This window comes from Camelus ferus, chromosome 34 (genome assembly GCF_009834535.1).
Source record: "Camelus ferus isolate YT-003-E chromosome 34, BCGSAC_Cfer_1.0, whole genome shotgun sequence".
Classification (NCBI taxonomy): domain Eukaryota; kingdom Metazoa; phylum Chordata; class Mammalia; order Artiodactyla; family Camelidae; genus Camelus; species Camelus ferus.
Window position 1 is genome coordinate 15,061,600 of NC_045729.1, and position 144,179 is coordinate 15,205,778.

Sequence of the window (144,179 nt, forward strand, 5' to 3'; positions counted from 1 at the left end):
GATACCCCTGGATTTAATTTTTATTTTTTTTCCACTCCTTATTGTAAATAACTTTAAATTTATTCCTGTGCTGCCCATTGTTTGAATAGTATCCAATACAGACCCCTTTAAAAGTGTGCTCTGAAACAGGCATAGAATGTGGAAATGGAATAGTCACTGAAGAAAACGGAGTGAGACTACAACTTCCCATCAAGTAAACTCATTATCTCTTCATGTATCCCAGGTGAACAATACTTCCATGTTTAATACCTGTATTCCCTTATTTTCTGCAATGAACAGTATTTTCTGATGGATTTTATTCATGAGAAAGCAGCAAGGGAAGTCAAAGGTGACTCTAAGTTTTGGGCTGATGATAAGTATGAAGTTTCCATTTACTGAAATGGAGAAGTGTACAGTGAAATGAGTAGAAAGGGGCTGTTCATTTTTTTTTTTTTTTTTTGATGTGTTAAGTCTGAAAATTCTGTAACATATTAAATCAATACGCCAAGTCTCCATTCAGACGTGAGCCTGGTGATCAAATCCTGGAGTGAATATGCATCTTTGGAGGCCATCTATGTATGGCTGTGACTTGAAGCCCTAAATCTAGAAGACTCATCCAGGGATGAGTATAAACAGAAGAAGACAGAGGGTCAAAGACTGGACTCTGGGGCTCAGCAGCATTTTGCAGTCAGACGAGGAAGGATCTGCAAATCTGATGGAAGATTAGATAGTGAAGCAAAAGGAAACCGAGATAATCGTGTCCTAGAGAGCAGAGTATTCTGAAGAAGAATTTTAAGTTAAAGGGAATAATTAGTTATGTCAAATGCTGTTTGTAGTTGAGTTAAATGAATCCTGAGAAATAGGCATCGGATGCATTAAATGTGGAGGTAAATGGTGAATAGAAATAGTAAGGGGAAAAGCCTGATTAAAGTGGGCTCAGGAAATGCAGGAAGAAATTGACACATTGCAACTGATTATACCTCAAATTTAAAAAAAAAGTAGGAAGAGCCAGTAGGTACAGACAACCTTTGAACACCTTTGCTGCTAAGAGAATTAAAGAAATGGAGTAATAGGGTGTGTTGGGGGGGGAGTTGTGGGGGGAGCAGTAAACAAAAATTTTGTGCTTATTTTTTAATGAAGATATTACATCATGTTTGTGGGTTAAGGTAAGTGAACCATTAGAGATAAAAAAAATGAGGATTTTAGAGATAAAAAGAGAGAAATTTAGAAGTTAAGAATGTTTGAATAAGTAGATGGAATGGATTCTAATGTTAGATGGAGACTAACCATAGGTAAGAGTATATAGAATTATTTTCTTTTTTATTATTGAAGTTTAGTCAGTTTACATTGTTGTGGGGTTTTTTTTTTTTTGAGTATGTAGAAAATGGTTGAAAATTATATTACTTTACATATAGATGTAAAATGTTTTTTTTTTTGTATATTTAGTCAGTGGAGCAGAGGAAATTTTCTCAAGATAAGAAGCTAGATTATTAATTGAATTTGAAGAAAGAGAGAAGAAATTTGAGACTTGAAAAAGGAAAAGAAATTGGAAATTAGTGGATTCACAGAATAGATTGGTTAGTAAGAGTGCTGGCAAGTTATCATTCAAAAATGTAAAATAAGGCCAGTTAATAAGGTCACATTCAACTACTTGTATGCAGTTATAGAGCAGGTAGAGTTTATTTAACAGGCTGCATTTTTCAGATACGTATGATGAATGAAGGAATAAGCATTGGATTTGTAGCTGAATGTACAGAAGCTATTATTATAATTAACCCCGAGAAATGGTCTAAGCCAGGTAAAATAGGAAATGAGACATGAGGGATTTATGACAATGAACAGTGCCATGGTCACTGAATTTGATATCCCAGTGAGCATCAAAGTAGAATCTGGACTGGGAAGAAAAAGGTTGGAGGTTAGAGAGTAGAAATCTAAAGCTGAGATAGTCGAGGAGATGCTCATACTGGTAATGAAATTGTCCAGACTCTAGTGAGCACCATACAGTAGAATTTTCTGTGATAATGGAAATGTTATGTATTTGTGCTGTCCAGGTCCATAGCCAATAGCCAGCCACCTGTGGGTTATCAAGCACTTGAAGTATGACTAGTGTGACTGAGAAAATTAATTTTTAATTTAAATTCATGTAAGTTTAAATCGTCACATTGGCTAGCAATTACAATAATGGACAGCATAGCTTTAATGCATGATCACCGTAGTGGGTGGTTGATTTGAGGGTGAGGTCAAGGTTATTGGAGGTAAATCCAGCACCTGAGAGCCCAGGGTATTGCAACTATCATCTACACGAATACTGAAATCACTGATAATCATGATGGGAAAGGAGGTGAACAAAGAGATTTAAGACAGTTGAAAAAATGGTAAAGAAATGAGGAGAAATGTCCTGGAATTTGGTTGATGATTGCAACAAGGTGTGTTATTTGATAGTGTAATCTGATAAATTGAGCTACAGAGATGCTGGAAATTTTTAAGAAGGAGTAGTACAGACAACAATTTCTAAATAAAATTATCAACTAATTACAGATAATAATAGCATTTTAGGGTCATAATAAAGACAGTGTGTAGGAAGTACGGTCAGTCTTCTTTCTTATAGAAATAATTAGAAACCTAATGAGATTCTTCATCATTATTTTACCTGAGCATTATTTCATATAAGATAGTAAGACATTCAATACTTTTTTAGGGAACTTTAAGGTATGTGAAAGAGTCAGGCAAGTGAAAATGAAAACATAATCTGCAAAATTTGGTAAAAGTGAAAGACGAGAACAAAGACAGAAAAAAATCCTTCAGTTCTCATTTTTTGTAATCACCTATTTGATTTAACTTTTGCTCATACCAAAGATTTCTGCCTTTATCCAATTTACCTAGAATAGAAACATAAACATAAATTTATTACTCATTTCTGCACGTTTGGCAGTGGAGTTTAGCTGATTATGACTCCAGAGCTTCCACACATTTTTTTTTTTTTTTGGACTGAGCACATGATCAGTTTGGGGGAAAAAAAACACTAACAAAAAATATATGTACATTTATGTATTTAGAGATTACGCAAAAATGTTACTGAAGAATTATTATTATGTTGCATTTCTGCAGTCCATTGGAAATTCGTCCCCACCCGTGAAGTGGTTGCAATTCATTCTGAGGACATTTGACTAAGATAATCTTCACACAGAGATGGACTTTGGGAGGTTTTGAATCATTCCCCCAACCACCTGAAAACAAGAGCCCACACCACGTTCTCTTCCTGAGTGCAGTTACCTCATCTCCTCCTTACCCCAAAGGAAACCTTTACAAATGATTCCTTAGTCCATTTCCTCACGGAGAGCCCCTAAATATTTTGTGAGTTCCGGATTTGCTGCATTGCCCAATTACACAAAAATAGCAGCTTAAACAGCACTCATTTATTGTCTCCCAGCTCTGTAAGGTTAGAAGTCTGACATGGATCTCACTAGGGTAAAATTAAGGCGTAGCTGTGGCCCTTTTAGAATGCCCTGTGGGAGAATCTGTTTCTTCTACTTTTCATCTTTCAGCGTTTATGCCCTGGCCCCGGCACCCCTTCTCCATCTTCCCCCTGCAAGGCTGTATCTCTATGACTTCTCTTTGTCATCACATCTGTCTCTGATCACATCGAAGAAAGAGTCTCCACTTTCCTGTGATTAACTTGGGCCCACCCAGATGATGCAGGATAATTTCCTCATCTCAAAAATCTGTAATCTTAATCACATTTGCAAAGTCCCTTTTGCCACATAAACTACCATAATTATAGGTCCAGGAATTAGGACATGGACATCTCTGAAGGACTGTTATTCTGCCCACCACAGGTTCTTAACAATTTACCTAAAAAATTTTTTTTTTTATTGAAGTATAGTCAGTTACAGTTTGTCAATTTCTGTTGTACAGCATAATGCTTCAGTCATACATAAACATACAAATATTCATTTTCATATTCTTTTTCACTATTGATTACTACAAGACATTGAATATATTTCCCTGTGATATAAAGAAATTTGTTTTTTTGGTCTATTTTATATATAGTAGTTAATATTTGCAATTCTCAAACTCCCCATTTCTAAGGGGAAGAGTTAACATCTCTCACTTTCTCTGCAGAAAAACAGATCACCATTCTGTTCTTACAGAGGGGCCGTGGGATGTGTCTGGGGTCAGTTTGGTGCTGATAGAAAAGCTCCCAGCCTTGAAAAGAACAGCCTGTTCCCGGGCCTGAAGATATTGAAACATTAATTAGGTAAATTTATAGTAGAGCGTTCTTCTGCCATGTCCGAAGAAGTGACCTACGCGACACTCAGCTTTCAGGATTCTGTTGCAGCAGGAAATAATTGGGATGGAAACAACCTAAGGAAAAGAGGTAGGAAAGCAAGATGTGACCTTGGAGAATGGACAGGTGTTAGATGCCCTGAAGTGCTGGCTTTGAGACCGATGCTAAAGAGAGGTGTGGTGTGGACTCTCCAAAATGGAGACCAAGTTGGGGGATCTTTCAGTGAAGTGCGTTCCCCGTACTTGAGGAGAAAGTATGTGATTTCTAGGACCTTTTAAAATGACGTGATAACTGCTATGTCTCATGAAGCTTTTTGTGTTACAGTGCATTATTTTGACTGAATATCCTTCAATCAGAGATTGAGTTTGGAGACTAAGAGTTCTTCTTATAAATGTAGTCCTTGATATTTATACCTTTTGAGAGAAGGCAAGGAAATATTCTTTTGGAAGCCAGTTGGGAGTCTCCTAAAACAGAGAAGGTGGAGGGACCTTTTTTTTTTTTGGAAGCTATAAATAACTGAAGAGAAAAATTGGAGGATGAGTGAGTCAGAAATCGACAGGTGTAGTTTCTGTCTTATAAGTATTTGGAAACTTTTTTTAAGGCAAGGTTAAGTTCTCAGTATAATTAGTCATGCTGAAGCAATAATAACAAAGTGTCTGTGTAGTATTTTATATTATATCTTTATCAAAATATAACTGTGAAGTAAATGAAATAATATTAGTCCTTTCTCCAATGTATTAATGAGAAAACTGAGGCTGAAAGGCATTAACTGATTTAACCAAGTTCATACAATTGTTGCGTGGTGGAGTCCAGGCTCAGTCCTCATCTTTCACTCATTCCTTTGTACCAAATTAGAAGAAATAGCTGTCTCTGTGGTCGGGAATCCAGCTTAATACATTAGACTACACCCCTTGCCTTCAAGGACCTGTTGACACTGTAGGCTGTTGTCCTGGATCACCTAAAACGTCCCTCTTCTCTTTAGATTTATTTTTATTAGATAGATTTATTTTGTTAAAATAAATCTTTATTAAAAGCACATGTGTGTATGTGGTTTAGGGGGCTAAAATACAAAAAGAAAACAGAAATAGACTTTGCATGTGATGGTACATTTTTGTTTTGTTTTGTTTTAAAAAGTCTAATCCTTGAGAAAAAAGGAGTTGTGACTGTGGTACATAGGGCAGGGCACCTGGAGATGGTATTCCCATCTCTCTGAAACACTGGGCTAAATGCCACTAGATCCAGAATTAAGGAATAGGAAAGAGAGGTAAATATGAAAAGCATTATATATATATATGTAAATAAATACATATCTCTCTCTATATATAATATATAATTTATATATATAGATAAAATATATATAAATGAATAAATATATAAAAATTGCTAAATTTTGAAGAATTATCCTCTGGCTTTTCACTCTATTCTGCTCTTTGTAGATTAGATTGCACATTCATTCATTCTTTCATTCAGTATTAATTCCTCATCCATGAGATGAAAAAATAAAATACATGATAGATAAAAGCAGAATTCACAAAACACCTGCCTTGTGGAGGTTTGTAATGTCAACAACGTGGTGTCTCTGCCATAGTCAGGATCATCCAGAGGAGAAGTTCCACAGCATCTCATTCATGAATTCAGGAATCTTGAAGAAGAAAGGTGTGTGGTGATGCAAAGCAAAACCCCCCAAATTATGAGATTCTTGCTCTTCAAAGACTGGAGAATGGTGGAGAAAATAAATGGAGGAACTCTATGGTGGGGCCCTTACTGTGCACTATTTTTAGTATTTTCTAGGTAGGAGAACTGAAGAAGCAAGAGACGAATTTTAGTATCGGGAAGCTTGCTAACTAGGAAAATAAACAACGCAAAGTGTGACAACCAGAAGGCATTTCTGTTTGCTAATCCTCCTGCTGGCTTTTTTTCAGGGTATCCAGCTCCATCCCCCATATGGCGTCAGGCTGCCCTGGGTCTGCTAGCGCTTTGTCTGATGCTGTTGATTGGGTTGGTGACCTTGGGGATCATGTGTAAGTGTGCTGGCATCAAACCCAAGACGGGAGGCCAGGAAGCATATTTGTAAACTATATGATAGGTGCTGGCCTCCTGAATTCTCAGTACCTTCTGCCACCTCTTACATCTCTCATCCCCCATGTCTCCAAGGTAAACCTGGAAGGGACATACTTTATCATTTTGAGGATTTTGCCCTAAATACTTGGTTTTCTCTTGACAAACTAGACTGGACTATGAAGACAACTTTTATTTTTCTAGTTATCAGTTGGAATCAAGGGACTCCTTTCTGCCTAGACACACATCCACTTATTATCCTGATGCTGAGAAACAAGGAGTTGAGGGAGGTGGCTTCAAAGAAGGGCGTGCCATTGCATTTACCTCTAAGACTTGGTCCTAGACTGGCTAATCTGCTCACCCAAGACCTTTCTAGCGTAGAGAAAACTTCTAAGCAGCAGCTTCAGCTTGACTGCTGTGAAGGAAAAAGAGATACAAACAAAGAGGTAGAGTTGCCTGATCCCACCTCACTCAGTAAATAGAAAGCTGAACCACCTCCATATGATAATGTAAGTCCACTCCCAAGCACCATAGTCAAAAAATATACATATATTCTCTGGATTCTGACCCATCATTGGGCAGTCAGAGGCGGATAGGACAGGGAGTCTGAGACTAACAGTAGGCAGAAAAAATCCTGAGAATACACACTTTTTAGGTTGCTGGTAAGTATTTGAAGTACAGAATAGCGAGTTGGTACAACATACACTTTCAGGGAACTTGAGTCAAGAAAGTCTATTTGCTGAGTGACATTAACACCTCCTCTGCTAAATTTCATTTTTTAAAATATATTTAAGAACTCATGGACAGTTAGGATTTTCTAAATTGAAGCATAGTTGAGTTACAATGTTATATTATTCTCTGGTGGACAGCATATTGGTTCAGTTATACATAGATATTCTTTTTCATTCTAGGTTATTACAGGCTATTGAATATAGCTCCCTGTGCTCTACAGTAGGACCCTGTTGTTTACCTATTCTGTATATTGTAGATTGTATCTGCTAATTCCAAACTCCCAGATAATTAGGATTTATACATACTTAATTTGGACCCAAAGAGGCTAATGATGCAACTTACTCTTTTGAAAAGAAATATGATCTTCTAGCAGTAATAACAGATATGCACTAGCCAATCACTATGAGGATCAGTAATTGATTTTCTACAGTGATGTATATTTAAAAGAGTGAATGAAGATATAATAATGTATATTCATTGGCTCACCATAGAAGGGTGAACACTTTTTTTCCTAAAGTGCAGTACTTTTAGTGCAGTGGTTATTAAATTTATTGTACTGGTGAATCACTTGAAGTACTTATTAAAAAATGTGGATTTTATTAATTCAGGACCAGAAATGGTCTAGTAGGGCATTAAAATTTGCTTTTTTTTTTTAATACCCGAGGTAATTCTGATGCAGGTAATTTGCAGACCATACTTTGAGATACTCATTGCCCCAAAGAATTCTGTTCCTATTAAAACAATTACAGGGGGAGGGAAATAGCTCAGTGGTAGAGCACATGCTTAGCATGCACGAGGTCCTGGGTTCAAGCCTGAGTGCCTCCATTAAAAAAACAAAAATAAAAAGCAATAATTACATTAATGAACTCCAAAAAGAAAAGAAAAACTCCACCAATATGAAAGGAAAAATGACTGGCATTGCCTTATGTGAAACTTTCACTGATAAATAATTATTAATTCATTATTTTAACACAAGTACAATTGTAATTAAAATATAAATACAATAATAAAGATGAGTACTAAACAATTTGAAATAGAAGATTAAGTGCGTTTCCTCCATGATAGCGGGATTATTAGGAGCTACTAGTAAACCTTAAAAATTCTAAGCAGTATTTTCTGAGATGTGAGTTTGTTTCCTGTTATGTCTTGGAGTTTTGCAGACATCAGATGAATCTAACGCAGATTCAGAGAAACTGAGTCAGCTTCAGAAGGTCATCCACGAACAGCAGGATAACTTATCCCAGCAGCTGAGCAACCACAGGAGCTTCCCCACGGAGGAAGCATCTCTCCAATCACAGATTTCCAGCCTGTTGAAGAGGCAGGGACAAATGGCCATCAAACTCTGCCAAGAGCTAATCACTCACACTTCAGGTAATCAGGACCTGCTGACCAATCAGATCAAACCTGTTGCTCCGGTCTTTAGGCTGATTACGTACGTGCACCACCTTGGAGTGTGGAAGACTGTGTTACCAATGACTTTTTAAAAAATTAATTAATTAATTAATTAATTATTTATAACACCTTTATTGTGGCATGGTTCCTGTACAGTAAACTACACATATTTCAGACATACAATTTGATGAATTTTGATAGACACACCAAAGAAACCACCACCACAATCAAGGTAGCTAACATTTCCATCCGTCCCCGAGAGGTGCAGATTTCAAAATTTGTACCAATGACTTCTAACGATGCTGTGCTGAACTTACAGAAGACAAGGGAAGATACGAAATCCTTTCACATTTTTGAGAACACAGAGGCAAATTTGGGACACGTCTTGGGGTGATACCAGCCTGGATACTTCCGCCCCTCACTTTATGAATTATTTTTAGGTGATCCTGTTGTTATAAGAAGTTAAAAGTGTAGCTAGTAATTCTGAGGCCAGAAAACTGAGCCTTGGAAAGGGAGTTCCAGTCACCATTGTCCTAAAGTGTCATCGGGGTGACTCTGTTTTCAGAGGCTCCCAAAGCAATATGTTTCCAGGGTGGTGGCTTTGAGGTTCTATCGTACAATTAAATGATTTGCTTTCCAGTCCCCGGACGCTCCAGAGTGGTTCAGTTTGTGCTATTGGGTGCATTTCTCTTTCAGACCATAAATGTAATCCTTGTCCTAAGACGTGGCAGTGGTACCAAAGCAGCTGCTATTATTTTGCAACAAATGAGGAGAAAACCTGGCCCAACAGCAGAAAAAACTGCGTGGACAAGAACGCCACGTTGGTGAAGATAGACAGCTTGGAGGAAAAGGTCTGGTTGACTGTCCTGCCCTGGTTATAGAAATTACCCATACGATGCACAGCAAATAAGTGGAACTTCTGATTCACATAGTAGGAATTCAGTACATTCTGAGTAAGAATGAATACAGGAATTTGATGAGGGTTCCCATCTCTCTTACTCCTGCAAACTGGAATGTAGCTCTCATGTTACATTTTTTCCTGTTTTCTCTCTCAGGATTTTCTGAAGTCACAGCCAATACCTAAGTTTCCTTTCTTCTGGTTGGGATTGTCATGGGATCCATCTGGCAGCCGTTGGCTCTGGGAGGACGGCTCTGTCCCCTGCTCCATCCTTGTAAGTCTCTAACTATTGGGGAAATAAACAAGCTAAGGATACTGGGAAATGGAAGGCTCAGAAAGTAAATATTCATTTAATTATAAGTCTAGATACAAAAAAGACTACAACCTACAAATAAAAGATATGGAAAGGAAGATTACCTGGAAGGGCTTTGCAGTGTGGGATAAACTCATGGCAAGACACGGAACACCATCTATTAGTTTAAATTTCTTTATTTAACAAGCACAAGTAACACTTACTATTTTCAAAGTACTTTATAAATATCAGCTCTATGATGAAAGCACTGTTATATTCCTATTTTATAGATAAAAACGGTATCAGAGGGAGATTAAATAACTTGCCTGAGGTCACTTAGCTCATAGTGGCAATTTCAGGTCTGAGCCCAGCCTCCCAGCCCTCCGGTCTCTCCAGCATTTACAGTTCAGAAGGGTGGTGTTTATCATAAGAACATACATTAGCATTTTCATTCAAATGAATAACTGTCAGCAATTTTCTAACAGAATGGAAGTCTAAACAGACTAGTTTAACAATTAATTTTGTGATGGGAATTTGCCAATTAGATTATATGGCAAATGGTTTTCATGAATTAAAATGAGCTAAACCCACCACGTCAAGGTTTTGGTGAAAATCTTTAAAGCACGTATAGAATACATAATACTTGGAAAATTATATTTTTGGAAGCCATTTGAAGTTATGAAAAAAATATTTATTGGGGAACATAGCATTGCAAAGTTCTTTTAACTATAAAATCAAATATTTTCAGGAACACCCCTCATCACAAATATATTAAGAAAATACAATTATAGTCATAATTTAATATAATGCATGGTATTTTTATATTAGATGAAATTTAAGAGCACTGGCATCTTTCCTGGTGTAGCAGATTTTTCTCTACCTCCATACCCCATCAAGTTATTAATCCATTCAACTCACTCCTGTTTTACTTTTCAATGCATGTTGTCAAAGTTTCCTTAATTATAATGGCTCATTTTCTGTCATGCTGTGCTTCAGCTGGGACTCAGCAAATTCCTTGAATAGCAATGACATGTCTATACTTTTTCTCCATAGGTACACTTTATCTTCATCCATTTCCCAAGGCCTTTTCATGGGTTTTTCTGCTCAACACCCATCTCCCACTTTTTAAAAAACAATGTTTAATTTTAATGGAGGTCCTGGGGGTTGAACCCAGGACCTCATGCATGCTAAGCACATGCTCTACCCCTGAGCTACACCCTCCTCCCCTCCAATCTCTCACCTTTTAAAACCACATCTAACATGGTCATTCATTTCCTCTTAACCTCTGTCTTACTCTCTTTTTCACCCGCTGTGTATGTATAAATATACACGAAATTATATTTTTTTACCTAGTAAAATGTAATAAATTTTTACAGAGTGTGATTTTATTTTTTCTGTTTTTCTTCATAGAGTTCCAGAGTAAAGAAACTCTAGTAATTTTAATATCATCTGCATTGGGTAGTTTCTACCATGTTAGTAGAGAGAATACAAATTCTCAACTCCAAATTTTGACTTTCTTCTTAAATGCTTCCATCTGGGATCAGGGTTAATTTGAAATAAAAAACTCAGACGTGCCAGCTTGAGGTGTTTTGATGGGTGGCGGCAGCAGAAATCTCTCCACATTCAGATATATAGATACTTGGTTGTCAGGGGAACTGAGAACACTGAGGTATGATCAATTTCAAATGCGACACCCGTAATTAATTTAAAATTGATTAATTTTCAGATTTAGTGCTAATGAATATGCCCAGGTCAATGGATCCAAAGGATGTGCCTATTTTCAAAAAGGAAATATTTATATTTCCCGCTGTAGCGCTGAAATTTCTTGGATTTGTGAGAAGACAGCTGCATCAGTGAAGATTGGAGATTTGGATGAATAAATACTCCAAATTCACCAAGAAATAAGGGGTTTGGGATTAAGCTTATGTGAGGAAGGACCAAAACTACACCATGAGAGCAAAAAACAGATGAAAAAGTAACTATGTATTTGAACTCTCAGGCGAATAAACTTGCTTCACAGAACATTCTCTGCTTCCTCGTCTGATGCCTTCTGATCTGATGTGCTTGCTATTCAGTCTTAAAATCACTGAGAGCTTACGGGAACAGCTGTTCTGTGGCTTTACTGCTCCGTCTCAGACTCGTTTCACTGAATTTCCTCTCCTCTCAAATAACGACTTTTCTTGCTTTATTGTTACGAATGCACAAGTGCACAGGGTGATGTGTCAATACTTAACAGCCAGAACTAACACAGGCCACAGCAATGGGACAAGGTCCAGAAGATCCTGTTGTGATCGTTGCTGGATCATATAGAGAGCTGGGGGGTCTTGGGGTGGCAGCGCTGTACCAAATATTTGGAAACGTCTTAGTGTCTTAGCAAATGGTTCACCTGGACCACCGGGTACCAGCTAAGTGTCAGCCTGCCTGGGCAAAGGAACTCCTCCTCCCCCAGCTCCCTATGAAAATGCATCTTTTATTAATCTTTAAAATTTAGAAAATTTGCAGTCTAGGTGAAATAGCACGTCATTTAGTGTGAAAATTCTCATTTATTTTAATTAGTAATGTTAGGTTTATTGATTTGCTAATCTGGATATTAGTATTAGTTATTCCCTAATAACTGGGATTTTATGTCCTTCAGACAAGTCCTAATAAATTGCTCTGACATTATAATATTAGAACCATGATGTTTTAGTTTTTTAGAACTTTTCTTTAACGTAGTTTGTCAGTGTCCCTGCATGTTAGATGCTGAACATCACAGAGTTCAAGAGTTCTTCGGAAATGAAATTGTTAATTTGAGAATATTGGTTAAAGATATGGTTTTCATTGTCTCCTCATACAATTTTACAGCTATGTATAAGGTAAAGGGGATGGTAAACTAACTTGTGACACTGATTTGGCTAGACTAGAGATCGAGAATTTACTGGAAAAACTGATATGATCTAAGTTCAAAGCTAGGTGCATTTCAGAATACTTCGATATTTCTTTGAAGGAACATCTTTATACATATATCTAGTAGCCTGTTACTCTTGAAAGGTTTAAAATCGTGGGCTAATCAACATTTTATATATGTACCAACAGAAAGTCTAGAACAAAGAAAGTAAAGTCTGAAGTGAAAATTTAAAAAGAATTATGAATGATATATTTAAGCACAGATTTTTAAATGTAGACAACTATTTTATCATAGTCCAAACGAACCAGCTTGACTGATTCTTATACAGGACTGAAATACAAGTTACATAAACGTGAATTTAAAAAGCAACTGTAGTTTTCATTTTTCTTTAGTAGCTTACTGTCATTGTCATTCTCACAAAGATAAAACTATTTATTGAAGGTCAAGAACTCTGCAGCTGACTCCTACACATTGGGTTTTTTCTTTATTCCCATGGGAAATATAATTTCTTCTTTTTTCCTCTCTATTTCTAAGCATAGAAATATCCGCTATTAATAATAAAATATCTTTGTTAGTTATTTTGTTCCCTAAAAGAAGTTACAGGGTTTTTTCCTGGAATCTTGTATCCTTTAATTCTTATCTCATGGACACTCATTTTCACAGTCACAAAAAAAAAAAAAAAAAAAAAAACTATTTCTATTTGACCTATTTGGAGTGGCTCTGGAGTTTGATCAGATCCTGGTGTTTGTAGACCTCTCCCTGCCGCCCTACCGTTGCCGTGTTTTCCCTGGCAGCCCCTCCAGTGGGTGTGTAAATCCGAAGGTCTTCTTGAGGACGTATCAACCTCTTACATCAGAGTAATTCATCCCTCCTTACTTTGTGATGACTTGGCTTATGAGACATGGTGTATCCCATGAATTTCAATCTCTCTCTGGTCAAAATTCCTGGGAGATGTTATACATACACACACATCCTGTCAAAATTCCTGGGGAAAAGTCAAGTTTTGTATGTATCTTAGATAACCTTTCTTTCTTCATTGATTATTTATATGGTTTCCAAAACTGCCTTCACATAAGAGTTACATGGATAGTCTCCTTAAAAATACAAATTCCTGGGCCATGTCTCTGATCTACTGGCTCAGAATGACTGGGGAATCTGTTAGTGCCACAAACTCCACAGGTGATTCTTATTAACTCAGCCCAGGTATTCAGCTGTGTTTGGATGGATAATCTCAATACCAATTTCCTGAGCAAATACGTCCAGCAGTGCTGGAATTATTTTCAAATTGGATGGCTCTTTCTTTTTTTTTTTTCCTTTGTTATTATTTATTGTTTTCTAGCTTTATTGAGATATAATTGACATATAACATGATATAAGTTTAACTTGTACAACATAATAATTTGATATATGTATACACTGTGAAATAGTTTCTGCAATAAGTTAACATCCATCAACTCACTGTATGGCTCTTTCTGCAATGTTAGCAAAATGAGTTTGATTTGGGCAGGCCAAATTAGGTTAAGGTAGGTCAAAATTGGAATGGAAGTAATTACATATGTAGGCTATTTCATTTTTGTGACCTTGGCCAACATCTCTTTAGTGAGGAGATTGATTGGGACGGTCATGATGGGCAGGTGATTTGATCTGTCAACTCAAGGCTGCGAATATCAAAGAACCAAGGGAACATGACACCACCAAAGGAACAAAGTAAAGCATCAGTAACCAACTCTAAAGAAACAGAGCTTCCAAACCACCCGACAAAGAAGCCGGAAGGGACAGGGGATACTTTTTAACCATACTGTATTTGGTGAAGAAAGTATCTCATGCAGAAGTTGGTTTTTGGAAAATGTTTGATTGACAGAACCTATTCTGTTCATTGATCCTGTTCAGGTGAGCTGTCATCATCTTTGCAGACCCTCCCTTTAATCATCTTCCCATAAATTTGTCAACTGCAGTCTGGGTTTCCTGCTCCGTTACCAGCTCTTGTGGATTTTTTACTCCTGGGCCTCTCTGCTCCAGCAAGCTGTTATTCTCCATTTCTTCTTGTCTGTCTCTTCAATTTATGGGGCAGTGGTTTGCCCTGTAAGTTTAGTTCTCTGATGAATCTAAGAAGGGTTGTAGCTTTAGTTTTTTTTTTTTTTCTCTTGTGTGGATGGGAGTGATAATTTCCAGCCTCCTTACATGCCAGACTAAAAGCCACAGGTGCATTATTTATTATATAATCTTAGGCGTAATAGTTTCTGCAATTAGAACATGCTTATTTATTAAATGGATGGATAATGAATAAGTGAGTACAGTGAGAGTTTAGTAAAAAGGAAGCAACTAGAGTCACGATGTGACGGATGTTTTTATTCCCTTAGAAATATAAAATGGATCAAGAAAATAATTATTTTAGTTTTTTTTTTTTAATAAAGAGGATTTCCTAGGAAATAGATTCTGAAACTCTAAGACTTCTGTGTAGAAGCTTTGATGATAAATGCTCTTGAGGGTGAGGGAAGCAACACTGGACAAAGGTAGTTGTTCATCCATACAGTGCAGTTGCAACAGAGGCCTCAGCCAATCCTGTGGGGAGCTCCGGAGCTAGGCTGGTCCTTCAAAGTTGCACTTCTTGAAGCCAGAAGGCTGAGCTTTATACCCCAGTTTGTCACCTTGCCGAGCCATTTCAGTAGGCTGTCCCTGCGAGGGGTGACTCCCTTGGACAGAGAGCAATTCCGAGAACAAGAGTCAGCTGAGAGAAGTCAGTAGCCAACATTCTCAGTCGCTTTGGAGGTGACCACATCAGTCTTGAAGGGAGTGTCTGGGCAGCAAGCCAGACTATCCGCTGCAATCTACTCTTGTGCTGCTTGGATCTGCTTGGTTAATGTAAAAATGTTCCTTGATCACCCCCTCCAGTATTCTATTCAGTTTCTTTTCTTGGTGAAACTCACCAAAGCAAGTTTAGTGGGACAAACTACGCTCCTCATCATTGCAACTGGTCTTGAAGTTGCACTAATTTCCATCACCTCCCTCCTCCACTACTCACTGTAGATTCCACTCACCCTTGGCTACATCCTCAGCTAGACTATTTTACCTAGTAGGGTGACCAAGGTACCCATCACTAAGGAGTCTAAGCCCCTGGTTACAATAACGCATTTCTACTAAACTTATCTATTCCATCACTAAGGAGTCTAAGCCCCTGGTTACAATAACGCATTTCTACTAAACTTATCTATTAGCTGTCGACATTTAGCAGGGGACCATCAAGAGACATCCTAATGGGCCACCTTGGTGCCAAACACGCGCTTCACTTTCCCTCTTATGCAACAACAGCCCTACATTCTCCTGATAATCAGGTTTAATTAACCCTGTCAAGATTGTGACCCTTTTTTTTTTTCCCCTGCTGGGCTCCTGGCATAAGAAGCCCAGAGTAGCAGCCGTAGCTTAAAATTTAGTGAGCGTCTCACTGTGATGCTGGAGGAAACCAGGGCTGCTAGACCAGCAGATCCTAAAATTGTGATGACATAGTACAGATTCCCCAAATCAACGGTAATATGGCAAACAGGGCCACTCACATGTCCATCTTGGTTCCCAGACCTGTATATTCTACTTACTGGGACACAGAACCACATGACCATTGCTGATTTAGAGTGCATTCTGTTAGTCAGATAATTGTGCACTTCAAATAATAATCTCTGGAGACTCTCCAAAACTATTGAGAAAGGAAATTTTTTTTTCTGAGTAAATATAACATTAATAGTCATAAAAGCAATAATTATATTTTTAACCAGTTGTGATGGTTAATTTTAAGTATCAAATTGATTGCACCATGGGGTGCCCAGACATTTTGTCAGACATTATTCTGGGTGTGTCTGAATGAGATTGTTTTAATCGGTACAATGTGTAAAGCAATCTTGCCTACCTTAATGTGGGCAGGCCCCAACCAAGTTGAAGATCTGAATATTTTTTTTTAAAGGCTAAGTGAAAGCAACTTCTCCTGCCTGACTGCTGAGCTGGAACTTCAGCCATTTCTTACCCTTGAACAGGAGCTCCCCCCGTCACCTCTCCTAGGTCTCCAGCTTGCAGCTGCGTAGCTTGGGACTTTTCAGCCTCCATCGTCACGTGAACCAATTCCTGGTATTAAATCTATATGTCTTAGATTTGAGCCAGTTTACAGACCTAGAATGAAACAGAAGCTGAGTCCCCATAAGGAAGGAGTCTGATACACTGTCAAAAATTTAGACTTTTCATCTTTCTTCTAGCCTTCCCCCAAAAGTTCTTACAGCTTTTTACTAGGGTAGCAGTGCATTTCAGGAAAGAAATGATCAGGCCTTTGGGAAAATACTAGACCCTGGCTCTGAGGCCATACTAATTCCAAGAGACCCAAAGCATCACTGTGGCCCCCTATGCAGAGGAGGGGCTTATGGAGGTCCAGGGACCAATGGAGTTTTAGCTTAGGTCCACCTCACAGTGGGCCCAGTGTGTCCCCAAACCCATCCTGTGGTTATTTTCCATTTCTAGAATGTGCAATTGGCATGGAATACTCAGTAGTTGGCAGAATCCCCCCCTCCCCAAACACACTTATAGGACATTTAGTCCTGTCCAAAACATCCATAAGATATGTGGTCCATGAGACATTTGATCCACACCAAAAGGTTCTTGATAGCCGGTTGTACTTCGTCCTGTCTAAAACCATTTGGCGTGGATCAAATATGCTCATGGCTGTTTCATATAGGACCAAATTTCAAGGACCTTTTGGCATGGACCAAATGTCTTTTGGATGTTTTGAACAGGACCAAATGTCTGCTAACCCCCCTGAGCTGCAAAGCTATTGCTGGGGCCTTTGATATACTGACCTTATCCATCGGTATGCATGCTCCATGGCTCAGTTCCTGGGCCCCAGATTTCTTAATTTGTTTCTTGTTACTAGGGAAACTAGGTTCCCTTGGTCCTTTTAGAATATCCTGTACCCGTGTAAAGGGAGACAGGGTGTGGCTTACACGCTCCCTATCTCTGGGCATGTGTGATCTCCTGGCTAATACAAATGTCTCTATCAGGACCTTTGCCATGATACATGCTGGACATCCACACCAGGCCATCGCTGTAGACTAGTGGGTGTTTGAGGACTGGGTCCTTTCTGTCACTTCTCTCAAAAGTTTGAGAGAAAGTTTGTCCCCGATAAACTCTATATTGTATCTGAACCATGCGGCACTGGTGATTTGTGCCCCCTTGCATGACACTGATAATATCCAAACACAATTTTAAAAACTGCTTTCTGTGGCCTGTAGACACAGAGAAATGAGAAAAGAAAGAGTTAAGAGGAAGAAAGACGTTCCTTTTTGCAACTGCATTCTGTTCGTTTCTGGCAAACAGCTCATTTCCGGACTGTGGGTTATTGGCACTGTTTAAAAACAGAAGTTTAAGGTTATAAATTTAAGCTTTGGTTTATAAAGAGAAGTTAAAATCACAACTCCTGTTTAACATCCAACTCTGTTAGTTTACCCTCATCTTTTTTTTTTTTTCCAGTTTGTCAAGTTTTCTTTGCGTTGCCATCAATGTCTGAAGAGGTCACTTATGCAGATCTAAAATTCGAGGACTCCAGTAAGACTGAACATATCCAGGAGTTTCACAAATGTGGGATAAAAGGTAAGAGTTTGAACTAGCAATTTGACAATAATCTTTCAATTTGAAGTTTTAAATAAGCCTCTCTTTTTTCACCAAACCTACCACAAATATCCAGATCGAATGATTATAGAGGTTTCTTTTTTAAGGCAATGATAAGGTCATTGAACACGCCATCTTTTACAAATTTTTCTGTTTTTTAATATCACACTCAAGATAATTAGTATGGGAGAGTACTTTCGTATGACTGGATTGTGAAACATTTTTTTTCCCTCATGGAAGGAAGCCATGGAACAATGCACATATGTTGTGCAGGAAAGTCATGGTTTTGCATACTTTTTTAATAAGAAAATGCTTGTGTGTGTGTGTGTGTGTGTGTGTATGTGTGTGAATGTCTAAAAAAAGAAACAAAGGCAGAGACACAAAGAGAAAGGCAGAGAGGATCTTTAGGGAATTATATTTGACTTTCTACCAAATTAAGCCCCAATTGTTTCCTATTTCTTTTGGAGATCTTTTCCCAATTTACTAAAACATAGACAAAGTTCAGTGGAGTGGAAGCCACATCAGGGACTATAGGGAGAAAAAAGATAAAGAAATATTGGAAGATACAACATTCAAAGCCACCCTGTACCTGGAAGCTTTGTATTTTTTCATTTAAATTTAATTTTGATATAAATGGACGACTTGTATGTACTTTCAACTTACGTTTCAATAAAGTGCACCTTAATTTCCATCCTACTCATAATCCTGTATTTCTCTTATTGTCTGTAGCTCTGACCTCGTGGCTCGTGGCTTGTGGCTTTTTGGATGAAACTTGCCCCAGAATGTCCGTACTTAAAATCAGTGTGTATAAATTAAAAGTAGATAGGAGAACACAATAAGGTGGTAATACAATGAAATTAAGAGAGAAGAGTAATAGAAAAGTTCTCATGTATTCTTTAAATGACCCCTCTCCCCCGCCCAATGTAACTCTCTTTGAAGTTCTGACTTTACTGTGAACAGAATTTTTAATGCTAAATTTTGGATCCACTAACCAAGCTTGGATCCATTCATCAGTACTGTAAACCTGAAGAAAGGATAACAGTTTAATTCTGTGGCTTCTTCCTTTAACATGGATCTTTTTTTTTTTTTTAAAGAGTGAGAGGTTAAGGATTTTGCAAAAGTTTCGATCTTAATTTCTTTATTTGTGTTTCTTCTTTTTTATGGTTGGTGTAAGAGGATCGATCATGAATTTAACAAATCATGAATGAGTGAATGAATGAATGAATAAATAAATAAATAAATAAATAAATAAAATTAATTTATTTTAATAAATAAAAATAAACTTAATTGCCCTTTACATATCCCTTCTCATTTCCTGTCCTACTAAACCTTCTTATTCAGAAATTCTTCGACTCTGCAGTCAATGTCTGGTTGACTTTCTCAATTTTGTCTAATTTCCTCATTATTCAGCTTAAATTCTATACTGTGTAATATAAACTTTGTATTATTTAACATCTACCCTTACTCTCTTATGTATGTGTATATATATATATGTATATACCTCCTCCTTGTGTTTTTTTCCTTGAAAAAATTCAATTCTTATTAAACTTAAATACTACCTGCTCTGTGTCCCACCCAAGTAGCTGAACGTCGTCGATAAAACATACACAAACGTGTGAGCCCAGTTTACTCTCATCTGATGGGCTTTGCTCCTATTTATTTCATTCCACTCCTTTACTTTCTGCTACCAGCGTCTCCATCCTGTCGCATCCTCGCTCATCCTCTCCGCCTTACTGCTAGATGATATTTACAAGGTGCTTATTTCCTCTTATCATAAGACAGACTTTCTCATTTGGCTCTAAATTTCAACCCAAGTGTCCTTCTCCAAGACATTTCCTTTACAATTTTCTCCTTTCTCTCCTACTTCACTATTCTCTCTCCCCTCCTCTGGCCGATTATCCCTCCCCAGTGCACCAGCATGCTCTGCTACTCCTATTTTATCAGAACACATCCCTGCTTGACCACTGAAATCTCTCCATTTATTCTTCCATTTCTTTGTTTATTTTCATAACCCAACTTTTTTTTTCTTACTGAAGTATAGTCAGTGTACAATGTTACATCAATTTCCAGTGTACAGCATGTTTCAGTCACACATGTACAAACTTATATTCCTTTTCATATTATTTTTCATTATAGGTTACTGTAAGATACTGCATATAGTTCCCTGTGCTATACAGTAGGTCCTTGTTGTTTATCTATTTTATACATAGAAGTGTGTATCTGTTGCTTCTTTTTTCAACCCCATTTTTACCTCTTTGTTTCTGGAATCTGCCTATCAATTAACAGCCTTTTCTTTGAGAACCAATTTGCATGTAAAACAATTAGTATCTAGTTGTATCTAGTATCTAGTATCACTCTTGAGAAGGATGTCTTAGGCAAAAGTGAAAGTGCTCATTTCTCTTTTATTTATTTCCTTAATTTTGTGCCTGAAACCAGCTACACTTTAAATGAAACGTGCAGGTGAAATACCGATGCAAGCTAAGGGTTCGAAGTAGGCTTCTAAATACCGCCTAGGGGGGCTTTCTCGCTCATCGCATATTAATTGACATCTATACTGCTATCCCAATGGGAGGAAATATCTGCAAAAGATGAGACTGACAAAGGCTTAGTTTCCAGAATATATAAGTAGCTCATACAACCTAATAATAAAAAACAAACAACCCAATCCAAAAATGTGCAAAAGACCAAAACAAGCAATTCTCCAATGAAGACATACAAATGGCCAATAGGCACATGAAAAAAAGCTCCATATGGCTAATTTTATCAGAGAAATGCAAATCAAAACTACAATGAGGTATCACTTCACACCAGTCAGAATGGCCATCATTCAAAAGTCCACAAACAATAAATGCTGGAGAGGCTGTGGAGAAAAGGGAGCCCTCCCACACTGTTGGTAGGAATGTACCAACCTACAATTGGTGCAACCATTATGGATAAAAGTATGGAGATTCTTCAAAAAACTAAAAATAGACTTACCATATGATCCAGCAATCCCACTGCTGGGCAAAAATCCAGGAGGAACCTTAATTCAAAAAGACACCTGCACCTCAATGTTCATAGCAGCACTATTTACAATAGCCAAGACATGGAAACAACCTAAATGTCCAATGACAGATGACTGGATAAAGAAGTTGTGGCATATTTATACAATGGAACACTACTCAGTCATACAAAATAATAAAATAATTTCATTTGCAGCAACATTGGTAGATCTGAAGATTGTCTTTATAAGTGAAGTAAGCCAGAAAGAGAAAGAAAAATACCATATGATAGCACTTATATGTGGAACCTAAAAAGGAAAGATAAACTTATTTACAAAACAGAAACAGGTTCACAGACACAGAAAACAAACTTATGGCTACCAGAGGGGGAGGGGGGTGGGAAGGGATAAATTGGGAGTTTGAGATTTGCAGATACTAACTACTATATATAAAATATATAAACAAGTTCATACTACAGCACAGGGAACTATATTCAATATCTTGTAGTAACTTATGGTGAAAAAGAATATGAAAATGAACATATGTATGTGCATGTATGACTGAAGCATTGTGCTGTACACTAGAAATTAATACAACATTGTAAACTGACTATACTTCAATAAAAAATATATACATATAAAGGTATTACAAAAATATCCGTGAGTTTCTAGCAAAACATTTCTTTACCAGGAACATGTGAGGAAGGAAGTAAAGGCAAAATAAATGAATGCATGATTCAAATTAAGACGTATACCATTTCAGGCATCTTTGCTAATTTTGCTTTCCGCAGAGCCTCCTGCTCCTTCCCACATATGGCGTCGAAGAGCCTTGGCTCTGATTCTTCTCTGCCTTCTGCTGCTGATTGGACTGGGAGTCTTAGGAGGCATATGTATGTATTATTATTATTGTGTTTATTGACAGGGAAAACACCTAGAATTGCATGAGTTGTACTCCCTGAACTGAAGCATTGTAATGATAGGTGATAACACCCACAAAGTGAATTTAGATAAGTACTTTCAACATGGTACTTAGTCTCTTTCCCTGACTCCTGTAAGATAACTGCTTCTCTAGACCTTCAATATTCTTAATACAATTCAGCCAAAAATGGGTGGTGGTTGTATTGAAGGATTACAATTTTTCATCATCATCTCTCTCTCTCTCTCTTTTTAATCTGGAGTTTATATAACTTCGAAGACAGACATGGGGGAATTGAATAAACTACAAGAGTTCAAAGAAGAACTTCAGAGAAATGTTTCTCTACAACTAAAGCATAACATGGATAGTTTTGAGAAGGTCAGGAACCTCTCGATCACACTGCAAGAAACAGCCACCAAATTATGCCATGAGCTACATAGAAAAAACCCAGGTAATTCTATATTTCTCTCTGAGTTATTTATTACACCATGAACTAAACCTAGGAGTCACTTGAGAATCATTTCATCACTAGCCTTTCTCTAGGAAGCCATTATATGGAGCAAAGAATTAAATGTGATTGACAGAAGCTTTGTTGACATTTCTGTCTAGTTAGAAGATAAACAGAAAAAAAACCCAATGATAATATAGGCTCCCAAATTATCAGGAGATGACAGTTACTTACTAAAACATTAGACAGTAAACAGTTTCTCTAATCTGACATTTACCTCGGCTATTTGGGCACTGAGGTCAACAGAGTATAGGCACCTCTTTATATCCTTTATGATGGACAGCGATGGAAGATGGGTCCCCTCTTTATGGGTGACCGCGGTGCCAAATTTCAGTCAGTGTTGGATAAGAGTCAATAAAAAAAAAAAAAATCAAGTCAAGTCTTACTCTTGGAAGTGGGAGGAACTGGTCTTTTAGTATCTCTAAGAGTTTCTATAGTTATTATAACTAAACCTTGTTCTTTGTCGTCTTGAGAAGTGTCCCAAATCTTCAACAAGGCAGAGTGCCAGGAGCGCTCTAGTGGGAAGGGGCAGGATTGACGTAGGTTTGTAAGGTTGATTCTCATCACACAACGTTTCTTGTAGTTAACTTTTATTGCCATGTAGAAATACACACAATGACAAGGGAAAGAAGGAGGTTAATTCATCGTTATCCAGGGCTCCTGAGGTAGGAAAATACATCGGAATCCGAGTGTGTAGTTTCAAACGTATTCCAACCATGTTTTGCGGTGGTGCATGCAAGCCTGGAACTCAGGATGTATTATTGTCTCCACCTTTGATGTTAGAGGGAAAAAGGCAAGTGAATGTGGTTAATTTAACACAGAGAACAATGGGGATACTAAGAATTGGGGCGATGATCCACATAAACATAAAACTATGTTCTTCTTCCAGAGCACAAATGTAAACCTTGCCCGAAGGAATGGATGTGGCATGACGACAGCTGTTATTTACGGGTTGAAAGTTATGAAACATGGCAGAAGAGTGACGCGATATGCTCCAATCACAATGCCAGCCTGCTGAGGATTAAAAACAAAAGTGTACTGGTGAGACCCCACAGATCTCTGCCTGTGAGGAAGGAAGTCACTCTCCCCATCACAGAACAGAGAGGAGTGAGGCAGGTTGGGGGAAATTTGTACTAGTCCAGACGTGATTCTGGCTTATTCTAGTAGTGGTATGAGGTGACTGAGAGTTCGTATATTTATCTCAGAGGACCAGAGCCAGAGTTGGTCATACAAAACCTTAGCTTAGGACCTTAGCATCAGTGAAATTTTACAGGCTGATGGGCAGATGGATACGTATGGGCACAATGAATCTCTAGGTCTGTCAGCATTTCCAAACTGGAATTTTAGGGTCAACTCTCAGAACACAGTTTCTGAGCATTTATATAAAAACAGAAGATCTGGAAATTATTCCTGAGTATTACCAATTCCATAAAATCTACACAGGAGGAAGTTCTTTGTTTCTGCCAATTTTGTATTTTTTAACCGTATACATATACTAGAATAACAAGATAGTTTTGATAAAATATGTATAAAAAGTAGAGGGGGCGGCTAGGGCTGAGTGATAGAGCACATGCTTAGCAATGAACCCAGCACAAAGTCCTGGGTTCAATCCCCAGTACCTCCATCTAAATAAATAAATAAACCTAATTACCTCCCCCAAAACAAAAACATTCATTCATTAATTTTTTAAAAAATAGAATTAAGTTGGGGCGGCAAAGACAAGTGCCAAGCAGATACATTGCACTGAGTTCCCAGCTTCCAGGAAAAGTGAATTCTCTGGACGACATATTTATACATTTATTTATTTATTTTCTAATATCTAAATAGTATCTCTATATTTTACTTATTAATTAGCATTTCTAGCTTTTCAGACAGTAATCACATATTTATTTTAAGCAAAAATATATTTTCCCAAAAGCCTCAGCTTCTCTGCCGTAGTAATCTTCGTCCTCCTTTTTAGAAGAGGAAAAATCAATCCACAGTCTCTTCCTTATCTGATTATTTTCAAATAACCCATCTATAGTTACTTCGTCAACAAATTACTGAAATTTGAGGAAAAAAACTGTTACTTTGGTAATAAAATTCTGGACTGGTTTTGAATTCTGTTCTATACCCATTCATCTGACTTTGCCACATTTTCCTCCTATTCCTATGTTTCTCTTAACTTGTGTTTTCTAGTGAGTAACCACTTCTTTTACCCCCAAACTGAATATTTACTGCTTAACATTTGAAATCTGAAATTATGCACTTCATTGACCTTAAGACAAGGTTATGCATGGATTGGTAAATCCTTCTCCATGTGAGACAGTAACTGAGTATAAACGTTGAAGGAAATCTTACAGTAAGGGACACTTCGTCTCAATTTCTTTTGATGGCATAGAAAAGCAGTGGTAGCGTGTCAAAGATGTCACCTTAGGGCAGTAATTTGTAGGAAATTACATTGTGAGGTTCTGTACAGAAATGGGAGCCAATGATTTTAGCAAACCATCTCTATCGCCCATAGGAATTTATAAAATCCAAGAGGTTATATAGATATTGGCTGGGATTGTCTCCCAGAAAAGGGAACCCAAACACCAAGCAATTGGATACAGCAATTATCTCCTCTGACTGGTAAGTCTGAATTCTTGTTGCATTTTTATAGGAGGTTTGAGTAAAGCTGTTTTCCTCGGGAAGAGTGCAGAGTAGAACTTCAGCCAAAATTGCATCCTCAAAGAACTCTTTTCCATCAGGCTTCTGTAATGTGTTTACAGTGCAAAAAGTTGCTGCAAATATCTTCTCATTTTCTGGACAAGTCACTAAAGAACTTATAGTAGCCAAATAAAGGAGAACTTCTGTAATAATGCTCTTATGTAAGAAAATTACAGAAGATGACGAAATTCACTAGCTTTGAACATGTACTTAAAATTGTGTGAAATGCTGGAATTATAGAGAGGAATGAAAGCTTGATTCGTCCTTTAGTTACTTAATCTTTAATTGTATGCACAGGCTAGTTAATTCTACAGATTAAAAAAATATTAAGTGATAAACGTTTCAGCAAGAAGACAGAATAGCTAAAAATAAATTTGAGCCTTTAAATTTGTTATAACTGACACTTGAAGTGGCCATTTTTGAACAAAAAATTTAGAGATTGACTAGATTGACTGGAAGAGCATTTCTGGTGAAGAGAATAAAATGAACATGGATATGATACATTGCACATATAGGATATATGCAATATTTTCTTGTGTAATATATTAAGAAATACAGCTATAAATATACCATTATAAATAGATTCATATGTTGTATTTGTTCTCGTAATGACGTGGGAAAGGCTTATATAAAAATAATGCCAAAATCGATTTGTGTTTTATAATTACTTAAACTTGGGAAGTGGACAGGATTAGACTAAAGAAAGAAACCAAAGCCTCAAACTGCTGCATAAAGTTACAAGCTCACAAGCTGATACACACTTGTGGGTCCAGGACACACCAAGCGGGAGTGAACTCGCGACAACTGTGTTGAGTGCTGTCATCCTGAATCTAAACCCTGAGATTCCCCCATACTCACATGTTGGGCAAGGCAGCAAATAGAAGCTTTGATTGTTTTTGTCTGTTTGTTTTGCCTTGTTTGCTTTTTCCATCAGCTAGAAATAATAGGTGAAGGAAAACGGGTCAGAAAGGCAAGGCAGCTGTACCTTTGGCGATCCGCAGCGCTAGGACGGGATGAGGGATAAGATACGTACAGACGTACAGACGAAGGAGAGAAGGGCACATGGTCCAAAGCTCTCATTCGGAGTGAGGGACTAGAGGTAAAGGTAGTGTGAGCGTCAGGGGGCAGTATAGATGGAATCTTGTTTTAAAAAGTAGAATTTCCATGTGCTTATCCGAGATTATTGCTAATGAGAAAGTAATACATAACGGGATGGAAGACACAGCAGATACTTCCAATTATCCAGAAATAATACAGAAATAAAACTTGTATAATAATATATGTATATAATATATAATCATATATAATGCATATGATTTCCTTTTTTATTCTCAATGTTATTTTTGGATTTGCTTCTGGAAATTGGCCATGATCAATAACACCTGTATTGTGTCACTTCAAATAGGAAATTTCACTTTTGAAAATTTAGTTGATGAACTTTTTATATATTCATGACCATGACTTACTGACCCAAGTATTGATGCTACATTTTCCCCCAAAGATAATTTATTTAGTTTGCAAGTTTGTCTTTAATGCGTAGTCCCTCATCAGTGATTGGGGGCTGGTGATTATTCAGGACTTCATAGTAAAATCTCTGAAAAATGGCTGGAGGGAAAAACATCACTTCAAGATGATGTTGAGCTTAAGGTATCCTAGATTAGGTTAATTCTTGGCGTTGGTGATTATGAAAAACATTTGAGAAGGACAGCCTTGCAGATTAACTACTACTCTAGGACCACTGGTCCAGTTTTCCCAGAAAGTCTAATGGAACTGCATTGTGCTAAATCATATTAGATGTTGGGGAAGGAAGGAGCTATGACCAGAAGTAAAGGATGACAAATATCCCAGATGTGTGAAAGCAGAACAGACAGAGAGAAATCAGGCGGTGTGTGACCTGGCTTATTTGTCAGTAAAAATAGGTTACTTGGACCCTCGATATTATAAATAATAATTAAACTTTATTTTAGAGAATGCAGACCCTAGGAGCAATGATATGCTGGGAAAGTCTTTTTTTTTTTTTTTTTTTTTCTGTGAATATGTTTCAAAGGTTGGGCTTGCCAAGGGTAATTCTTCATTTTGTCTTTCAGGTATACAAGAAATACAAATGGCTTAAATGATAAGTTAAATTGTGGTTACCTACATCACTCAAATGTTTATTACACATCCTGCACTGAAACACAAAGAATTATATGTGAGAAGTTGGCCAATTCAGTGAAGATTGAGAGTGTGCTAACGACTGAAGTGCCAGGTGGAAGGACGTAGTGAGTTGCAATTATTTTGCCCAGCTACTATCCTGAGATTAAAGGCAACTTTAGGGAGCATACATCTTGTGGACCACACAGACGACTGCAGTGAGATTACATTTCTGCCTCTCTCACAATTTATATTTTCAAACTTTCTCCTTTCTCCTCATTTGCTGAGTGAATAAAATCTAAACTCCTAACTAAAGTTACACCTTATTATCCAGCCCAGATACTGTTGAGCATAAATACAGTGTTTTGGGTGAGAATACAGAAAACTGAAGCTAATTTTTCCTGCTTTTCCAGAAATAAGGTAAATACCAACCTTACAGAAAATTGAAGAAATTATGCATCAATCATATTTCTATATGTTAGCAGTGAGCAATGCAAAATAAAATTTATAAAGCAATATCATTGATAATGGCATCCAAAACAAAATAGTAATAAATATAACAATAAAAATGTGGAAAACCTCTGCATGGGAATGTTATATGCAGTGTGATGCTTTTTGCCTCATCCAGAGTTACACCTCCTTCCGAGGGATCTCCACGTCCAGTGACTGGTAAACACAGTGCAGCAAGGACCAGGGGCTCGTTGTAAAATGCCTCAAAGAAAACAATAAGCCGTTTGCTGTCCAGTTAACTAATATTCACCCATTCCACAATGGAAGAGCCGCGACTCACTTTAACAGGAAGAGATGCATATTTTGGGAATGGAATTGTTTGTCCTGCCCACAGAGTTCAGCCAGAACCACTGTCCACAGGCTTAGTTAGAGAATAATTTGATCAGCTGGAAGGTGATCTTACATAACATCATGTCTGACCAAGGGACACACTTTCTAGCACAGAGGTAAGGGAGTGGACAACTGACCACGGGATCCACTGGTTATATACCACAAACTGAAGCCACACAAATCTGCAGGTCACACAGAGCAATGGGAAGGACTAAGGGCCTGTCAAAACACAGCTGCAGAAGCACCTCAGAGGGAATCCTTAGCGACAACATGACAGTATCTTCCAAGTTACAGTGTGTACTTTAACTCAGTAACCTTTACATGGTGCTGTGTCCTCAGTAGGTAGACGACAGGGATCTGGAAACCAAGGGGAGAAGCCAGAGTGACCCCACTTGGTAAACGGGGCTTCTGTCCGAGGAACTCGGGGTTCTGTGGATTTAGAGAATCTTGTCTGTAAAGGCCAGATCCTTCCACTAGGGGGCACGAGATCTCATTAAATGAATGTTATCTTGGGAGGAGTAATTGACTCTGATCAACAGGAGAGGGCGTAAGGTTGCTGGTACAGAAAAGGGACAGGAAGAAACACGTGCGGCAGCCAGTTGCCCTGCTTGAGTACCTCTGTATGATCCACGCCCCGCTTTGATGGTAAGTAGGCATCCTCGGCGGGCACAGCTTGAGAAAGGTCTGGCAGACGGGCTCAAGCCCCAGGCAGCTGACGGGCAGAGAGTGAGAGGAGTCTGAAGGAATCACAGAGGAGCGATCGGGGGCTAGAATTCATTCCGCACGTCTTCCTCTTACAAGCTTATTCCAAAAAGAGAGACGTACCTTCAACCCGGACTTGCTTCCCTTCCACGGACGTTAAGCTGTAGTGACTCTGTGATGTGATCCAAGAGCCCTCCCCCTTCGGGACTGAAGGGCTGGTTCTGCCAGTTGCAGGGCGAGCTGTCAACACGCAACTATCAAATGTGAGCCTTCGCCTCCGCCTCCGTCGAAGAGAGTTAATTCAACCGAGGTCACGCTCCCTTCCCAGGGCAGCTCATAGCCAGTGACTAGTGATGCGGGGCTGAGGAGGTCTGGCTGCCTAGCCCTCACTGGGGAAAACTCAGGTCTAGTGCAGCTTCTGAGCACCGTCTGGAGCTGACTTAGGCCTCCCTGAGAGCGCGTCCCAGCCCAGCTTCCCCTCTGCCCAGTCCTGCTCCCTTTGGTTCTCTCCACAGGTGGACATGCCAAGGGTGTTGCCCAGTAACCCTCCATCGTACTAACTGATTGCAGAATCTGCTTCTTTGGAAATTAAGCCTTAAAGAAAACCTTACTAAATGGAGAGAGAACTATATACTTAGATTAGAAAAGTTCATATTCTTGGGACGTCAAGTTTCCCAAATTTCCCTCTGGATTGAATACAATCCCTGAACTTTTTCAGATGGATGTTTTTAAGTGACAGGCTAATTCTAAAATTAACATGAAAGTGCACAAGATTTAGAATAGCCGAGAGAATACTGAAAAAGAAGAATATTTGGAGAAATTGTAGTCCTGAATATCAAGACTTACTCTAAAGCCACAATAATAAAACAGTTTTGACTTGATACCAGAACAGATAAACACCTACAGGACCAGATTAGGGGTCTAAAAAGCGACTTATAGGTATACGATTACCTTATTTATTTAAGTTTTTACTGCCATTAGAGGTAAAAAAAATGATAGTCTTTTCAATAAGCAGAGCTGAATTAATTGGACATTTGCATGGAAAAAAATCTGATAATCTACCTTATGCCATGTATAAATATTAATTCAAAATGGATCATATAACTAAATATGAAGCTTCAAAATATAAAGCTTCTAGTATAAAACATTCCTCACATCTGCTGACATCTTTTCCAGCACTATAATTTGCACTTTCTGGAATTTTAAGTAATAGAATCATTAACTAAGTGGATTTTTTCGTGTGGCTTCTTTGCATAAGAATAATTACTTTGAGATTGTATAAGTTGCTGTTTATATCAATAGTTCCCTCTACCTACTTGCTGCATACTCTCCTATTGTTTGGACATGTTAATCCATTCCTTGCTGATGGTCATTTGGATTATTTCTGGATATAATAAATAAAGTTATTATTTACATTTGTACATGAGTCTTTATATGAGCAAACACTTTCATTTGTCTTTGGTGATACTTAACAGTGTAATGACTGGTTATATGACAGGTGCAGGCTTAACAGTTTAAGAACTCACCAAATAGTTTTCCAAAGTTATTGAACAATTTTACGTCCCCATCAACAGTGTACAAGAGCTCCGTTTGCACATCACCAATCACCAGGAAAATGCAAAACAAAACTACAATGGGATATCACCTCATGCCTGCTAAGATGGCCATCATCAAAAGCGCAAGAAGTAACAAATGCTCACTAGAATGTGAAGAAAAGGGAACACTTGCACTGCTGATGGGATTGTAGTTGGCGCAGCCACTATAGGAAACAGTATGGAGGCACCTCAAAAAATTAAAAATAAAAATATCGTTTGACCCAGCAATTCCACTTCTGAGTGTTTAGCTGAAAGAAATGAAAACGCTAACTCAAAAAGATATCTGCACCCCCGTGTTTCTTGCAGCTTTGTTTACAACAGCCAAGACATGGAAACAACCTGTGTCCATCAATGGATGAATGGATAAAAGAAGCTGCAGAATATGTAGACAATGGAATATTATTTAGGCATAAAAAAGAAGGCAATCCTGCCATTCACAACAGCATGGATGGAACTTGAGGGCATTATGCTAACTGAAATAAGTGAGGGAAAGACAAACACTGTGTGATCTCACTTACATGTGACATCAAAGCTGAAGTATCTTTACAACAAAAAGCACATCTCAACTGACTCTTATCAGCAGTTCTTTTTCACATTTGAGAAAAAAGAGAATTTCAAGTCCTTCAAAATACATTTACAGTAGAGATCTTAACTTTTTGAGGACTGATGTTTTCTCAAGCTCTCCACAAGTATTATCTGATTTAATCTTTACCCCAACCGTGTTTATAGTTAAGATTTTCCCTCAGTTTCCAGGGTCAGAGAGCCCAAAGTACTTTCCCAGGCCTGCGTGGTTTGTAAGTGACCGGGGGAAGTATTCAGTCTTACATCTGCCATTTTATTTTACACTAGATGGTTAACTACCCCACGGTCTTTCCTTCGCTATCTCGATCATGTTTTCTTCTCTTTCTGGACTACCTTCTCAGTGCCTGCAATACTTTGTTTCTTTAAATATCCATTAGTTATGTATTTGATAAATAAAAGTTTTTTTTTTTTTAACAATTCCGTATTTGAAGAACATCTCTTCTCAAGCCTGGCTACTATGGGGGGATGCTCTTCCCTTTCCCTTCCCTCCTGCAGCAGCGAGGACAAAAGCATCCTGAGGAAACAGAGGATGGTTTTAACGATAATTCCTAGCATTTCTTGAGTGCGCATTCTCTGTGGTTGTTTCTCTTTTAATCGTCATAAAACTTAAATTAAAAACGAAAGATTCTATTAGGTTGAAGGGCTGGCAGGTAAACGAACATCAGTCTTGTGGAAAAGACAGGTTTTGTTCTAATAACCCACGAAATGGAGGGATTACGTTTTCTGAATCTTTTGAAGTTCTTAAGAACATGGTTCCTTTCTTCTGAAATTCTTTTTTTTTTAATTCTGAGGCTGGTATTTACCAATTTTACTCCTTAAATTATGGTTATATCTGTCCAAGAAACTCAGATTCACAACACACAGGCTCACCAGTGTATTCCGGTGCTTCCCAGTCTCAAAAGCGTGGTTTGCATTTTTAAAAATTAACTACGGAATTACACTCGTTTTGTTTTGAAATCTCTGCTTCACGTGAATCTTTTTTTGTTTCATATTTTTAAACTTATTTCGGCATTTCCTTAAACAAGGAACTAGTGCTCTGTTGAGTCACACCAGACATTTTTATCTCAGATAAATTTTAATCTTAAAAGTATGTCCAGTTAGTATTCTACACTGGTGTAGCTGTCATTTTAGTATGTGCTTTCCATTAGAGTTTTGAATAACTATTGTGATATTAGTATAATCTACTGGAAGATTTTGGCTATGTTAAAGTCATGAATCTCCTGATGTGAGTTATAGATGACCCGAAACTCAACTTGGGCAGCAGAACAGCATATGACACTCAAGAAAACATAACGGGACAGGTGGAGAGAGATACGACATTACACATAAACGTGCATGAAAATGTGTCAGGTGAGCACCCCATTTTAATAGTGTGTTAGAAAACATGAAAAGAGTGAAACAGCTTTACCTCAAAGTACTTCGAAGATGCAAAGCAGAAGGAAAACGATGAGTGAAACGGTCTTCCTGTTTCGTAAGAGTCTCATCAGTAATTTTCTACAATTTCCCCTAATCTTTTTCACTTTTCTGAAGTTATAAGAAAAACATAGAAATATGGTAACCATTTACAGAGTCTTCTGTAATAACCTTTTTGTCTTTCTTGACTTATTTCTTTATATGTTTAATTACTATTTTTATCAAACGAATCTCTCTTTTTCTTGGTCTAGACTCAGTTTTCTTGAATCTCTTCTTTATTTCTTCTTTTACACTCACATTTATGCCCCCTCTTTTTGGCTGTAAGGATTCTTTATTTAGCAAGCATTTTCGTAATATTTAATTGCTTGAATAATTCAGATGATTAATTTTGGTACTAGAGTATTTCGAGAAGATTTTCAATACTATCCCAAATTATAAAAAGCAGATATTAAAAGACACTAAATCAACATTACATACAAATACAAAAGCCAATGTGAATATGCAAAGTAATGCACAAAGAATGAAAAGTAAGGTCATTATAGGGTTTGGGGCTCTAATAGAAAGGAACATGGTGGGGAAACCTGGTAAAACTTGAACCTTTCCACAAACAGTAACCACACTTGTGTGCTGTTTTGAGTTAGTGTATGTACGATGGCAAATGCTAAAGAAGAGAAAGCCCTCTTGTTAACTATTTGTTAATAATTTGTGCCTTAATCTCTGTGCAGGGCTCTCTGGTGAATTAGCCTAGATCATTTCGTTAGACACAACACTCACATTTTAATGGAGTTTAGCTGTAATGGAGTTTAGCTGGGTATATGGGAAATAAACATTCTGTATTCTTACACGTCTGAAAAGGTCTTTAATTTGGCTAGGTATAAACGTGAAAGTTAAAAAATAGTTTCTTAATGGATATTGAGAGTTACTTCATTGATAACTATTCCTTGTCTTGAGGAACTGGTGGTATGACAGGAGGAGCAGACAAGTGCACAAAAAATTACAATTCAGTGCGGTAAGTGCTCATAAACTATATATATATGTAATTATATAAATAGTGCTTATAAACATAAACAATATAGTTGGAGGAAAGAATTCAGGTGGGATGAGGATACAATATTTAATGCAGGGTTTGGAGGCACATTGCTAAAAAAGTAATAAGATTGCATGGCACTTTTGGGGAAAAATTCAAGATATTCAAGATAAATGAATGACAGGAAGGTAGGTGGCCCAATCAGAGATAAAATTGGAGTGTCAGGAAGGTTCCTATAGATAATGAGGAGAATTTGAATTTTAACCTGAAATCTATGGGAAAATATTGAATCATTTAAATCAGAGTCTCATAGAAATACCACTGGAAACAGTGCTGATAAGGTTTCTGTAGAAAATACAGGAGAACAGACGGGGACTAGCATCCTACTGCAGAAGTTCAAACATCCTGAGGTTTTTCTGGGTGCTTTTAACACTCTCTTCATCTTTTTTCTTCCTCTATAGCTATGATTTCTCTTCTACCTTCAGATTGTTCCAGATCCAAACCCCATTTCATTTCAGATCACATTCCATTTCTCTCATATTTTAAGCAATCGTCTCGTTTGTAAAATATAGCTTCTGTTCATCATTTCAAATACAATGCAGATGCTTAGAAATTCTGATGTATTTGCTTACGGACAGCAGATACGTATGTCTGTGCACACACGCTAAGCACGTGTGTGTGTCAGTATCACATCCCGATAGGCTGTTCTCATTTGTTTTTCAGGCCTGGGATTTTTGCAATAGGCTGTTCTCATTTGTTTTTCAGGCCTGGGATTTTTGCTCACGCTCAGAGTTGTGGATACGGCCTGGAAATAGCTGTTACCACTTTCCTACTGAACTCAAGACTTTCCGTGCGAGTAGCAGTGATTGCGGCAAGAAGCATTCCTCCCTGATGACTACGGACAACGGGGAAAATCGGAATAGAACCCAGGTCTGTGCTATGATTTGTGGTTCGTCCATGGAAATTTCTTAGTACTGTCCTTTATGATTGGGTTACTGCATTCTGTTGTTTCTTATTTTGTAGTTGGCTTTCTTTCTTTGATAACTATGTAAGTTTAAAAAGCTAAAGATCGAATCTGTTCTTAGAAACAATAATTAGTACATATATAAAAACTAAAAAAATGTTCAGTATGCTGTTTATATGTATTTACATGCAATATAATGTGTATGTGCAGTCAAACTGTAATAATTCTACATAATAAAACTGGAAAAAATAAAATAAAATAAAAATAATTTAAAAAAGGAAAAATGAAAACCACAGAAAAAGTAAAATAATAATTAATAATAATAATAAAAGGAATGTCTTAGTATTGTTAAGGTAGAGGTAAGGAGAATTTGGGTTACAAATAACGACATTAATCCTTGGCCATTCCATAGAAGCCTTCATGCCCTCTGCTTTTTCACTCTCCCCCTGAGTGGAGTCACTGGAGAAGTCCACGTCGCAGGTTCAGACCGCGGGGGTCCACAGGCATTACAGTTGCTGGCCCACGTCGTCAGCTACAGAAGCATATTTCTTTGGTATTTCTCACTCACTGTGATTCCTGTTTTTCATAGAACCGGGAAGGAAAGGCTAATGATTTATTTCCATGGACCCCTTCGACCTGAAGAATGATGATGTTCTTCAGTTATTTGGTTATTTACTTTCCTCCTTGTTTTTGGTCCCCCTCTTCTGAAACACCTGGTAGTCAAACACTGCGCCTTCTCAGGGTTCTCTATTTAAATTTATCAAAAGCTCTCTTGCATGGGTAAGCCTCTCTTCTGTTCCTTTTACTGTTGTGAGTTTATTTCTTTTTGCATTTTTTTCAGTCAAGTCAAGGGAGGGATGAGAGCAAATTCCTATTGTTGGTCTATCCTATGAAGAAGGTGTCTCTGCATTAATGATAATCTTTTTCCTTGTTCAGCATTTGGTAAAATCATTTTCCCTGTTTGACTGTTATCTTTTACTTTATAACTATGTCTTCTTTTCTATTTACAAAAGTTTTTAAATCTGTCAATTAATTTTTTTCCATCACACGTTTCTTCAAAACTTAGAAAGCTCTCCCCTAAGTAGAAATGTGATTATTGTTTTGATTTTCTGACAAGAGGATTTTAAATGCAGTAAGTAGTATGAGTTAAATATTGATAACATTTTATTATTCTTCAAACAAGTATTTCTTAAGTGTTTACTAAGATCTGCAACATGGACTAAATGCTGAGGTTATAGCAATGAGCCCAGCCTTCATGAATCTTACAGAAGCTCATAATCTAAGGTGAATCAAAAGAATGAATCAAGAATTGTGCAAATGATTGTTTAACTGCAATTATGATGTTACATTCACAAAAAATGAAAAGTACAGTGCTCAAACTAGAGGACAAGAACAGACGTGTGCCATTGATGGCTTCCTTACTGAGTGATTTTGTGGGTTTTTCAGAAATTGCCTTATCTGACTGCTACTTACTTATCTCCTATCACAGATAATTCTTTTGTGTTGGTTCCTTCTCAAAGAAGGAACTTCAAAGTTTGGGGGTTCCATAGACTCTCAATATTAAGGTTTCATTGGCTAGAGTCCTGTTGGAATTATATATTTTTAATCATGGTAAAATAGACATAACATTTTCTGTCTTAACCATTTTTAAGTGTACAGTTTGGTAGTGTTGAGTGTATTCACATTGTTATGCAACCAGTCTCCAGTGTTGCAAAACTGACACTCCAAACTCACTAAACAACCACTCCCCACTTCCCCCTCCCTCTACGCCCTGCCAAGCACTATTCTACTTTCCGTTTCTAAGGATGTGACTCATCTAGGTGCCTCTTATAAATGGAATTATACAGTGTTCGTTTTGGACTGGCTTCTTTCCACTTAGCACAGCATCCTCAAGGTTCACCCACGTAGTATGTGTCAGTGTGCAAAGATACAGTTAGAGATGGAATCTGAATGAGGAAGAAGCATTAAAATAAAGCTTCAACTTTCGATTTTCTCTTAAGAATCTTGGAAGTTAATGGAAGATAAGATATCTTTTATACCTCAAGAGAAAATTCATGTTGCCAGGAAGACTGTTGAAGACATGACTTACTTCAGGGTAGGGCCCGGTGAGGAAGGAAAAAATTACAAGAGTAGGATGGAGACATGTAAATTGGAGAAAAGTCAGGGCAGAAGGGCGGGGGGAGTGGTCTCACTGGAAAAGCTAGAGCTGAATAAATGGGAACCTATTCCACAGTGAATGCAAAGAAAATCAGAGCCTCCGGCAATGTCTACTTGGTGGCATTTGCCCATCCGATGGCTTCTTGTTCTCGCCTGTCCTCTGCTAAATGTTGAGAGTAGTGATGGTGTTAAGCAGGACACTTGAGAAGAATAAAGAAAGTGTTCACATTCCAGCGAGGGAAAGGGGACAAGAAACCAAGAAGGGACATGATTATTGGGTGGAATTTTGATGACATGTCCCTGATTCAGTTGCACTTGAATTACAAGTGCACCACTTGTCCCGGTCGTGCAAAGGGGCAAAAGCTGCTGCTTCCTTTGTTTATAGCTGTTCATTAGATGTCTGCCATCACCTGTCTCCTGGATGAATCTAAACTGTACTCTCAACAACACAAATCAGACAGCAGAGGATATTTCAAATTTATCCACCCCAACTCATGAGTTGACCGGTCTCTTCTTTCTTGTCAATAATAAGGGAATAGCTAGTGTGCTAATTTTGAAGATATTTCTCTGTCAGTCATATTCCATATATGGCCAAATATGTATAAAGAGAAAGCAAGAAATTCTGGGAGAATTTGTCTGTACATCAGGCAATTTTTTTGTTTGTTTTCTAGCAAAAAAAAAAAAAAAATCTGTTCTATATAGGAGTTCCTTGGAATTAAGAGCACAGGAGGCAGAAATTCAGAAGCTGTGTTCTCCTTACCCGCTCTTATTTCACACTGCTGCTCCACACTTTCCTCAGACACAAAGAAATGGAGAAAGACATATGGACAAAGTCAGATCAGGGTTCAGGGTATTACCCACAGCAATAAAAACTAAAGTGCCCCCTCAAAGCGAAGAAAACTCTGCTTTGTTTCTACTACTTTACATTAAGTAAATAATATAAGCTTACACGCTTTACTAAAGGAAGATTATGACAGTGTTTAAAGTGAGCTATAGTCAGCATGACCATATGATTTATGGTCCAAACCAGAACACTTCTGAGAGCAAAACAAGGTACTGTTGATAATTACACCAAGACACCAGGCATAAATCAGTAGTGTCCTAGGGGAGCCAGGATTATTCGGTGACCTCTTGGGAGAAACTGGTAAGAGACCAGAGTTAGCGCTGGGTCCTAGACTGTTGAGGGCACTGGTGAATTCGTACAATAGTGTAAGGAATCACCAGAGATGTTGTCACCTTCTTTTCTTTCAGCTAAAATAACCTAACAAGAAAAGAATGATAAGTTTTAGAGTGGATTTATGAGGTAATTGTTTTTCAAGGCAAAGCACAGGACCCATTTTTGTTTGTTTGTTTCAGATTTGGCACCCTCACAAACATTTCAAATGCCGAAACCGTGAAGTATGCAGCATTCAATGCAAATGGAAGAACTGGAAAAATCTAATGACTTCAGTAGTTACCATGTTTGTGAAAACAAAGTAGATGCCCCCAATTCTCAGTCTTACGTAAATGCAAATGTGCTCAGTTTATTACAATAGTGCCGGGTATAGAAATGGCTGTGAAAACTGAAACTAGCACAAACAACCTCAGAACAGAAGAGAGAAATTTGGTTGTCTTGAAACCTTTAAAAATTTTTGTCAAAACATTAAAAACTCTCTTACTGTTGATTGTAAATATATAGGAAAATTGAAAAAAGAGTAAACTTAATATTGCTTAGTCCATTTTAATTTAACATGTTAGAAACACAGAACTAACGTGGTTTATTTTGTTTATCAAGAGTAGCGTGAACGGTGGCACCGCTTCTTACAGTACAACTTGCTATGCAGGTTGGGATCAGCTTTTACCGTTTGATCCTTCCTGCACTCGGAAAGATATTAACTGTTTCCTATAGTTCCTTTAATGTGAAGTCTTTTGCTGGCATTGCTTCCTTTATACAACTTCGTTTTCCTCATCACAACTACTTTCCTTGTTTATGTTGATACATTTCCCTCAATAACTTCCTCTGACCGCACGTTGAGACTAAAATGATGCCAGTGTCAACATTACGACAGTCAGCTGTTTCTTTTATAACCGTATTTAGGTGATTATTTGCACCATGTGGTGAAAGTTCCTATCATGCTTTAAAGACGTCATTCACTGTCACTTCCTGCCAGGATGCTTGAATATTTTTAGCCATGTGCTTTATATAGTATTTCTAAAACTCACCCAAAGAACTTATGATTGACCCATAATAGTCTGTCCAAATGTCCATCTAAGAGGAAAAAATTTGAGAAGTTGAAGTAACTCCTTGGCCCACTGAGTAGATCAATCAAGTTGCGTTTAATGATAAAAGGAAAATTTTCATATTTTTACTCAAGATCCTAGGAGAACTAGGGTGATCTAGACTATTATATTGCAGTAGAAGTGCTTTAAAAATTATTATTTTGATGACAGTGTCCCTACAACTTGGAGACAAGGAGGGAAAAGAACTGTTATTGTGTAATTATCTATTTGGGAATCGAATAAGAGATTCTCAGTGACCAATCGTGGAGAAATAGTAAAAGAAGTGACAAGGTTGGTGATGGTCATAAGAGGCATCTGTTAATTCCATAGCAGCAAGTTCGTACTTCATGCAGTTGCTAGAGTTGATACACTGTGGGAAATGAAAACTGAGCCCTGTGGTTGGGGGGCTGATGTTATTTGAGTGAACCGTGATCTCTGAAATGTCTGAGAACTATGAAAAGCAGGACCTGTCTGTGCCTGCACTGCATTTCAGCTACAGCCTCATTTGCGTACCTCCACTGAATACCGTAGGTTACAGCAGCTTGTAAGTTCAGTCCTACGCATCTGACTCTCACCACTGTGTCTGCGTAGGAAACTAGATCAGTGACCTGTCTCCTCCCGCAGGCTGCTCGGTGTGCACCTATAGGATACTAGTAAAAAATTCTTTCTTGTTTACCCTAACTCAGTCTACGTCTCGGTTTAAAAAAAATTAAAACAAAAACAAACAAGAAGAAGAAGAAGACAGCGTCAGTGGCTTTTTGTTTAGAAACTATTTGATTTTTTTAGACTTTTTTTTTAGTAAAATTCTTTTTTGTGCTATTGCAAACTTCAAATGAAGTATTGGAGATTCCTGCTCCCAGGAAACTGAGCAGACAATTCATGGCACTGAGGACCTAACATTTACTGCATAATCATCCTTTCCCACACGTTACTGTATATTTATGGCACCTATTCACTTCTTAAGCATGTCTTTCTGAATCATTATATCTGATAAGAGATAAGGAAAAACATATGATAGATTTCAACATCTCCTCTGGATTCATCAAATACAATTTCCAGGATACCCTTTGCTGAAATATGTATCTAAGCCCAAGATGGAGCCAGTCCTGCACCAGGTACCACTTCTGTGCTTCTGTAAATGGCCCACTTGATCAGAAATGCAGTTTATCCAGCAAGCCAATCCCTAGGCAGCTAGCCAGAACTGGGCTCTATGCTTCCTTCCTTGTTCCTTGATCTTTCTAAATAAGGTCAATTATGCAACCCTGGCCAAACACGCCCTATCTCCGCGGCGCTGCTTCTGAACTTTGAAACTTGCTTTTGCCAAAAAATCCCTCTGAATGTTCCACTGCTTGTGAGTCACTGTACTTCTGCAATCCATGGACAGTTTTCCCTTCAATAAAGTACATCAAAGTCTTTACTAAATTGTTTTGTTGTTGTCATTGGACAATTCCAAGATAAATGGGCCCCAAGGAAACAAGACACAACTTATGAGAACAAGCAGAAATAAGTAACAACAGAATGAATTACAGTTGTCAGATAGTGGATTTATCAAGCACAGAAAAGAAAAAAAAACTGTATTTATCATGGTTAAATTTTTAAAAGACAAATTTGAAAATACCTTTAGGGAAAGGAAAAATAAAAAATAATGAAGTATATTTATTAAAAAAAAAAGATAGCCTTTTTCAGAACTTTACTGAAAAATTAAGAAAATAATACAAAGAAATTTCATATATCCCACATCCACTTTCACATCTTTGCCACAATTAATGATAAATTATTATTAACTTAAATTTATACTTTTTTTCAACTTCCCGTAGTTTTTGTCTAATATTTTCTGTTCCAGGTTCCATCCACAGTAAGTGTCATGCTTATTTTTTGTATCTTTTTAAATCTCCTCTTAGCTGTGACAGTTTCTCAGAGTTTCTTTTTAATGATTATCACAACAGTTTTGAAAACTGGCCAACTATTACAGAATGCCCCTCTTTTGGAAGTGATCTGACATTTTTCTCACGGTTAGACTGGTATTATGGTGTTTGGGAAGGAAAAACACAGAGGAAAGTTTCATTTCCTCACATCATATTGAGGGTATGAATGTAAATGTATTGACCCTTATCATCTCACTGAGGTACTGTCTGTTGGTTTTCTTATCTGGAAAGTTACTCTTCTCCTTTCTTTTCCATACTGTACTCCTTGGAAGGAAGTTGCTATATGTAGCCACTATACCTACAAATTACTTGGAATTCTTCTGGAAGGAATATTGTCTCTTCTTCATTTATTTATTTATTCAGCCACTTAGATCGGAATGGACCCATTAATATTTTGGGGTATGACCCAATCCTATTTTATATATTATGTTGCTCAAATTATTACTACTTTGAGTTCTGAGAACTCTTTCCATTGGCTTCCGTGCCCTTTAACATTCCCCCATCAGTGTAGTATTGCTGTTTTTGTTGCTTTGCTTATTTGCTTGTTTGAGCAGACCTTCCATATTTTCCCCTCCAGTCCTAGAAACAACCATTTCTGTAAGGAACTGAGTTCCTTTTATTGGAGAGCCGTGTTAAAAACCAAGTTCCATATGGCAGTAGCTCATTGCTATTGGAGTGTAATTGCTAACAGACCCTTTTGGCCGAAAAACGCAAAGAAATGTTTGTGTACTAATGCTTATATATACATGTATCTATAATGACTTCTATATGTCAGTTGTGTTTATGTTTACCTACACATCATACTGATGTCTCCAATTCTGGTCCATCACCACATAGATCATTCCAGCCTCCTTTCCCTGCCAATCTCTAAATTGTTCTTTCTCTAGTTTCTTAATATGGAAACTTAGATTACTAATGTTAGATCTTTTCCTTTTTTTCTAGCATATGCATTTAGTGCTATACATTCTCTAAGCTCTCTTCTCACTACATCTCACAAATTTTGATGTTTAGAAAACAGACATTTTAAATTTTGTTTGGTTCAGAACCGCCTCCCTGGAATCTGACGTCCGGACCTGCCAGATGACCCTGCAGGACCCCAGAGTGGGAAAGGGGAGAGGGAAGCCAAGGGGACGGCTATTGTCACCTAGTAAATGTTGTCCCAGAAGATGTGCTATGGATGCATTGTTGACCGTTGGCTCTTATATATGTATATGCTCAGTAGGTTTTATTCAATGAGCAGAAGGGAGATCTCCAGTTCTGGCCACAGAACTGTGGCTTGCATCACACAAAACCTCCTACAGAAAGAAACCATTATAAACGTTGGACAATATTTGTGAAACAACTGAGAAGACAAACTCCAGGGATCTCAACATACTATTTATATTCTGCCTGTCCTGCCAGAAAAAAAAAAAAAACCCACCCCCCAAAAAACAAACAAAAAAACCCTCAGTGTAGAAAGATATCATTTATAATACTTACTGTTTTTATATATAATGTTCTGATGCTGCACACGGGTGTTTGTGATGTGTGACCGGGGAATCAGCAGCGTCCCTGCTGGCGTGATGAAGGGCTGCAATCTAAGTGTTTTGGTTACAGCAGCACAACATGGGAAAACCTTGCTTCCCCCCCATTCTGCTGCCTTTGCCTTTTGGCCACAGAAACCACCAGCCCCTGTTCTTTTGTGTGTAACTGCAGCATATGTCAGAACCTGTCATCTGAGCTGTCACCTAAGCACGCTGCCCAAGTGATTGCCTTAAACACCCAACTGCAGGCAGTTACATTATTTTAATGAATTTTTAAAATTGAAGTATAGTTGGGTTACAATGTTGTGTTCATTTCTGGTGTATAGCATAGTGACTTACACTATACATGTTCCTTTTTATATTCTTTTCCAGTATAGGCTATTACAAAGTATTGAATATAGTTCCCTTTGCTCTACAGTAGGACCTTGCTGTTTATTGATTTTATACATAGTAGCTAGTTTCTGCAAATCCCAAACTCCTAATTTATCCACCCTCCCTTAACCTCTTGGTAACCATAAGTTTGTTTTCTATGTCAGTGAGTCTGTTTCTGTTTTGTAAATAAGTTCATTTGTGTCATTTTTTTCTTAGATTCCACATATAAGTGATATCATATAGTATTTTTCTTTCTCTTTCTGGCTTACTTCACTTAGTATGCTCATCTCTAGATCCATCCATGTTGCTGTAAGTGGCGTTATTTTATTCTTTTTTATGGCTGAGTAGTATTCCATGGTATATCTTGGCTGTTGTAATTAGCGTGCAGCAGTTACTCTGGAGACTCACAGGAGCTACCCTGAAGCAGATCAGTATCGAGGACTCAGTCTTAGTCTTGACTCCACTGTGTGGTTGACGGTTATCCCACTGCAGCTGAGCAAACACTCCTACAAGTCTGGATCCCTGGAGCAGACCGCGCCTGGAAGGGAAGACTCAACTCCACTCGGCATGCAGAAAGCCGGGAAGTACCTTGGTCCTGCTTTTACAACAAGAAAGTAGAGCTGGAGAATTTGCAAATTCGTCACTTTGCTTAAACCCATCAGAGATCTGAGGTCACAGGGCAGTCAACCAAGCTGAAATTTAAAAAAGAAAAAAAAAAGATAGGCACCTCCAAGGAGAAACCGGCCACGAAATCTTGTTGACCTGGAGAAATGCCCAACTCACATAAGCTGTGATAAAGAATTCAGCTAAGGCTTTTAACTGAAGGCTGCTAAAGGCAGGCTGTGGGTTTGCATGAGAGCATAGATTCCCTGAGAATTGCAGACAGACAGGTAAATCACAGCTACCTGAAGGCACTTTACAGACCTCACCGGGTGCTGAAAGTTTGACAGCAGCTCAAGACACGTCATGACACGTCATGACACGTGAGCAGGTCTCCTGTGTGTCTTAGGCCTGGAGAGATAAAGAACATTGTACAGAAGACTCCAAGCCCCACCTGGAAATTTCTCCCCTGCGGAATAAAAGGCTTGAAGCCACGGGGAGCAAATCGGGTAGCAAACTCTCCTTCTTCAAGCTTGGAGGTCTCATTACAGCTAGAAATGAAACAGAAAAAGCTCTGGACTCCTGGGGGACAGAGAGGAAGACAGCTGATCGTATTTACACCGGCTTCTAGAAGTCCTTCGCTAAACGGGGCTCTCGTGAGTCACGGCAGTGACTTGCTTGACAGGCTCCCTGTCTCAGTCTCCTTCCCGTTCCTTCAGTGTTTCTCTCACCTTTAAAATAAACTGTTTTCACTGGATTCTTCGAGTTCCACTTTCCAGCTTCAGGTCCTCTTTTTCTACTTCCCCTTCCTCTCGCTTCTTCCCACACTGAAAGGGACAGCAGTCTCTTTTCTTTATTGCATATTGCTTTCCCCTCCTCCGTCCCTGGGCTGTATCATTACCTAAATGTTCACAGAGAGGTGAAGCAGAGAGTTGAGAAAAATCCCAAACTGAGCCCTGGAACACTTAACAATGTAAAAGACGGGAAAAAAAATTGTTGTGACCTAAGTAGAGTTGTCATGTATCCAGTTTAAGTTCAGATGAAAACTGATGTCTTTTCAATGTAAGTACACTTCATGCAATGTTTCTATTTGTCTTAGTTGCAGTGTCTATTGTTGACCCCAAACTCTAATTTAACTGGGAATTCTAGGTTTTAATCGGCTAAATCTGGGTTCCCTGTACATAATTTCATTGGAATGGGTTGGCTAGAAAAATAGAGACAAATTTGTGTAGGCAACAAAGATTCTTTTAACCAGAAGGAAGGTTTTCCCTGACCACCCACCCTAACATATACCCTGCCCACCTCTCCACACGCAGAGCAGTTAATCTATTTGTTACCCAAGGCCATGGTTTTCCATAGCACTTATCAGGTATTTAGGTGCCCAGTTAATATTGTCCAAATGATTGAAAGCCATCAGGAAATTCATTTTTTTTTTTTTATGTAATGGCTGCCTGCTCCTTTAGTCTCTGGCCTTCACAAGTCATGGAAAGTTTGCTGGACGAAGCAAGAGCATAGCTACTCAGGTTTCTGCAGAGTCAGTCTGCTGTTGGAAGAAACTTCACAGCACAAACTTCTCAGTCCAGGCCGCCATGACAGGTAGAATGAAGTGGTACAGAACTGAGGCACAGAATGAAGTACACCAAGTGCTTGATCCAGTAGTAAATATCCCCACCTTTCCTTACTTCTCAAGGGGACTGGAGATCTGGGGGGTAAGGAGCACTCTACAAGCTCAGGGCAGTTGTCTCTGGAGGCGAGACGGGTCTAAGGACCGTTGCTAGGCAACAAACTCCACCGCAGACCATCTTCAAATCATCATACAATAGTTGGTTGAGTGGTTGGTTGCCTGGCAACACTCTCTTGACTGCTGCATCATGTTCTTGGTTACTGTACTTTAAGGCAGTTGGAATCCAAATTTGACAAAATACAGCTATTCATAATACAACTTTTTTTTACCCTTTCTACTTTGGGTCTAAAACATTTAAATACTCATTCTGAAGTAACCCATCTCAAAACTCAATACCAGCAATATGAAGAAAATAGGGGAAAAAATTGCATGCCTATGCAATGATTTAAAAGCTTAAATCACAGGAAACATCTCCTTATGAAACAGTTAATGAAATAAATAGGAGGAAATTTCAACACAACCGTGAGATTCCAGAAAGCACTGTAATTATTTAAAAAGTAATTTGTAGGTAAGTATTTTTTAAGGTTCTGCCTCCCTTTCCTCTTAACCTCGCAAGAAGTGATATCCTCAAGTTTATGGTCAAGGAAGAACCAATAACCCACACCCCTCAGCCACATTCATGAAAATGGGATATGCTATTTGCTGCCTCTTTTCGCCCTCGTTTCGTCAGTTCCTCTAAGTACTCGCTGCTGTTTCTAACTGCATTTTGGGGAGAGAAACGTGGAAGAAAAGAACAGACATGTACTGTTAATGACTGTCTTCGTGCTTTTGTGGGTTTCTTCGGAAGTGACCTTATCTGAGTGCTACTTCCTTCCTTCCTGTCAGACATGCTTCTTGTGAGCTGGTTCTTCTAGGTGCCATAGACTCTCACTATTATGGTTTCATTTCCTGGAATCCTCTTGGATACCTTTAAAAAATTGTGTTAAAATGTGCATAACATAAAATTGACCGTCTCCACCATTTTTAAGTGTACGGTTCAGTGGTGTTAACTGCATCCATACTGCTGTACAACCAGTCTCCCACACTCTCGTCATGTTGCAAAATGAAACTCTATACCCGTTAAACAACTCCCCACTTCCTGCTCCCCCATCCCCTGCCAATCACTGCTCTACTTCCTGTCTATGAATTTGGCCAGTCTAGGTACCTCTTCAAATGGAATCATATAGTGTTGTTTGTTTGTTTGTTTGTTTTTTGGACTGGCTTATTTCATTCAGCACCACGGTCTCCATCCATGTTGTAGCACATGTCAGATTTCTTTTTCCCTTCTTAAGGCTGAATAACATTCCATTGTATGTATATAGCACACTTTGTTTGTCCACTCATCCATCAACTGGACACATGGGTTGCTTTCGCTTCTTGGCTCTTACGAACAGTGCTGTTTTATATGGGTTTATAAATATCTCTTTAAAACCCTGTTTTCAATTATTTGAGGGTATATCTCCAAAAGCAGAATTGCTGGATCATATAATAATTCAATGTTTAATTTTTTGAGGGGCCTCTATGCTTTTTTTTCCATAGCAGTTGAACCATTTTACATTCCCATCCACAGTGCATAAGTGTTTCAGTTTATCCACGTGCTCTTAGCACTTGTTATTTTTATATTTTGGAAGTAGTCATCCTAATGGCTATCTTAATGGTATCTTATCTCAGTGTGGTTTTGATTTGCATTTTTCTAATGATTACTGATGTCGAGCATATTTTCAGGTGCTTGTCACCACTTGTTTGTAAGTCTTCTTTGGAGAAATGTCTATTCAATCCTTTGATCATTTTATAAATTGGGTCATTTGTCTGTTTTTTGCTGTTGAGATGTAGGAGTTTTTATATGGCTGAATTTTAATCCCTTATCAGATATGTGACTTGCAAATATTTTCTCCTGCTCTGTAGGCTGCCTTTTCACTCTGTTGACTATGTCATTTGATGCACAAAAACTTTTAGTTTTGATGTAGTCCCACTTGACTATTTTTACTTTTGTTACCTGTAATTTTGGTGTCATATTCAAGAAATCATTGCCAAATCCAGTGTCATAAGGAGTTGCCATATGATCCAGCAATCCCACTCCTGGGCATATATCCACAGAAAACTCTAATTTGAAAAGATACGTGCACCCCAATGTTCATAGTAGCATTATTTATAAATAGCCAAAACATGGAGACAACCTAAATGTCCATCAATAGATGACTGAATAAAGATGTGGTATATATATATATATGGAATATCACTCAGCCATAAAAAGAATGAAGTAATGCCATCTGCAGAAATATGGATGGACCTAGAGATGATCATATTAAGTGAAGTAAGTCAGACCATGAAAGACAAATATATAATATCACTAAAAAATGACACAAATAAACTTATTTATGAAGCAGAAACAGACTCACAGACATTAGAAAGCAAACTTGGGGCTACGGGGTAAGGGGAAAAGGAGGTGGAGGGTTAAACTGGGAGTTCAGGATTTGCAGATACTAACTACTATATATAAAACAGATAACAAGGTCCTACTGAATTTTACAGGGAACTATATTCAATACTTCAATACCTTGTAATAGCCTATAATGAAAAAGAATATGGGAACACACACACACATGCACACACACACACACACACACACACATACACAACTGAATCATTATGCCGTACACCAGCAATGAACACATTGTAAACTGACTATACTTCAATTTAAAAAAACTGTACAGTGAAAAAAAAAAAAAAAAAGGCTATCCAAAGTTAAAGGCATGAGAGTTGGAAGCAGCAGAGAAAAAAAATGCTTGCCCCATCTTGTTAGTTGTGCGACCAGAAGGCGAGCCTAGACAAAGAACTCCTGATAGGTTGTTCTTATTTGTTTTTTCCAAAAATAAAAGGAAGCACTTGAATTCTTAATGTTTTTAATGTTTTAAATTACAGTGTTCTAAAAACAAATTTACTTTAAAAAAAAATCCCCCATATGTTTCTGAGGGAGAGTAAGAGAGATTTCAGTGTTTCAAGAAAAATGTTTAATGGTTAAGGAGCAATCATAATGCTCCCCTATGATTATTAAAATAGCATGACCTGATTCAGCTCACAGGGGTTTTTTTTTCCATCCTGTTCTACTGTACAAAGGGAGGATTGTCTGTCTATGAGACACACTTTCATTCAAGGACTATGGAAACATGTAAAAACAATGGTTTTGTTTCCCCCAAACCTCCTAAACGGTCCACAGGTAAACTTAGAACTCAGAAGTTTAAAAGAACAGGAAAAAAAAAGTATTTAAAAAAAAGTTGGCGGGGGAGGGGAGGTGGGCAGAGCCTGTGTGCTGGAGAGTATACAGTTCACAGGCCAGCGCCCTACATGTTGTGAAACTGTCTCCGATTTGAGACTTTAGGGGGACTGTAGGAAGGCGCCAGAACTGGAGAGTCCGGGCCTCTCCCGGCCCTGCTTTGAGGAGTTAGCAGATGGGAAGTGAGGAGCCAGTCCGAGAGCGAATCCTCGGAGTCGTGTTAATTTTTGTTCTAAAGTATAAAGGGAAGAATCCAAGCCTTCACAAAATGATTTACAGTGTTTACTCCCCTCGTGTCCCTTTCCTCCCGGCACTGCGGTCCTGAGGTGAAGTTTGAGAAAAACAGCTTATTTCCCTCCCTCTAGGCCTGCACGCTGCCCATGTGCAGACGCGGTCGCCAAGCATTACATAGTTTAGTCTGCGCTTGATTTTTCACGAGGTTCAATACACAAAGAACTAATCTCTTTGTTTTGATCCAGGTTCAATATCGAAGGAGGTGGAGAGTGTGCCTGCGTGTTTAAGAAAGGCTTAAGTCGTGCCAATCGGGATGATGCAAGGAAATATACACGCAGCAGGAAAGGTTTTTGTCCTCAGATAAAAGAGTTCTTCCACAGAGGAAATAAAGTAATTAAAGAGAAACATCTTTTTTTATGCACTATAATCTCATACAGAATCATTTTCCTTCCTATCAGACCTATGTTTTAAGTTCACTGAGGAAATTTTAAATGATGTTTATCTTCATTAAAATACTTACCTAAGAAGCCAAGAAACTAAACTGAGCTTTTACCTGGTGTTACTAGACCACGTAAGTTGGTACATCTAAGCTTATGGGCGTAATGGCGATCTTGGTCATAACTGGTCAACCAGCAGGACCCAGTGAACCAGACCAGTAGGAGAAAGGGAAGCCTGTGAAAGATGACGTTCAATTAAATCTGTCTAAAGGAGTCCAAAGAGATGAAGCATGAGGTGAGCAGTGAGTGTTCCACTCAGCCCTCAGCAGTGTATATATAACTCATTTAGAATTTGGAAAAAAGGCTCATGGGATAAATATTCCAAGATTAATTAGGGTTTCTTACTTTGCATCCCCATCAAAGATCAAACTCATACTGAGCTAAGTACAGATTTCCATGGTTTCCTAGATCTTTATTCAAGTTACTGAGCTGAAGAATTACCCACAGTAAATGGATTTGTTGTTGCTGTTGCTTCTGAAGCCGGCGAAGGAGTCAGGCTTCGTAGTATGAGTCCTGGTGAGCAGACCACGAGGCATGAAGCCCTGGTGAATGAGAGAAATCATGGCGATGTCTCTGGCCTCTCACAGAGCTATGGGATTTAGATTCTGGATAACATTTAAACAGGTATCTGAGGGACAGTGGGTGAGAGTCAGCATCCAGTTTTCGTTTAAAAATCTGTGCGCCTTTAAATAATATTTTATTTTAGCTAGCCTTTATTTTCTTCATGTTTATATTTACAAACACAATGAGTAATTCTCTTTTGAGTACTGGTTTATACCATGAACTGTGATAAAAGTGTTTTCAGCCCCTCAGTGGTGAACATTTCATATCAATTTTTCTTAAATAAACGGGCAAATTAAAATTTAGATTTTTTTTTTGCCTAAGATTATATTAAATGGTAGAATAGCTTTTCAAATCAGTTTTGTGTCATGACCATTGTAAAGATTCAAACAATATGGGAAATAGTATAGAATAAAAACAGAGGCAAGTTTTGTCAACATCTTTCCTTTTTGCTCTGTAGGGACTGGGATTTAATTGTGTGTAAGATGTGTTAGCAGTTTGAATACACGTTTTTTAAAAATATGATTTACATGCTGTGCAAGAACAACATATTTTCTAAATTGTTCGGATTACTATGCTACAAAAGATAACTATTGTCAACAAAAAAGAGGATGTTGAAGGGGCGTGTGCATTTTCACTGGAGATCTCTGGAGTGGTGACCACATTTCAGGAGTGCCACCTTGCATCTCCAAATGATGGAATTGCCATCAGTTCATACTGAGATCAAAATAATACTCAAAAGAAGCAGGGGGTTCAATGATGAGAGTTGGATAGATAAGGAAGGAGAAGGGCTAAGAGCAAAGAAGGGGTAGGGAGTGAACTTTAGAATTATAACGGACAGGATTTGGAATAATTTTAAAAAATATACTTTTTGAGGGTAGGTAGGTGAGCACATTTCATCATCCCCTTCCAATCGACAGCACCCAGTGCACCTTTAAAATATGTGTCAGATATTCTGGTTAAAGCTTCCTGTTTTGCTTAGGTTATTAGCCGAGACCTTAGAACAGAAACATCAAAATTATTTTGTTATTCTGTATCTGACCTCATTTCCCACTATTCTTCTTCCAGATACTAATGACTTCCTCTTTCTAGAATGAGCCAGGCTTACCTGCTTTTAAGACCTTCAGCAGTTCTGCCAAGATAATGTTCCCTTATATACTACACAACTCTCTCTCCTCCCGAGCTTCCCCCAAATCTCGCCTTCTCTGTGACGCCCACTCTGAATATCCTACGAACGTTGCAACTAACACTTAATCCTCGACCTTCCTAATCGACTCCAACCTGGCCTTTTTTTTTTTCCCCATAGTACTTATTACATACTGAGTTGCCATATAGTTTATTTATTACTTTTAGTCTTTTAAGTCTGTTTAATCTTCCTAGAAAAAGGCTGGGAAACAATACTTTCAAAACCTATGTAGGAGAGATTTGTATCTAAAATACATAAAGGACTCTTACAACTCAGTAGTAGTAACAGAAGATACGCGTTCAAATCCCAAAACACCTGTATTTAGTTTGCCTAGTGATCTTAGGCCAATCACTTGATTTTTCTGAATTTTAATTTTGTTATCAGTACATTTCAAATATTTGTTGCATAAATGTAGTTCTGTAATGTAAATATAGTAATACAGATGACAGTGCATTGTAGTTTACAGATCACTGGCTAAAGGTTGCTGGCTATTAGTCACTGTCACCTTTGAAATCAGTACGAACTGTCCTGATAAAAGAAAGCCCCTTCAAAACACCCTTATAGTAAAAGATTGTCCACCTACAATGTTTTTAAAAGCCACCAAACTCAAACCAAACTGGAACCAGCTCGCAACATACACTTATACCACCTCCATACCATCCAGTCCAACATGCTAACACAGGTTCCCGTGAAAATTAACCAAAAATTAAAGTAGAAAAAAACAATTATTTTCTTACATTTTATTAAATGATGTCACATTTTTGGTGCGAATATAAATTGGTGTAGTCTCTTTGGAAAGCAATTTAGCCAGATCCATCAAAATTTACATGCATATAGTCTTTGACTCCTCTTCTAAGGTTTAGTTCATTACACACACTTGAATATGTGTGCAAAGATAAATGCATATGGATTTGTGCTTAAAAGATTGAAAAACAGCAATGATGTCTACCAAAGGAGCAGGCTAGATAACATTTTATCCATACAGAATAGCTTGTAGATCTTAAAAGTGAATTATATGAAAATACTTAAGATACATTGTTTAAAAAAAGAAGGCACAGGATAATGTGCATTATATGTTAACATTTACATAATAAAAATACAGACACCCATATGTGAACATACATACATACATATATCCAAATATATCTCATTATATGTATCTTCCTCTAACATTTACTGAGCCTGAGGTCAGAGATTAAATTGAGGCTCACATATCCTGTGTTTAAATATTCACATGTATAGTTCAAGCCAACAGAATTTTCTATGTTCTGTCCTCCTATTTGGACAAATATAACCATAGAACCACAAAATAGAAAAATATGTAAAAAACATAGGAGTGATGGAGGTGTGTGATTTCTAAAATTTTCTTTGAAGCGGGAAATAGAGACATACTTCACATATACAGGAAAAACAGACGTTCAGTGTGCTGTTTAAAATTGTAGACCATTGAATGCACACACATGTGTGGCTGTGGAATTGGATAAGGACAAGTGGGGTTGGTGTTTTCCTCAATTATTTTTATTGATAATCCTCAGTTATCAATAAGAAATTTAGCAGATAGTATTTATAAAGAGTCATATAAACATCTTATTTATAGGTACTTTCAGAGCTATCAGAAAAACTACAAACAATAACTTGACTTCATTCTTCATTTTTAAAAAATTTTGTTTTAGACACATTTTATTACATTGACCAATATTTCAAAACAAATCTTTTAAAAAAAGAAAACAAAACAAATGGCCAGTTTTTTAGATACCCTATAAGTTAATAGCAGTCTTCCCGTTAATGCATTTTGTATTATAAAAGGTTGATACAGTGCTCTTCCAATATAAGCCCATCCCAGGTAGTTTGGCTTCAGATTATTCATTCACCAATAATAAATAGAGAGCAAATATCTGCAAAGTCAACCAAAAGAGCCACAAATAGCCTGAACATATTTAAAGTCTTCAGCAAATAGGGGTTATAGAAAAATGTGTGTGAACTACTGAAGAAAATAATGTAGCTATAAAGAAATGTGGATATATGTATGAAATCAGCGTTCACTAGTAACCTGGGACGTAGCAAACAGCCTGAACACCTTTGTTTCTGGACATTCTACGGCCATACTCCCCAGGAGGCAGAGCAGGGGAGTTGCTGGTTTGATATTACCCCAGAAATTGAAGTGGACAAGATTACCCGTGTCTTTGAAGTGTGACCAGGTAATTCACAGCACTGTGACAAGCTACCAGGCCCTAATAATACATATGCATATTAAATTTCCTCTTTCAGGCTTGAGAAAATAGTAATTGCAATGCAAAATGTGGAGTGATTTAACATCTGTGTATGCAAGGTTGTGATGGAGCATTTACAGGGAGGGAAGTCCCTAAAATTAACTGCAAGGCCTGTGCACCCTTTCTGTGCCCAGTGTCCTTTTTATGTCATCTCATTTAATAGCCTTCCAAACGGATGGGGAAGGTATGTGTTTCAACAGAAGCAATGAAAGAATCCTCAATGAAAAGGGTTCCTATAACTTTCCAGAAGACCAAAAGCTGGCAAATTAAAAACCTAAGATTAGAATCAGGTCTGTCCAATTCCAAAAGTGACTTGTTCCAAAAGTCCACAAGCCATGATCCAACCACACTGAAGGTACTCAGGCCCTTAGCATCGCTGAGCAAAATTTAGGAGATGGTCACTGGTCTCTATACGTAAGCTCCCTTATCTTCCAGAAATGAACAGAGTGCTGGTTCTGCACAGTATGCAAGAGGGATGCACAGATTTTTGGCTGTCACAATTGCAAGTACTTAAATATATTCAAATCCAGAAAGAAATGCTGACTCTAACCATGGAAGTGGACCAGGGATCTGAATAATGAAGGATATAAAGATATAAAAATTTTTAAACATATGCAGCTTCATACACAAAATTATCTGTAAGAAATATATAATTCCATTTTAGCTCACATAAATACTGTGACTCATAAGTAGATTTTAAAGTGATAAAAAAAAATACTAGAATATACATATATGTGTGTGTGGAGAGAGAGAGAGACATTTGACATAAACGCTGGCCATCATCATTCTAAGCCTTCTCCACGTAGTTATCTCATCTGATCATTGTAACATTTGTACAAGGTAAGTACACAATTTCTGTCAATTTTACAGAAGAGAAACCTGAGCGAGAGAACTTAGGTAGCTTTCTCAAGGTCACACAAATCATAAATACATTTGAACCTATGCAGACTTAATGCGTGTGTATAATTAACATTAATGATTTGGGTATTGGTTTCGTATAAAAATGAGGTCATCCCAAGGAACAGCAGGGAGGGCTACATGAGCTAACCTCCACCTTCCACGTGTCCCACTCAGTATGCCACAGGAGGTATTTTTCTTGTTTGAGGACAAAAATATTTTGCTAATTTCATATTCTTTGATTATGGATGAGTCAGCATTCGATTTTCTTTCCTGAACTAACAAGTCAGTCTACTTTTATCTTGACCTAAATCAGTAGTGACGATTTATTTGGATTGGATGAGCCTACTTTGTCAGTTGTTCAGTTTCATTCCTGTTAGTCATGGGAGCTTGGTCAGTGTGTTTTGTGAGTGATGTTTCAAGGATTCTGGTTCTCTACTTCTGATCTGGATTAATTACCACCTGTGCCATGATGGTTCCAGAGCTATGTGACAGCAGCCATGACAGCTGGATACGTGGGGCAAGTAAGTTTCATTGAGTGAGTGACAATAAGGGGAAAAAATTTAAAAAGAAAATACAAGACAAGCTAAAAATGCTGACTTCTTTACTTAAGGAGGAAAATTACTAAAGTAAGTGAGGTGGGGATGGGGAAGCCCTTCTGCGAAGTAATGGAAAAATTTAGAAAAATATGTAGACCTTTAAATCTGCAAGAGAGGGCATGAGCTTGTGTGTATGAAGATACTTGGGGTGAATTTCTATGGCATGTGTATCATATCCCAATAAAAATGTTTTTTAAATGTACTTTTGCAGGAAAAAAAGATAGTGTTTAGTACAATTTTGCTCCATCTTGTAATCAAGATTGCTTTTTGTGATTCAACTGGCACAGCTTGAGGATGGGTAGAGATAAGCCAATGTCTGGCTAACATGAATGAAGAGGCTTCTGAATGGCTGATCTTAAGTCTGGTTGACTTTGAGAATCCCGGCATCTAGCATTTTCTGTTGTTTCCCCAATACCATCTTGATTTTATGGGAAAAAGATAATGGAAGTTGAGGAAGTCTGGAAGGTGGCTTAAGGATACATAATGAGACTAAAAAGAGCTTTTAAAGAAATATAAGGATGGACTGAGCCTAACAGAGATGTTGATTTTTAGTGCATGAAATACAAGCAGACAAACTAACTTTGGCACCAGGACATGGAATCATCAGGCCAGATAAAAGAAAGCGAAAGCAGAAATTAAAAATTTTCTGTACGGGGAGGGGATAGCTCAGTGGTAGAGTGTGTGCCTAGCATGCACGAAGTCCTGGGTTCAATCCCCAGTACCTCCATTAAAAAAAAGTAAATAAACCTAATTACCTCCTCCCTTCCCCCCCCACACAAAAAATTCCTATAACTGTATCTTCTTCCCTGCGTCTTTACACTGCTGTGTCTCCAAACTGCAGGCTCTGAGTCTTACCTCTCACTATTCATGCACAAACACACACGCTCCCACCCATGAACACGTGCATGTGCACGCACTCACATAGAGAAGCCTGAGTTCTCTGAAAGGGTTTCTGGCGGTTCCTCACATTACGTTCGCAAATCTATATGCTTTTTTCCTGCTTCTGTACTTTCCCCAGGTTTTTTTTTTTTTAGAGAGTAGAAGCAGAAATCTATGCTGAACTGCTATTTTCTCAAGTCACTAAGGAACTTCTTCAAGGATCAATTATTAATGGAATGACTCATTTCTCACCTGAGGAAGTCTCCCTGATATCACTGAAAAATAACAAAGTGATCAATTTGTGTGTTAAAACTGTTAAGAGATATGAAGTATAAAGAAGGACTCTCAGAAATAATGAAGAGGAAGGGCTTGGAGTACCCTTAGCAGTAATAGAAGAAAAATGATCAGTATTTAAGAAAATACGACCCGCAAATTTGAAAAAGCATACACATTGCTGAGCAAGAAAAATTTAAAAGATTTCATAATTCGATCATTTATACTAAACATCAAAACATCAAGAATAAAGAGAAAATTCTGGAAGCCTTCAAAGGGCAGGAAAACAAAATGAACTTTAAGAGAATGAAAATCTTTCTCTCGACGGTGTCTTATCATCTGCAGTAACTGCACGTAAAGACAACAGTGCAATATCAGGTTTATAAAGGAGACAGTGTTTTAAATTCAAGTTATTAATTGCCTATTATTCAGATGTTAGAGAAAATTTTTCAGATGTAGTAATTTAATCGCTACTCACAGAATTCTACAAATAAATTCAAACCAGAATGCAAGTGGGACATAAGAACTGGTGGAGAGAGCAGTCCTAGCAAACTAAAACACGATGCGTTTACAAACTTACATAAAAGGAAGTAAACAGATTTTTTAAAAAATCTCTCTCTCTTTCTTTCTCTCTCTCTCTATTTTATATAGTTCCAAAATATAATGAGGAAAAAGAAATCATTAAAATAAATATTATAGAAGTGGAAATAGTAAAGCGGAGTAAATCTCCCTTTCTTTCAATGAACAATTCTTCTACATCTCGCTCTGAAAAATAGCACAAAAAGAGAAATCTGCCCAGTTCTTTTTAATAAGCTAGTGTAAGTCTGATTTTTAAATTTTTTTTTTTTAATTTTTGAGGCGGGGTGATGGTTTAATATATTTAATAATTTATTTATTTAAGAAATTTATTTATTTTAATAGAGGTACTAGGGATTGAACTCAGGACCTCCCTCATGCTAAACATGCATTCTACCACTGAGCTATACCCTCCCCCCTCTGTAAATCTGATTTCAAAACAAGCTAAGAACAAGACAGGGATAGACAACTTCTCTTATGAAATTGGAAGTAGAAATTCCAATAAAATATCAGTTAATTAAATATAACAATATAGTTAAATTCGCATTTAAGTGGATTTATCCTGGCTATGCTTTGATATAACAAAATCAGTTAGGGTAGGCTACCTGATTAACAACCTTAAAAAATAAAACCCCTTGATTTTTCAATAAATACATACACAGAGCACTGGTAACATTCACTGTCTATGTAAGATAAATCCTCTTAGGAAACTAGGACTTAGAGAGTACCTCTTTAATTACTAATATGTTAATTTTTAATTGAAATATAATTGGAGTACAGTATTATATAAGTTATAGGTGTACAATATAGAGATTCACAATTTCTAAAGATTATAATCCATCTATAGTTATTGTAAAATGTTGGCTATATTCCCTGTGCTGAACAATATACCCTTAGACCTTATTTCATATATATTAATTTGTATGTCTTGATCCCCTATATTGCTCCCTCTCCCCTCTCCCCGCTGGTAACCACTAGTTTGTTCTCTACATTTCTCAGTCTGCTTTTTTTGTGTCAGTTTCCAGAAGACTCTGAGGTTATTGCAACCACTAGTAGGTGAAGCCAGGTCCTGGGGTTAGTGCCAGCCTACCAGCAGGCAGAGCCAGGCTCTGGACTCTGGTTTCAGGGCCCAGGTATTCCAGAGCTGGTGTCAGATTTCTGGGGCAGGTAGGGGGTTGGGAATTGCCAGTTCCTGTTACAATTGTGTACACGGTCCAGGGTGTCTTGAAACTTGTCCTGGCCTACTAGTGGGCAGGGCTGGGGCCCAGCTGGTCCCAAGGCAAAGCCTGGCCTGCTGTGGGCAGGCGCGGTCAGCAGGCTATCACATTGTGGTTTTCTTGCCTCTGGAGTCTGCCCACTGGTGGATGAGGCTGGTCCAGAGTCTGGAGTGGGCTCCCTGGAGGGCAAAGTCAGGGCCCTGAGAATTCTGGAACGGGTGTCTGTCCACTGGTGGGTGTGATGGGTCTGGGCCCTTTGGTGGGCAGGACCAGCCATCTCCTGTGGCTGCTTTGGGCTCAGGAGACTTGAGGCAACCTGCCTGCCAATGGGTGGGGCTATGTCCCCACCCAGTCGGGTGCTTGGCTTGAGGTGTTCTAGCGCAGGTGTCTACAGGCAGACAGCGGTCAGGGCCACGCCTTGACGCTGATGCACTGGAGGGCGGACTGCAGAACGGCACATTCCAGCTCCACCAGCATGGAAGAGCCTGTCCAAAATGTCTACCTCCAAAGTCTGTGTCCGCAGGATGAGCCACAGTTGCCCCTCGTCTCTCCAGGACACACTCCAAGACCAGCAGGTAAGTCTGGCCCAGGCTCTGACCAAATTACTGCTTTTGCCCTGGGTCCTGAAGTGGGTAAGATTTTGTGTGTGCCCTTTAAGAGTGAAGTCTCTATTTCCCCCAGTCCTTTCAGAATCCCCAAATTAGGCCCCGGTGGCCTTTAAAGCTAAGTGTTCTGTGGGCTTGTCTTCCTGGCCCAGGACCCCCGGGCTGGGGAGCCTGATGGAGGGCTCAAAACCCTCACGCTGCAGTACAATTATTCTCCAGGTTGTGGGTCGCCCCTCCCAGAGTATGGGACTTGGCTATACTGCAGGTCCAGCCCTCCCTCCTACTTGTCTCTTCGCGGTTCCTTCTGCATGTCTTTAGCTGTAGAAGGTCTTTTCCAGTAGCTTCTGATCTTTTTCACTGATGGTTGTTCTGCAAATAGTCGTGGTTTCAGTGTGCTCGTGAGAGGAGGTGAGCTCATGGTCTTTCTATGGCCCGTCATCCTGGCCGATCTCCCTGTTGCATGTTAAATTTATACAGCATTTTTTATGATGCTTAATAATGAAATTTTATAGATTCCTCTTAAAATCAAAAACAAGCAAAAGATGCTCACTCATTGGTACTCTTGAACGCAGTAGAGCCCTTGCTTTTAAACAGTGATACAAGGAAACCAAAGGAAATATAATCGATTCTGTTCGTATTTCTTTTTATATAATCAAATTGTCTGAAAACACTGCAGACAAATCTCTTCCATTAGAATCCCTTCTCTTTTATTGTGATCATGAAACTGAAGGAAATTAGAATATGTCACCTCAAAATATGCCTTTTTGACATAGGAATTATATTGAGTTGGAGGCACTCAAGGAACAGTGAACAGCAGGAAAAACTCTCCCTGCCACTTCCACCCAAAAAGACAGGATACAAATTCTCACTTTTACTTCTTCTATTGGTTTCCACCCACGGAGTTGCCTTCCCACAGCTGATGGCCCTTGGAAGCCTAAAACTGCTTCCTTTGTCCGGTCCTGTTCTTTGTAGGAGATGCCACACTAGCTGGAATTCTAACTACCTACCACTTTGAATTCCTCTTTGTGGAGGTTTCTTCCGCGTGGTGTGACCATAGGCACTAGGAAACTGTTATTACTCTGTTTGTTCAAGGGCCTCAGCTGAAACCCCAGGTTGGGTAGAGTTAAAGTTTTGCCTCCCCTACACCTACAAAACCAAAAAACTTCTTGGTTTTCCATTCACTGGGTCTGCTCTACACCTCGGAACAGAGGCAGAGTACATATGATATCTTTTGATTTTTTTCTTTCTTTCTTTAAGTCCTTTTTTTTTTTCTGATACAAAATGTGTGTGTGAACTGTCCTCCCAGCCTGTTTCTCCATCTGCTAATAATGTGTCAGACAGGGGTATCTTAATCATGGATGGAATTATTACTGTTCCTAACGCCCTAACATCTCCATCAGTGCTGACAGCCTCTCCTTTCTAGTTCATTCTGCTCACCGCAAATGAATGCTTTTATCTTGACATTTCCTAGCTCAAACACGTTAAAATTCTCTCTGATGATATAGAAGACAATTGATCTGATATTTAAATTCTTCTGTCATAAAACCTCATGACTTTCTTCTCATTTTATCTTTGATGTATTGGTTTATACATCTGTTACAGCCATTTGCCTCCTCATAGCCCTTTGTACCTCCTTGACTTCAATCCCCCGTTAACATTATTTCTGCCTTTTGAGATAACCTTCCTTTTCTTCCCTCCTTCCACCAAGTCTAAGTGACCTCCCTACCCCTCCACTGCGCATCTGAACGGCTGTACCTTCTTTGTATTTTGTAATATCCTTTATTACTTTAAGCTACAGAAGCTTTTAATGAGTTTCTTGATTGATTATTATAGGAGAGGAATAACAAGTTCCCGGTTGGGGTTTCTCTGGAAATGTGACCGTAAGTATTTATTTATTTTGCAGTTTGCAAGTTGATATGCTGTGTGTGTGCTCTGAGTATTACAGTGGTCATTCTTCTAACAGGTGAGTGGCTTAACTTACAAACTTTCTCCGGTTCTTCATGGCCAGCAGGTCTAAATATCTGTATCTCAATCTCAATTCTGAATGCCTCAATTCTGAGGTAATAAAGGGGTTTGTAGAGACTTGTGTCCTACCAGTTTGGCAGCTTTCACTATACTCTTTGCTTCTATTAAAAATACTCTCGGAATTCAGTCATGACTTTATAGGATGTCTTGATCTTCGACTAAAATAGTCGTAAATTCTCAGATGACCAGCAGATAGCAAGAGCAATAGCTATTTTTTAAAATTTGAGAGTATTTTGTGTGAGTTAAAGAGCTCATGTTAAACACGCTATGCTTTATTATTTGTGTTTAATTCTCACAAGATATGAAACAGATATAGTTACAAAATCCATTTACAGTCAAAGAAATAGAGGCCAGAGTGAATCAGTTGCCTCACAAAAAAGAAATTCCAGAGCCAGACCTGAGGCTTGTCTGCTAAGTTTCTATTTCTCTAATTCCTGCTATTTTAACCACTGTGCAACACTGCTTCTATAATTGCAAAATTTTTTAAGTTTCTTTTGGATCAAGAGTAAGTTATATTACTAAAAGTTGCTCTATGAAGGATTTGTTTTATCTCTATCACGTTATGTTGAAAGAAAAAAAGAGAAAGAAGGCCACAAGTGATTGGTTGCAAGATTTCCTCTGTTGGAGTAGATTTGTAAAAATGAAGATGTTTTAATTTTCCTCCGGGCATTATGGGTTTACATTGTGAAAAGAATTTAAAGATAGGTTTTCATTTCTGAGCCACGGCCTCATAGTCCTCAGAAGTTGACTTTCCATCTGCCTTTTTTGCTTGATTTAGCTCTGAAGCTGGACTAATGCTTAACACCCTGGATTCTTGTTTCCTTTGTCATTCGCAAGGGTGCTGAAACTCTTCCTGCTCTCAGCCTCTTCTGTCACTCCGGGGTTCTGGGAGCTCAATGCTGTGGATTATTTAAGACACCTGGAAGTCAAATATTTATAGGAAGGGTCTCTCTAAGAAGTACTTACATTCATTCATTAGTTGATTAGCTGAAAAACAAATGTTGAAGCACAATGTGTTTCATTACCTGTTCGTGGTTGCCTGGATCCATTTCCGAGCATTACAGACAAGAAAAAGTGACGAGAGGCAGCTTTGGAGTTGGCCCTGCGTATACACATTGACTTGGTTCCTTACTTGTTATAATTCTTGCCTTTAAACATTTGGAAAGGAGGGACTTTATTCTGATCACTCAGCACCAAGCTAAAACCCTGAAACAGTAAATTCTCCAAGCAATATACATAGAAATAAATTCATCATTATTGCAGCTTCTTTGATACTAAATATCGGTGAAGTAGAACGAATGTTTCACTGACTCGTATGTCAATGACTTGTCATTTAGGGTAAGTTTCACTTTCCCAGCTTGGCTGTCCTCTCCTATCTTTGATCTTTTCAGTTCTTTGAGGTAAAAGTAAGCATTTATTTCTTACTCTGGTCTTCAAGAACTAATTTATATTCATGTTTCCAGATGTCTTCCTTGAATTCTAAATCTTACGCATTGGTTTTGGTAAGATGTCAATATAGATCATGAGAGGTTAGCAGTTCCATTTCTCAAAATAGAAGCCAGGAAAATAGAACAAAGTACAGACTGCTTGACCTCTAAATGGTCTTCCTTATGGACAGAGGAATTGAATTCATTCATCATTCCATGAGGGAAGCTAATTTTACAGGCCCCAAATCAGGAAAGTAAAAAACTAAAATTGATCCACTAGGATCAGTAGAGAAATACTTTTTAACTGATTTTTCTTATTCGATCTTTTCTTTCTGTTTTCAGTATTATTTACAAAATTTTCCAAATATCCCCAAGCTATGGAATGTCCAGAGAAATGGATTGGTGCAAAAGACAAGTGTTTCTATTTTTCGGAAGAAACCAGAAATTGGACAGCTAGTAAAAGATTTTGCAGTTCACAGAGATCAGAACTTGCTCAGATTGATACACCAGAGGATATGGTAAGAAAAGGGGAATGTTTTCAATCATTTCAGAACTTAAGTTTGTACAAAGAGAGAATAGAAATGATAAAATCTAATACTCTTACGATAATGTTGGAGAGAAAAACAAAATATCCTTTACCCTTCTAGGTTCTTCTGGCTGGTCTAAGAATTAAATTGACGTGAGGCAGATTAACAGGAGAAAATCAAATTGAATTACATACATATGGGGGCTCCATGGGAAAATGAGACCCCAGGATGAGTTAGACAAAGGAAGCTTATATGTCACCTGAAGGAAAAGGAAGAGGGTAGGGGGTTTGGGATTTCAAAGAGGAAGAAAGCAATTCACATGGAGACGGAAAGACAAATGTTTGCTATGCCAGGCAGGGACGAGGGGACACGGAGAGGACTTTGGTATCCAGGTCCCGCTGAGATCCCCCACCGCACAGAGCTTTATTCCCTGCAGATATCCCTGGTGACAGTGCCCTTCCTGGACCTGGCCCTTTGTCTAAATGCTTTTAGGCAGTTAAGCAGGAAGTAAAAACAAAGACTTCTCCACTCCTCTCTTTCCTAAATATAATCAGCCTAAAATAATCCTCATGCCAAAGAGACACATTTTGGGGGGACACACATTTTGCTCCCTTACAGTAACATATGCCACACAGTGTTTTAGGCACTGTAACTATGAAAACTCCGGTAATCTTCAACCAATGTCTATGAAGTCGACATTTAAATGTCTTTGTTTTAAAGATAAGGAAAGTGAGACAGAGATGGATGCCATCCAGGTGTTGTCACACGGCCATCAATTATTGAAGTGAGATTTGAACCCTGGCAAGTTAGCTAGTGATGTTATGTCCTTAGTCACAATGCGTATGGTTTATATAGCTAAATGTCTTTGTTCAATGTTCTTAAGTTGCTAAATACTTTTTAATAACTTCCCATTTGCATTCTGCCAAGAATAGCCTGGAAAAAATGAAACAAAACAAAAAAAGATTTGGCTCTTGGAATTTAGAGAGGAGGATTGGAGGGAAGTATGCACGATTTGAAGAAAGTGAGGCAGTCGATGGAAGAAGTAAACAGGGCAAAGAAAGAGGGACATGGACTCCAGGGGCACAGGGTGAGGGAGAGCTCTGTTTGTATGTAAAGAAAAGCTGACTAATAGGTTTGTGGTCCAATAGCAAGGAGCTGGTAGAGGAATGACTGTGGAATGATGGTGCTCAATGTATTTTATTACAGTAACTCATGTTCACCCAGAAGTTAGATTTCTGATTATACGAGAAAATATGCAATGGCAATAACATTCTATTTTTTCTTCCAGTTTTATTGCAATATAATTGTATAAGTTTAAGGTGTATGGGATAATGATTTCACTTACATGTATCATGAAATGATTGTCACAGTAAGTTTAGTGAACATCCATCCTCTCCTATAGACACAAAATTACAGAAATAGCCATCTTTTTCCTTGTGATGAGAACTCTTAGCAGTTTACTCTCTTAACAACTTTCATACACAACAGACTTATCACATTGTACATTACATCCCTAGTATTTATTGATCTTGTAACTGGAAGTTTGACTACCTTCGTCCAGTTACTCCTCCCCGCATCCCCGCCTCTGGTAACCACACATCTGATCTCTTTTTCGATGAGTTTGTTCGTTCGTTCGTTCGTTCGTTCGTTTTTGAAGTATAATTGACCTGCAACATGTTAGTTCCTGTTACACAACAGAGTGATTTGGTGTTTCTACACCTTTCAAAATGGTCACCAGGATAAGTCTAGTTAGATATGTCACCATCCAAAGACATTACGTGGTTACTGAGAATATTCCTCACTCTGTACGTTTCATACCTGTGGACTTTATTTTGCAGGTGGAAGTTTGTACCTCAATCTCAACTGTTTCTCTCCTCTCCCCATCCCTCACCCTTCTGGCAACCACCTGCTTGGTCTCTGTATCTAAGACTCTGTTTGTGTTTTGTTATGTTTGATAACTTGTTTTGGTTATTAGATTCCACATGTAAGTGAAATCATTCAGCAATGACATTTTTATTCTGATATCTGCTCAGAGTAGTTTCTGACTGAGTTTTCTTATTATAACAGTATTTATACCATTAAACCCCTCTTCCCCTGGAAGATTTTTGGGCGAGGAACTGTGCACAGAACAAGATATAAGCAGTAGTTCTCTGTCACTCTTAGAGAACTCATCAGCTCCTGATTTTGTCATCCAGATAAAACATCCTGTCGATTCAGAGTCTTTATCATTCACTCTGTGACTAAAGCATACTGATGCTTTATGCATTAGAATTTGAAGGAAAGGATGTCAAATATATTTTTCTCATCAGTTTCTCATTTGAGTGCTAGAAATTACCTTGAACAGTAATTCAAGACATTGTAGCTCAGAGAGTTCCAATGACCTGATGAAAGTCACTCTATTACTTAGAGATGTTTAAGAAGTTAAAAAGCAAAGTGAAAATCGTTCTGATAAAACTAACCTGAACATCACTGTCTGCTTTTTGTTGCTATGGCAGCATTAGGGCATACAGATTAAGGTCTAAATCATAAAAGGTGGGATGGTTGGAGTGAAAAGCATGTTCAGCAATGGGCTCTAAAATATCAAGTAATGGAGAATTCTCTGATTTTTGTGAAAGAAATTTTTGAAGATGTGCACAGGAACTTCTATGCACTGGATTGGACTGAGCAGAGCACTGGGAGAGTCTTGGAGATGGACAAATGGCACTACATTCAATGCCTGGTGAGATTCAAATTTAGTAGGAAACGTTTTACTCTGCTGCTGGATAAAAAAAATTAAGTCATTTTGAGTTGTATTATTATAAATAAATTTTCCTATTTTCTATATGTCATTACCTCCCTCAGTTTCCACCCTGTGACACGGGTTCTCTCACACTGAAACATATCCTAGAACAACTCACCTTCCTTCTGTGTTGTTATATGACATACAGTGAAATTTTCTTTTTTTTTTTTTTTGTTTTTGTTTTTGTGTCTTGTTTTTATCACCATGCTCTTCCTAATAAACTCTCCTTTTGTTAATTCAAATTCAACTATTCTGCAAATCCAAAGCCAAACCCTATGTATTATTTGCACCTTTTTTTAACTAAATTTATGCAAATCTCTTTTTTCTTTTAAGAGTTAGAGGCCATATAGTTGTCTTTGACTTTACAGTTGCTCATTGTAAGCAATATTATTTATTAATGTAATCATTTCTTGAGTGAATGTTGTTTCCTGTCTTATACACTTTTTTATTTGAAAACAAGAGCTGTATGAATTTTCTTTTGTATCCATGTCTTCTTTCCTTAATATTTCATTAAGTGCTAGATAAAAAATGACAATAAACTTAGAAATCTGTAAGACGGGACAAATTACACTTATAAAAAAAATAAAAAATTTGGTCATCAGCAGGACAAATTAACCAACTATTATAATTAGTCTATTTGGCTTCTATCTCAGTATATTTCTAAAGTACCAGATGAATATAAATGTTTCTTACTTTCAAAAAGGAACATCGGCTAAAAATACAGCAGGTAATATGCCAGGAAACAGCTTTAAAAAAATTCCATAGATCTTTATATTTAGAAACACTCTTTCTCTCAATAGAAATAGACATAGATAAATGTAGATATATAGACATATTTATGTCTGTGATTTATCCATGTCTATTTATATTTCTGCCTTTCTGCCTACTGTTCTAATAAAGTTGCAGATTATGCTAATAATTATAATACTATTAAATACCTATGTTCTGTCTTATATTCCTTTAATGTACCAGACATTTTGAGGGTAGAATATGGTGATGGGCTCAGTGAAGTGATGAAGCGTCGTGTTTTGTATAAAATGTTTCAAATTACTCAGTTCTTAATCTGATTTTTGATTACAGCTGTAGGTGTTTCCTAAACTGATTTAAATGGTTTCTTTTCAGGTTTGAAATTAGCGGGAATGGACTGTTTGCTTTGCTGAACACCGATGGAGTTTCTAGTTCCAGGGGATTTATTGATATCAAGTGGATTTGTAGCAAATCCAGATTTTTAATGAAGGAAAAAAAAACTGGAAAATGAATTGCGTATTTCAAACATGAAGGAGAGGGCTAGAGTATAAACTTTATTTAATAAACATTGGTGATTTACAATGTCGCATTGGTTTCTGGTGGACATCAGAGTTTTGCAGGTATTAAACAAAGGAACTAAAAATTGTTGAATGAATGAATGGTTATAGGTAGAACCTCATCAATTCAAGACATAACCGCAAATGACTATAACTCAATAAAAAAATTGTTAAAAAAAAGGAAAAAATAAAGCTTGAAAAAAAAAAAAAAGACACAACTGCTCACTATGAGCTCAGGTCAGGAAACTTCTGTTAGCAGTGAACAAATGAGATGGCCTTTACCGCAAGGATGGTTATGGTCAATTTAAAGGTATCTATATTGATAGGCCAGCCAACACCTACAGCTGAAAATTTAGAGAAATATATGTGCTTTATATGGGTAAATATGACAAAATACTAACCCCAGTCACTTTGGTTTAAAGAAATGTTACAAAAGAATCACCTATGAACAGTCATGTATTTCAACAATATCTTAAAAATAAGGGAAAAACCACCAGGAGAAACTCTAACTAAGTAATAGCCACAGATAAATGATCAGAATTATATATTAAAGTTACAAAGCTTAGATTGTAGACTATAAACTGGAATAATAACACTAAATGTGATTAAAACAATAGATTATTGGAAAAAAATTCAATTCCCCATGTGAGGACAAGGAGATAAGGCTTACGAAGCCTCCTTGGATGTGTCACAAAATTGAAAATCTTCACGGTGTGGGGAAATTATATCAAATCGGCCCTTGTTATGTTAGCTTAAGTTTCATTTCTTCCCCACGTAACTGTAAGCTCTGACTGCAGAAGGAAATGTGAGTGTAAGTGAATAGAGAGACATTTAGTAGACAGAGAAACTAAAGAAAAAGGGATTATCTAGCCTACAGGGTAAACACACAGAAGCACACAAACAAGTCCTTCTCCCGTATCTTTAGTGGAGGCTTGCTTCCTAAATTACTGCAGATGGAACTTTCTGATAAATGAAAAAGGAGACTTGTGAACCCCACCCATAAATGTTTTCGCCAGTACTATATATGGGCAAATACTTGGCAAATATCAGCATGCAATCAAGCATGGGCATATATTGTCTGTTCAGCATGTTGTCACCAAGAAAACTGGGAACTATGAATTTTAAACACCATTGTATATTACAGTTTGATGTATTAACTATTGGCTCAGTTTCAGTTCAGGTTTCACTTGACTCATAAGTTTTACTTTCATTGTTGGTTCATCGTCACAAATTAATTTTAATTGCTTAGAATAATCTATCCCTTGTTTTCCTTTGATTCACACATACTAGGATATAAATTCCTGGTGGCTTAGCATGAACTACAAATGGAATTTTTGATGGAGTTAAATTACTACCTCACTGACATAGTGTTTCATTTATTTTGAAATTTGAGAGAGTTTTAAATAAATGAGAGGAAAATAAGAAACTTTACTTTGAATAGAATTGTAGTTAGAAAACTAAGGAAGTGTGACTGTTCTCAAATATAATAATATTTAAATATAAACTTGATTAAAAGGGAATGAATTGTGGAATCACATTAAATACAAGATTGTATATTACTTCAAATAGACAGTTCATGCTTACAACGTCTGAGTACATTTTTTTAACCAGTTGAAGGTTTGATTTTTTTTAATAAAAATTGAAAACAATTAACTAAGGGAAAAAGCCTACCAAGAAGGAAAAAAATTGCATAACTATATCTCTGTACCTCATCTATTATTTCACCAAATGCACATAAAGAGCTAGAACTCAAGGAACACAACACACATAAGGAATAGGCAGGATTGGAAGATTAATGATTTTTTTAGACACTGAAGCAATAGGGAATAATGTTTTGTAGTTTAAAAGTAAGTTATGTTTTGTAGTTTAAAAGTAGGTTATGTTTTGTAGTTTAAAAGTAAATTATTGTATTTTCTGCCTTTGAAGTATTATATCTGGTTAGGAATACTTGAAAAAACTTTATTTGTACTAAAAAAATTATATTCCACTAATGGAAAAAATTGGCACTGTTAACATCCACACATATTTCTTCTGATTCTTTAAATGCACAGATCTGCTTTTGTTGTTCAGACAGCATCTCTCTGGCAAATGCCATTAAATTTGGAGTCACAGTCTTCAGAATACACTTGACTTCTTGTTATGACAGCACAGTTCATGTTATCCATCGATCCAATCATGGTAAAACTAGGAGAAACAGGCAGACTTCAGAACATTTATTTTAAAATAAGGGTTGTATTTCTTAAAGCTTCCCCCCGCCAAACCTGTTCAAGTGCTTTTCTTCAGCAGTCAAAATGTTGCAGAAGTGTTAGAATGAACCCTTCCAGTTCATTGCCAGTGATTGTATTTGGACAATCTTTTTGTGTTTTTTAAATTTTTATTGAAGTGCAGTTGATTTACCATGTTAGTTTCAGGTGTACAGCAAAGTGATTCAGTTATACATAGACATACAGATATACATTTTCCTCTCAGATTCTTTTCCATTATATGTTATTACAAGAAATTGAATATAGTTTCCTGCGCTAGACAGTAAGTCCTTGTTGTTTATCTATTTTATATACGGTAGTGCGTATCTGTGAACCGCCCACCCCTAATTTATCCCTTGCCCTCCCTTTCCCTTTGGGTAACGAGTTTGGTTTCTATGTCTGTGAGTCTGTTTTTGGTTTGTAAATAGAATTTGTATTTTTTAGATCCCACATATAAGTGACATCCCACGATAACTGCCTTTCTCTGACTTACTGCACCAGGCTCTCTTGATTCGCTTGCCCTCCACGCCCTCCCCCAGGGATGTCTCTCTTTGAGTAACATGGCCATAGGCGCTCAAGCCCAAAGACTAGAAGCATCCCTGATTCTTCCTTCCTTCTCGACGCGCAAATTACATGTATCAGCAAGTCCTGGGTCTCCCAGCTCCTGATTCTTTCCTAGCCCAGGCTAGATTACCTCTCCCTTACCTCGGGTCACGAGTTTCTAACTAAATTCAGTTTCAATTTCACTTCCCATCTATTCATTTTCCACAAGAAGCATAAATAATTCCCTTTAAAGGGTCAACTAGATGTCAAAAAGAGTTCTTGGTAAAGACCGCATGGTCTGTACCATCTGCATGACAGATATTTTAAACACCAGTCAGAGTTGCAAAGCAGTAAACTAGGGATTTTTTTTTTTTAAGTTAAAGTAAAAACTGTTTAGATGGCTGTTAAATACCTCAGTTAACTTCAGCAGCATGATAAGGTTAAGAACATGTGTGCACAGAATTTTTTTGGAGACAGCTATTTCCTTAACTATTATTTCTGGTTATTGCATATTGTTAAAAAAATAAAAAACAAACACTATGATAGCCATCTCTATATAATTTTCCTTAAATAATTAAATGCCAGCTTTTAAAATGAGATATGTTGCCATATTAATATGGGTTCCAAATAAAAGAAAAAAAGAGCCTAGTTTTTTTTTTTTTACTAATTTTTGTCAGATTGCCATCAAAGCAGGTCCAAAGAATGAATATTACTTCATACTTGAGTTTTATGTTCATGAAAGATGATAATGAATGGAGAACAGAAATATCTAGGTGTAGATACATATCCAGAGTGAAAGGAACTACCACTCCATGGTCTTTGCTCCAAACCTGCCACATCTCAAGTGCTCTAGTGATGTAGCATGTAATGAAAATGAAAGCATGGAGAACATGTTAATGTATCTGAAACTTAAGAATTTTAAAGCCTTCTTACATGCATTACCTTATGTTGTTCACACAAGAATATGGTGACCAAAGCTTCATTGTTGTTTTCAAACATGTGAAGAAATTGACATCAATGAGTTTAAAATAAATTTCTAAGGGCAATACGTGAAATTTATGCTTTCTGATTTCAGTCCAAGAGACGTTTTTTAATGTGACTTTTATCTTTGCATTTTGTATATAGAAAATATTTGCTCAATATTGTTTTAAATGAGATTTAAGTCAGCTTAACAATTTTTGCATAATTACCATTTTTCGACAATTACTGATTTCCAGGAGCCATAATGAACATCTTCTATCCCAACTAGTGGATGTTAAAAGAAGGAGAGAAAGCAAAGAAGAAAGGCGAAAAAGAGAGAGAGGAAGAAAAAAAAGGAGAGAAAAAATTTCTCTGAAGAAAGGAGGAAAGGAAGAAAAAAATAAAAAGACTAGAGCGCAAAGAACCTTAAATAAAAATAACTTTCAGTAAATGGAACATCAGTACGCCACCAGCCCTCCTCCTCAAAGAAGTACTTACTGTTTTTGTTCCACAAAAAGGTGCTCATTTATCCACATCCATTGTTTTCCTGGAGATATCATATATAATCCAATCCAGCCAGGATGGCCCAATTTTAAACTCTTCTGTATGAACTCCTATAGAGGAAATAGTGTATTCATTCATTCATCCATTCATTTATTCAAAAATATTTTGATGGTTTCTATAGAGTAAGGCAGTGTGCCAGGCATTGATAAAATGGTAAAGAATCTTTTCGTTCAGAGTAATACAGTTTTTTTTTTAATAAACAATGGAAATCATATTATGGGGAAGGAATGTTCAAAAGCAATGACTATAAACCACCCACACTTAGAATTGCGCCTAGCAATTCATCCTTGGGCACTTAGATCCCATTTCTGATTCCTCACCAGCTCTTTTGAATTTTGAATCACTGGCAAATGTGCCTGGAGCTTTGCACAATCACGTTGACTCTCATTCCAAGTTTTAGAAAAAGTTGAAAACCTGTAACATTTTCCTTGGTTCCATAGCCAGTCTTCTGGGCACACAAAATTATTTCCTGAAGGAAAAGGTAGGGGAAAAAAATCAATCAAACTACAGTTAATAGAGAAAGCGTGAATAGTATCAAATGTGATTGACTGGAAAATAGGTTTTGGACAACCTACTTTTTGTGATTAAAAGACACCTCTATTAGCAGAGCAAGAATGAGATTAATTCATAATCTGTTTATTTCCTGGAATGGAGGCAGAGTTTTGGGCTATGGTTTGTCAAGAACAAAGCTTATGAATTCTGCCCCCAATAATTAGGGGAGACAAATATTATTTTAAAGTGTTTATTATTAACTAAAAAATTAAAAACCTGTTGTTTGAATTTCCCCACGATCTGGTTCTGATTCCCTTTTCTTGAAGGTGTCCTTGCAACCTGCACTTCACGTCTGTGACATTACTTACTGTCACCCTTACTTACTTCATTGCATTGGTTGCTTTTATCCTCATGGGCTTTTAACTCACACTGCTGCCTTAGCCTTGAATAGCTTCCCTTCCTTCTTCATCCTCTAAATTATACCTGTCTTTTAATGTTCAATCATATTTCCACCTCAAAAACAAATCCTTTAACTGGTCATAATTTCTGCCACCTCTAAAAGTCATAGCACTCAGGTGTCACTTAGCAAAGGATGAATTGTCCATGACCTAGTCACCTGTGAACGTCTCCATATCTATCTGACTGGAAGGTTCTTGAGATAAGTGTCATATTCATCTCCCTTTGATTATAGTGTCTAACTGTTGACTGTTGAATGGTTGAATTAAATACCGTGAATTAAGTTGGAGCATCTCATACTTTTCATTGTTAATATTTCAGGTCTGTCATCTATAAGCCTAAAATTTTGTAAAAGTTTATTTTAGGAAATTGATTTAACATGTGCAGCTAAGATGGGAAGACAAAGTAACATCAGCAGACATGACTAGAAGATTATCTTCGACTAACTTTCAATGTTTAAACATCATACACATCCTTAACTCATTAATATACTTGGTACCAAGAGTTGCCAATAGTAAGTAGATATAATCTTGCAAAAATATCTGATGACTCAAGGTAATCAGGTTCTAATCTGTGCACAAGTACACAGTCATCTGCTAGAAGGTATAAAATGACCTCAAATATACCTCCAATTTATGACTGGAAAAGGGGTATTTATTCACTATTATCAGTGAGAAGGAATCATTTGAATGAAGTAATTCCATTTCACGGATATGGGTAGACTGGTCAGTACAGTTCCAGAGCTGCAAAACACACTGAAAGTACACCAAATAATCAGAGTAATGTGGTAAACATCAAAAAATGATGCAAAATGTGAACACTAATTGTCCAAAAGAGTTATTATAGTTAATTCAGCTTCAAGCACCATTTTCCCTATTAGGAAGAAATATCATGGGAATGAGGATGGAGAAAAACATTTACTGAGCAATATTTTGTATCAATTGCTGTCTCAGATGCTTTGCATGTTAATAACAACTAACCCAAATTGCCATTATTGTGGACCAAGCAGGTTTCTAAGCACCTAACATATATTTATTTTTTCAAACAACTTTATAAAATAGAGAAATATGTTAAATGACATCATGAGCATATAAAAAAGATGAATCTAGGCTATGAGAAATTATATAGAACCATGACCCATTTTTTCCCATCAAATAGATGTCTAAGAAAAAATAAAAGGCAATAAAGAGGATGTACAGATTAAGAGACTCCAGAGACATTTTAACTTTGTTCTGCCCCTGATTTCTAACAAGTCAAGTGTGGGATAATGATGATGGTATTAAGAGGTTTTTAGGAATTGTGGTAAATGAAATTCTAAAATGGCCCCAAGACTTCTGTCCTGTGTAATTTGCTCCTCTTCAGTGTGAACTGAACTTCAGAAAATGATGGTCTGTTACTCCTATGATTGTTGTATTATATGACAAGACAAAGTGATTCTGAAGACTAAAGAAACATCCCCAATCCTGTGATTTTGAGTTAATGAAAAGACAGAGATTATCCCAAGTAAGCCTGACTGAATCAGGTACAAGTCCTTCAGAAGGGAACTGGGCCTTTTCTGAAGAGAGAGAGAAGTCCTATTGTCTTTGAGGAATTAAACTTCCCCGTCTTGAGAGGATGTACAAGAATAACTCATTGGCAAGGAAATGCAGGGGCCCTCTAGGCACTTAGAGCAGCCCTGTGTGACAGCCAGCAGGAAAGCTGTGATCTCAGTCCTCCGGCCACACGTAACTGAATTGCACTAATGACCACACGAGCTTGCAAGAACCTCAGGTCCAGAAAGGTTCACGGTCTGGCCAACAACTAAACTGTATCCTGTGGGATCCTGAATAGATAATTGAGTTACGCTCTGTCCGGACTCCCAACCCAGGGAAACTCTGAGGCAACAAATTGCAGTTATGAACTATTAAGTGTGTAGGCAATTTGTTATACATCAAGAGAAAACTAGCACAGGAGTTACAGTGATATTGTGATTATGTTAAGCAAAAGGATCCCTTGAATATAAAAATCACAGACTGAAATATTTAAGTATTAAGTGGCATGATGGCTGGTAATAGCTTTAATACAATCTAGTTTGGGGGAGCTATGATGGTGGAGATACAGACGAAATCATGTTTAGTATATAATTGATAATTGTTGATGCTATTGAAAAGCACATGGAGATTTATTATATAATTCTCTCTACTGTTAGTTATATTTTTCATGATAAAAATCTAAGAATATAATAAAACAAAATATTATGAAGTAGACATTATCATCTCCCTCAATTTACAGATGAAAAAAGTGAGCCTATCCAACTCTCCCAAAGTCATATAACAGATAAATATCAGAGCTGAAATTCCAATCCACTTAGTTTGGCTTCATGGCCCATGTTTTAATCAATGAATCATACCACCTCCACCCTATTGTAACTGATGTTAGTGAGTCAGAGTTCACCAAAAAAATAGAACGATTTATATGTTTGTGTGTGTGTGTGTGTGTGTGTGTGTGTGTTTATAAAGAGAAAGAATGAGAGGAGACAGAAAGAGATTTTTATGAAACTGGTTCATGCCATTATTAAGGCTGAGAAGTCCAAAATGTTCAGGCTGGCAAGCTAGAGACTCAGGGAAGAGCTGATGTTGCAGCTTGAGTCTGAAGGCACTCTAGAGGCTAGATTTCCTCTTTCTTGAAGCCCTCCAGTATTTTTTCTCATAAGACCTTCAACTGATTGGATGGGGCCCACCTACATATGGAAGGTAACTTGCTTTACTCAAAATCTACTAACTTAAATTCTAATCCCACCTAAAGGGAACATTCACAGCAACATCTAAACTAGTGTTTGATCAAATATCTGGGTACTATGCACTGCCCAGCCAAGTTCACACACAAAATTAACAGTTGGTTCAATCTTCACTAAATATTCTATGATGTAGTTATTACACTCCCATTTGAAAGTTTAATATTCCTAAATTCATGTGACCAGTTGATTGAAATCTCTTGATTCAAACATAGAACAACAACACGTTACAGACAGAATAGAATATTACCTGCTAGGCTGGTGATATTTTCTTTCTGAGAGAAGTCCATTTTTTTAACTGCACTCAGTGCAAAGAAAAAAGATAGTAAGAAATATTTTTTGATGAATAACAATCTAGGTATATGAGAAAATACTAGCACAAAATAAAGGCATGCAAATAAAAATTCAAAGTCTCCTTCTTCTTTTTTATTTTAATCAATATATCTTTTAAATCTCTTTTCATTTATACCAGTTCACATATATTTGAATGCCACTCTCTCTCCACTCCCTTTTATGATATTTGTTTGCTAATCTGTAGAATTTCTTATAGAGTTTGATGAGTTGCATTCTATAACAAGTTCTTCAATCCCCTCCTGACAGTTAGATTTAGAAGCTTGTTAATATTAAGAATCAAAAACTTTTTTTTGCAAAAATATATTATAAGGGGTACTGTGAACTGTTGCAGCACAAGGGAAAGTACATAATGTCTGGTTGTTCCACTTTTACTGGTGTTAATTTTATTGGTGATTTCAAATGTCGTCAGTATGAAGCCATCCTTTATAAAATGCCACATCATTCTCTAACCTAACGGTTTTAGCAGCTGTTGATGGTCTTTGTCTACATTTATTATTTTATTAAGGATTACCCAATAGTGGTTTTTAAACTTCTGTAAATTCCTTCTGTAATTATGACTATGATTCTAAATAAAACAACCCCTTTTTCCCCATTGACTGTTTGGTTTTCCTGAAGCACAATTCACATACAAAAGACTAAATCATATTGCTTGACCCTTTTCCTTTTTCTACGAATCTTTAGAATGAGTTGAGGCTCTAAGAACTCCCAAAGCTGACCAATTTGTTTTTTACTTTACAGCTTTTTTTGAGGTATAGTTGACACACAATGAACTGCATTAATGATGCTGAGTAGCTTTTTTTAGTGCTTGTTACATGTTCATATATCTCTTTGATGAATTACCCGTTCAGATCTTTTGCCTATTTTTTTTATTGGGTTGTTTGTCTTTTTAGGACTGAGTTGTAAGAGTTTTTGTATATTCAAGATATGATTACTTTGTTGGATATGTTTTATAAATAATTCCTCCCAGTTCGTGGCTTGAGTTTTCATTTTCTTAATGGTGTCTTTTGATAAGCAAATTTCTATTTAAAATTTTGATAAAGTTCAGTTTATCCATTTTTTTTTCTATTATGGATGGTACTTTTGGTGTTATGTCAAAGAAATGTTTGCCTAACCCAAAGTCATCAAGAATTTATTTTGTGTTTTAGTTCTTATTTAGGAGTTAATTTTTACATATGATATGAGGAGAGATCTAATTTCTTTTCTTTTTTTTCTTTTTTTTATATGGATATCTAGTTCTGGCACCATTTGTCGAAGTGATTAAATCCTTTGAAACCTTTCCTGATTGAATTGCCTTGACACCTTGTCAAAAAGGAGTTGATGACAGATGTGTTGGTCTTTTGCTGGACTCTCATTCTGCTCTGCTGACCTGCATGTCAGTATAGTGTTATGCCAGCACCACACTGTGCTGATTACTATAATCATATAAATATATAAATGTATATATGTGAATATGCATATTTCCATGTAAACTTTAGAGTCAGCTTGCCAATTTCTATGAAAACATCTTGGAATTTTGACAAGAATCTGTTGAATTTATTGATCAATTTGAGAAGAATTGCCTCCTTAACAATATTAAGTCTTCTGATTCCATAAACAAGGTACATAACTCCACTTACTTCGGCCTTTAATTTCTTTAAGCGATGCTTTCTAGTTTTCAGTGTATAACTCTTATATTATTTCTTCCTTAAATATTTGGTAGAATTCACTAGTGAAACACCGTGGGCCTGCTGTTTTCTTTGTGAGAAGGGTTGTGTTTTGTTTTTGTTTTTGTTTTTGTTTTTGTTTTTGTTTTTGTTTTTGTTTTTGTTTTTGTAAATTCAGTTTCATTAATAGATATGGAAGCTATTCAGGTTATCTATTTATCCTTGAGTGCACTTTGATATTTTGTGTCTTTCAAGAAATTTGTCTATTTCATTAAATTCGTTGGCATAAAGTTACTCATAATCTTCCTTTCTTGTCTTTGGGATCTGTAGTGGTATCCCCTCTGATATCTGATTTGATAATTTGTGTCTTTTCTCTTTTTTCTTCCTGATAAGTCTGAGAAGATGTTTTTCACTTTTATTTATCTTCTAAAATATCTAGTTTTCAGCTTTATTGATTTTCTCTGTTTTTCTGCCTTTCATTTGATTGTGATGCATTTGAAGAGAATACATACTATGCTGTTGTTGGTCAGCATGTTCTGTCAACGTCAGTGACATCAAGTTGGTCTATAGGGTTGTCAAGTCTTCTATGTCTTTGATTTTTTCTGCCTACTCACTCTGTCTATCCTTGAGAGAAGGGTGTGAAAATAACCAACAACGATGGGTTTTTCTATTTCTCCTTTTAGTTCTCCCATTTTCTCCTTCATGCTGTTGGAAGCTCTGTCACTGGCTGTGTAAATGTTTAGGACTGTCACCTTTGTTGATGCATGATCTGTCCCATGAATGGTCACGCAAAGTCCCATTAACTTGACTCCTGGATCTTTTTGACATAATCTTAGATCTGTGATCGTCTTCTTGTTCCCCTCATGACAAGGTATTTCAAAATGTGTTTTGTATACCTGTCATCCTTCAATCCTGGAATTGGCCATTTCTCTTAAGAGCCTGGTTCTTTTTGTTGGGAACAAAGTGTCCCTCTTCTGCTATACCTCTATCCCCTCCTGCCCCAGAATTTACCTCTTTTTACCATATCTATTTTTACTTCTTTAAGTGTTAATCACAATTCTAAATATTGTGTGCATTCTTAAACTTCATTCCTATTACTTTTTTGTATATTACTTTTTCTACTGAACTTTCAAATCGATGTTATTTCATCTTGTTGCAGGCACATACACACAAAATCTCCTTTTTACTGTATCAAGTGCCTTCAGCTTCTTACCTGCATTATTTTTAGATTGTTTTCATATGAACTGAATTAATTGCTTTCCAGGAACATAAAACAGCTGATAACTTGAAATGCCTTTTCATTAGATTCTTGGGCTAGCTTCACTCTAACTAAAAATCAGCCCCACTCCCTTATTTATTCCAGGAGAATGCGTGGAAAATGTGAGTTAAAATTGAATTTGTTCATAAGTTTGAAGACATTGCTACAGTGGTGTCTTTTCATGTACATTTAAAAATCTGGTGCCAGTTTGTCTTTGCTTTGGGAGAAAATGAATTCTTTATGTAAACTTTTAAGATCATGTCTTTACTCATGGTATCCTGAAATACAATAAATCTATCTATCTATCTATCTATCTATCTATCTATCTATCTATCTATCTATTTATCTATCTATCTATCCATCCATCCATCCATCTGTCATCTATCCATTTATACTTATTTTTGTGTCATATTCTGAATTTTGCTGATTCTTATAAGCTGGGAACTCATGTTTTTGCTTTCTTGCTTTTTCTCCTGAAATTTTTAAAAATATTATTTTTTATTATTTCTTATCTACTTTTCCCTCTATTCTCTTTTTCTGAGAAGTTGTTAAATATTGTCCTTCCTGTATGAGCGTATTTTCTGTTTTTGTCTCAGATATTCTAATACTTATTTATATTTAAAATTTTTTTCTGACACTTTTCTCTATGTTCTGGAATATTTGGTTAGCTACCATTTTTTTTTTTTTTTAAGATAGAAAGGATGTAGGAAATAGCCAAGCTATGCAGTAGATCAATACACTACTTCCTTCACCCACTCCAGAACCAAAATAAGGGAACACACACCCCATCGCACCAACACTCCGTAAAAGAGGAGAGCCCCAGTGCATGCATCTAGTTTTATATACATAGTCATATATCTCATTGTTTTAAGAACATTTTTTGGACGTGGTATGGTGGTAAAAGCCACTGTATGAGTGGAGTAAAAGGTTGTCAAGACACCAGCCTGAAAAGCCATTCCTTGAACAATCTTTCTGTTAATTACTTTGCTTTAGACCTCACTTTACTCTCTGGACTCTTATCTCTGAAAACGGGGTCCTGCCTGGGTTTTGCCCTGTGGGATAGCTTTCATCTAGATGGAGCCATCTGCTACATTTTCTCTGAACTGTGGTTCTCTCCATTGATTTATCCAATAGCATTATCCCATCCTCTTTTCATTTTCTTTACAATTTTCTTCTCTTTCCATTCTGCGCTTCTGTTAGTTTATTCTATTTTCGTTACTGTTTTTACTGTTCTAATATAAATCCTGGGAGAGAGCATAGGCAAATGTTTTTGATCAATACTTTGTTCTGAGCTGAAAACTACGGAAAATATTTTTAAATATTTGGTCAAATACTAGTCAAAGTACAAGCACAACCTTAACTGAAATGCGAATATTAAAATTGTCACAGCATTATTAGAATAAAAATATCAATAGGAAAAATATTGCCCCACTAGTATTTCTTCAATGTGTTAAACTTTACTGGTTTCTTCTCAATAGTGCCTTTCTCAAAAAGAATGATTGAGCCCTACATTTTCAGGAACTACAGTTTCAAGAGAAAGAAAATTATAGAAACCATTAATTAGTCTGGTTGTTTCAAAAAGAACAACTATAGAATACACACATTAAATACCACTTCAGAAAATAAAAGATGCAGATACTTTAAAATTATTTTCTCTCAAAGTGATACCAATGAGCACATATTTTTTTTTATACAAATATATCATTACTTTTTATAAAATGGTAAGTCAGTCTTTTACTGGTGATTCTTCATAAGAAGAGATGTGGAATATATGTTATTTTTATATTTTATATTAAAATATTTCCTTCTATATGAAAATAATTTTGTAATATGACACAATGGACTGGTCAGTTTAATTTACCAATATTGGACTCTAATGTGGAGCTTATCTTGATATTAAAAGTAATTAAAGATCAACTTTTTTTCTGAAAGTGCAAAAATAAGTAAAAATTCCATACTCACACCAAAAGTTCAGGCCAATCACTGCCGTGATGAAAATGAGGATCCCAATGCATCCAAATACTAGCAAAAGACAGTGATATTGTAGATACAGAGGGACATCTGAAATGGTGAGATTTTTTTCAGGAACTTTAGAACTCTGTGATTATTCACTTTATGAACATTTTCCTGTTTTACTTTTATTACAGAGACAACCTATGTTCATTTTAGACATAGTGTTAGAATTGATTGTTTATTTATAAACTTTTTCCTTTATTTAATTTATTTTTCTTTATTTAATCTTTATTTTATATTAATTTATAATCTAATTTATGACTAACATTTATGATTAATTGAAAATAACAAATATTTACAGTCCAAAAACAGAGATGCAACTGTTATTGAATGTGTTGGATTACAACGTCATTGTTTTGCTTTGCTAATTATTTGATGATTTTTTTGATGACAAAATGATTTATTAATATACAGTATACACAATGTACAGTAGTATATTAAAACTATTACATAATAGGGTATAAAAATATAAAATATATGATTTATACTCTATACACAGAATAATATAATATATATTATATATCAGGTACTGCCATGGGTATTATTTTAACGACTCACTGTAACAAATAAAAGAAGAAAAAGAACATTTATCGAAGTTCTATTATGTACCAGTCACTGTACTGGGAATATTGCCGTGTTATTTCATTTTTACATATGATATATTGTATTTTCCTGGCTTTGGTATTTTGGACAGGAATCAGCATCAACCTAAACAGCATGGACCTCTGATTAAGGATGCTTATCTAGAACTGTGCCATCTACTCCCTTGGCTCAGAGTTGGCAGGTCTCTTTATAGAGAAGTAACACGCATGTCTCTGTTTACTCTATACCTACATTAAACAGGGATATGCATGCTATGATCCTCTTTCAATTTTATCTATTTTTGCCCACACATCGGCACTTTTGGATAAGTTGGATATACACACTCTTTCCACAAAAAAGGTGAAGGCAGATATCTTTCTATATGCAGACTGGCATAGGGATAGTATCACAACCTAGAAGCATCCTGGCCAGACCACTTACCACACCACTGACAAAGTCAAGTAATTTGATACTCAGATAATTGTCTGCCAATTTTAGTTAGTTTATAAATGGAGAAACGCTTAATTCCATTACCTTGGTTGTACATTTCACAAATTTTTTTCTTCTAAGTCATAGTTTTAAAATGCCATTTCTCAAATTGGGTAACAGGTGGATGTTTCACTTCAATTAATTTTTATGGACTTGGTATCACTGATAATGTCTATAGTACACACTAATAGGATGTGCTGTAGGCAGTAAAACTTCTTAAATGTGTTGCAGTGTTGTCTGCATTACAGAATAAATCCAGAATAAGTTTCTATTTTTCCCTCTTGCCTGTGGATATTTCTTCTGCTCAAACAGAAGTAGAAAGACCTCTACTTAGCCCCAAATCCTCAAAACACATTTTTGCAATTTTACGAAAGGATGGAAATCCCAGGCGCATGGCTCTGCAATTAACTGGTTCTATCTCTGCCGGAGAGGGAAATTTTAAACTCTTGGCCAAATAATATTATAGCTATAAATTAAAAATCAATATTCTCTTGCACAGGCCGCAGTTATAAAACGTATCAAGCCAGGTACCTGGACTGCACTGCCCTGGTCCATTCTAGCCAGTTGCTGTTGGCCCGCGTGGTTCAGTATTAAGACATTGCCCTTTGAATCCCGTTATTATCACTACTCAAGAGCACTAATTATGTTACTCACATCTGATTTATGATAGGAAGATTTCCTTTCTGGATTTAGCAGCAAGATTAATTATATCCATCTTAAGCAATAGGTGTAAATTTACATCTTTACAGTGTGAGCCAAACAAGTGCTCAGGTTTCTCTTACTCATCAATAGTAAGGAAGCTTAGAAACCAATTGATATCAAACACAGACGTGCTCAGGGTATGCAATTTTTGTTGAATTGTAGGCTTAATTTATGCTGCCAGTCTTACTCATCTTTCACTCATAATTCAAATGGACGTTACTTGGTATTCTGTGTATTTATACTCAGATTTCGTGTCTTCACTCCCTTTCTGTTATAAGATGGTTTATACATTCAAGAGCAAATAGTTAATAATTTAATGTCCACATTAAAAACAATCACACTATAGATTTGCTGTATTATAAATAAAAGTATTGAGTTTAAGAGGAGAAAAAATAATTGCCAAAAGCCATGCACCTAGTTCAGGGTCCAGTTCAGTCAATTTGATTCCAATGGTCTTAGTTTTCGTTACGGCAAAGATAAGTTACTAATGATAAAAAGGAAGTGTTGGTTCCTGGCATTGAAACCACAAAAGGGACCCTGAGCCTTCAAATGATGAGAAAATACCATGTTTCTGAAAAACAATGTTTTTTGAATTTGCAAGATGGAAACTGAGATAGTATGTGAGAATGTCCCTCAAGCGTGTATGTGGCAGAGCTGCGGTAGTGACCAGCGAGTCTAAATTTTTGACCCATGTCATCCCGGCTGAGATCTTGGCTGTTTCAACAGAATTATTTAAAAAATTTATTTTGGACAGGCTGAATTTAGACACCAGTATTGTTTATTAAACTTGTCTATAGATCTGAAATAAAAACCCAAAACTAAAAACAACCTTGTCGCAGATACAGCAGCCTCAAATGACAGAGATAAATGCTTTCTTTTATTTTGCCCTTCTCTCGTTCTCAGTGGACTGTTCTGCCAACCTCATGTATCTTTTGTGAAGATTAAAAAATACAATACGTATGTGTGTGTGTGTGTGTGTGTGTATATATATATAAATATGATTTTTAAGCTGTAAAACACCATAGCACCCTTGTTACTTCCCCCATCAGCCCTAGTTCTTTACCTTCTGAGTGAAATAGATACCTTGTAGATATGTAGATAACATGTATGTAGATAACATAACCTAGTAGTCGCTTCTCCTTCTTATGTTTCATAGGAGAAGTAATTTATATAAAAAATACTATTTTCGACCTTTCAGTTGAAAGTTACACTCTTATTCATATGCTACTACTTTGAGGGGATTATAAATCATCCTATTACCATTTCTCTGGCTCTTGTGGCTGCAAAAATAGAGTTTTTATTGCTGATGCTTACATGAGCCTCAACAATTGATCTTAGACAACTTATGAGCAGCTTTTAAATCCCAGAACACGGTTAACTTTAACACTTTAAAGATTTCAAAGATAGTTATTCTCTTAGGAGAATAATGCAGTTTTAAACTGGAGTCTGAGTGCAGAGGAGCAGTATTCCTACCTTTAGATCTTTTTCTGGATTTGAAGTGATTCTTCAGCATCATATAGCCATCTTCATTCTCCATTTCCTCAAATGTGTTCTTGTGATGATATCTAGAAAATACTGAAAATAAAATGGAGAGTAGCCTCAGCCTTGGATATTTCTCCTAGGTGTAGTGTACCAAAAACTGATAGGAAGTCCAAAAATAGTCAAAATTTACTTGGACGTGGTTATCTGAAACCACACAGGATATGTTGGTGAATGAAAATAAAAAGACATGCAATTTTCTGGCTAAAGTTCTGTTTGTTGCAAGGTAAAGGTGACTGTTTTATTTGACTCTTTTCAACAATTATTTACTGTGCACATACTTGTGCACAGTTTATTAGGAACATAATAGTGAACAAGATAAACATACTTCTTACCTTCATGTTTCTTCTATTCTAGTAAGGAAAAAAATGAGATAAATCAAATAACCATCAAACAAACAAATAAAACCAGTGTCTGGTTAGATATGAATAAACATTTTTGATTTTAAAAAAATTTAAATAACCATTTTGCTATTTGGGGATATATCTGGCAAGCAGAGTCTAGATAAAAAGGTTTAGATAAAGCAAAACAGGAAAAGAAACAGGTCAGTAAGTCTCAAATTAGTGGCAATAACAATTATTTTGAAAACAATAACTTTTCAAAAGTGTTTTTTCAGAAAAATTCTTGGCAGATTTTCCTTCAGTAAGTGTGGTGGTTAACTTTATGTGTCAACTTGGCTGGGCCACGAGGTGCCCAGAAACTTGGTCAAACATGATTCTGAGTGTTTCTACAAAGATGGTTTTGGATGAGATTAACATTTGAATCAGTGGACTTTGAGGAAAGCAGATTGCCCCCCATAATGTGGGTGGGCCTCATCTAATCAGTTGAAGGCCTGAATAGAACAAAAAGACTGGTCTCTCTCAACCAAGAGAGAATTTTCTTGTTGTCCACTGTGCCTTCTGACTTCATCTATAACATTGTCTGGTTCTACAGCAGATGGCATTTGGACTCAGAATTAAATATCAGCCATCCAGTATATCTAACCTGCTAGGACACCTTGCAGATTTTTAACTTGCCAGCCTACAAAATTGCCTGAGCCAATTCCTTGGAAAAAAAAAAAACAAAAACCTATCTATCTATCTATCTATCAGCTATCCTATTGGTTCTGTTCCTCTGGGGAAACCTGACTAATACAATATTAGTTATAAAGCCCAATAAACGCCACCAAATAACATGCATACAGGTGCTCTGTACCACACCAAAGTTTGAAAAACAGCTCTTAGTAAACAGTGTTTTAAATATACTTGATGTATGCTCAATTAATGTGTTATGATTATAAATATGATACATTGGGGGTATCATGTTTAAAAGAAGTTGAAATTAAAACCTTTTGGTTAATAGCAGCCAAAATAATAGTTTCTATTTTGAAATCCTCTTGTCTAGTCTAAGCTCAGGTGATCTGTGGATTTACCCTCCTGCTTTTCTCTGTACAAACTAGGCAGGTGATGTCACGCTTATTTCCGAGCCCCTATTATAATGTAAGAAAACTTTATTCTCCGGGCTCCTTAGACCACACTAACCATTGGTGATATTTTAGTGAAAAATAACTCTTTGAAATCATCCACTGCTTCCAAATGCTAACCGCAGTGCTATGTTTCATTCCTTGTCTTACAGGAAACATGTAATCATCACACTTTTTTCTCTTAAAATTCCCTTCTTGAAATAATCTTCTCTTCAGTTTTGGGACACCACACTCCTCTGATACTCCTCCATCCTATCTGATTGCCTTTTTCCTTCATGCAAATTCATCTCTCTTTCACTACCCACTTTCCTCTCTGTTCTCATTTCCTTTTCCTTTCAGTGTCCCGGTCAGAACAAATGTAGTGTTAATTCTGAGGCAGCCTGTGTGACACCAGCTGCTTCTCTTCAGTTTTCCTCTTAGTGTAAGTACATTCGCCCCACCCGCATGTCCGCAGGTTCTGCCCCGTGGTGTCAACCAGCTGTGGATGGAATCCATGGATGGGGAACCCAGGGTACCAGGGGCCGGACAGTGAACTGTAATGAACTTGAGCACCCCAGGATTTTGGAATTCCCCATGGATACCAAGGATTGAAAATTCTGATGAAGACAGATTTGAAAAGGAAATAGTGGCCTGATGACACTAGCATAATAACATTATTATCCTAAATATTGATGATAACATTCTGAGTACTTTTTAACTTTCTGTCCCTTTTTCTCTCTTTTTTTTTCCTTCCGTGTGTGTGTGTCCGTGTGTGTGTCCATGTGTATGTCCGTGTGCATGCCCACACTGGTGCACATGTTTGTGTTTAAGATAGAGAGAAAATGCTTTTTATTCTGGTTTCAGTAGCCACTTTAAAGTGTAGTTTTTTCTTTAATGCATCACCTTTGCGATGGTCTTTCTTAACACTTGGTAATTAAACCTTAACATCCTAAAGCATGCTTTGTAATTAATTAGTATTCTTATCTCTTGTGGTTCTGGGAGGACATTTGTTATGTTTCACTCTTGGGAACATTAAAAAAAAATAGCCACTTGAATGTATTTTTTGTTCTAGGATCAGATGAGGATCCTTGAAACAGTAAGACTGTATCAGTTTTTTGTTCTTCAGTTGTTAGTGAACATTTCTCTTTTCCAGTAAATGTTTTGTTTTGTTTTTATTTCACAGGAAGCAAGTGTGACTCAGTCTTCGTCACATGGCTACTTTCCTTTTGAAAAATCTCTTTACAATAGTCTTTTACTTCAAAGTCGTGTAACTCTAGTTTGGAGCTGTGTTGTAAAAACAACGTTTTTCACACTAACGTTAAAACTTTGAAGAGAAATGGCAAGTAAAGCGTTAAGCAACCAGTTAGCTGCCAAAGATGCAAAGAAGGCGGAAACTGAGAAAAAGAAGGAAGGTAAGAACATTTTCAGTTGTTCAGAATGAAGGTTATTTATGGAAATCATGAAGCATGATGTTAAACAAAACTTTTGGAGACACCAATTAGGTTTTGTGATTTCTTCTACCAAGGTGGGGGGGGGGGATGCCTTTTTCAGTTAACTTCACCATAAATAAAAATTATAATAAAATTCAGATTTGAAATGGACTGTTTGGTCCTTATAATTCAGATTCACTTTATCTATAATAGAGGAAGATTATCTGTGATGTAAATCTGTTCGAGATTTAGTTTCACTTAAGTATTCAATAAGACCTGTACTGGAGATGTTAAATATGAACCACGGAGTCATTCAATGCCTAGAATGCATGCATGATCTGAAATAGTTAGCAAATGTTCATAATATTTTAAAAGATCGTTTATGGGCCATGAATGGAATCAAGATAAACTACACTTACTAGGAGAATGATTAATAGTAGATTAATAATACTTAACAGCAGAACGATTATCTACCTCTCCTGCTCGTCTAAAACAACTGCTGATACCCTGAGGTTCTTCAGGAGTCTCCGGCAATCTTAAAATGTACTAAAAAAAAAAAAACAAAAAAAAAAAAAAAACCTTAGAAAATAATTTGGTAATGTTGGAGGTATTAAATAGCAAGTTCAGAGTAGGTAAGATCCAAATTCTAAATCTAACAGGATAATCTTTTAAAGGTATTTCAACAGGGTTCCTTATATTCAAAATAGGGTGAGGCAGGGAGAGAATGAAGCTAAAATGCGTTCAATACAACAATGTATGGTTTGGGGGCTATCGTGAGTTTTAAACACTTGCTATTTCATTTCATTTTGACCTACCAGGGTATGCAGCAGTCAAAACTATTGTTGCAGCTCGTATTAGAATGCATAAATACTTTATTCCTCGTTTCTTGACAGTTTAATAATTCTGTCTAAGGGTTAGATCAAAGAGAGTTGGGGACAACAGGATCAAATATTAGACGATAATGTGAAAATATCTAAACTGAAAATTTTGGGGGGGTTAGGGTTTTTTTTATTATTATTATTATTATTTATTTATTATTTTTTTAATGGAGGTACTAAGAATTGAACCCAGGGCCTCATGCATGCTAAGCACACACACTACCACTGAACTATACCCTCTCCCCTAAACCAAAAGTTTTAAGAATGCGTTTTAGCCACTCATAAACCAGTATTAATTTCTGCCTTACATATCAAGCCAATCGTATGAATTTACACATTGTACATATAAATTATATAACACATACATATATGAGTTACTTAATATTATATAGTATGTATACTATTGTCTATATTATATATAGATATATAATTCAAAATTACAAACACCATTGAAATAGTAGTAGTTTATTGTGTGATATAATTCATTTTTAATTTTTTTGTATTTTAAAAATATTTTATTTTCTTTTATTCTTTCTGCATATTGGTCTTTTATGATTTTTTTTTCTGTAGCTGTGAGCTGGGAAAAAAGGGGCATTCTATCCGGTTTTAAATTCGTTGTTCAGTCTGGATCTTTTATTTCTCCTTTGAGAAGATCAGAGTCAGAAATTGAGAGAAATTAGTTGTCAGTGAAGCTTCTCTGTGTGGAAAATAATTGGAATCTTTATCTATTTCGATTACAACAGAGACAGATGTAAACTATTTTCATTTCATTGCTAATTAAACAAATTTTTGCTTGACCTTCCCTGAGATGTTATCTGTTTTTTTTTTTTTATGTTCCTTAGTTGAATACATTATGAGGGCTGAACAACTTCTTTGAAATTCATGTTTAATACTAAATTCATTCTGGGAGATCAACATTTTCTGGGGTTTTTGTTTTTTGGATAATTTGTGCACTGTACAAGTATTGAGGATTGAGTAAAAGAATAGAAAGAAAGAACTTATAGAGTGAAAGCTATTTATACTGAGTGCAGAAAACTAGATTTTAGAGCTCAGGAAGTAGACAGATTAAATAGAGAATAAACACGCAGCAGGTTTAAATATGTACCTGCATATTCAGAAGCGCAGTACTTTTCCAGTTCTTCAGTGCCTTACGTCAAACTAAATGTCACTCCAAGTCACCATCTCACGGAGCGGACAGGCTGTTTACATCTTGGTCGTTGGATGGTAATGAGGCTGGAGAGTTACCTCCGGGGTTATTTCCCAGGTTTTGTGAGACACCAAAGCACCAAGCAGGTGCTTAGTCATCACTTTTCAGGGATTACTTATGAGAGGATATATGCCGCAACATGAATAACCCCTTTGGCTCTAGTTCAGCTACTTCTGTGCTAAACTTACAACGAAAGCCATGCTGTTTGTTTGCTACATTCATGGTACCTGCGTCTTTGTTGAGGCTGGTTTATCTGCATGCAGGATCTAGCATCTCGGTCAAATGATCTACTATCTTGCCAGCCTGGTGATAGAAAGGACTCTTGTTATTAACTGTACGTGAAAATGATCGTTTCTCATGTTGTCAGGATGAGCCCTTCCCTTCTCCCTTTTTGTGACTTAGAGATATTTCCTCTTACTTAACGCCTCTGTGAGTCTCAGAATCGGCCCTTTAATAAGCTAGGTTTTTCTTTGGTTTTTATAAAATGAAAGTGTAGCTGATTTCAGCAATCATTCTGGAGGAAAGGATGTCAAAACAGCCTGAAGACTTATGTGAAACAATGAATAGGAAAATGTATTTTAAAAAATCTCTGCTAAATATGGTAATAAAGAATCTTCACCTCCCTCACACACAGTAATTGAAATATGGAGAGATGGGGGAGCTAACACAAGAAATAACAGTAACAAAAGCTTTGAAATGACACAAGAAAAAAATAATAACAAAAGCTTTCTTTTTTTTTTATCAAATTGAAGTATAGTCAGTTACAATGTGTCAATTTCTGGTGTACAGCATAATGTCCCAGTCATGCATATAGATATACATATATTCATTTTCATATTTTTTCATTAAAGGTTATTAAAAGATATTGAAATATATTTCCCTGTGCTATACAGAAGAAATGTGATTTTTTTCCATTTTTATATATAGTGGTTATCATTTGCAAATCTCAAACTCCCAAATTTATCCCTTCCCACTTCCTACCCCACTGCAGCCAAAAGATTGTTTACTACATCTGCGAGTCTGTTTCTGCTTTGTAGATGAGGTCATCAGTGTCCTCCTTTTTTCTTTTCTTTTTTTTTAGATTCCACATATGAGAGATATCATATGGCATTTAAAGCTTTCTTTTATTCAATTTCTGTTATAAACCAGATCTGAAAATGTAGCACATATATATCCTTTAATTTAAAAAAAGTGTTATTTAATGCTCAGTCTCTTAAAGTCTGGATTTTAAAGTCCCAGAGTGTCATTTCCACCACATTCTATTGGTCAAAGCTAGGCACAAGACCAGTTCATACTCAAGTGTTGGGAAACACAGTAGACCTCTTGGTGGGAGGAGTAGCAAGATCCTATGTCAAAGGTGGGGTGGACACAGAGAGGCATGATTCTTTGGGGGCCATTTTTAACAATTTGCCACAGATGAGAACAACAAATTGTTAGCTGAAAACATTATAATATAAAACAATGGGCACATGATGATTGTATTCATTTAAAATTATGTGTATTTGGCAGGGAGGTTATATGTGTAAAAATGGATTAAAGAGATATATGGATGGAAGGGTGTTAATGTCTCCAAATAGCGTAAATTTAGATTTATTTTAAGTTAATTTTTTTTATACATCCACTAAGGAAAAAAAAATTGTTCAGCAAAAAGACCAACTAGTTCTTTACTAGGTGAAAAAGACAGAAAGAATAAATGTTCTCAATATATTTATAGTCTGTCTTAAAATAGCTTCTACAATTTTTTACATTTCACAAAATTTTACAATAAGGATAAATACTTTATAATCATATGAAATAATAAAAATGTTTCATTTCAAAAAACTTAGGTACTATATTTTTTTCCTAAATGGACACTAATAAAAGAAAAACAATTCCTCATCATTTATTCTGTTCTATTGAATTTGCAGATGAAAGAATATAGAACCAGTTAAAAAAAAAAAAAAAAAAGGTGACTTGTCCAAGTTCCCTTTGCTCATTTGTGGCAAAAATCTCACTCCTAAATCTTTTAATTGTTTATTCTGTGACCTTTCCAATATACCATGCTGTCTATCCTTTAAAATAAACTTTTCGTTAATTATAAAGTAGATTTTCTTAGAAATATTCAAGGGAGGTTAGAATGTACTGATATTCCACCACAGGGGAGGGAGACTGGAGGCCTGGAAGGTGACTCCAGGCCCAAGAAAATTCTACCCTAAAGAGTCATATAGATTTGATTGCTTGGACTATGGTAGTAAAATCCGTAATAACATCTGGATTGGCTATAACGATGTTCTGAGAAATTTCAGCCAAAAGGAAAAACCGGGTTTCTTTTCCATATGACAATGAAGTATGTTTTCTATCATCTGCTTGTGAAATATCAGAAAAAAATTGCCTAAAAAGGTTTGTTAGATATGGTTATGAATGCAAATTTAGTCTTTCTTTTACCTGTTTCTTAATCTATTTTTTTTTTAGTTATTAAGGACACATGTAAGAAGTACGGTGCCTGTGCTTTTATATTAGCAATATCTTTAGTTGCTAATATTGTTTTAACTGTTCTCCAAGGTGAGTACATTACATCCTTTATTTCTTCACTTATATTTTCCTTTTTCAGGGCTATTGTATGATCCTTTTTCTTTCTGTTTCAGTCATAAACCTTTCTCAATATTCTCACTCCCTTCCCATTATCCATGATACATTTAATGTGTATCCATGGATGAATTATTATGAATTAATTACATGACCTACATAAGGCATGGAGAGATGTAAAAATGATTATGACAAAATTATTCACCCTGATGATCTCACCTTCCATACACTATCTCCATACCAGTGATAACCACCATCTTGACTTCTATTGCCAAAGGTTAGTTTTGTCCACTTAAATTTTTTTATGTGAATAAAATCATGCAGTTTTTATATATCCTTTGCCTCTTTCTTCTTTTATTCCACATTATGCTTGAGTGATTCGTCTATGTTGTAACATACAGCAAAAGTTCATTGAGTCACTGTATGAGAAGGTTGGAAAATTTTTTATGTGAAGGGCCAGATAGTAAATAATTTAGGCTTTGCTAACCAAATGATCTCTGTTGCAATTACTCAACTCTGTATTTGTAGTGCAAAAAAAAAAAAAAAAAAAACCACAGAATATACATAATCAACTGAGCATGGCTGTGTTTCAATAGACTTGAACATGAAAATTTGAACATTACATAATTTTCTTGTGTGACAACATATAATTCCTCTTCTGATTATTTTTAAATTATTTTTTATTATTTTGATTATTTTAACATGTAAGAACATTTTTAGCTCCGAATTTGGCTTCAGGTTGTTGTTTGCAGACGCTTGCTGTGGAGTATTCCATGCTGTATATTAATTTGTTAATGATTCTACTCTTGATGGACATTTGGATTGTGCCACATTTTGACTACTGCTAAATGTGCTGCCTTGAACATCCTTATATTTTTAGTCTTTTAGTGAATAGTGGATATCATTTGGGTTATATTTATGAGAAGGATTATTGAGGCATAGAGAATGCAGAGTCAGTTTCTGTAGACAATACCATAGATAGTAGATAATCCAACCAAAAATGTATGCAAAGGTCAGCTGCTCAGCATACATGTCAGCACTTTGTTAGTTTTACCCATTTTAGACATTCTGATGACTGAGTGAGTGTGTTGGTACCAGATTGTGACTTTGACATTTTCTTGATGACCAGTAATAGTGTTAAGCTCCTTTTCATATTTATAGCTCATTTAACCATAACTTTTTGTGATGGACATGTTCAAATACCTTCCCCACATTTTTATTAAGCTAGCTCTCTTTTTTGTTGTTGTTGTTTGATTCATAAGAGTTCTTGCATATGCTAGATAAAAACCTTCTGTGTATCTGTCTTAAATATCTCCTTCCATCGTGAAAATTAGACTTCTGTATGATGTCTTTCAATGAACAGAGTTTTGTAATTTTAAAATTGTATATTTTTCTTTTTTCTTTTCTCTCTATTGTTACGACATTTTGCATCCTGTTTAAGAAATTTACTGTATTCTAAAGATTTGAAGATATTACTCTAGACTTTCTACTATAATATTTTATTTAATTTCACATTCAGAGGTACAATTTTGAAATTGATTGTTAATGAATGTTAAAATATAGAAATTAAGATTTATACAGATGTGTATATATATACACATATATTTAATTCAGCTAGTCTTTTAATCTGGAATAATTTATTGAAAGTCCAGAGTTTACAGTTACTCCTGGTGTTGTACTTACACTGAGTCTGGAAAAATTTATAAACCTGTACCCATCCTTATGGTATCATACAGAGTATCTTCATTGTCTTAAAAATCCTCTCTGCTTTACCTAATTGTCTGCCCCCTATCCCATCCCCTGACAACCACAGATATTTTTATTGTCTCTATAACTTTACCTTTTCCAGAGCGTCATATAGTTGGAATCTTACAGTATGTGGCTTTTACAGATTAGCTTTTTTCACTTAGTAATATGCATTTAAAGATCCTCTGTGTCTTTTTATTTCTTTTTTGCCCTGAATAATATTCTACAGTCTGGATATACCACAGTTTATTTATACAATTACCCTCATTGAAGGGCATCTTGGTTGCTTCCAAGTTTCAGCAATTGAGAATAAGACTGTAACATCCATGTGCAGGTTTTAGTGTGGACATAAGGTTTCAACTCTTTTGGGTAAATACTGAGGAGTGCAATTGCTGGATTATATGATAAGAGTGTGTTTAGTTTTGTAAGAAACCACAGGACTGTATTCCAAAGTGCCTGTACAATTTTGCATCCCCACCATCTACGAATGAGTGTTCCTGTTGTTCCACATCCTCACCAGCAACAGGAAATCTAATACGTGTCTTATTAGTTATATACCAGTTTCATTATTTTCATTGCTTTCTTAGAGACTAAAACACATATCCCAGATTTATAGCAGTCTAATATAAATTAGTATTTTTATTACAGTCAGATAACGCTAGGATTTCATTGTATTTCATTTACCCAGAATCGGCAAAAGTGACTTCACACGAGAGAAATCAGTTTGCTCTGGGACGGCCTATGTATCACTGAGTTTGAAGTTGAAAGGGATGTGGGTTCCCTGTCAAATTCTGCACTGCTATCATTTAACTTAGCAGGAGTTTGTTTTTTAGCTTGTTATGTGACATAGTTATATAATTCTGACCATGATCATAATCTTGTATATCACAATCTTGTCTTTCTTCAATGATCTCAAAACACAATGACGCATTACTTCATCTGGTCCTTAAAATATGTATTTGTCTTATTTCCGGTTAAAATAGCTCAAGGTGCTAGGCACTATTGCCCGGATAATTGGATTGGTTCCAATGATAAATGCTACTATTTTTCTAAAGAAGAGAAAGATTGGAATTCTAGTAGATACAACTGTACCTCTCAACATGCTGACCTAGCTGAGATCGACACTGCAGAAAAGATGGTAAGTAATTTAAAATGCATTCCTTATGAATTATATTGAGTAGAGACACCGGAAATATTCAAATGTCATTATGATTTTTAAAACTTTCCAAACATGCCTGTCTATATAGGCAGAATGTTGAAGGTGTTCAGAATATGCCATGGGAGATACAATCGAAAAGCCCAGTGATGTTTTGTTTGGATAATATGAGACTTACATCAAGTAGTGGACCTGAGAGCTAACTTTTGTGTTTTAAGGGATGTAAAGAGAAGAGCTTGATAATACTTGGAAACTTTTTAAAATCACAAAGAGAAAATTGCCTCAGGAAGAATGAAATTCTCCGTTTCACTCCCCTTGAGGAAGCTTCCTCTGACTTCGCAGTCTTGCTTTGCTGTCTCTGGGGTCCTGCGGCAGCCTCCCCATCCCACTACCAGCAAGGCAATAGATGTGTCCCTGTAAGTTTCCCCCGAGGCTGAAGTTTCCAGAGTGCAGACACCATATTTTATTTGAAATTGTATCCATTGCTGTAGCGTAAAGGCAGGCACAAAATAAAAGCTTAATGGATCTTCGCTGAATAAATATTGATTTACATAGAGAAATTTTATAAGTCAGGAGCATCCCCAAGAACTTTCATAGGGGACTGTGAGACTCTGTACCACTGCGCTTGTGAAATCTGTTCTTTCCCTGGGTGACTTACGTGGCAAGCTTATGTTTTACTTTTGTTTAGTCTCTTTAAAAGTCAAAGGTCAATATAAGACATAATTAGCTTAGTTAAAATATTTGTATGTGAATAATGTGCAATTAAGATGTGTTTAAACATAAAGCAGCACAACATAGTGGTCAGCACTGTTAAAAGAGAATTGTGTATTACTTTTATGGTGAACAAAGTATATTATGCAAGCTACCTGAAAGTTGGTTCAGACTTAAAATAGATATGAACTAGGTTGGGGCAATTTTTAGATCACTGTAAAGAAACTTTACAGCAGCAACAAAAGACATGGAAATCTGAATAAAATGTGAAAAACTAGGTATAGAGCAGACACAGCATATAAGTAAAATGTAGGCTTAATTTAATAGAAACAGCTTCTGTTGTCAATAGTTTCACTGTTGAATTTTACTAGAGTCTTGAAAGGAACATTCTGAGAAATCCTTAAACTTTCACACTTCCTCTTGGGGAGAAAAAAAGCTAAATTGGCAGTGAGATGAAAAAATGAGTGACAAACAGAATGAGGTCTTTACCTCATATGTTATCTGTTGACAGACGGATAAAAGTAATGTATAGAGGAATTTTAAAGGACACTTTATTTTAAATAGTTTAATAAAATATTATATATGTTTACTTAAATAGCAAAATATTAATTTTAGTTACAATGAGATGCCACTTGTTTCATGAAGTTTTTCCCATTTTATTTGCACTGATTCAGAATTATGTTGCCTTTTTAAGAAACAGCGACATGGTCTACCCTTTACTGAGCAAATAATAAGCAATATTTTTCACAGGACATGCTCTAGGAAATACACCTCCCATTTCCTTGTCACCAAGATCACAACTACTGAACCTCATCCAGTTTTCCCAATTATCTGGTAACATATATCCTATTGGTTTCCAATGCATTTATCCTTTCTTACATTTTTTTTTTCTGCCTTAAAACAATCTCCCCGCTACAACTAGAGGATGAATTTTCCTTTTCTCCCTGGATGTCTGTGTTAATCACGGAATCTTCTGCTCTTCCCTTCCAGATCCATCTCTGACAGCACGTGCTATGGGAAGGTCTCCCAGAAAAACTCAGATGATTCTTACTGTAAACTAAAATTTCCCTTTGCGTTTATTTTACTCACAATCTTCTCATCTAGTAGAATACTTTCTAACTCTACGTTTACATAAATTTCCTCACTATAATTGAAACCCTGTGAAGCCAGGGACACTGTTTTATTAACCTGTTCCTTTGTAAACCCACAGTTTACTCCCAGTGAATTGAATTTTTTAAAATAACTTCATGAAATGCTATAGAAGATGGTATATTAAAATGCCAAAGTTTATCCCAGTGTTACTATTATCAGTTAGGAATGGACCATAGTGTTGTGATCTGTCGTAATTCCTTTATATTTATCATAAAATTGAAACATGGAATGATACAAGGTCAAGCTTATGGTTTCCCAGCTATTTAGTGGCAGAACAGACTGAATAACTTTCTGTGTATAATATAATTTAATGGTGAAAAAAAAGGAGGGGTCTAAGGTAGCAAAAAGTTTCAACATTGAATGAGTAAGGAGAAAAGGAGAAATGTCAGGAAAAAAATAAATTTTCCCTGACTGGTATCTTTAGAAATCTAAAAGTTTAGCAAAAAAAAAAAAAAAAAGAATTTTTGAGAATTAGATTCTAAAGGAACTGGATAAGGCATGTGTGCATGTGTGTGAGCATGTGCCCGTGTGTGTGTGTTGTGTGTGTGTGTGTGTGTGTGTGTGTGTGTGTGCATGCGTGCCTGTGAGAGTTTGGGAGAAATTAAAGTAAAATATTACATTAAACTCAATATACTAGTATTTCCTGGGAAGTGAAAAAACATTATTCAAAATATCTGATGATTAGGAAGGCTGTGCAAGAACTCAGTTGAAAATTCTAGCTTTCCAGGAGTTTACAGTTTAAAAATCCTGGAGGAATAGATTTTCAACTTGAATATTTACCAATTTGGAATCAAAAGTATCAAGAAAAGTGATCTCATGGCCTTTTTTTTCACATATGAGAAAACTGAGGCTCAGAGGGTAAAATGCTTTTTCAAGGTCGCAGACCTATTTTGTGGTAAAGCCAGGAAGTGAACCTCTGTCACCTTACTCTTCACAACCTGCAAAGCGAGAGGGACATGATAAGTTGCAGTGAAAACTGACCAGTAAAATTATGAAATTTATTTTGTCTCTAAAGGAGTTTCTTATGCGCTTCAAGTGCAGTTGGGATCACTGGATTGGGCAAGTTAAGAAGGAAATTCAAACAGGACAGTCGATTGATGGAACTGTATTTAAGAATTGGTGAGTTTCTTTCTTTCTGGGACTATTTAAACTTATGTAATGTAACCGCCTCCAGAACCTGTCCTTCAGCTCCATTTCTCTAGCGGCCACGATCAGTGTGCATGTAGGAAAAATGGACGAGGGAAGCTGTATCATGGATTGAGATCCGTTCCAAGAGTCACCCAGAGAGGCTGGAAAACAAGACATAAGGGGAAAGATCTCTTAGTTGGTTATTTTGAAAATAAAGACCTGAGATTCATATACCCAGTTAAAAAAAAATTAAGCTTTTGCTTGATTTTAACCTATTTTCTCCAATCTTATATCTATTCTGCAAGCTTTATGCTGCCTGTTTGCTGACATCTCTTACAATTCAGATTACATTTGTTTATTTTAACCTGCTTTTATTTGCACTGATAGTACAGTTTATCCTGGACTTCAAACCTTCCATTTTACAGTATGGAAATTGGATCTGAAGAACTGAGTTCACGGCACACATGACCCCAGTATAACTACCCCAAATGGTGACTGCCGGCCACTTAGCCCCTTAGTTTATATTAGAATTTCTCAGTAGCAGCACAGCTGACATTCTGGACTGAATAATTCTTTGCTGTGTTGAGGGAGCACTTTCTTGTGCATCACAGGATGTGAACAGCATCTCTGGGCCTCTACCCACTGGATAGTAGCAATTACCCCTGCCGCACTCCACTCATGACAGCCAAAAATGCCTCCAGGTATTTCCAAGTGTCCCTCGCAGGGGTGGATGGAAGGCAAGATCACCCCGGGGTTAAGAACCACTGGTTTATAAAACTGGTGGCTCCACTTGTTACATGTAACTTTATGTAAGTTTAACAAATATAAATTCTTGGAAGGGAGACTCTTAGGGTCCAGTTTGGTACAGACATTAACCCTAGCAAGAGAAGACTGTGTCACAGCGTATTTTTTCAGAACTCTGGACAGATAATATTTTTTTAAAATATGGCATTGACAAAGGGAGAAATCACAGGACTCCCTAGTACATAATGTTTAATTTTTTATTGTAGGGATCTTGCGACAAGAAATGAAGTATGTAATTACCTTAATGAAAATGGTCTTGCAACAGCTAGATGTTACACAGAGAGGAAATGGATTTGCCAGAAGAAAATGGACTGAATAAGAATGGACTGAAAACTATGAGTAAGATGGTTTTAAATATCTGCATCCTTTTTTCCTTTCTCTTTGAACAATTTTCAACATTTCTTTGCTTTACTATTATAGCCTGATAATATATCTCGATGATTCTTAAAGCAATTTCCTTATTATGTTTTTACTTTTCAAATGGCCCGGATCTTTTCTTTTCTATATCAATTTTAGAAGGGTCTGGTAATTTCACAGTCTCTATAGGTCAGTTTGGGTACTGTTGTGTTTATATATTATTTTCTTATTTATTTGTATGTCTTGCATTGATTTTTGTCTTCTAATTTACAGGTTTTCTAAACAGTTACTACATATTATTTATCATATGTGTCCCTGCTATACATGTCTAATGTTTTGGCTGTTGCAACAATGTAATTTTATTATATTTCTATATAGAAATGCAACTGTTTTGGGCATTCTTGTCCTGTTCAACATATATTTTGAAAATTCTTAATTTTGAATGATTTATGGATTCATTTAAATATTATAAAACACAGCATTTAGTAATAGTCATTTTTATTTTTTTCCTGCCTTATATAACAACTACTTATTTCTAGTCTAATTAAAATGGATAGGACTGCCAGGACAATATTCATGGTAAATATTCTAGACTCGTTCCACATTTTAAAGAAAATGCTTCTAATATCTCAACATTAGTAGTGTTGTGTCTAGTTTTTTATATCTTTTCTTTTTAAAGTTAAGGCATTTCTTTTCTGCTATTTTCTAAGAGAATTTTTTTTTGTAGGAGGAGATTGTCCATTTTATTAAATGTGCTTTTCCTTCCAGCACCTATTTCGTCTTCCTTAATCTTTTAATGTAGTAAATGACATAACTTTCTATTGTTAAAGAACTACTTTGCATTCCTAGATAAAATTCAACTTGGTCATGATGTGATGTCACACTTAATCTAGATAGAGTAATTCTGATCTTTGTTTTTTAATGTTCTTACTTTTAAAATCATGAGTGTGATTACCCAGTTGTCCAGTTACTTAGACATTTAGAGCCTTTACCGCCTTTGTAAAACTTTCCCAAGGAAAGCAGGGATTATGTTTTAAATAATTCGGTGAAGACACGGTCGGAAGATGTGTTGCTTTCCAGTTACGCTATAAAATTGTGAATGATAAGAGCGATCTCATATGGTATTTTTCTTTCTGTTTCTGGCTTTCTCCAGGAGCATCCATGTTGCTGCAAATGGCATTATGTTGTTGGTTTTTATGGCTGACTGCAATCTAAACAAACAAACAAATAAACAAACAAACAAACAACAAAGCATAAATACAAAACAGAAATAGACTCATAGACGTAGAATACAAACTTGTGGTTGCCAAGGGGGTGGGAGGTGGGGAGGGATAGACTGGAATTTAAAAATTGTAGAATAGATAAACAAGATTATACTGTATAGCACAGGGAAATATATACAAGATCTTATGGTAGCTCACAGCGAAAAAAATGTGACAATGAATATATATATGTTCGTGTATAACTGAAAAATTGTGCTCTACACTGGAATTTGACACAACATTGTAAAATTATTATAAATCAATAAAAAATGTTAAAAATAAATAAATAGATAAAACTGTGAATGGTAAATTTAACGTGTCTAGACAATTAAGTATGATTCACATTTTTCTGTGTATTTTTTTTTATTACATTTGCATCTGTGATCTTTGGTGAAGAACACTAGCAACTTTTGAGAGAGTCGCTGGAAAAGAATATTCTTGTATATCATGTTGTATTGATGTAACTAGCATCAAATAATGGTGCTGGGGAGCTGCAAACTCAAAAAGATTCATGTTGCTTCAATTAAAAAACAGATTTCTAATTTTCTCATGGTGTGAGAAATGGAATTAGGAAAGACACATTTGGCAATAAAGGAGGCAGAGATGGTCTCTGCCTCTGAAGGAAGAAAGGGTGTGTGGGCTACAAACAACCTGCACGTACCCTCACTGGACAATAAGCAAATATAGAATCACTCCCCTCTTTCCATTATTCTGAATCGTTATTGATTGATAAATAATAACACTTCTCATGGTTTCATGAAATCTGCAATGCACTTTAATCAAAGTGTTTGTTTAAACAAAGACCCTGCAAAAAATGTTTGCCCAGGATCTGTCAAATATATATATACATACATACACATTCTGATATCTGTATTTTAACATTCATAAGAATTAATTTCAAAATTGTAACTCTGAATGTGAAATTAAATAAAATATTACAGTAGAAAGTCTAGAGTAATATCTTCATATCTTTAAAATACAATTTTACAAAACCAATACCCAGCAGTCAGTAATTACACAGGGTCTTTGCAGTTAAGGGTCAATTACAATTTTATTTAGTTTTAACACTTACACATGTATGATATGAAAAAGTATACAGTCTATTCCACGCGATAGAAGTGATTTTTGTAAACTTTCAGGCATACATAGGTGTAATAAAGTTTCCTTTCTTCTGTCTTCTGGATTAAATTATGAGCCTGGAAGGATATGTTGAAAACCTTACCCCAGGGCTTCAGACTGTGACCTTACTTGGAAATATAAACCACCGCGCTAAACGTAATAGTTAAGATAAAATCATTTCGATGAGCCTTAATCTCTTTATGACTAGTGTTGCTATGAGAAGAAATTTGGATTCAGTGACAGACACTAACAAAGGGAACACTATGAAGACAAAATGGGGAAAGGACAGCTGTGTGACTGAAGTGGTGTGTCTACGTGCCGAGGAACGCTAAGGATTGCCGCCAGCCTTTGCCAGGTGCTACAAGAGACAAGAAAGGACAAGAAAGTCTTCTCCTCTAGGACCGTCTGCCAAAGCATGACCCAACAGACGCATTGACCTTGGGCTTCTAGTCTTCAAAACTGTGAGACAATAAACCTCTGTTGTTCTAAATCATTCAGTTTGTGGTACTTTGTTACGGCAGCACTAGCAAACTAATACATTATATTATCAACGTCAGTTTGTCTTCATTTCTGTGTTTTATTTTTCTCATACACAAGCCTGACCAGGAAAGTCTGTTTCTTGTTTCAGGGTCCATCTGCAAATTAAGGAAAATGCATTTTCTCATCCTCTCTTCTCAGTCAAATCTAGTTTTATCTATCACTCCACAAAACTGCGCAAAAGCATCTCTCACTGTATCACCCCACCCACCCAGGTCGTTACTGCTGTATCCGGTGAGCTTGCTACAGTAATGTCCTATCAAGCAGCATGTAACATTGCTTTTTTATTTCCTTTGCTTTTTTATTGAGGTGCATAGCTGATTTACAATATTGTATTAGTTTTAGGTGTGCAACGTATGATTCAAAATATTTATAGATTATACCCCATTGCAAGTTATTATAAAATATTGGCTATATATATACCCTTGTAGCTTATTTATGCATAGTGGTTTGTACCTCTTAATTCTCTACCTCTATCTTGCCCCTCCTCCTTCACTCTTCCCGCTGGTAACCACTAGTTTGTTTTCTATATTCGTGAGTCTGCTTCTGTTTAGTTATAGATGTTCATATGTTTTATTGTTTAGATTCCACATATAAGGGATAACATATGGTATTTGTGTGTTTCTGTCTGACTTATTTCAGTAAACATTACATGCTCCAGGTCCATCCACATTGTTGCAAATGGCAAAATTTCATCCTTTCTTAGGCTGGGTAAGATTCCATTGTGTGTATGTATATAGACATCTCCTGTATCCCTTCATTTGTTGATGGACACAGGTTGCTTCTGTATCTTGTCTGTTGTGAATAATGCTATGATGAACTTTGGGGTGGGTGACTTTTTTCCAATTAGTATCTTCATTTTCTTTGTATAGGTATCGGGGTGGATTTCCATGTGACTGCACCAATTTATATTCCCACCAACAGTGTAGTAGGGTTTCTTTTTCTCTATATCTTTTCTGACACTGTATACTTTTTGATGACAGCCATTCTAACAAGTGTGACGTGATGACTCCCTGTGGATTTGATTTGCAGTTCTTTAATGATTAGTGACGTTGAGCATCTTTTCATGTGCCTCGAAGCCATCTGTATGCTTCTTTGGAAAAATGTCTATTCTGATCTTCTGTCCATTTTTTCATTGGATTGCTTCTTTTTATTTTAATTGAGTTGTATGAACTGTTTATACATTTTCGATATTAAATCTTTATCAGTCATATCATTTGCAAATATTTTCTCTTTTTATTTTGTCTGTAGTTTCCCTTGCTGTGCAAAAGCTTTCAAGTTTAATTACGTTCCTTCGTTTATTTTTGCTTTTGTTTCTTTTGCTTTAGGAGACAGGACCAAAAAATTATTGCTACAATTTATGGCAGCCATGTTTTCTTCTAGGAGTTGTATGGTTTCCACCCTTAAATTTAGGCGTTTAATCCATCTTGAGTTTATTTTTGTATATAGCATGAGAAAATGTTCTAATTTAATTCATATGCAATGTAGCTGTCTAGTTTTCCCCGCACCACTTATTGAAGAGACTGTCTTTTCTCCATTGTATATTCTTGCCTCCTTTGTTGTAGATTAATTGCCCATATGTGCATGGGTTTATTTCTGGGCCCTCTACTCTGTTCCATTTATCTCCACGTCCGTTTTTGGGCCAGTACCATACCGCTTTGATTACTGTCACTCTGTAGGCTGATCTGAAGTCGGGGTTTGTGATACCTCCAGCTTTGTTCTTTTTTCTCATGATCACCTTGACAATTCAGGGTGTTTTGTGATTCCATAAAAATTTTAAAATTATTTGTCCTAGTTCTGTGAAAAATCTCGTGTATTTTGATAGGAGTTTCATTAAATCTGGAACTTGTTGTTGTAAAGTTTAGTCAAGCTCAGGGGAGTGTTAAGTCCATCCTGGTCATTCCCCACAAAGTGTTAACTGATTACAAACAAAAAAGGGTCACATTACAGTGAGGTCTGGCAAGCATCCCATTAATCATGTGGACAAAATGAATATTATCAAGAATAGAACAAATAAAACCGTGTACCCTCTGAGAGGATGCAGAGAGAAGAACAGAGCTTCACCGCACCACTTCTCTACTAGTCCTGCCAAGAAGGCATAACTTGAATAGAATCATGAGAAATAATCAGATACATTTAAATTGAAGAATATTTTACAGAATAGCCAACTTGCAGTAGTTGAAAGTGTCAGATTATGCATTTCAAGGAAAGTTAAGGAACTTTCTCTAGATGGAAAGGGATCAAAGAGGCATAATAACTAAATGCAGAAAATGAAGTCTAAGCTGGATGTTTTATTCAAAAAACACATAATATATATGACAATTGGCAAAGCTCAAAGAGAGTTAGAGACAATAATACTGCATCAGTATTGAGTGGTTAATTTTGATAGTTGTATTGTGACTAAGTAGAGGATTTGGGGGCTACGAAGTATACACACAAGTAACGATACTTAAAATTTTATAATGAAAGGCATTGATTTGGCAGCTAATTCTCAAGAGTTTTGGGGAAAAGGAAAGTTCTTTTTCTGTACCTGTAATTTCCTCATAAATTTGTGGTCGTTTCTAAATGTAGATAAAAATTGTATAAAGTCTAAAGCAAACAAACAACACATTTAACGCTTTTCCCCCAGAATGCCCAGTTTTAAGGTTTACATCATAGAAATAAAAGTGCTACGACTTAGAAAGATATTCATGATATTTACTGCAGCATAGTTTTTAGTGGCCAAAACCTGGAAGCAAAGTTAATTCTCATCAATAAAGGAGTTAAAAATGTACAAATCCACCCTAAAACGCAACTCAGAACTATACGAAATTTCCGTACGATATTGCTGAGAATTTTAAAAAGCAAGATACAGAAAAGCAGACATAATTTGATTACATTTGTTGTAAAACATAAAGTGAGCTAAGTCATGAACACAAGTGCATGGGTTCACACTAGATTATATTTTCACACGAAGAATCAGAAGGGTATATTTTAGATTGTTAACAGGAGTTTCTCTGGGGCTAGCGCCGATGAAGATGATGGAAGGAAACTAGAGAAGAAATGTTGGTGTTTGACTGCAGTTCAAAATTCTTACTCCTGAAGACTGATACTAGGCAATACACTTTGATCACTGCCTACTCCACTATCACTTTTAAAATTTTAATACTGGCAGATCCATTTGAAAACACTGCTGCAGGTTTCAGAATAAATTCTGTTTTCCTTGAGGGCAGCACAGCTGTTCTCTTCAGCTGGTCCTTTTATAAAGAATCTGCAGAAGAGAAGAGGAACACATCGTTCATCGTTGTTGCTGAGAATATCCATTTGTGTTTTCAGTTGACACTTTCCCTTAATTAAAAGATAATTCAAGTATTCAAGGCATGTTTTAACACCTCGGCTCACTGAACATTTCACTGTCTCTGAAACTTATGTCTATGATTGGCAGAGAGTTCCCAGAGAGTGTGTTTGCAAATGACAGAGTTCAGAATAAATGTGTGCCCACAGTCCTATCCTCCTTTCCATTGTTCTACGTTATCCATTAGATTAAAAACTGAGATTAAGGCAGGAAGGCATAGCTCCGTGGTAGAGCACATGCTTAGCAAGCACGAGGTCCTGGGTTCAATCTCCAGTAACTCTCTTAAATAAATAAATAAACCTAAATTACCTTCCCACCCCCCCCCCCCAAACAAACAAACTGAGATTAAGTCACATGGACAGCTCACTTAACCTTCCTGGTTTCTCATAGCTAATTGTACAATAGAGATAATATTTACCTCACGTTATTGTTATAGAAGTTAAATGAATTGATGTTTGTAAAGAACTCAATACACAAACTGACCCAGGTAAGCCCGAAATAAATTGTACATTTATTGAATGACTTACTCATAAAGCAACATGTTAAACACAATAATAGAGCTATCTTTAAAACACTGTAGTATTAGTGATTTATTCTGTTAGGAACTGATTTAAATTGAGGAATAAGTTCAAGAAAATATCATGGAAGAGGTACAGATGATCATCAAAGCTTCCAGATTAATAGTGGAAAAGAAAGGACTGAATTTTCGTATTGAAAAATACACTCTGCCCACTTCTAGATTCGAATTTTGATTTGAATATTTTTGAACAAAAATCGCTAGGCACGGTTTAGAGTTAAAACTCAGTCCTAAAGATAGTGTTGAGTAAATTTGGCACGAGGAGAAAACGTAGGTTAGCATCCTTCTAGGTAGCTGATCGGGTAGCGCTCAGTGATACAGTTTCCCCTCAGGTAACGCACGTCCGCGATTCTGTTCCCCATTCCAAATAACGTCCTTAATTGACCTCCTTGGATTGGTGAATTTAGGGCAGTGAGATAGAAAATAAGCAATATTTAATGATGAAATAAGGCTGAAGGGACAATAACACGATAGTGTACAGTAAGTTGGTTACCATAGTGAGTAAGTTTCTTATCACTGCTGTAATAAATTACCACAAATCCAGTGGCTTAAAACAACCCAAATTTGTTATTTCACAGTGCTAGGTATCAGAAATCCAAAACTGGTCTCAAAGGATTAGAATCAAATGTCTGCTAAGCTGCCTTCTGCAGGCACTCGGGGGAAATTTGCTCATCCCCGTTTTGCAGCTGCCCGAGGCTGCCTGCGCTCCCTGGGTACCAGTCACATGACTTGGACTTCTGTGTGTATCTTTATAGCTCCTCTGACCCTGCCCCTACTCACTCCCTCTTATAAGGACTCCTGTGATTACACTGAATCCACCAAAATAATCCAGCATAATACTTCTATCCCAATATTATTCATTTAGTCACATTCGTGAAATCTCTTTGCATGTAAGGTGACATATTCACAGGATCTGGGGATTAGAACATGGACATTTTTGGGGGACCATTATTCTACCTATCAACATAGAGATAAGATTTGAGTTTACTGGTGAACCTATTCGTATTTCTAATTAACTGATTACAAAATCAACACGAGCATACAAAAACATTAAAATTTTTAAAATCTCAATAATCTCATGCAATTGCTGAGAGAATTTTCAATTATTTTGTTCTGTCTTGTATTTCTTGTTTGTTCTTTAACATTATTATAATTGTACAATACAAATAATTGTACACAATTTTTTTAATTACTAAAGATTATTTTTAAAAAGCACTGAGAACTTTGAAAACAGAAAACTACATTGGTTCAATCCACCTTTTCATAGAAATTGTGTGTAGTTTTTAAACATTTTGTGCAGAACCATTATGGTTTTCAAATTCTTTTGCTTGGAAAACCAAACCAAAATATCCATTGTTACTCCAGCGAACATTAAATTAATTTTCATCCTTTGAAATTCTTTAGTCCCAAGAACTATTTCTGAGTTGATTTTGGTGGATTTAGATTAAGAAGATAAGTTCCATGATAGACAATAAATCAGATTGCCTTTCTGGAAGGACTCACATCTTTGGATCTAATGGAGAATCATCCACCCAGGTCCATGTCTTCTTCAGGGAGGTAAAGTTAAGCCCAATCCACACGTAGTTTGATTGTTTTAGAGTTTTCTGTATAAAAGCCTAAAAAGTGGGTGATGAGTAACTAAATGAACAGAATATTTTAGCAATTTACATATACTAAGTAAGATTTTAGAATTTTATTAGACAACTAACACTCTTGCATAAGGATTCTTATACTGGTCAATTCATATCTTGTTCACACATACATTATATATTATATAAGTACACTTCTTGCAAATTGAATGCAAATCTTCAGACCAGAATTAGCGTGTTTTAAGTGGGGCACTGGCTGTGTGCACAAAATTTCAAAGGGCACCAAAAACTCAGTAATCAAGATGAAAAGAAAATGTAATGAAAAGGTGGGAAGGAATTAAATGAATTAAATGAATTTAATTTAATGAAACGGTGGGAAGATAAGCTATTTTTAACTGTAAGGAGGCTAAAGGCATAACCATAAGGCTCAACCACTTACCATTTCAAGTTGGTCCTGAATAATTAGTAGGTGAGATTTTCTTCCCAAACAGTATCCATAGCTGTCATTCCAACTTTTCATCTCATTAGAGAACCAATAACACTTTTCTTGATATTTGAGCCATTCTGAAGGGCACATTGCTATAAAATTGACAGTGAGAATACTTACATGCTGCAGGAAGAAGAGTGGATCAATGATAAAATCACTCACAACAACGTGTTCAGACTCACAAGGTGTCCAAAATGCAAACGGTAATTCACAGGAATTAAGGAAATTAAATTAGTAAGAGGAAGCAAAACTTTGATGTAAAAGGACTTTTTTCTCATCATAATCTGATTACTAAAATAACATGAACCAATTACGATATATATTGCATTAATGCTATTTGAGAGATTAGATAAAATATTATCTATATCATTTGCTTAGAATTTATCCATATAAAGTTATAGAATCCCTCTTATTGTTTCATGGGTTTAAATCATTCTCTAATATCTCCCTTTTAATATTAAGTAATGTTGAGATAAATAATAGTTTTTTTTTCCCAACCTGTATAATTGCAGTTCATCAAGTCTTTTGACTTTCTTAAATTTAAGTTGAGGTCTTCTCAAATTGAAAATATCTGAGACTTTCAGAATAAGAATGAGGGGAAAATGTGATACAATTTAAAATAAAGTCACATACCAAAGTCAGACTTGTGGCCGTGACAATCTCTTTTTTTTTTATTGAGATAAAAAATGTGATACAGAATTCACCATGTTAACCACTTTCAAGTACAAATGCCATGGGTTTTAGGGCATCCACAAGATGTGCAAATCTGACTACTATCTCACTCCAAAATATTGTTAGCACCCCAAATGAAGCCCCATAAATAATGAGCAGTACCCATTCTGCCAACCCTGAATCTTGGCAATCACTAATCTGCTTTCTGTATTTGACTGTGATGGATATGACTATGACTTTCTGATTTGACGATAATGGATGTTTTATATATGTGGGATTGTATCATGTTTAGCTTTCTGTGATGGCTTTTTCAGTTAGCATGTTTTCAAGGTTCATTCAGTTGAAGCATGTATCAGTAGTTTATTCCTATTTTTAACTGAATTGTTTGTCTTTTTCTGGAGTTGTAAGAGTTATTTCAATATACTGGATAGTAGACACCCATTTGATAATATGATTCACAAATATTTTTCCCATTAAATGTGCTGTCTTTTCAGTTTCTTTAAATGTCCTTTAGTGAACAAATGTCTTTACTTTTGATGGTATCCATTTTATCTATTTTTTTCTTTTGTCGCTTGTGTTTTTGATCTCATATTTGAAATCATTGCCTAATTGAAAGTTATAAAGATTTACATTTATTTTTCCCTTGTAAAAAATTCCTAGTTTAGCTCTTACATTTAGGTCTTTGATCCATTTTGAATTGATTTTTTGATATTGTATGAGCTAGGTTTCCAGATTCATTCTCTGTGTGTGGCTGTCCAGTTGACCTAGCTCCACTCATTGAAAAGACTGTTCTTTTCACACTAAATGGTTGTAGCACCCTTGTGAAAAATCATTTGACCATAGGTGTATGGGCTTAATTCTGAATCTTCAATTCTATTCCATTGACCTTTTATCTAGCCTAAGTCCAGTGCAACACTGGTTTTATTACTGTAGATTTGTAGTAAGTTTTGACATTGGAATATGTGAGTCTTCCAAATTCATTATTCTTTTTCAAGATTATTTTGCTTTTCAGGATTCCTTGCAATTTCATGTGAATTGTAGGATCATCTTGTTCATTTCCACAAAAAAAGACCATTGGAATTTTGATAGGGATTTCTTTGAATCTAGATAACTTTGGTTAGTATTTCTATCCTTATACTAACTAATTGTGGTGTATACATACAAGAAAATATTATTCAGTTTAAAAAGGAATAAAGTGCCGATACATGATACAACATGGATGAACTTCAGAAACATTCTGCTAAGTGAAAGAAGAAAGACACAAAAGGTAGAATATTGTATGATTCCATTATATGAAAATCCAGAATAGGCAAATCCATACAGACAAAAGCAGATTAGTCATTATTGGGAGCTAGGGAGAGAGAGAATGGGGAGTAATTGCTTATTGCGTATAGGGTTTCTTTTTTAGCTGATGAAAATGTTTTGGAACTAGGTAAATAAACTGGAATGTTCTAATACCATTGAATTGTTTAATTTTAAATGATTAACTTTGTTTGCTAGTATTACCTCAAATGAAGGAGAAAAATATTTATAGAAAATTAAAATCTCATAGTTTAGTTATACAATATTTTGACTTTAATGAATGCTCAGTGGTGTCTATATGATTCTATGTTTACCTATCAAAGCTTTCTTACCTCTGAAAAGGTTCCATTATGATACACACCTTAATGAAGCTGGTCAGAGTGTAAAATATTGGTAAAATTACAGTATTTCAATTGGATTAGGACTTGTACATGTAAAACTGACACATAAACCAAAAGGAAAGAATGTCAATAAGTAAATCATAATATATATGAAATTTCCATATGAGATAAGGGAACAAAGCAAACTAGTGGATTAGAGAAAAATCCTTTGATAAATAATTATAAAATAAATTAATCTGTACCTTCCACACATATCATACTAGCAAATAAATGTTGAAGGTTCAAAGAGTCAAGGGTTCAAAAGTCAAACTAAAAAGTTGCAAGTAGAAAGTTTTCCAAAATTTGTATGATTGGAATTTCTACACTTAAAATCATAATAGGTAATTTGTTAGATATAATTACTTTTACTCATTTTGTATTTCAAGAAAGGATAAATAAGAGACAAAAATAGTCATTTAAATACTGCCTTATAATCACAATTAACTTTCCATATTTACATGTCTCAACATGATTTTAAACTCTTAGAGAACTTCTTTGTTATGTTGTTTACACCTCTCCTCCTACTGCAAAAAAATTAAACTATAGGAATCAAATTTTGAGTAAAAAGTAGATTCATATCAAATCTGTGTTGGTTTACTCTCCTGAATACCTATTCAATAGGATTTTTCAAACTTAGAAAGTCCAAAAGATGAAAAGTGGTACAGACCAAAGCCTTGAGTGATACCTTTATTGTTTGTAGCTCCTGAAACACAGCGGCCTGCATCCTTATTACTTATATTTCCTCTTGCGTCACTCTTCGCTTTCAGGTTTCTGATGTCATCGTGCTGGGTGAAATTGGAATTATTTCCTTTTTGGCACCTTAGCAACACTTCCTGAGAAACTTGAAAACAGGATTATTTTCAGGTTGGGTAAATGTCTTTGTGCAATGTCTCAGATACAGATTATTTGCAATGATGCTAATGATGGGAACAGGAAGTAACTGGAGGGATAACTAGAAATTTTCTTTTCTTTTTTTTTTTTTGTTTAAATTAGAATATTACACAATTAATTCATTGGTAGAACATGTGTTTGCTGAGGATCTATTCTGTGCCAGCCACTGTCCTCAGAGCAAGTAATGCAGAAGCAAATAAAGCAAAATTCCTATTGCAGGGCTATGCATTCTCTTTCCAAGCTTACTTAATCTTTTGCTGAAACCTGTAACGCTGTATTCAGTCCATTCTACCTTAATTATTTACTTAAAATCAGTTTCTTCCACGAAAATATGGATTTCTCACCATCACTATTCCTTTTCTTTAAATTTGAAAGACTTCTTGTAATGTTTGTAGTAGTTGCTCAGTAAATATTTGGACAAAAACAGGAGTAAACTAAATACAATCTTAGGTAAAATGTATAAATTCTTTGAGAAAAAAATAATGGAATTCTATCCACAAACTGCTAAGAAACCTAAAAATATGATTTGCAAATACATTACAAACACACACATATTTTTCTCCTAGAAGATCAGATACCACATGAGGAGATAATTATCTGATTTGACTATGTATTAAATATGTTATTGTGGGATATCATATATTGCTTTATATATAGTAGCTCTTTATTTTATCTTTTTAATATAATGAAGAATGAATGAATATGAAAGAAAAGTCTAGAAAAAATCAGTTTTTCAAAGTTTTTGTTTAAGATCTGATAACTTACCTAACAGAGTCAGGGTGATCAGAGTCAAAGCCAGAATACCACTTACTGTTCCAGATAGCCCCAGGAAGATTTTATACCGGTGCAACACTGCAGAACAATCTGAGAGATTAATCACATGAATTAGCTTAGAAAAGTACATTCCTGTGAAGTGATAGCAATTGTAATAATAGGATTATATGCGATAATGGTTTTCAATTTCAAAGGATATCAGGCAATAAAAATATAAAATTACGTAAATAGAAAAATATATATTTATTTTATTAGTAATGGTAATATTCTGGATGATCAGAATAGTGAGAGTAGAAAAACTACCCTTGAAGTTGCCAAACCCTATGAAGAAAGGACATAATAAACCATACAGAACAGTAATTCAGAGAAATAGTACACAGCTTTTCTCTTTGTCTCATGACAAAGATAGTAAAATAAGATTTGTCAGAATTCAGTTAATGAATATCCTGCATTTCCCATATTCCTTATGAATAATATAATAACCAATAAATTCCAAAATTTCAACATATGTAATAAAATGCCATCATTTATTTTAAAAATCAAACAAACGATTATCAGAAAACGTTACAATAAAGGACGTGGAAGCTTGTTCAGATTCAACTCAGACTCAATTATATCTCCTAGGCATCATGGGATAACCTTTACAGTATGAATTTGAGGCACATTAAGACTCAAAATTATGGAGAAAATAACATTTTCATTACCCTATGTTTTATCCTGTAGAGAAGTCGTATAATTTAACCTACAAGGTTACAACAGAATTCTTTTTCCATCAAAAAATTAAAATAATTTAAAAAACAAACCAAAAAACCCAGTCACTCTTATGGGTGTTCATACAAAAGTCTTAAATATACTAGTAGTAGCTAAAACATACCATGAGCATGTTGGGTTTATTCTAGGACTATAAGAGTTTTTAAATAGTAAGAAATCCATTAATATTATATATTAATAGAGGTAAGGGAAAATGTATTATCTTCTCAACAGACATAAAAAACACAAATGATAAAATCCAACAAACATATGCTAAAAGATAAAGCAGAAATTAATGGATACGTGTTCAATACAACAGTTCTTTGCCTAATGAAGCTAATATCATATTTAATAGAGAAACATGATAAGCTTTTTCCATAAATGTTTGGAAAAAATTAGCTATACTATAAAGGTTAAAGGGAAAAAGTATTAAAAATAAGTATAATAATTCATACATTTATTCACAATATATAAAATATATATTTATATTTTTTATTAGCATAAGTACAATGGCAACCCCAAAGCAAAACCTACAATAAATGCACACATTAAAAGAAAAGATAATCAAAGCATGCCACTATGAAATCAATTCACAAACAAAGGCAGCAAGAGAGGAAGAAAGGAACAAGGGAACTAGGAAGTACAAAACAGTAGAAAACAGTTAATAAGCTAGCATTAGTAAGTCCTTACATATCAAGAATCACTCTAAGTGTAAATGGATTAAATACTCCAATTCAAAGGCCCAGAATGGCTGGATGGATTAAAACAAAAAAAGACCCAACTACATGTTGCCTACAAGAGACTTCAGCTTTAAGGATACACATAGGCAAGAGAAGGGATAGAAAAAATACATTCCATGCAAATGGAAACTAAAAGAAAGCAGAAGTAGCTAAACTTACATCAGACAAAATCTGCAACAAAAACAAAGTTCATTACATAATAATAACTAAGATTGAATTATTAATTTAAAAAATCCCCCAAAAGAAAATATTTGACAGTCATCTATCTGATAAAGTGTTAAGACTCAAAATATATAAGGGACTCTACAACTCAAAAAATTCTATTAAAAAAATGGGCAGAGGATCTGAGTAGACAGTTTTCTAAAGACATACAAATGGCCAAGTACGTGATCATCAAGGAAATGTAAACAAAACCATAATGAGATATCACCTCACATCTGGCATAGGTGTTATCGAAGACAAGAGATAACAAGTGTAGGTGAGGATGTGAAGGAAGGGGATGCTGCGTCCAGCAGAGCTCAGGGCCGTGTCTGAGGACCGCGACGCAAGACTTAAGAAACAAAGAGGCAAAGTAAAGAGCAAAGATGGGACCAGGGGACTCAAGGTCTCGTGGATCTAGAGTGCCAAAAGCCTGGTCGACATCCTGTTTATTGGGAGTATACGGCTCAGAAAAAAATGCGATCAAAGAGGTGGGGCTTTAGATATTTCATGCCAGAAGCACGAAGTTCTGCTTGCTGGCTAACTGATTCATTTCAGGCCTATCCCTTCCAGGAACAATCACCCTCCTCGGGGGATGCAAAATTTCTAAGTGTATCCTGTGATTGCCTCTGGGACATCTCGAGATAGCAAATATTTCCCCGGGGTTAAACCACATGCTTTCCTGCCAGAACCAAGTTCTGTTAATGGATGATCTGGCTTCCCATGACCGTCCATTGTTTTACCCTAAGGAAATATTTGCCCTCCTTCCTGTCTGTGGTCATTCTCAAGATTGCTCACCACAAATTTTCTTTAGCATCATACATGTTATAGGTCATCGACTGTGTAAAACATGAAAACAAAGCAGGCGTGTGCATTTTTAAGCAAGTAAGTGTGAATGTAAGATTTTACGCTCATGGAAATTTAGGTGCGGCTTGTTTTCCAGCAGCTTGTTTCCCAGCAAGGGGACACTTGCACACTGTTGGTGAAAGTGTAAAAGTGTGAAGCCACTATGGGAAACAATGTGAAAATTCCTCAAAAAAGCAAAAACAAAACTACCATGTGACACAGCACTCCCACGTGTGAGTGTATTCACCTGAACTGAAATCAGTATCTTGAAGAGCTGTTTGCACTCTTGTGTTCACCATTGCATTATTCCCACTAGCCAAGATAGGGAAGCAATCCACATGTCCACCTACAAACGAATGGATAAAACAAGGTGGGGTATATACATATACCATGAAATATTATTCAGCAATGAGTAAAAAGGAAATTCTGCTATTTGGGGCAACGTGGATGGGACCTGAAGGCAGTGTGCTAAGTGAAGTAAGTCAGACAGAGAAATACGCACACTGTCTGATATCACTCATATGTAGAATCTAAAAAAAGCTGAACTTACAGAACTGGAGAGTAGAAGGCTGGCTGCCTAGAGTGGGGGAAATGGGGAAATGTCAGCCCAAGAGTACAAACTTTCAGTTCAAGATGAATAATGTCTAAGGATCTACTGTACAGTATGATGACTATATTTAACATTGCTGTGTTATATATTCGAAAGTTGCTAAGAGAGCAGATCTTAGTTTCTCTTACCGCAAAAAAGAAATGCTAATTATGTAAGTTGATGGATTTGTTGACTAACCCTACAGTGGTAATCATTTTGCAGTATATAAGCGTATCAAATCATCATGTTGTACACCTTAAATTTATGCAGATATATATGTGTATATATATTTATATATCAAGTATATCTCAATAAAGGTGGAAGAAGAAAGATCCCAAATCTCCATTACTAATTAATATTTTGGGGAGGTATTATTCAATGCAATCAGACAAAATAACCAAAATACAAGGGAAAACAGAAAAATAGAAACAATTATTTGAAAGTAATAAAGTATGTGTTTTGCAAAACTAAAAGAGTTGATTAAGAAAATGTATTATACTCCCCAAAATAAGCTTAAAATTTATTAGCTACAGTCACAAAATTAATATACTAAAATCAATTGCCTTTATATATCCAATAACCTTTTAAAAATATAACTGAAGGGAAGGCATTGCTTGTAGACAGATAACAAGCTTTTTTAAAAAAGACAAAACTGGAAATAAACTTAATAAGAAGTGCTCCAAATTGCTATGAAGAGAACTGAACGAACAAACAAATAGAAAACAGCATCATGAATGTAGACTCGACCTAATGGAAATTCAGCCATGTCTTGGATTGAAGGCTAAGTGTCAGAGATAAATTTTCCTTAAGTTAATTGATAAATTAAGAAGTAATTTAGTATTCTATAAAACTACATCTCAGTTTGTTTTTGTTGATTATAGTGCAAGAATTGGCAAAATTCATTATACAATTATTTGGGAGAGCAAACAAATGAGAAGAGTCAAGTAAACACTGAAAAAGGTGGAAATACAAAATGGCACAATCCTATGGGGAGATAGTTGGAAAAAGCTAGCAAATTTATATAGGCATTTACATTGTCATCCAGCAATGTCTCTTTGAGGAATCTGTCTTAGTGACAACTTGGCAAAATATAAAAGACATAAGTGCAAAGTATTGCACTATTTATAATAGGAATATACTAGAGAAAGAATGAAGATAGTATAAATGTCCATCAACGAGGGGTGGGGGGTAGTTGAATAAACCATGGTACCTCCAATTAATGAAGAAACATTCAGCTAAATGAAGGATCAGGGGATGTAGCTGTGTGTGTTTGTATATACGTGCGTGTGTGTGTGCGTGTGTAACGATTTTCTGTAGGGAAGGAGGAAGAGGACAGAGTGAAAGGGACAGGATAGGAGTTGGAATTATGTTTTTTTAAATTTTTTTAAAATAAAGTACAGTCAATTATAATGTGTCAATTTCTGGTGTACAGCACAATGTCCCAGTCATTCATATACACACATATATCTGTTGTCACATTTTTCTCCATTAAAAGTTATTACAAGATATTGATCATAGTTCCCTGTGCTCTACAAAAGAAACTCTTTAAAATCTATTTTTATATATAGTGGCTAACATCTGCAAATATCACAGGGAGTTGAAATTATGGGAGCGGGAGGTCTCTACCTTGCTATATAGGTTTGAGTTTAAAAATACGTAAAAATGCTTTACATAAATATAAAATAATGATATTCTATGAATTATGTATAATTATAATTATATAATGTGTATGCTTATACATAATTTTTAAAAGCTGTCAGAATGAAAAAGCAATCTCTAAAAATAAAATGAAATATGAAACAAAACTCTGCGTATTATTAGTGAGTTCATTGTAAAGAGAGGAATTATGTGAAGTAAATTTAAAACTGTGCAAACCCAATGTAATATATACTAAGGACAAAAAAAACCTGCAAAAAACACTGTAATCTGCTATAAGCAAGTATATTATTAGTGACACTATTTCTACAATGATTCTGAAACTTTCTGAATATAGGGCAAAAATGTGATTTCTTCTTATCATTAGTACCAAGATATAAGAAAAGAGATACAAATATACAATCATAAAGTAAAACACTATGTACAGTGACAAGACTTAAATGTTCGATTCAACTCAAATGTCATATGTCTTACTCCAAATTTTACTAAATATCACCAAGCTTTACTAAATATTAGCAAAATACATTAGTAAATAATGATGAAGTGGCATATGCCACTTAAATAGCTAGGAGTTGCATAATTTATTATTTGCAGCTTCCTGAGCTCATTTCCTGTACCAAAATACATTTAGTTTTCCAAGTAACATTTACAAACTGAGTATGAAAAATGTTTTTACAGAGGAGCCACTACATTTTGGGGTCCTTCAGGTTAATATCTCTACTTTCTCCCCCAAAAATGTTACATCTGATGAAAAAGTGTATTTTAAAACTTTTGCAAGCTGAATTAAAAATTGATATTGGAAAATACCGTATTTTACAAATGGTAAGGAAGTAGCCTGCTGGTACCAAATATTTTTTTATTTTAATTATTAATTTTAATGAAATATATATATTTCCTGAGTATATCCTTAATGATATGAGATAAAATATTACTTTGAAAGCAAGTAACTTTGATGAAATTCCCACATTGATAAATGAGAGAGTCAGAGACAGAGAGAGGACAGAAGCTTAGACAGAGAGAAGGAAATAGTACAGAAATGAGACAGTCCAAGAACAGAAAATGACAGAATATTGGAAACATTATCCACATTAGTTCTTATATGAAATCCATAACCATATTAATCTGCAGTGATTCCATACCTTGACATTTAAGTTGGGATGTTTGGATAGAATTCCTTTTCTTCAGCTCCACATTCAATGTCATGTATCTTTCTTCACCTTGCATCTTCAAGTGTGTGTGTGTGTGTGTGTGTGTGTTTTGTTTTGTTTTTAATATAAAATAAGAAAAGAATAATAATTCTGTGTTACTCAGATATTTGTTCTCAAATGGTCCACCCAGGGTGCCTACAAAGATTCACGGTTTCATCCACTGGTGAAAACCTCAAAGGAAATGTCTGTTTGTTTACCATGAGAAAGATGACACATATTTTCTCAACTGTCCACCACATATTGAACTTGATAGCATATTTGGGTCTATCAAAACTTCCTCTTGAGAAACCTGTAAAGTCAGGAAAATGAAAACTGTACCCCTTTTAGAGTTGAGTTAACTGACACATAGCTAATACCTTTTGCATTATGTAAATTTTCAGTTATTCTCCCTAATATATTGGTACCTAATTTAATAGAATAGCTTGCAATTACCTAACAGTTAAATTATTTCTTGATCTCAAAACAACACTGATCAAAAGTTATACTAATGATCTGATAATATACTTTAAAGAAAAAATACTGGTAATTTTTGAGGCATTCCAAAGACTCATCTGATGCAGAAAAAAAATTTTTTTCAGGAAGAATTTAGGAAAGAAATCATATTTTCCAATTACTTTTCCTGCTATTTGAAGAGGTTGTCCAATGTTCATGTGCTACGGCAGAAATTCGAGATTTTTTTTTTTCTCTTAGTTTAGTGAAGTCAAATTTACATAGAGTGAAATTCACCCCTGGTCAATATGTGATTGGATGATTTGAAATAGATATATAGATGTGTGTAACCGTCACCTAATTCAATTTTGGAACTTTTCTATTACTCTGAAAAGTTCTCTGGAGCCCAAGTTTAAGAAAGTAATACAGTTTTGGAAATAATAATTTTACAAGTTGAGATAGAGGAGTTTAAAATTTGGGCAACTACATCCCAAATCTCTGGCAATTGTAGCAAGTCTAGAGTAGGAACCCAAAGGTTTTAGCCATGAAACTTCACTGGTGAGGGAGAAGACCGAAGAAAGAGAGCCAAATACAGCAGGCCGCCTGGATGGAGCCCAGCCAGCCCTGGTCTCCTTCTGCTTTTTTTAAGCTGAGGAAGAACACTCAACAGAAAGTTTGTCCTCAACAAAAATTTAAGTGCACAATACACTATTGTTCACTCTACTACAATATCAAATACCTGCTTAAATTAAGCTTTTTTTCTGTCTATGGCAACAATGACCAAAAAGGACACTCGAGTATTTGCATGTGTCCAGAAACAGTGGATGCCATATAACAAAATGTGATGGACGATATAATCTTTGAAAGACTTCACATCATATAAAACAGAAAATTACCTATAAATTATATTAAAAACATGTGATTGAATACTCACACAAAGTAGAAAAGACCAAGATTTAGAAAATGAGTTGCAAAGTCCTCTGTTTTTGTTTCTGCTCATATATCCAAGCCTTTTTTTCTTGGTCAATAAACTCTTCATGGATAGAGTAGGTAGCTCTCTTTTGAAGATGGAAGACTTTTCCCAAAACCAACCTCTGCTACACAGGCGTTCTTTCATTCACTCAATGTTCATTCAATATCTAGAAAGTTCCAGATCTTGGAAGTACAACAGCTTAAGACTAATAGTAATTAAGAAAGGAAATACCAAAGGTCAGTGATAGTTTATGATGAGCGAATCTCGACTTTTTCATGCATACCATAATGATCTACAAAACACGTGAAGGAGAAAATAATCTGTAACTTGGTTGTATTCTCAACACCCATCAGCCACTGGTGCACGAGCTTGTATCTAATAAGTGTTTGGCTCATGAATGGATTGGAAGGTAGGGTTTGGTGAACACTTCGGCAAAGGAAGATGTTTTCAGGGAGGACAGCGTGAGAGCCTTCACATCATTGTGCACATAGATGTGTCTGTCTCACGACCGCGTGGTAGCAGGCTCTTCAAGTCCTCACACAACCACTAGAGTGCACCAGTTCACAAGAAGAACTGAGGTCCGCCAGGGAGGGTCCTCGCTGGGATGTAGGAAAAAAAGGCTGAAGCCAGCATTGTGTCAGGAATCAGCCTGCTGATTTCATTAACTTCTAGGCAGTAATTTGAAACACTACATCTTCAAGTGGTGTGTTTTGATTCACTGATCTCATGGCATCTATTAAATTAATCATCATCTTTTCCTGAGACAGGCAAAAACAATCAATCTAGCTAAGTTTGTTAAATATTTATTTAGTGATCATCTACACTGATCTGGTCACTGTGCTCAGAACTGCCACATACTACCTATGAATGTCTGCCTTCATTCTCCAAGTCTATTATGCGGGGACCATGGATCATTCATTTAAAATTTAGCTTTCAGGACTAGCTTCCCCACTAAAAAATTTAAATTGTTAAAATGAGATAAATCCAAGTAACTTAGATTTAGGATTTTTCAGCATTTTTGAATATTTCATGAGATAACAATATACATTCCAAGTTTGTGGTTGAAAATGATAATTATCTATGCTATTTATTTAGTAATTCCATTGTACTAAAGTCAGCTCTCCTGAAATGAATAATACAGAGTTTCTCTTTTCAAATTTTATTATTTGAAAAACATAGATGCCACAAATAAACACATTTTATTGCTTTATAAACATGTGTCCTCTTCAAAATGCTACTTACAAAAAAAAAAAGCTTACCAAAAAAACTTACAAAATAACTTACAAAACCTTAAATTGAAATACTCTCAATGTCTCTGTTTTGGAGACCCTTGGCTAAATACCTTTCAAAAAGTCTGAAGACTCTAACATTACTGTAAAATTAATACATTTTCTTTCCTTCTTTAAGGAGTTAAAAATGGAATTAATGAATTATGTGTTAGGTATTGAGCCAAAGTAAGTCACACTAAGATCTGTGTAAACTTTTCTTGAAAAGTTTCATTTCAAAAATTGCAACAAATGAAAACATGTGATGTTTTCTTTTTTTTTTTTTTCTGAGAAGTTCTCCTAAACGACCCTGACTTCCTGTTTCATATTCTACTAAGAAAACAGAGTGCAATGTGTTCCAGCCCAGATAATATCTGAATGTTTTGTATTCTTTTGGATTGAAATCAAAGGAGCAGTGAAAAAAGAAAACAAATCTACATTTAGTTTTAATTTATTCAATATCCTAGAATTTGAGATTTTTGTCTCATTTATTTATCATTTAAAAAGAAATAAAAATTAGGAGTATCCCAGTAAATGAATACATAATTCTGGCAATGGATAAGTATATAAACATGGGAGGAAATTCACAAAAGAGATCTCACCAGTGAGCATGGAATATCAATGCAGACTCATGAAAATAACATTCCACTGTCATTTCAATAGAAAACTACATATTATAGCTGTAAATATGACTAATTTAAATAAAACGTCCAAGAAATTTAATACGAGACAAAGAATGACCTTTATACATGTTTCAAATGAGAAAATTGATAGTGGGGGAATCAGTGGAAGGGCTAGAGGAAGTGAAGATGGTGATTTTGATATTAATGATAGTAGTATACGACTTCTTTCGCAGCCAAAGGAAGAACGTTTAATAAAGCAAAAGAAAAGATCAATTGTATCAAATTCTTCCAAGTCCATTAAGAAGAAAATTGAGGGATTTTTTAATGAACTTCTTTTGTTTAAATAGATTTTCACACATCTCATCTAAAGACATAATACAGAAGCCTGTGTGACTTGGGCAATGTGGTCCTGGAGTGACTGAGACCCAAGATACCCACCTTGGCCAAAGGGCACAAAGTATCTTTCAGGTTTGGGGAAAAAATTAGGATATAGAATATAGCAGTAGGTCAATAATAACCTTCACCATATTGAAAAAATTATTTTAAAATTTATCCAGAAAAAGATAGTAGAAAAGCGAAGATTACCTTCCCCCTAAAGAAATAATATTTTGGTGTCTTCCAACTATGAGGTATTTAATAGTAATAATAACAATAGTAAAATTAATGTATTCCCAAACTAAAAAACAATCACCACTCAGGTCTCAGCTCAATTTTTAATTTTTGAATAGTCAGACTGATGTGAAGGCTGATATGGCCAATCAGGTAGGTCTGCCTAAAACCCATGGAAAGGCCCACATGGTCATCCTCACAGTATCTCAGCAGCCTACATACCATTGCTCCTTGAATTTCCATCATTCTCCTGTGATTAAGATGAAAAGTCCTTAGGATACAGACTTAAATTGTGATCATTGTTTCGTGGTTAACTGATACTAGAAGATAAATCAATGCAATACAAACTGTATAAACAACTTTGTTTTCTCCAACTAGACTTCCTGCCAAGATATCACCAATGTCATCTGCCCAGTTTGTACTCGTACAAACCCAAACATTTCAGAAAAAACATAACTATTTTGCTTCACTGGATTTTAAGGTACATTGGAGTCTACATTTATACTCATTAACATTCTCATTTTATCATCCTTTAGATTAATTCAGTTATTTGCTAGTTTGATCTGTATTTGGTATTAGGATTTTCTTTCAGTGGCATTAAAAACTATAACTTATTATAATAAGTCATAATTACAGTTACAAACTATGGCCTTAAATACTTTTTTTAGACTTGAATGAAATTGTGAACTTCCAGTACCCCTAAAAAATACCCTTGAAATTTGTAACTTTCTGTTTCTAAGAAAAGAAGTTCAATTCACTTCCTATAAGTTACGTAGATTTGTGGTAAAATTGAAATCAAGGGAAACGTGTAAAGGAAACAGATGGGTAGGTGTTACATCCTTATTTGACTACAAATAAATTCTGAGACTTAATTGAAAAGTGAGTTTTCCTAAAACCTGGCAACTTGAAAAGTTGTCCCAGGATCGAAAGTGAGATTATCATATATATATTGTCTTCAAGTGGTTTATTGTATGGCCCCTTAGCAAGGTTCATTATTAAGTCTCTTATTTTTACCAACTTGTATAATTATATCATTATAGAATTATATTTCTGCAGTTAAAATGATTTATTTATAAGATTTATATCTCAAACTGGATTGTAGAGTTCCAGGGCAAGGATCATGGCATTCAACTTTTTACTTCTCATGGTTCTTACTTTTCTGATATTTATTGAGAAGCATGGGACACTAGTGCTTTGCAGTTGGAAATCTGGTAAAATAAAGATATTTCCTATTTTATCCCTCAGTTTAATATTGGATATGCTGTTTTGTGCTTTTGAATGCTAGATGCTTATAGAATTTGCCATTCAATCTTACTCATTTCAGCACATCTATCATGCAAACCAATTAGTCACTTGGTCAATGAAAAAAATTATGTATATATATATATATATATATATATATATAGTCTCAGGTATGATAATTATGAATATAAATTTTGTCTCCCCAGCATCTTCCTTCCTATTTCTTTGGAAAAATCCCCTGCTTATATAATATCATCTTGTGAAGTTGTCAGCCAGACTGTGTCATTCTCCTGGTTGAAGCAATTATCTTTAAAATGGGTGGATGATCAACAGGCACATGAAAAGATATTCAACACTAATCATCAGGGAAATGTAAATCAAAGCCACAGTGAGGTGTCACCTCACACCTGTCAGAACAGCTATCATCAAAAAGACAACAAATAACAAGTGTTGATGAGGATGTGGGAAAAAGAGATCCCTGATGTGCTATTGGTTGGAGTGTAAATCGGTACAGCCACTATGGAAAATGGTATGGAGAGCACGCCAAAAATTGAAGATAGAACCATATAACCCAGCAATTCCACTTCATCTGAAGAAAATGAAAACATTAAGTTGAAAAGTTATATGCACTCCTATGTTCATAGCAGCACTATTTACAATAGCCAAGATAAGAGGCAACATAAGTGGCCATGAATGGACAAAGAAGACACACACACACACACACACACACACACACACACATATATATATATATGAAGAGGAATAGGTAAAGAAGGTTAAGAGATACAAGTTTTCAGTTACAAAATAAATGAGTCACAAGTATGAAATGTACAGTCAGTAATTATAAAAAATCTTAGTATGGTGACAGATGACAACTGGATTTATCATGGTGATCTTTTTGAAATTTATACAACTATTGAATCACTATATTGTATACCAGGAATTAACATAGTGTTGTAGGTCAATCATACTTCAAAAGCAAACAAATTAATTCATAGAAAGAGAGGATCAGATTTGTGGTTACCAGAGGTGGGGGGTGAGGGGAAAGGGAGTTGGATGAAGGTAGTCAAAGCTGCAAACCTCCAGTTATTAGACAAATACTAGAGATGTGGAGTATAACGTGAAAAGATAATTCACATTATATATGGAAATTGTTAAGAAAGTAAATCCTGAGTTGTTGTAAGCAGAAAAATAATGGTTTTTTTCTATTTCTTTAATATTGTATCTATATGAAATGATCGATGTTCACTGAACCTATTGTGGAAATCATTTCACAACGTACGTAAGTCAAATCATTGTGTTGTATACCTTTAACTTACACAGTGTTGTATGCCAATTATATCTCAATAAAACTGGAAGCAAAATCAACAGATGAAGCTGCCAACAAGAAAAAAAAGGATCTACATTCTCTGACCTCAGTAAATAGAACCATGTTTGCTTCTCTTCTGTATGAATCATTTTTACAGTATCTACAAATGTGGTGGGTTTCATGCAAAATACACACTTCCGTGTGTTTACCGGAGGATCAAAGCATTCGTCATAATCACCCTCCAAAAACGTCAGGTGCAAGAGAGTTAGAGAAGCAGCTATTATCAAGATATAGGCTGCAGAAAAGTTCTAGCTTTGCTCATTCCTTTGTAGTATTGCTCCCAGGGAGTAAAGATTACACGTGTCATCCCAAAAATTAATAGATCAAAGAGGAAAAACCCCTTTTTTGCTCAGCTTTGCCCCAATATTTCTTGAGATCGTGTTCCAGCTCAGGAAAGAGACTGTCAGATAGACCTTTGCATACAGGATGTTAATGAGGGAGGTACCTCAAAATCAGCACCTGTGAGTGAGAAAGAGAGACTTCTGTCTGGATAGAGGGAAACCTGAACTGTGACTCAGAGCCAACAAAAGCTTCAGCTGACACCACAGAGAGTTCTGGATTGGAATGGTCCTTTAAGTTTGTCCTGATGTAAGTCAAGAGGTCCAGGCTTTTAGAGTCTCACATGAGATAGTCATTTGATGCAGTTGTTCCCGAGGGAGAGTGTGACTCTGAGAAGGTGGTATCCTTTAGCGGAAAGCCACACCGCAGAGATTCAGCTGAAAACTTTGAAATGTCAACTCCCATCAGCTTGGAGAATGAGTTCTTCGGTTCAGAGTGTGGGGACATGCCGCTGCATCCACTGCAGATAGAAGATCACTTTCTAAATCAAAGGACAGAAAAGAAAAAAAAATATATATATATATATATGGATTTATATAGTTTTCTTGATTAGGTTCCTTTACTTAAGGCTAGAACCATATAACCAAATGTCTATTAAAAATACCCAGTTAAATACCCCACAGGTTCCAGAAACTGACCTCATCATTTCGATCCTCCCCTAAGTCCAATCTTTATTTTCTATGTTATTTAAACAATACTTTTCACAACCGTCTGAAATCAAAACACAACTGTCTCTGACTTTCTGTTTCTGCGTCTCCTCACCGTGAATTGCCTCATCCAACTACTCACAGACTAATTTACTAATCATGTCTTTAATTCAACAACTTTCCCTCATCTCTACTGCCACCACACTAATCTTGAATATAATCATCTCTCTGCGGTAACAGCTTACTCCAGTCCATCCTATGTTAGTCAGCCTGAGTGATCCTTCTAGAAGTGAAGATCTGATGACAGTTAGTACCCAGTGTGTAACACTTTAGAGACTTACCGCTGTACTTAGAATAATTCTAAACTATTTAACAGCATTTATTTGGTCCTTTGTAATTTGGCTCTGTCTCCTGCTTCACTCTCTAGTCTCAATTTACTCCAGCTTATTGGATTTCTTTCAGTTCCTCCAATTGGTTATTCCTCCTCTGCTCTTTGAGACTTTTAATATTTGTCCTTAACTAAAAGCTCTTCCCCTGCCTTATTTACCTGGAAAATTTATGTTTGGCTTTTACTCCTCATATTAAACATTACTTTTTACATCAAGCTGTCCTCAGAGTTGAGTCAATTCCCTAATATGTTCCTACAGCTCCCTTCATTTTTACTATCAAGATAATAAACAGACTTCATTATAATTACATGTTTAATTGGTCAAACATCAGAAGGAATGGAGTTATGACCTACAAAAAGCTTTCCCTTCATAAAATCAACAAGAACATTGACCAAAATTGTCAAAATCAACTTTCTCAGAATACTGGAAATTAACCAAAGATTTGCAAAAATCTACTATGATTTATTCTAGAACACAGCTGCATCTCATTAAGAACAGTGACTTTTGTGGGGTTTTCACTTGCTCTGTTCCCATCCCCTTCTTCTCAGCTTCACAGTAACCTCAAAAATCAACAGTCTGGCAACTTTAGTAGCTGTGGAAAACACCATCATAACAGGAACTGGGGGAGCAGGCAGAAAGAATCTGGAGGTCCTCAAGAAATAATTCTCAGGGTAGTCATTTTTTGAACTAGGCGGCTTTTCCCCGGAAATTCCCATCTGTAGGGCATATCTTGACCCCAAAGAATCAAACAGAACTTGCTCAGTGCAAATAGCCTTTTCCATGGGGGAATCTGTCAAAAATAATCAGCTGCAGCTGCTGAACATGATGGCTTCCTGAGGCAGCAATAAGAGTTGGGGCAAAGAAAAGGCTGATTGAAAAAACTTAAAAGAGAAACTTGGGGGATAAGATATTCATAGGGGGCTTTGAAACGGTTTAACATGTTACTAGATATATGGAATGCTACGTGCATGCGTAGGGCTGTGCACATGCTCAAGAAAGACCTGAGAAGAAACTAAATTCTCACTTCTGACTGACCTTGAGGCTCTGTACGAGCAAAAATTAAGGCAAAGATTTTAAATGAGCTATTTTAAATATTTTCAAAGGACAAAAGCAACCACGCTTTCAACTACATATGAGAAAAATGTCTCAACAAGTAGAAAATCTCAACAAAGATGTAAGAATCACTAAAAAAAAAAAAAAAAAAAAAAAAAGAACCGAATAAAATTTCTGGAGTTGAAAATTACAATAAGTAGAATAAAAAATTGATTAACAGCAATTTTGGCTGAAGAAAGTATCAGTGAACTTGAAGATAAGTTGACTGAGATTATAAAATCTAGGAAACATTAAAAAAAAAAAAAAAGGAATGGAGAAAATGAATAGAGCCTCAGAGAGTTGTGGAACACGAACCAGCATATCAACCGAGGCTTAATGGGAGTCCCAGAGGAGAGAAGGGAGGCAAAAAGTAGAAATTTTTTTATTATTATAAGTTTCAAGCGTGCAGCATTATAATCAATATGTCTATACACTGCCAACTGATCACCACGCAAGTCTAGACACCAGCCAACACCACACAGTTGACCTTCTTTACCCATTTCACCCACCCACCTCCAACCACTTCCCCTCTGGCAACGACTAATCTGACTTCTGTACCTAGTGAGCTTGTTAAGTTTATTTTAGTTTATTCATTTGTGGGGGGGTTCTTTGTTTTTTTAAATTCTACGTATGAGTGAAATCATTTGGTATTTGTCTTTCTTTCTCTGACTTATTTCACTAAGTGTATTACTTTTTAGGTCCATCCCTGTTGTTGCAAATGACAGGAGTTCATTAATTTTTATCGATCAGTAGTGAGTGTTCCGTTGTGCAACTATATCACATCTTTATCCATTCATCTACCAGTGGACACTTAGGTTGTCTCCATATCTAGGCAATTGTAACTAATGCTACAACAGACAAGGGGTGCATGTATCTTTTCGAATTAGTGTTTTCATGCTCTTTGAATAAATATCTGGAAGTGGAAAAGCTGGGTCACATGGTAGTTCTAGTCTTACTTTATTGAGAATTCTCCATGCTGTTTTCCACAGTGGCTGCACCAATTTGCAGTTCCACCAACAGTGAACAAATTCCTTTTTTTTCCACATCCTCGCCAACGTTTGTTATTTTCTGTCTTTTGATAATAGCCTATTCTAATAGGTATAAGGTGATATCCTGTAATAGTTTTTATTTGCATTTTCCTAATAGTTAGGAAATGGATGTGATGCATCTTTCCATGTTCCTGTTGGTCATCTGTATGTCTTCTTTGGAAAAATGTCCATTCAGATTCACTGCTCATTTTTAAATTGGGTTCTTTTATTTTTTCTTGTTGAGCTGTGTGAGTTCTTTATGTATTTTAGATATTAACCTTCTATTGGATATTATTAGATACGCGATTTGCAAATATCTTCTGCTACGCAGTAGGTTGCCTTTTTTTGTTTTGATGATGATTTCCTTTGCTGTGCATAAGCTTTTGATTTTTATATACTCCCAAATGTTTATTTTTGCTTTTGTTCTCCCTTGCCTTTGTCAAATAAACAAAAATGTCATTAAGACTTATGTCACACTGGAAATTGACACAACATTGTAAACTGACTATAACTCAATAAAATAAATAAAATAAAATAAAATAAAATAAAATAAAATAAAATAAAATAAAAAGGCTTATGTCAAAGGGTGCACTGCCTGTTTTCTTCTAGGAATTTTAGTTCTTACATTTAATCTATTTTGAGTTTAGTTTTGTGTATGGTGTAAGATAGTGGTCTCGTTTTATTCCTTTGCATATGACTATTCAGTTTTCCCAGCACCATTTGTTAAAGATTCTATCCTTTCTCCATTGTATATTCTTCGTTCCTTTGACATAAGTTATTTGTCCATATATACATGGGTTTATTCCTGGGCTCTAATTCTGTTCCATTGATCTCTGTGTCTGTTTTTGTGCCAATTCCAGCCTCTTTTGACTACTACAGCTTTGTAGCATAGTTTGAAATCAGGGAGGGGAATACCTCCAGCTTTGTTTCTCTTTCTTAACATTGCTTTGGCTGTTTGGAGTCTTTTGTGGTTCCATACAAACTTTAAGATTATTTGTTCTATTTCTGGGAAAAACGCCATGGGTATTTTGATAGGCATTGCATTGAATCCATAAATTGCTTAGGGTGGTATGGACATTTAAACAGTATTAGTTCTTCCACCGCATGAACACAGAATATCTTCTCATTTATTTGTGCCTTCTTCAATTTCTTTCATCAGGATCTTACAGTTTTTGGAGTACAGGTATTTCACCTTCCTGATTAAATTTATTCCTAGATATTTTGCTCTTTCTGTGCAACTGGGAATGGCATTGTTTCCTTATTTTCTCTTTCTGATAGTTTGTTATTAGTGTGTAGAAATGCAACTGATTTCTGAATAGTGATTTTGAATTCCGTAACTTCACTGACTTCATTTGTCAACTCTAGCAGTCTTTTGGGGATGGAGTCTTTAGGGCTTTCTATATACATTATTATGTCACCTGCAAACAGTGACAGTTTTACTTCTTCCTTTCTAATTTGAGTGTCTTGATTTATTTATTTCTCTTGCCTGATTGCTACAGCTAGGACTTCCAATACTATGTTGAATAAAAGAGAGTGAGAGTAAGCGTGGCATCTTTGTCCTGTTTCTGATCTTAGAGGAAAAGCTTTCAGCGTTCACCTTCGAGGAAGAGGTTGGCTGTGGGTTTGTCAAAATGGCCCTCATTATGTTGAGGTATAGTCCCTCTATGCTCACCTTGTTGAGAGTTTTTATTGTAAATGGGTATTGAATTCCATCAAATGTTTTCTTTGGCTCTAGTAAGATAATTATATGATTTTTATTCTACATTTTGTTGTTGTGGTGTATTATATTGATTGATTACCAGAAGTCAAGTTGATCAAATATCTGACCTGTCCAGCCTACTCTCTGGCATTTGAAATTGCTAAAATAAAGTAGTAAATATAAAACTAGTATCTGGTGTGTTTTTAAAAATCTCCTTATTTCAAATGCTGCAGAAAAAAAGTTTTTAAAATTTTTCCTAGGTACTTTTTAATAAGAAAAACAAATCTATTAGTCAATAATGGATAGATGTAATGGTGCTACCTAAATTATTGTTGTCAGAAAGTGAATTATCAGAAGTGTTCTAAAACTGGATTGTGGTGATAGTTGCACAACTCAATAAATCTACTTAAAGCTATTGAATTGTATACTTAAAATCAGTGAATTTTTTATCACTGATACATTATTAAAGCTGTTTTTTAAAAGTAAAACAGAAGTAATGGCCAAAATCTCCCAAATTTTATGAAAACATTAATCTACAGATCAAACAAGGTCAATGAACTTCTAGTTTAAATTCAAAGTGATCCACTATTAGATACATTATAATCAAATAATCAAACACAATAACAAAGAGAGAATCTTGAATGCAGCAAGAGAGAAGTGACTGTTAACAGAAGATTAATAGCTGATTTTTCATTAGAAAACATGTAGGCCAGAAGGCAATGGAATGACATATTCAGAATCCAAGTTCATGAAAGGCCTGTCAACCAAGAATTCCACATCCATAAAACTATTTTTCAAAAATAAAGGAGAGACTAAGATGTTCCCTGATAAATAAAAACTAAGAGAAGTAGTTGCTTGCAAGCCTACCCTATAAGAATGCTAAAGAGAGTCCTTCAGGTTGAAATGAAAGAACACTATATATTAACTTGAATTTGCATGAAAAAAGGAAGACAATTGTTAATGATAAAGATATGGGTAAAAATAAAAGTGAGTATAAATGTACTTTATATTTATAACTACTTTTCCCATATCTTACGTTAAAAAATTACATAAAGCAATAATTGTTCATTTGTATGAATGTATAATTTATAAATTTGTGTAGATGTTTAATGTTTACATATGTAATTTGTATAACAATAATCCAAAGTAGGGGAAGAGAACAAAGCTATGTAAGAGCAAAGCTTTTGGATACTATTGAAAGTAAGTTTGTATTAATCTGAACTTGTCTTAAGTTTGTTTGTCTTGTCCATTTCTGTATCTGCAGTACCGATTTCAGTGTTTGACCCAAAGTCGGTGCCCATTTAAGTATTTGTTGAGTGAATGAGTGCAACTCAGTTAAACCCAGCAACTTCTCAAGTACATCCATTGATGGCAGTTAATCTTCAAATTGCATCCACATATGACCTCCTACCTAAGTTCTAACCCTTGTATCACAAACTATGTTAAACCTCTTCATTTCAAGCTTTTACTACTGATAATGAACTGGCTTTGTTGTTTCCTTTTTATCTGATCTTGCTACTCCCCACCCACTTCTTTAATTCTCTACCATAGAAAACCTCTATGATGTTTGGACAATAGCACTTAAAATCTTTTTTTTCAAGCTACTTGATGTGGTTTTAAAATTTCCTGTTAGGAGACTAAGATAAACGTAAGGAACATAAAGTTCCAGAGCTTGACTATGAAGATCAGCAAAGAAGATTTCTTTTTGACAAATCTTTTTCAGTCACTGCAGGTCGTTCTGCTTTCCTACCCTGAGGGCAATTCCTCCCTTCGTCCTTCCTAGGAGAAATTAGAGTTTATTCAGGCTCTTCCATGTGGCCATGGTGTTTCAAGGGGCAATAGATACAATCCTTTAACTCAGAAGTTAAACCCTCCTTGGTCTCCACAATCACGGTGCTATCAATTCTTTGCCAGCGATTGGATTATAAAAGACCAGTGAGGTGTAGTGCCTACCATTTGTGAAGCACCAACTTTAAGTAATGCACTATTTTAAGTGTTTTACATGTTAATTTTTGTTGCAACTACCTTGTATGATAAGTAGAAATATTATTTTCACTTTAAAGTTAATAAAATTGAGCAACAATTAAAATAACGGTAATTTAATTATTCTAGATTTGATATCCCTCAATAAAGGGGAAGTGCCTAGATGACCAGAAATAGACTTTCTCCAAGACAGGCAGTATCAAGGCTAGAACACTGAAGTTACTAAGGGTTCTGGTCCATGTGTGAAGAACCTGAGAAAAGATAGTGACTGGAATGTGAGTTATCTCCAAGCAGGAAGAAAAGAAGGAAGTAGGAAGCCTGGGGATAGAAGGTTATTTCAAAGGGTATGACAATAACAATGGCCTGAACGGGGCTGGAGAAACAGAGATGCTTACAAAGTTCCAGCAAATTCCCACAGACAGATTGCTTTCACTCCATCTTAGCAGGAGTGAAAGATTAAATATTAGGGAATCTAAGCTATATATTTGTGTCTTCAATTTCAGGAACTAAAGAGGAAAGGAACTCTTACTGCCTATCTTGTAGACATTAAAAGTCTAATAGAAGCATGTAATGAACCAACAAATTCAATAATTTGAATGGCCAAAATCCTTGCAATTGCAACTTAAAACGACACAAGGATAAAAGAAAATATCTATTAAAGAAACTGAAGTTGTCATAAAAAAATCTTCCCTTAAAAAAAAGAACCAAAAAACAAGGAGCAAGAAACCTGAAGGCCCAGATGATTCCATGGGTTAACTCTTCTAAACACTCAAAGAAATGAGCATGGCAAACATAAACTTTTTCAGAAAAATAGTGGATTTGGAAACACTACCAAACTCATACTATAAGACAAGCTCTTGACTGAATGGAAGATTTTAGGAATATTAGTCAGAGAGGAGACTCTGGGGAAGCACGTACTAGGCTCCTTTCAATAGAAAAATAGAAAAATTTTAACTCGCATCTGTGAAACAGGTGAGAAGTACCATAAGGGAAATCTATAGTATTGGCGGAAAAAGAAATAGTAAGGATATTACATATATTTAGTTAAAAGATGATTAAGATGTGGTTACAATGTATACTTGGAAATATTTTATATGTTATGTTTGGAAGAACTAGGAAGCATAAACCTGTTTTGGTTAATAAGTTCTATGAGATTACTAGCTACATAAATGGTACCATCTTTTCATCTTTTCGTTAGTTCAGTCATCTTTATTTCCTCTCCATCACAGTTTACATTTTCTAAGTTATCAAGATCTTCTTACCAGCTCTTTTCAGTGTTTTCTCACATACATACTCTTCCTTACATCCTATTAATCATCTCACATATAGGATAATGTAATGATATAACTTACTAACTTCTTTCTACCTTCAGTTTCTGCCCACTTCATCCTATTCCTCTGAGAAATATCCCCTACATCTGTAGCCTGAAATGGTTTATTTTTTCCAATAGCCTCATTAAACTAAACCATTTATTTAGCAAATACCATTATGACATATTTCTATCACTGCCCTACCTGCTATTTTAATTCCATCGTATTTAAATTTGTGGGCTTATTTCTCCTGGTTATGTTGTCAGGTCTTAGAGGACTATCGCTAGGTTACAAATGTCTGTGTCCCTTACAGTACATCCACGATGGAACTTGGGACCCTGTAAAAAATAAAAATAAAATGTACTTGTTCTAGGATTGATTTATTGATTAACAAGTGGCACATTAGTGTTTCAGATAATGGAAGCATTGCTCTCCATAGAAAGTGGAGAATTCAATGCAGCTCTCTTTCCCATAATGAGTTTCCTACTGCCGTAGGTTTGCACGGACAAAAGACATAGCTATGAAGCCCAGTTTTATAGAGTACTACTTCTGCTATCTTTGTTCTCTCAGTCCTGGACAATTATTTTACCTACAGAAGCAAATGTGCCTTTTTCTTAAGCTTGCCCAACCATCCTACATATTTGTCACGGAGGTTTTCTTTTGTTGTTGTTGCTCCAATCTTGAAACTACAGTCCATGAAAAAGAGATTTTACCTGCATTGGAACCCACCTTTGTGTTGCCTTTTCCATTTAACAGTCTTTGTTATATTTGTCTTAACACAGCAACAGAAATGATTAGCCATTTTGAGTTGGTCATTAAAATCTCCTCGTAAGCAGAGTTCACTTCTAGTCCAACTAGTCCATTGTATTTGTCATCAATCTTTTGATGAGCACTCGTTTTTCATAGATCACCAACTTATTAGAGTTTTTAATATAATCCTTGATCTTAAAAAAGCTTGGCTTAAAAAGCAGCTATAAAGCTTGTATTTATAGTCCTTAAATAATTTGATTGCATAATAAATTCCTCGTTGCCTAACGTGAGGGCAGTAATCTTGCGGTGTGGAAACGGAGCAACAGTCGCAGTGCCACAGACAAAAGCGGTATGTGACACAACCGTTGAAAATGTGGGTTCAAATGCCATATTGCTAAAATATCCTTCTCATGAGTAAATTTATTTATTTAATTGAGGTAAAAAAATCTGTTGTGTTTGTTTCGGTGCAGTGTTCACAACACAAATAGAGCTGGCTGAATAAATTAATTCGGTAATTACTGAATTACATGCGAACAGTTAAAAGCAGCTTGTGTTTTTTAAAATATTTCTCATTCTTTCCCTATCACTGTTCTTTGTCATCTTACAATTTCTTCCTTACCATAAAACTTATTCTTAAATACAGATTTATGTCATGTAACTGAAGTATTTCTCTAGCAATGTATCGATATTGTTAAGACATTTAAAAGGAAAGATATTATGCAAAAGAATTAGGAAGATAAACCATTCACAGGAATGGGGAATACGGATGTGTTATGCAGAACAATATGAGATGGAAAAAGAAAATAAAATTAGTAGTTAAGTTGCAACTTCAGTGGACAAGAAACAAAAATTATGGGCTTGGCAATAAAGGATAATTAGTTTTGAGGTGGCTTTTTAAAAACAACCAAATAAAGTCCAATATTGAATACAGTGAGGAACATTGTCTCCATGAATTATAGATACCAGATACATTCACTTTCTTTTTTTTTTTTTTTTTTTCTTTTATGGCGGTCCTGGGGATTGAACCCAGGACCTTGTGCATGCTAAGCATGCACTCTACCACTGAGCTATTCTTCACCGTATATTCACTTTCAAAATGACATTAAATGCGTGTAATTGTGTGCTTCTGTACAGGAAAATATGGTAGGAAAAAAGGGAGAGGCTGATTTTTCCCAAAGCAAGGGACTTTTAACTTATGTTGCTGTAAAAAATACCATTTTGAAATATAACATCTTTTTTTTTATCATAAACACAAAGTTAGTCTGGATAAACATTATAATAATACCAAATCGTTGTCAGTTTGCTTTTCGCATGTAGGTCTGCAGTCCATGAAGAATCTATTTGTGTATGATGTCACAGGGACCAAGTTAGTATTTTTTTTTTCTCAAATGGACATCCAATGTCCCAGCACATTTGTTGGAAAGAACATCACCTAGTCAATGCCCTGCCACATCACTTGTGCATAAAATAGTCTTTCCGTGTGAGTATCTCTACCTGCTCCATATACCAACTCTTCTATCTGTACCATGACATCACACTGTCTAAACTGCAGGTCTACAACTATTGATGGCTGGCAGAGCAGGTCTTCCAGTCCTGCTCTTTGTGAAGAGCCCTTGATCACTTGCAGACATTTGAAGAATCAGGTAAACTTAGTACCCGTTTGCCAACTTTCATTTAAAAATCAGTATGTTAAGATTTTTGAGGGATTTTGAGGATTGCAGTGAACTTAGAAATCAATTTGAGAAGAATGGGCAAGCTTACAATATTAAGCTCTCTAATCCTTAAACATGCTATATTTATTATCTGTGCCAATATTTCATAGTTTTGTTACATGTCTTTTGCTAGACATATTCCTCAATATTTGACTTTTTGATACAGTTGAAATTGTCTCTTAAAAATTTGTTTATTTCATAACTTTTTATATTAGTTTATATAAATTCAAGTATTTAGATATATTTCCATCTATCATCAAGAAAATTGCCTAAATGGTCTTGAAAATTCTAGTAGTTTATCTAACAGTTTATAGATTTGTTGGAGTTTCTTATGCACCAAAAATTTAGGAACCTACCTGTGAGATGATGAAGTATTTTCCCTGTGCTTCTCATCAAGTCCAAAAAACCCCTGGGTATTACATATAAAACAACCATAAAAAGAATGGAAGATTGTGGGAATAAGGCTGACTGGAGGACTCAAGAACTAGAAGGATGGTACAATGGTCAGTTCCCTGGGTTTTCTTTTTGTCTCGTTTATCCCAGACATGGAGGTGAAGAAGCCAGCAACACAGAAATGCCAACCAGAGCAAACAGTAAAATGTCCACACCACTAAACCCTGCTCCACCAAAAAACAAAAACAAAAAACAAAACTGGAAAAGGGAAGTCTAGCAAATCAGAAAAACTTTACTTAATAACTTAAACTGTCAAGTATGATAGCTTAAAATTCTTTATAATGCACTATTATGACTTTTCATGTCTACCTTGGCCTCTCCCAATTTCTAACAAATTCTCTTTTACAAGCTCCATTTTTCTTTCCTGACTTCTTGCTTCAGTAAAGGCCAATCCAATCCGTCGGAAATGTTTCAATACATTTGAACTTCAAATTGGGCAGAGGAACGGTAATAATCCTGGAATATCTTCTACTTGGAGATTTTCCTCTCCCTGTATAAGTCATGCAGGTAGCTCCACGGGAGGTGGGATAAGCAGTTTTGTTCAAAGCCATTGTGAATCTATCAAGATTCAAACACATATAGATATATATTTTTTTTAATTGAAGTGTAGTCAGTGACAATGTGTCAGTTTCTCGTGTACAGCACCATGTCCCAGTCATGCCTATCCATGCATATATTTGTTTTTATATTCTTTTTTATTAAAGGATATATTCTTTTAATCACTTAGTGACACAGGCCCTCACCTATCTAAAATGTCTATGTTTCTTTTGCCATTTCAACACTATTGTTTTTGAGAATATCCTCCTAAAAATGTTCTACATGTAAGAAGCCTCAAATTAACTTACATAAAGTACTGAGATGTGATTAAGCACCACAGCTCATCTCGGGCATAGTTCTTTTACATCTTTTTCTTTCAAAAATAGATTTTTTTAGACTCTAAGTCTATCCATAAACACGGTATTTTACCTTCACTTCCTCAAGTCAGGAAGAAGAAACACACCAGCTCAGACTTTCCAAACCAACTCACTTCTGCGTTTGAGGAGATGTTCCACCAAAGAGGAAAATTAGAAAGTTCAAAGAATCAATTCAGAGAGAAGAGAAGGTTGGAAAGTGCTTAGAGCTGGAAATTCCCCACTGACTTACTCAGGGTTACCTCGACTAGCCCTTTACCGTAACCAATCGGAGCGAACACACACATCTGTGATTTAAAAATAATTTTACCAATTTGCATAATATGTATTAACTCGATAAGTGAGACACTACACAAATTCCCCAAAAGACTAAAAGCTGTTCAGAAGCCTAATTCACCCCTTGAAAGGAAAAAAAGAAAAAGAAAAAAAAAATTAAAAAAAAAAAAGAAAAAGAAAAAGATGAACAGGTTGTGTCCGGAAACCGTCTCAGGTTTGAAGCTTGCGGTCCCCCGCGCATCCTGCAGAGCTGCTGCCTGATAAGGACTGTATATCCTGTCTTCTCTGTATCACTTTGCATGCAGCTCACATTACTTCATTTCCTTTCCGGAACCTTCGCCCGGATTCTTCATATAAGGTCAAACAAGAGGCAGAGCTGCGGTGAGTTCGAGTGGCTTCTACCAACTTCGTCCAGGCACTGATTTCTCTAAGCCTCCCTTTTCTCAAGTGAACTGTGAAGTGTTAATGATAGTCTTAGCCCCACGGATAGCCCTTAATGTTTTCATTTATTATTTATGAAATAAAACAGCAAATATCTCTGAAAAAGTTGAAAGTTATATATAAGGAGATTGGGAAGAGTTTATTGGCACAAGCTGTGCTGCTTTAGTTTTCTTTATGTGTTTCTTTGCTTTAGAGAATTGAATTCATCGGAGCTGACCACACAGGAAGTTGGCTTCCATATTTAGATGAATGAGGAGCAACCGAAAAACCCTTTTGACCCCAAAACCTCTCCCATGCTGCCACCTGACCCTCTGCACTTGGCTTTGTCCTATTTAGTGTAATTTCACGTGTGAAATAACCTCCTTGGATTTAAGAAATACTGATTATTAATACAAACATATAATTCATTGTACATAGGAAGACGCCCTTGCCAGTGAAATGGCATGCTTTTAATTACACTGGGACAAGAGGAATCAACCAGGACTGGGCTGGGCAACCCCTATTCACTGTTCATGCCTCTGCAGGAATTAAGTTGACTGCTTTCTCAAATCTAAGGCAGATTTCTTACGTTGAAAAAAAAAAAGTGACTGTAGCAGGGGAGGGAGGATTAATAAGGAAATAATTAATTTTGCAATAAAGTTCAAGCTGTTGAGGAGGACTTGAATAGCGTGAGGGTCACTGGACACCTCAAGGGCCCACTGATAGCAGCAGTGCTGGCTAATCTGGCTGGTTTTTGCAGTGCCAAGTGCTGATTTCAGCAAAACACTTTGGCTGCTCCCATAAAGACAAGTAGAGAAAAATCTGGTACAAAGGTAATAGATTTTGATCAATGTTATAATGTTTATTTTTTATTTTTGTAAAACATCTAGACATCATTTTTCTGTATCCAATGTCATGTGTATATACGTATAATATACGTAATATATACGCATGTTTATATACTTAGACATCTATAAATATATCTACATAATATCCATTCACTTGTTATTATCTCCTAACATCTTATACCAAATGAGGAACCTTTCTTTCTCATGACCCGAATCAAACTGTTCTTCCTTTATAGATCATTAAATGCCTAATATACACAAACACTGTGGTAGAAAACTAATTTTCTCATTTTTGATGTTTTCTTTATGGAAAAGAAAGTTAGAAGTTGGATGCTAACGTTTCCATTTCATATCTAACAAAGCCAAAGTTCAGTGGCGTTAGCTTTCCCAAAGCTGCACAGGTAACAAATGCTCACATACATCATTTCCATCCAGCAAATATTCATTGAACTCCTTCTGTGTTCTAAGCCCTGCCATAGGTACTAGAGATACACTGTTGATAAGATGGCCATGTTCCTGCTCTTAAAGACCTTACTTCCCAGTAAGGGAAATAAATAATAATTTCATAACCATGTATTTTGTATAAAAATGAACTGCAAAGTCCCAGATGATGAATGATCTATAAACTAAAAGACTGAGGTAATAAATTGAAACTATGGGAGGTAGTTTGTGTAGGTAGTCACAGAAGGTTTTATTGAGCTGGTGACATGAAAGGTGAATGGAAATGAGAAGAAAGTTAGCCCTGAAGAATCTGAGAACAGAGGGAACAAGAGCAAGAGCACATTTGATAAAATGAAAACAAGTTTAGGTCTTTCAAGGATCAGAGTGAAGGTCAGCGCAGATGGCCCATGAGGAGTAAGAGGGAACATTATGTCTGTAAAACCTACACTATTTTCATATCGTTAACCTGCCTAACTGTTCTGAAATATTCAAACTTCAAAAGTAGTTGGTGTCCAGCTAAGAAAATAGTTTCTCATTTATATGGGAATCATCAGAGGGGCAAACATACATTGGAAAATGGTATAAGTGGACGATGATTTCTGTGTTATTCCAATAAGCTGTTGAAAAGCCCCACTTTGCTGTGGAAAAGACACATAGCGTTATCAGTGTGTGATTAACAGGTAAGAATTACCAGTGTGTGTAAGGATATTTTCTTTCTCTATTCCCTGCAGACTTGGAAGAGTTCATTCGTCCAGATTTAGAATGGTGACATTATCTTGTGCATTCTTCACAACATGGTGTGTGTAATTAGTGTCAGAATGTGGGCATTAACCCAGATTCCCAATTTTAGGAAGATAAACATTTAAAAGTTCTAAGTTGCTTTAACCCAAAGAAATTGACAAAAACAGCAGTGATTCCCTTAAGTACCAAACTTAACTCCCCCTTCGTCATTCATCAGCAGTATCCAATGTGCACTTGCTGCCCAGAGGCAGTCTAAAGTCCTGTATTTCTCAACCCTACAATCCCGCTCACCTCCCTGAGTAGCACTCTATATTCTGGAACGTCTATGTTTTTTGTACATACCCTTTAACTCATATTTATGTAATTGCTCATTCAACAAGTATGTACCCGGTACATACTAGGTTCCAGTTACTATGTCAGATGTTCGAGACACAGAGACAAGTCGGAAGAAGTCCTTGACCCCAAAGAGCTTACGATCCAGCATGGAAAGCAGATGATCAACAGTAATGTAATATCAGATCTTGCTTGACAAGTGATGTAGAGAAAGGTAAGGCATGTGGAGGCATAGAGAGTGAGGTTCTATCTTATTTATAGAAGGCAAGAGGAGACCTCGCTGGGTAGATGACAGCTGAACAGCAAGTGAATTGATTTAAAGGGAGAGCAAGATATGCAGGTAGAGGGAGTAAGAAACTTTTAGAGAAAATGCATGAGCCTGCAGCGGGAGTCTGCTTGGCATTTTTGTGAAACAGCAAAGAAGCTGCTGTTGGGGAGGGCAGTGGCTGCCATAGGGGAAATGGCAGGAGAGGTACCCAGGGGTCTGCTCGTGGATAAAGCCTTCTCAAACATGTGAGAAGGTCTTTGGATTGTAAGGCAGTTTTGATTAGGAGACTTTTAGAGTAGGTGAATGGAAGAATGGGACGTCTCACCAAAATGATATCATTTAATTATAAAACAACCCCCGTAGCAGCTATGTGGGAACACATACCAGGAATTGACTGAAAAACAGAGTGGAAGCAGAGACAGGGTTAGGACCAACATGTATCTCTTCTTATCTTAGGTAAACAAATAAATATGATGGTCTAACTGGCCTATAGTAGACGATAATTTCCCACCCACTTAACCATAATATTTTCACAAAGACTTCATTCTGAAGACAGGATATCTGCACTCTAAAGTGATATTAATGATAAAATCTAGGGCACTAAGATTATTAACCGGAGTGGTATTTTGATCCCCTCCTCCTTAAATTACAATACACAGACATTCTGCATTCATTTTGTGTTGACCGTAATAACGTATCTGTATGACACTGATACTGGAACGATATATATTTTTATAGTAATCATATCCAAATGTTGAAAGTGTCAGAGATATTTGAAAAGAATAATCTAGCAGATAGGAGAAAAATAGAAGAATACAATATTACTGAGGGGGAAAAAGGCAGTCTAAATGACAGTAAAGTATGACAAGAATATTAGCAGGAGATAAATGAAACAGATAATTTAAGATAAACAGTTTTTGAGCATAAAAAGGAAGTTCCAGCCACAAGGTTTCTATTTCCTGCGGTAAAGCAACTACTTACTAAATGATACCTTAAAAAAAAGACTAGTCCCCAGGGAAGAAGTGAATGACATATTTCTGAAAGCCGATTTGTAGCTTGCTAAGTAAAACTTTTCCAGCCTGGAGAGCAATTCATGAGAGTAGAGCCCTTAAATTTCTTCTTCAACAATAAATCTAACCCCAGACAGTATCAAGTTCATAGTAGATGTTCAATAAACGTCATTTGTCAGATGTATGAGTACATGAATGAATGAGATTCCAGGGTACTATTACTCCCCAAATTGTTTCCATCTCAAAAATAGGAATCCCTAACTTTTAATTCTTTACTTAGATATTCTGTTTCCTAAACTATTTGTTTTCTACAAATTTAAGAAAGGATATCTCAGATTCCGGGAAAACCCCACCTGCCTCTCCAGGCTGCACCTACAGTTGTGAGAAAGCACATTTCAGACAGCAGGGGAAACCCGTAGCTCATCACAACAACACACTGTAAACTGCCTGGACCACTGGAGCATAAATTAAAGAGAACTGGAGTAGCTGAGTGACTAGGAGGCGAGAGGAAGGGGGCGGAGACAACGTAACTGAATATAAATGCTGAGACACCCCAAAGACTCAGACCAAGCAAGTGCTCCGGCAAAGACCTTCACTGCAGATTGGCTTGACCTGGAAGTAACCAAGGGGTCGACTGAGACAAGGATAAAGATGACTTCTGAAGACTGTTCCATAACGGAGACCAGCTCCTTGCATCTGGATAAAGAACGACAAAGTAAGTCAGGTCTCATTCTTTATATGCTGGTAATACCTACATCTAAATAGCTGACTCTCTATCTATGATGTATGACAGTAGTTAGGGGGGAAATGAAGCTTGGTTTTTGAAGAACTTGGTTACATTCTATTTTAGTCGGGGTAAAGGAGAAAAATGGGAAAAGGTAAATATTTCTTTACCTACGAGGAGATGGAATACCTGAGACTTGAGCGGAAACCACAGGGTGAATATCTGAAGACTTTTAAAGATTTGTTTCTCTGTTTTAGTTTATATCCTCTCAATGTTTCTGATTTAACTAGGAAACTCCCTGCCCTAACCTGGGGCATGTCCATCATTTTTCTGTATCCATCTAGACATCCTCTAGGAAGCACTGCCTCTCTTTCTGGAAAATTCCATTTTCCACATAAACAATTGCATTCTTGATTGCCTTTACCTTGTACCCTTTGTGTGCTTCTGGTGTGCCTAGTCCCGCGTTCTCATGACAGCATCCTCCAGTTGCTGGAAACAAAGGTTGCCAATCTTTGACAGAATAGCCACATAGGCATCTGACTATTAACAGTGTCTGATGATAATTTATTAGGACACTGTCATGAAAAAATTCTTGGAACTGCAATCTGCTTCTTCTATACTCTTTATGGGACTCATTTCCTCCATTTCCTTCTTCTTTTTTACCCTTCTAATAACTGGCTTCAAATTCTACATGAACCAGGCAATTTTCTTCCTTAATTTTATTTTTCATGGAAATATGACCATCTCTGCTTTCTACCTTTTCCTCTTTTCTATTTGTCTATTCTGTCCATAGACCGTTCTATTTCCTGCTACCAGAATTTTCCCGTTGTTTTCCGATAACATGTTTCTGTGAGGCGTTCATGACTTTTTTCATTGATCTCTCTCTTCTTTTCTAATGAAGGAGGTTCCCCAAACACTAGCATGTCCAAATTAGAGTTCACTTGTAAGCAAAACTATCCGGTAACAAAGGAATGTGTTGTGAACAGCAGAGCCAGAGCAATCTAGAGGAAGGGACTGTTTTCTGAGTACGTGTCTACGAGAGTGGTTTGCTTTAGAAAATCATCAGTTAATGCTGATGAACTCATCTTTTACTTAAAAACACAAAATCAAGTGTGGTTAACAAGTGCAAGCCATACAAAATTTTGGTAACCAGATAACCATAACTTTATGGCTCAGCTGAGATGCTCAAAAGAAAAAATTATACAGTAATAAGCCTGCTCAAAACCTAGCACAGTGGAAAGAAGGAGCTAATTTAGAAATTCTTAACTTTCCCTGAGATCATCCCAAATCTGTTGGATATTTAATTTATGAAGGTTTAATCTATGCCACTCTTGCACTGGCCCCATTAGGATGAACAAACATTGAGCTTCACCCTTGGGTCATTCAACACATGTTAGTGGATTTCTATTCTTTTCTCCATTAGTGGACAGGGCTGGTGATCAGAATGGAAGCATGCTCTTAAGGGAGTGTTTTGTCACCTGGGTGATAAATCAAACTGCGAGTAACAATAGCCCTCACTAATGGGTACAAACTACAGTGTGAGAATCAGCTCCACAGCTTACCCACTGGATGAGCCAATAGTCTGAGCTGGGCTCTGGAGTCCATGAGTTACTTGGATGCACTGGTTCTTCCAAAGGAGCCAGAGCTGTTGCTGCATTGAATTTAAGCGGCATGATTGGGTCTCACGTGGTGAGAAGTGAAACTAGACAGAGAGTTCTGAACTTGCTGCCCTCGCTACCCAGGGCTGCTTCCGGTGACAGCTGTATGCCGGTAGAAAACGGGAAGGTTCACTTTAAGAAGCTGACAGACATAGAGCTAGATAGGAGTGAAGTCTAGTCTTCTCTTGCAAAATCTGAATCTTCCCCAGAAGATCTATGCTGGGAAAGGCAATCCTTAGAAGAAGCAAAAGTTGATGTTGACATCCAGTACATATAAATTACTACGAAAGAGAGCAACATCTCTTTGCCTAGTTCAACTTTAGAGCAATGTTATAAGGGAAAAAAAAATACATGAATTTCAAGTCATGTCCTATATAGACCACCTTTTAAATTACGAAAGTCATCCACACTGAAAAACAGGATACTTTTGCATATGGAGACTATTTTTGTGGTAAGTTTTCATACCATTCAAGTAACCATTTTACATTTCAGTTTTTGAGAACAGACTAGAGAACTGTATATTTCTTGTGAGGCCAAATTTTTAAAATTCTGATGGTTCATCCTAGCAAGATTCAAATCCAAACTCTGAGTCACAAAATCTCGCTCTCTCTTCTCTCAATTATTCATTTGTATTCTAGCATTGTTGTTATTGTTGTTTTGGTAACTAAGAAGCATCATTCACTTCATATTCATATTCTAAATCCTTCCACAAAAATATTTCTTACTGGTGAAATAAAAGTTTTACTTTGTTTTAGGATTATACAAAGGGTAAACTAAGAAACTGATTTCCACCCAATATTTGGTCTATAATTTACTGTTATATTTCCTCTATTATTTTAACTTCTCTTGGAAAATTCAAACATTTTACTTTTCACTTACAGATTTTTTTTTATTAAGGTCTAGTTTACATACAATGAATGCACAGATCTTAAGTGTACAGTTTAATGAGTTATAACTACAACTCCAATCAATATTTGACACTTTCTGTCACTCTAGAAAGTTTCCCTGTGTTCCTTTCCAACTAAATTAGTTTTCAGATAAAACTAATAAAAGCACAAAATAGCAATCAAGTTTCTGATTTCTGTCATCATAGCTTAATTCAGCTATTCTTGACTGTCATATAAATGAAAATACAGTACATAATTATGGCTGGATTTTTTTCACTCAACTTTTTTTTTTTTGAGATTCATGTGTTTTGTTGCATGTATCAGTTTTTCCATTTTTTAAATTGCTGAGTAGAATTTCCTTGTATGGATATACCATAATTTGTTTATCCATTTTCCTGTTGATGAATATTTGGGTTATTTCTAGAATTTGGCTATTAAGAATAAAGCTTCTATAAACATTCTTGTATAAAACAATTTGAAGATGTATTTTTATTTTATTGAGAAAATACACAGGAGCAGAATTGCTGGGTCAGAGAGTAGGTGCAATGTCTAATTCTGTACAAAACAGTTTTCCAAATATTTTTTTCCATTTTACTCTCCCATTCAGTAACATATGGAAATTTCAATTGCTTCACATCCGCACTAACTTCAAGAATAAGTACTATCAATCTATCTTTTTATTTTTAGTCATGCCAATTGTGTATGTTTTTATAACCATTCAACATTTTTCACTACATTACCCATATTTATACCCATTTATACCACCTGCCTTAAACAGCAACTACAGAGAAGAGACTATACTTAAGATGTTCTTTTTATATGTCATCTAGAGTAATCAGATATTTTCTCAATGTTCTTATTATGATTAAAACAATAAAATTATGACATGTTTAGAATTTTCATAGCTACTAAGTACATATATTGGGGAACTATCTTACAATCTTATTATTATGACTGGATTACTTCATTTCTAGCCAAATTATCCAAATTCACTCAAAATTTGAGGGAAATTAACATAACTTTTGTATAAGAAGATGGGGAGACACATAGCTTTTTTTTTTTTTTTTTTTAATTTTAAATGCCTCAAAGGAAAACCAAATGTCTCTACCTTCCCTCTATAGCCTGTCTGAACTTATCATCCACTTTCTCTCTTCAGGTGATGCCCCCAGGCCTCATTTTGCAACTCATCACGAAGGGTCCATTCACGTCCCTATCCCGTGTGCCGTCCTGAACGTGGTCTTCATCACCGTTTTAGTCATAGCTCTTGTTGCTTTATCAGGTAGGTCTGCACTTTGTGAATTCATCACAAACTCTGATTAATATAGGATCATCTCACATATTGTACATGGCCACTTTCCTCGTCCATACTAAATGTGATTCCACATTCTTTGGATAATTAATGCAATACTTTATTTGAGTTTTCTAGAGCTTCTTTATAAGGATTTAAAATGTCTACAATTTATACATTACTCTGGGAGAAAATTACATTTGAGCAGATGTTTAAATCTAA

The 144,179-nt window shown here is 36.1% G+C and overlaps 7 protein-coding genes across 17 annotated transcripts in view; 5 read left to right on the plus strand and 2 right to left on the minus strand.

Moving 5' to 3' along the window:
• Positions 1–200: 200 nt before the first annotated feature.
• On the plus strand, positions 201–11,661 carry CLEC12B (C-type lectin domain family 12 member B). The gene is given in 8 exon segments (XM_006192177.3): positions 201–223; positions 4,102–4,357; positions 6,190–6,288; positions 8,210–8,428; positions 9,146–9,300; positions 9,505–9,606; positions 9,608–9,621; positions 11,366–11,661. Coding segments are annotated over 7 exon segments (834 nt in total). The 5' UTR covers positions 201–223; positions 4,102–4,266; the 3' UTR covers positions 11,520–11,661.
• A 6,206-nt stretch (positions 11,662–17,867) lies between these two features.
• CLEC12A (C-type lectin domain family 12 member A) lies at positions 17,868–27,985 on the plus strand. Of its 2 annotated transcripts, XM_032473112.1 has the most exons (7): positions 17,868–17,926; positions 18,029–18,148; positions 21,938–22,036; positions 22,325–22,513; positions 23,460–23,611; positions 25,074–25,180; positions 27,346–27,985. In XM_032473112.1, exons 2-7 carry the CDS (start codon positions 18,058–18,060, stop codon positions 27,518–27,520), a joined length of 813 nt encoding a protein of 270 aa, XP_032329003.1. In that variant the 5' UTR covers positions 17,868–17,926; positions 18,029–18,057; the 3' UTR covers positions 27,521–27,985. The 2 variants fall into 2 exon arrangements, with proteins under 2 accessions (XP_032329003.1, XP_014420981.2); XM_014565495.2 differs by lacking the exon at positions 17,868–17,926 and having other exon boundaries at positions 17,935–18,148.
• Positions 27,986–54,302: 26,317 nt separating this feature from the next.
• On the plus strand, positions 54,303–66,354 carry CLEC2A (C-type lectin domain family 2 member A). Of its 4 annotated transcripts, none has more exons than XM_032473511.1 (6): positions 54,303–54,456; positions 57,871–58,051; positions 59,985–60,044; positions 61,876–62,051; positions 64,676–64,779; positions 65,962–66,354. In XM_032473511.1, the coding sequence occupies exons 1-6, from the start codon at positions 54,433–54,435 to the stop codon at positions 66,095–66,097; spliced, it is 681 nt and encodes a 226-aa protein (XP_032329402.1). In that variant the 5' UTR covers positions 54,303–54,432; the 3' UTR covers positions 66,098–66,354. The 4 variants fall into 4 exon arrangements, with proteins under 4 accessions (XP_032329402.1, XP_032329404.1, XP_032329405.1 ...); XM_032473513.1 differs by having other exon boundaries at positions 54,325–54,456; positions 57,847–58,051; XM_032473514.1 differs by having other exon boundaries at positions 54,325–54,452; positions 57,875–58,051.
• A 1,727-nt stretch (positions 66,355–68,081) lies between these two features.
• Positions 68,082–87,980, minus strand: KLRF2 (killer cell lectin like receptor F2). 2 transcript variants are annotated; one of them, XM_032473515.1, is made up of 7 exons: positions 87,609–87,980; positions 82,689–82,790; positions 79,392–79,451; positions 74,425–74,472; positions 70,774–70,922; positions 70,388–70,503; positions 68,082–68,327 (listed from the first exon to the last, which is right to left on the minus strand). In XM_032473515.1, exons 2-7 carry the CDS (start codon positions 82,750–82,752, stop codon positions 68,210–68,212), a joined length of 555 nt encoding a protein of 184 aa, XP_032329406.1. In that variant the 5' UTR covers positions 82,753–82,790; positions 87,609–87,980; the 3' UTR covers positions 68,082–68,209. The 2 variants fall into 2 exon arrangements, with proteins under 2 accessions (XP_032329406.1, XP_006192242.1); XM_006192180.3 differs by having other exon boundaries at positions 79,392–79,490; positions 87,609–87,975.
• Positions 84,518–100,204, plus strand: CLEC2B (C-type lectin domain family 2 member B). Of its 4 annotated transcripts, none has more exons than XM_014565581.2 (6): positions 84,664–85,607; positions 90,162–90,251; positions 93,005–93,159; positions 96,056–96,159; positions 97,179–97,311; positions 98,988–100,204. In XM_014565581.2, the coding sequence occupies exons 1-5, from the start codon at positions 85,532–85,534 to the stop codon at positions 97,285–97,287; spliced, it is 534 nt and encodes a 177-aa protein (XP_014421067.1). In that variant the 5' UTR covers positions 84,664–85,531; the 3' UTR covers positions 97,288–97,311; positions 98,988–100,204. The 4 variants fall into 4 exon arrangements, with proteins under 4 accessions (XP_032329407.1, XP_014421067.1, XP_032329408.1 ...); XM_032473517.1 differs by lacking the exon at positions 98,988–100,204 and adding an exon at positions 97,603–98,560; XM_006192181.3 differs by lacking the exon at positions 98,988–100,204 and adding an exon at positions 98,483–98,542 and having other exon boundaries at positions 84,665–85,607.
• Positions 100,205–102,168: 1,964 nt separating this feature from the next.
• Positions 102,169–116,389, minus strand: KLRF1 (killer cell lectin like receptor F1). Of its 3 annotated transcripts, XM_032473127.1 has the most exons (8): positions 116,172–116,389; positions 113,338–113,364; positions 113,035–113,133; positions 110,245–110,343; positions 109,274–109,429; positions 106,187–106,326; positions 105,662–105,774; positions 102,169–103,497 (listed from the first exon to the last, which is right to left on the minus strand). In XM_032473127.1, the coding sequence occupies exons 1-8, from the start codon at positions 116,254–116,256 to the stop codon at positions 103,389–103,391; spliced, it is 828 nt and encodes a 275-aa protein (XP_032329018.1). In that variant the 5' UTR covers positions 116,257–116,389; the 3' UTR covers positions 102,169–103,388. The 3 variants fall into 3 exon arrangements, with proteins under 3 accessions (XP_032329018.1, XP_032329019.1, XP_006192205.1); XM_032473128.1 differs by lacking the exon at positions 113,338–113,364; XM_006192143.3 differs by lacking the exons at positions 113,035–113,133; positions 113,338–113,364.
• A 23,461-nt stretch (positions 116,390–139,850) lies between these two features.
• CD69 (CD69 molecule) overlaps positions 139,851–144,179 on the plus strand; it is an 8,061-nt gene continuing 3,732 nt past the window's right edge. Inside the window, exons 1-2 of the mRNA XM_006192144.3 lie at positions 139,851–140,115; positions 143,826–143,948. Of these exons, the coding sequence (XP_006192206.2) occupies positions 139,941–140,115; positions 143,826–143,948 (298 nt within the window). The 5' untranslated portion in view covers positions 139,851–139,940. The remainder of the gene's footprint in view (positions 140,116–143,825; positions 143,949–144,179) is intronic.

What these genes read in the sequence shown, in the direction of transcription:
- CLEC12A (XM_032473112.1), top strand. Translation starts at nt 18,058, where the DNA reads ATGTCTGAAGAGGTCACTTATGCAGATCTAAAATTCGAGGACTCCAGT. An exon ending in GCTACATAGAAAAAACCCAG is followed by an intron (nt 22,514 to 23,459) that starts GTAATTCTATAT and finishes TTCTTCTTCCAG; the next exon opens with AGCACAAATGTAAACCTTGC. An exon ending in GCAATTATCTCCTCTGACTG is followed by an intron (nt 25,181 to 27,345) that starts GTAAGTCTGAAT and finishes TTTGTCTTTCAG; the next exon opens with GTATACAAGAAATACAAATG.
- CLEC2A (XM_032473511.1), top strand. Translation starts at nt 54,433, where the DNA reads ATGACAGCTGGATACGTGGGGCAA. An exon ending in ACACACTCCAAGACCAGCAG is followed by an intron (nt 58,052 to 59,984) that starts GTAAGTCTGGCC and finishes TTTATTTTGCAG; the next exon opens with TTTGCAAGTTGATATGCTGT. An exon ending in AGTGGTCATTCTTCTAACAG is followed by an intron (nt 60,045 to 61,875) that starts GTGAGTGGCTTA and finishes TTCTGTTTTCAG; the next exon opens with TATTATTTACAAAATTTTCC.
- KLRF2 (XM_006192180.3), bottom strand. Translation starts at nt 82,752, where the DNA reads ATGGAGAATGAAGATGGCTATATGATGCTGAAGAATCACTTCAAATCC. An exon ending in GATTGGCCTGAACTTTTGGT is followed by an intron (nt 74,473 to 79,391) that starts GTGAGTATGGAA and finishes CACTGAGTGCAG; the next exon opens with TTAAAAAAATGGACTTCTCT. An exon ending in CTTTTTGTGGAACAAAAACA is followed by an intron (nt 68,328 to 70,387) that starts GTAAGTACTTCT and finishes TGTTTCTCCTAG; the next exon opens with TTTTACCATGATTGGATCGA.
- CLEC2B (XM_032473516.1), top strand. Translation starts at nt 85,532, where the DNA reads ATGGCAAGTAAAGCGTTAAGCAACCAGTTAGCTGCCAAAGATGCAAAG. An exon ending in AACTGAGAAAAAGAAGGAAG is followed by an intron (nt 85,608 to 90,161) that starts GTAAGAACATTT and finishes TTTTTTTTTTAG; the next exon opens with TTATTAAGGACACATGTAAG. An exon ending in TGTTTTAACTGTTCTCCAAG is followed by an intron (nt 90,252 to 93,004) that starts GTGAGTACATTA and finishes CGGTTAAAATAG; the next exon opens with CTCAAGGTGCTAGGCACTAT.
- KLRF1 (XM_032473127.1), bottom strand. Translation starts at nt 116,256, where the DNA reads ATGCAAGGTGAAGAAAGATACATGACATTGAATGTGGAGCTGAAGAAA. An exon ending in GCCTTCTACTCTCCAGTTCT is followed by an intron (nt 113,134 to 113,337) that starts GTAAGTTCAGCT and finishes ATTCGTTTGTAG; the next exon opens with GTGGACATGTGGATTGCTTC. An exon ending in TCTCCATTAGATCCAAAGAT is followed by an intron (nt 103,498 to 105,661) that starts GTGAGTCCTTCC and finishes TCTCTTCTGCAG; the next exon opens with ATTCTTTATAAAAGGACCAG.